The sequence below is a fragment of the Bidens hawaiensis genome, unplaced genomic scaffold (assembly GCF_021521415.1).
Source record: "Bidens hawaiensis isolate Kalapana, Puna unplaced genomic scaffold, B.hawaiensis_p1.1 tig00021180_1, whole genome shotgun sequence".
NCBI lineage: Eukaryota > Viridiplantae > Streptophyta > Magnoliopsida > Asterales > Asteraceae > Bidens > Bidens hawaiensis.
In genome coordinates, this window is record NW_027493274.1 from 11,945 (window position 1) to 128,017 (window position 116,073).

The following is a 116,073-nucleotide window of genomic DNA, read 5'->3' on the forward strand; positions in this document are numbered from 1 at the left end:
AAAAAGGTTGTTAAGATGTGAATATACCCACTATACTGTAACATGTAGTCTTAAAAACAGAAAAAAAAGAAGAAGAATTGCAAATTATATATTTTTATTTTGTAAGTGAGGAGCACCAACTACTTCATTTAATCCGGATGTTTGCAGTTGGGTGATAACATTAACAAAGAGAATATTCATGCTTAAAAAAGGGTGGCGCTGATGTCGCTCTTTAAAGTTAACTACCTAAGATGGCGCAAAGATATCGGCGCCCATTTTTTTAAATATTATTATATATTTCTTATTGAGAAAAACAAATAAACTTTTGACCATCATAAAATTTACATTTCTGGTTTCAATATCATTTAATCATATGCTCACTTTTACGTTAGTTCATATATGTCCATAGTGACTAACTGTGACACCCGGTAAATTCCTAATCCCTTAAACCAAGTAATCAACCTAAATATTAGGTAATTATGTTATATGCGCCTTGCGCGAGCGCGCCATATTAGAATCAGCGCGTGCATTTGTTATGTGCGCCCTGCGCGAGCGCGCTATGTTAATCAGCGCGTGCATTTGTTATGTGCGCCCTGCGCGTGCGCGCTATATTAGAATCAGCGCGGGCAATTGTTATGTTCGCCCTGCGCGAGCGCGCTATGTTAGAGTCAGCGCGGGCACGTTATGTGCGCCCTGCGCGAGCGCGCGATGTAAAAACCAGCGTGGGCATATGTTATATGCGCCATGCGCGAATGTTTTGGCTTTATGTTTTCATGTAACTTAACTTTATGTTGTCTAATGGGTTGACCGTCCCGCATGATGCTAAGGCGGGTGCATCCCAAATCGTTTATGCGCGTGCGGAAAGGGAACTAACCTCCCCGCATGGCGGGAACATTGAGAGCTAGTTTGTCTGAAGCTCCCAGATGGAATTGACTTCAACATGACTGATCACTATGTTGAAATACCAAGACCACCTGGAGAATCTACAAATGAAACTCAATGTCCCTAACTGCGAGAAGGTTACGCACCTACCCGCAGCAAAGAAATGTCCTTCACGCAGAAAGCTATGCGCACAAAGTTATACGCGCAGAACACTTAGCCTAATCTCCAGATTTAAGGAGGATTATTCCCGCCCAAAAGGAAACAGTAGCGTGTTTCAGAGATTTCTACTTTTTACTGTACACTGACAAAAGTGCCTGAAAAAGCACACTGTAACATGAAAAGTCAACTGTCAGCCACCCTATTCTCACCAACCACAGACCTGCATGTCCTGTCCAAATCAAATCAAAATCTTTTATCCACTCCTCCACTTTTAAATAAATAATAATAATTTCCATACTTTATCATCATTACACCTAGATATGAAAAGATTACAATTCCCTAAAGCAAGGGATTGTGTTCCCTTGAGTTTGCCTATAAATATGTAACCCAAATTATCACCCAAACACACTTCAAACTTCTCTCTTAAGAACTGCAAACTTGCACTAATCATCTCCCAAGCATCCGTTGTTTTCATTTCCGATCCTGTTACTAGGTAAGCCGAGAATATAACCTTGAGATCTACTTTTCAACCCTTATATTCTCCTATTTCTTGATCTTAATATATATACTTCTTGTTATTTAATCGTATTCTAGACCTTCAATTCCGAGGCCAACACCAAGAAAACCCGAATCTCGATTAATTCCTTAACAAGAACCACAGGTGAGTCTCACAGCCCCTATTTTCACTGTTTTCATTACTTTTAAACTGTTTTCGGGGCGAGGGACACGTACTTAAATAATGTTTTATCATGGTATACTTACAAGCTATGCAAGCGATTATGTGTTTAAATTATGTTTCATGATGAGCAATGCAAACGGTTATCTATGGTTTTCGATGAGAGTGCGATACGAGTAAGTGATCACTTTACCATTGGAACTCTAAGGGTAGGGACTGCTGGTTTGATCCACCCACTCGTAGGGGTCGCACCTCTTACACAGACGAGTGCCTAGCACGGGGCAGTACTATGGGATTGAGCCCGCTCGTAGAGGTCGCTCCTCTTACGCAGACGAGCGCCTTGTTTTCCGGCACAACGTCCACGCGTAACCCGCGGGACGGTATTATTCGCTCGTAGTGGCAGCGCCACTTACACAGACGAGCACGATTTTTCAGAAGTGTCCGCGCGTAACCCGCGGGACAGTATTACTTATTTCGCTCGTAGTGGCAGCGCCACTTACACAGACGAGCACAGTTCCCAGAAATGTTCGCGCGTAACCCGCGGAACGATTTTATCAGAATATGTTGATAGAACTATGTTTTACCAAGCATGTGTTTTAATGATGCTATCAGAATTATGTTTCAGAATGATTTTTATCAAGATTATGATGCAATACGATTTATCAAGTTACTAAAACTTGTGAACTCACTCAGTTTATACTGATTCAAATGTTTTACGTGTCTTTCAGGAGATAACTAGGTAGCGCGTGGAGTCACACTTAGAGCACCTCACGCTGAACATCTAAAACTAGCTTTTTGGAAGATTTTAGTTCTATCCCTTCGATGCGCGCGGTTGTTCCCGCCGCGCAAGGGGATATGGCCTGGAAATCTTCAACAGTTTTTACACTTGGATGTTTTTATGTAATTTTTAAACAATGTAATGTATTTGTATTAAACATTTCACGCGAAATGAAAATCTTACTTTGAATGTTTGCAATGGCCCGTGCTTAAGTATCAATCCCCACTCGCGCGCGCCCGGCTGTTTCCGCCGTTCAGGGCCGGGTGTGATACTAACACCCAAGATATTTTACTTCACTGATAAGAGGAAGTGAAAATTTAGGCTAATCATTACAAGGTTTCAAGTTTGAACATGATTCTAATCGAATTTTATAGCAGTGGGTCTTTATGCGGCTGGTTTTTCTGAAACATGAGATGATAAGCTTGGGTTACCCAGCCAGTGGCGGAGCCGCACCATTACCACCGGGTTCGGCCGAACCCCGTCCTTTTTCGGTTTTATATATAACCTTTAGTGTTGAATTAACGAGTGAACCCATTCTTTTTTGTCGAGCGAACCCATTATCGTTTTAAAAAAGTATAATCGAACTCATTGCTTATAAAAAGTTTAGTTAAAATAAATAAAAACATCAGCCATCAATTCAGCAACCGATCAACTTTTTTCTTCACCATTCGCCTCAAGGTTTCAACCATCGCCAACAACCAATACCTGTTGGTCTATCGTTTGAGAAGTGTTTTTCTTCAATGAAGCATGTGAAGTCGGATTTGCATAATCATTTGGGTGACGATTATATAAATGATGCTTGTATTTGTTGTATTGATAATGAGTTCTTTTTCAAAGTCGCGATTGAAGATATTTTTCAAAACATGAAAACATGTAAGAAAAAATTAAAATATGCAATATCTTTATATTTAATGACTTTGTATTTTATTGAATGTTAACGATATATATTTGTTATGATAGTGATATTGCATTTTATTTATCTAACCGAAAGATCAACCTGACCCGACCCGACCCGACCCATTCAGGCACGAAAACGTTGACTCCGGGAAAAAAAATCAAGTATCGAAAATTCCGAACCAATAAGAAAAAGTTTCTGGCTTCGCCACTGTACCCAGCGTTGTCTGCGATTGCAGGTGTATATGGCCACATTTTGCCAGTTACCCTGGGTAGTCGGGGCTTTATTCGTTGGTTGTTCAAAAAGAAAGTTTTTTCAGTGATCCTTTTAACTTAACGTTTGAACTCTCGGTTCGAATTAGGTCAACTCACATAAGTGATAGTAGCTTACCTTTGCAATCGGTAAAACTAAAACCTACAATAAAGATTTTGTGGGGTAATCATGACCTCAAAAAGGTTATGGACCGTACAACACTCATTTTTAAAAGTAACTAAATACTTAAATCGAATTCGACAATCCTTCTTTTTATTTGACTTCAAGTATAGATTGATCTTTTGTATGTAAGTTTAAAAATATAGGACAACGTTTAAAAAACTACTATGATCGTTAAAATGTTGTAATATATATTACACATAAAAGCAAAAAACTATAGTATACATTACACATAAAAACACAAAATTTGTGGGTAGTCTAAACCGTAACCCATGGGCGGCTCGGGCATAAGTAAGCCTATTTAAAAACTCTGTTTAAACTAAACAAAAAACCCATTTACATACCGCCTAAAACTTTTTTTGCTTATAATATTTCGTTACTTGTTATACTCATTTCGGCTCGCCGAGACATATAAATTCTCGAAGATGGCCCTGCCGTAACCTCTATTTTGAAATAATATACCCGGACACATGCGGAGAAATACATTTATGAACACCTCTATTTTGAAATAATAAACGTGTGCGGCTATAATTCAAACGCTATAAACTAAGGTATATCATTGTTATAAAAATTAAAATAGAAATATATGTGGCGTGTAATGTTATTTGGGAGAATTAACTTTTCAAGTCTCCATTAATTTTTTCCCAAGCTTTATGACCAAGTTTTTGATCCTTCTTGTTTCCCCTTTTTCACAAAATCTCAAGGATACCTTACCAAACAATGCACATCTTTTCATGCCATTATCAATGGCAAATTGTCTTAATAAAGCCTAATGCACAATTATATTCTAAGTACTATTTTATAAAGCTGATTTTGCTAATATACGGAGATCTAGTCAAGGGTTTATTATAAAGTTTTATTATATAATCATTTATTTAGACAAATCAAAAGAATCACACTTCCATTGCAAAACAAATTTTTGACAAATGTATTGCAACCGACTAAGTCTATACATAAATCTGTTGTGACACTGACATACATATTAAGTCATCTCATTAGATATTTTTAACTTGTACGATTGCACTTACGTACCATATTTTCGATTATACACATTGTGAAAGGTGAAATATCAAATATATCAATTAGTCATCTTTAACTATGAATTAAAATGCGTGCAAGCGATAGTAATCTTCTTGTTAATAATTGTTCTTTTATTGAAATGACATAGGTTAGTCTATCTAAAATGCATGGAATGAAGAAATTGCTTACACGTTTGTAGAAGATTACAACACCGAAGAAAGCGTAAATGTGAAAATAGTCAAATACTGTTAGTTACTTGTATGTAGTCCAATCAATTACTTGCTTACATTGTGAATTAGACCTAACATTTTAAAAACCATAATTATCTAGTGGAAGCTTATCTCAACTCTCAAGTTCTTTCAATGATCAACATTGACTTGGTATCGTTCATGTATATAGACTCATGAGATGAGATGTATTAATTTTTCTTTACTTATCATGAGATTAGATTAGTGGTCTAGTGGTATGACGTTTGCACTCCAAAAGTAAGATGGTATGTTAAATTACATGTAGGTGAACGGTTTGAAGGATTTTAAATGGAAAATTTTGTTGCTACAAATAAATAGTAAAAATAAAACTTAATAGAGGTGACAAACTTACAGATTTAAGAAACAATTGTAACACTTAGCCAATGTTGTTAACTTGGTTTTAAAAAGCGAGAGGCGAACAAAAGCGATGAGGTCTAAAACCGAAGTGCGCAAAAAGCGAAAGCTTTTCGTATATGAGGCGTAAGGTTTTTATATAATTTTTTTAAATATATATCTTATGTTTTTAGCATCCCAACTCTAAATGTAACAATAAATAGGTGTTATATATGATTCAATATATAAATTATCTACATGTACAACCTAAAAAACATGTTTTACAACATTTTGATGCATAAAAACGACATCTATATGAAAGACGCTCGCTTCGGGTTCGCCTCAGGCCGCTTTTTGCCTAAAAATAGCGCCTCACTCTCGCCTTTTGAACATTGCTCGCCTTGAGTAGGCAAAAGCGATGAAGCTCTCGCCTTAGGTCGCCTCTCGCCTCGGCTCGCCTCAGGCGCGCTTTTTTAAACCAAGGTTGTTAATGACTGAAGCACTTAGCTTGTGTTGTTAACTGATTGAAGCACTTAGCCGGTGTTGTTAATGTTAACAATTGATTGAAGCACTTAATACCGAATAATAATAGCCACTTATGAAAAGTTGGGATATATAACAGAATGGAAAATGCGATCTTATACGCCCTTGATTGCAAACAGCGTTGTGTAGCTCAAACTCATCATCTCCTATTATGAGGAAAACCCGCCCGAATACCCACTTCGTTAAAACCTAGTTAGGACCGGATTCGAATTGGAGACCTTGCGGCCTCAAGTACAAACCTTCACTCTCCTTCGAGTGCAATTTGAGCTAAAGCTCATTAACGATTTCAAGGGTTATTTAGGTAATTTATGCTAGCCATTCTAAAAAGCCATTCTAAAAAGAAGGTATTGTTAGAAGGCAATTAATTCCTAACGCAATGGATATGACGGACTGACGGTAACTTTTGAGAACCTCAAAGTTTTTACTTGATTAAGGAAATATGATGCGTAAATAAATAACTTGTGTAGGCCACAAAAAGGCTTGTATCATCAAAGGATTTTGCATGCCATAAATAAATAAATATATAAATAGAAATTTATATCATTTACTATACTTTACTCAGAACGTTCTATCTTATACATATAAAGACACATTGACATCTTTTAATTTGAAATTCACAATGGATGGGGGTAGGCCTGTCAATAAGTAGAACGTTGACCAGTTTGTGAATTATTAAATAGAAAGTTCGTTTATGTTTGTTCATCTAATAAATAAATAAAGATGATAAAAAATTAGTGTTCATTTAATTAAACGAAAGAATATGAACACATGTTTCGTTTGCTCATTTATGTCGTGAATCTTCGTTTATTTATGTCATTTCATGTTCGTTTACATATTAATAGAAAATAATAAAAATATTATTTGTATTTTACAAATTAGATCCCATAAAACAATCTTAACCATTCCTCTATCTTTAAATTCAAAATTACACTAAAAATCATTGTTTTTTCACTCTCATGTTTAATTAAATAATATTATTCTAAAGTTGTGTATAGTAACGTATCAACCCATAAGAATCAAAACTTTGTTTTTAGTCGGATTGGGTTTGCTATCCAAAAGGGGGTTGCGGCGCAGCTTGTTGCCCGCTTACCTGTCACTTTATTGTAAATCGTTTGGATGTTTCTATGAAATATAAAAATATATAAAATAAAATAATAAAAAAAAATATTCTATACCTTTATTATTACCTTTTTTCTCTCCTTTGCCTACAACCATTTTAATTTTTTTTAAAAAAATTCAAAGTGCTCCAAGAAGTTTTCAAATATACAAACAAATCAAAACATTTTTTTTTCTCATTCACTAACAACACCTTAAAACACTCCCTATATTATAAAAACTTCACTTAAATAATTAGATGGATGGAATGAGAATGCTCTAATATTATATTTGTTTATCTATATTTATTTAAGTGTGTTCATTTATGTTCGTTCGCATTTGTTTATCTTCAATTATGTTAGTGAAATAATCATTTAGATTTTCAATGAACGAACAAGAACCTGTTCATTGTTTAAACAAACGAAAATGAACACAAATAGTTATCCTATTAAGTGTTCGTGTTTGTTTAAAGTTAATAAACAAACACGAATGTACCGTTGCTCTTGTTTATTTGGTTCCGGGGGGGGGGTTGAGCAAAGTTCCCTTTTAATTCTAAATTGAGTTACCTTTGTCACATTAGTTTAGTTTTTTCGATATAGATTGGCGCAAAATCCATGATAAAATAGTATAGGCGGTGTTATAGAAATATAGGTTGCGTAGACTTTATTATTGGTCTGTTAGGACTGGGCTTCTTTGGGCCCAGTTCAATATGGGATTCGTTAACCTTTAAATGGGCTAGAATGGAAAAGTCATGCCGCTTCTCACAAATCTAAATCGTCAACGTCTTTGACAGTTTGATAGTTTTACTTTTACCACATTCATTAGGAGCAAAAATGAAATTTTAGCATCTTTAAAAGTAGAAAATGACCAAACTCTTCATCTCACAGAGTCACAAGATCATCATCAGTAAATAATAAAATGATAATGATATTTATAAATAAATTAAATCATTTTGTGATGCATTGCTACACAAAGCATAAATGTATTTTTTTGGATTATAATCGAGGTAAATTTATATTGTGTACCAACATGTTTATTATTATTATTATTATTATTATTATTATTATTATTATTACTACTGCTGCTGCTGCTAATTAGCAACCTATTTACGATAGGCAATTTAATTGATATAGAAAAATACATGTGGTGTATCAAATGCGTAGCAACATGACTTTGTTGTTGCCGTTATTGTTAGTATTTTTATATTATTTATGGACCAAATACTTTGTGACGCCCTTCCGACACAACAACTAATCTAGAAAAATACTATGGCATATCTAATGCGTCGCAAATCAATAAAACACACTTTTTGTGACACATTTGTGACAAAACTTGTATCATGTCCTTTTGAAAGTTTTATACTTTTAAATTTCCGCTGAACATACACGTATATTGTTGGCCCAGGCGGATTAAATAACCGAATCAAACGAACTTATCAAATAAACTAACACGAGATATTGAGGAGACAACCCTCGACTCTTTTCATATAATCAAACGAACTTCACGAACTTATCAAACGTGCATTGAGATGAGACTCTTTGACTCTCTCTTAACTCTCTCTCAACTCTCTCTAATAAAACTAATAATCTAGACCCTATATATAGATCCACTAAACTTGCTCTCCAAGACATACATTTCTTAAACCTACTACAATTCAATTAAGTAAAATAAATATAACATAATAAACCCTTAACCTTATTAATATTCAAGATTAATCCTTCATTCACCCCCTTAATCTTGAATTATCTCTTTTGTACCACCAAGGTCTTGAATTCCCAATAGTACTCTCATCTCTTCAATTTTAATCAATTGTTCATCTTTACCCTTTATTTTTAGTTGCTTGTAACAAACTTGTTTAACAAGTTCTTCACGTTCATCGTTCAAACCATCCATATTGATCTCACATACCACTTTATTCTCCACGTTATTCTTTCTCACTTTTCTTTTCTTTATTTGCTCATCAAAACTTGCAAATGAGCTATCAATTCTTTCTTTATCAGACCCTACTAGGCCTTCCATTCTGACAATTCTTCTTAACCTTTCATTCGAATCTGACTTTTCATCAACAACTGCTCGATTGTTGACTTTCACACACACTTCTAAATGTAAACACTTGTTAGCTGCATCATTTCTTTCATTCAGTACAATATCCTTCCTTTCATCATTATCATCAGCGGATTTCTTGCTTTCTTTCTCACTTATCTTATCAATTTTCTCATCTTCATGGTTGTTTGAGGTATAAAAACATACCTTAAGATTCTCCATCTTCTCTTCTTCTTATTCTGAAAAAAATTCTTTCTTTTTTTTCATTCAACCTTTCTTTACCTTCACTTCTCAAAACAGCTTGCAAAGCTTCTTTAATCTCTGTAGCTTTCAGAGCATCTTTCTTATGTGCTTGTTCTTTTTGAACAATAGAATCCAACCTTTCCTTCTCAACAATCTCATCCAATCTTTCTTTCTCAGCGGCTTCTTGAGCTGCTTTTTCATCTTCTACTTTTCGTACATAATCAATTCCAAGAAATCGAATCTTCAAAACACGCCATGCTTCCTTAGCATTCATGAGCATGCCAACTTGTACTAAGATGTCTTCCGGTAGGGTTTGACATATGAACCCTAATGCTGTATACATCTTTCTTTCATCTCCAGTCACGCCGACTGTAGGTTCAATAACGTCCCAAAAGCTATAGTCTTTTAAAAATCCCTCCATCTTGGTCGACCATACTTTGTAGTTTAATTTCGTTAATACCGGAAGTCCTCCAATCTCCATCGTCTCTTTCCTATCTTTACTTTCTTTATGAACGCTCTTTCAGTTGGAATTGATTCCCGATCTCGAAACCAATCTCAAATAAATAACCAAACCTCACAAACTTTTATTTTCTTTATCACCGGCCATGCCACAATCCTAACGCGATTAGTGACGGGTTTTTAGTATTCAACAATTTCTGTCGGCAACTCCTCCACACATCAACCAAAAATCCAAGTCGAAAATTTAATTTGATCAAAAGAATCACTAAAAATATTAATTTCCTCCACAAACAATCACTACAGGACAAAAGCTAATTCTTTCCATGAAAAATAAAAAGAAATCAAACTCTGATCAAACAATTCCCAAAGTAAACAATATTACTTCCAAACTAAACCAATGATTCTTACTAGTTTCAACTTTTCTTTAATCCGCCGACAAAGAACAAAATCTAACCGACTTCGAATGATTTGAACTCCCTCTGCAACTCGTCTTCCGTGCAGAACCATGTACTCAACGAGCCTAAGCTCTGATACCAATTGTTGGTCCAGGCGGATCAAATAACCGAATCAAACGAACTTATCAAACAAACTAACACGAGATATTGAGGAGACAACCCTCGACTCTTTTCATATAATCAAACGAACTTCACGAACTTATCAAACGTGCATGGAGATGAGACTCTTTGACCCTCTCTTAACTCTCTCTAATAAAACTAATAATCTAGACCCTATATATAGATCCATTAAACTTGCTCTCTAAGACATACCTTTCTTAAACCTACTACAATTCAATTAAGTAAAATAAATATAACATAATAAACCCTTAACCTTATTAATATTCAAGATTAATCCTTCATATATCCCATTATAGGTTTAAAACAAAAGGTAAGTTTATTAAATTGTAGAACTTGTAATTAGTGTCCCGTTACCGAGAAACACCACAATATGTAATTCATCACGGTGAACATGTGTTTCACCCAAATAATAAGTAACAATAACAATAACGAATAGAGATCATAAGCAAATCTTGGATTCGGCCTCAAGGACTTGTCTAATTTCTCAAGCCTTTTCTATGACGAAGGTTTGCCACAGATGAAGGACCTCCGGCCAGCTTGATCAAACTTAAATTCAGGGGCATGATTTTTAGCAACATGATTTTGAGGTCCATTTGTTAACAAGTGTGATAGAATGCCCATGGCATGAGATTGCTGCGAAATGATGCCATCAGTGGACGGGTTTTCCGACAAGATAATTCCATATCCATCATCGTAGGAACTCATCCCGTCCGCCAAAAGCTGCCACACTAAACCACCACCAACCGTACCTCCACTCTTTGCCTCCATATAAATGTTTCTATAAACGGCATTCATGTACGAATCTCTTTTGTTAATGTTGATGTTGTAATCTGGATCTTTGCTTGCCTTTCCAAACTCGGCTATCACCAATGGCTTCTTCAGGACAGTTCTTGAATCTTCGTAGTGACTTGACATCCATTGTTGCATAAATGCCATTTGCAAATCCTCACATTGTGCAGATAACCTACAGTTGAGTAAGACATAAGGTAAATTTACCCTCTTGCATATATGGATAATTAGTTAATTGTCATGTGTACTTATTAATAATTACCATTGATCTGGATAGGCATGTATGGTGGCGAAATCGATCTCCTTAACAAGATTGCTACTGATGAAATCAGTTCCAACTTGGTATCCGGGGTTCATTTGTTTTCGTTCGGGCATTGTATCTCCATAAAACCCTTCCATCCCAACCTCCAACAAATGATGTTGATCTAGTGACTTAACAAACACAGCCATTTCTTGAACCCAATCCTAAACAAAAACATAAGTTCAGAATCATATATTGATTCTTCGTACGTATTTAACCATTCATGCAACTAAAATTATAACTACAATATTCACTCACATTAACCATTTGTCCCGAGTAATCTACTTGACAACGGGGTTCATTTATGAGTTCCCATGCCATTATTGTAGTGTCATCGCTGTAAGGGATTTTAGTAATTGTATTGATTCTTGTAATAACTCTCTGCAGTCATAATTGTATATATAAGTCACTACAAAAACATATTTGGATCTTTCATTAAACATAAACTTTAATTGTGTTCTTACTTCAACATGGTTCTTGTAATACCCTTTAACTGTAGGGTTCGTGTAGAAATCATCATCGCTAATGTTCTGAACACCCGAGCTTCTAGCCCAATCAACATATTGCGGTCTCCCTCCAAAGTCTTAGTAATTGTTAACAAAACTTAATATCAACCGAACACCGTATTTTCTTGCTTCCGAGACCACACAATCCAATCCCTGTGTATAAATTAAGAACCACATCTTTCGTTAGTAAAAAAGTCTTTCGATACTAATACTATGCTAACAAAATAAAAGATGATCGGTACCTGAAATACACGTTCATTGTATACTCCTGGTGAAATCTGTAAAGCTTTATCATCAGAACCATCTGTGAAAGCCCATGTGCGACACACCGAAAGACCAGCATCTGCAGCGTCATGTAGGACTTGGCTTACTTTGTTCCTCTGGCTTGGATCGGTGGCTACATTCATCATCCAATACGCATTAAACCCATTGAATAGAAAAGGTGTTCCGTTGATAGCAAAGTTAGCTCCATTGATTTGAAAAAAGCCAGCTTCTTCACCGACGTTAACTTTAGCTTCACAGATGCATGAACTAAAAAGAGACAAGCATAGAATAGAAGCAAGAACAATAACACTTTGTGAAAGATGACTAGCTTTGATGTGAGTAGCCATTGTTGTTGTTGTTGGTGTAGGATTTGAATGCATGAGATGTTCGGAAACGATGGTATTTATAATTGGGTTTGGATAAGGAAGTTTGCTAAATATAGAAATAAAGTTAATATATTGGAAGAAGCTGAAGAGAACACTACTTGAGACGTATTTTGGTTGAAGATGGCCACTATGGTAGTTATAATAAAAATATAAATACTGAAGAAACGTGGATCTACTCGCTGGTAGCAGATCTACTTTCCTCGGGTGTGATTATACTATTTCACCGATGGTTCTTCTGGATCTGTGTTCTTCCACCTACAAAATGAACAGCGCCGTTACTTACCCCTCAGAAAGGGACAGAGGGGTCCTCTTTGGGGTAACCCTCCGGCGTGAGAATCAGTATATTGTGGAGAAGATGATAATGTGTGAGTAAGGGAATCTCAAGAGTATTTCTTAATAGCTGAATACCCTCTGATTGTGAGACTGTGTGTTTGTATGTAACTGACTGTGAGTGAATGTAATTCAATATGATTGAATGTGATATCACTGCCTGTAACTGTCAATGATTGAGTATGAATCCGTCATCAAAGTGGAGTTGATGCTGTATTTATAGTGCTAGGGTTTCCACTGGTTGGGCTCAACTTCGTTGGCCTCCTCCAATCGCACTGCGCCACGTGTCCTCTGGGACACCTGGCGCTTTCTCGTTGGTTGTAATCACGTGGTAGCACATGTGTCATGCTGGGTTGTCAACCTTTCATTTGGCAGCTGTCAACATCAGCATATTCTTACTCCTTAAAAAGATGCCTTCTGGAAGGTTGTCTGACGTGCACAATCAAGGTTGCCCTAATCCTGATTTGGATAAGGACGAGGTCGATTATGTGCATGTGTGATATGCGCCAATCCTGAGGATGCGCGAGGTCTTCTCTTTATTCTCACGCGCAGATATTTCATGCGCAGATGTGATATGCACGAGCATGTGATATGCGCCGCGCGCTGATGCGCCGCGCGCATATGTGATGCGCTAGCATATGTGTGCCTGGGCAGATGTGGTATGCACGAGCATGTGATATGCGCCGCGCGCTGATGCGCCGCGCGCATATGTGATGCGCGAGCATATGTGTGCCTGGGCATATGATGCCTGAGCATGTTTTGTATGCGCCATGCGCATAGGTTTTGGCTTTGTGCCTTCATAATGTCTTTATCTTGTGGGTTGACTCGCCTTGCTCGGTGCTGAGGCGGGTACATACCTCTTCAAGCCCCCCCAGTCTAATGTGTGTCTTATCTGGCGCGCGCGCGGTAAGATAGATATTAGACTTACTGATTTGGCCTGTTAAAGGGGTTTTGTCGTTTTCCTGGTTTTTTCCATCGTTGCGCGAAGTTCTATCCATTTGGTTGAAACGAAGGGTCCAAACACGTGGTTGGTTGGTGGTGACGTGCGCCGTAAACGTGTCAGACGTTTCGTGTGCTCGAGGTGCTACAGTTGCCTTTCATGTCCCCTCGCACAGCTGTCTGGAACACGTGTCGCGCTCGCATTGGTTTGCACCTGCGAGTGGGGGCGCGATTCTGCTCCGTGGCAGGTCGGTTACATTTTTATGTCCCCTCAACAGTGTTAGGGACACGTGCCGCGCCCTCGTTGGCTTGCACCTGCGAGTGGGGGCGTGTGAAATCCGATCAGTTGCCACATTTCTCTCTCCTGGGCCTATAAAAGCAGGCCCTTAGGAAATTTTTATCTTCATCTTCATTGTTGCTAATTTTCGAGTTTCTGCCTTTCATATTCTGAATTGAGTGTTTTCATCGTTTCGAAACTTCTATTATTTGCTGCTGCAGTTGTATGTCTGATAGTTCAGACTCGTCTAGCCCCTCAATCACCTCTATTGCCTCTCGAAGACGCCGTGTGAAATCTGTGGTGATGTCGACATTGAAGCAAAAGGGGAAGGGGAAGAAGGTTGTTGAGACCACATCGGAGGAAGTAGGGAGGACCAAGGCCACCAAAAGGTGGAATGAAATCCCCTGCAAATTGAGGCAGGCCGATCTCGACAGCCTCATCGCCTCTCAGGGTTTTCCCACCCTGTTTGGCTGCATGTTGCCTGAGGCCGGGCAAACGGCGGCGGACCCGCCTGCCGGCTATATATCCCTATATAGCCACTTTTTCACCCACTGCAACCTTCGTCTCCCGATGACAAGGTTTGTAGGCGCGGTGTTACGTTTTTTCGGGATTCATATATCCCAAGTCCATCCGTTTGGACTTGTGCGCATGACTCATTTCGAGTTCATGTGCAAATCACAGCGCGAGGAGCCCACCCCTCGGCGCTTTCAATTTTTTTACAAGCCCAAGATCCAAGATTCTTGGATCTCCTTTATTCCTCGCAGTCAGAAGGTTAAGTGCAGCACCGTGTCATTCAAGAGCCTTCATGACTGGTCTGAGAGGTTCTTCTACATCAGGGCTGGTGTAATCCCCATCCGCATGACGATGCGCGCGATCGATTCTGCGCCCGCGGATGCGGATGTTATTAAGAACCCAACCGGCGGCTGGGTTAAGAAACTGACCGCCGAACCATCCCCCGCCAAGAAAATTCGCGAGGAGGCGCTGGTGGGAGTCGGCATGAGTAGGTTGTGGGCCGACAGCGCGCTCGAGCTCGTTATCCAAGTCGACGGGTTGTGTAAGTTTATTTCATTGCTTTATTTCTTTTTCTGCGCGAATATAATTCTTTTGCTGATATCACTTGACTTGTTTTTGCGCAGTCACCAAGGATTATATCCACGCCGCTTATGATGATCAAGTGGAGGGTGGCTCCGTCGCGCTTGGCGCTGGGGAGGTTGGTTTCCCAGATCGCTTCGATGACATATTCATCCCAGTGGATCTGGAATTTGACTTTGATAGTGACGCGCCTGGTAAGCCTTCGCACTTATGCTTATTCCTTTAGAATACCAAAGTTTATTAACAGTTGTGTTGCTTGTATTTGCAGATGCGCTCGAAAACTACGAGCTGGAGCTCGCGGAGGAGGAGGAGGAGGAAGAGGAGGCGCCCCTACTAAAACGCAAAGCTAAGGGGAAATCTGGCGCAGGGGCCAGTAAGAAACAGAAGAAAGATGACACCCCTATCGCTCATCCCCATGCTCAAACGAAGGGACCTAAGGAAACCCAGGTGTTTACCACCAAGGTTTCTTTAGCTTCCCTGCCTGTAAGAGTGGGCAGACCCCCTGTCCACTTGAGGTATGGTGGCGTCACCTCCTCCGTTCGCGCGGCTGAAGAGAGAAGCGGTGCCGCGCCTGCGACAGGTATACTTTTTTTATCTTCATCTGATTGAATTATTATTAAACCTTTGCTCCTTTGAATGTTTGCAGGACCGGCGACGGTAGCAGATCAGCCGCAGGCGCCACAAGGTGCTGAGGCTGCGCCGGGGGCTGCTTCGGAGTCCCCTGTTCTACCCTCTGAAAAGGGTAGAATGAACTTTATGGCGATGTTCGCCGCGCGAACAGAATTGCGCCAAGGTATGTTTTGCCCATTTGTCTTCTGAATTTTTTCTTTTGGATTCAGTCATAAACCATTTTTCCTTGTTGATTTGTTCATAGGAGTTGTAGCTGGCGCACAAGTTGCTGGTGACACTCCTGGCTCCGTTGCCGGCGCCGCTGGTTCTGCTCCTGCTCCTGCTAGTGCTGAGTCTCCCCTTATTGGGATTACCAAGGAGCAGGAAACCGTATTGCGCGCCGAACTGGCGGCGTCGAGACCTCCCTCGCCTCCTCCTACACGCAGCCCTCCCCGCGATACTGGTTTGGAGCCCTCCAGGTCGCAGGAGAAGAGGCCTATTGAAGAAGATGAGGAGGATGAGGGGGCTCAAGCTGAAGACTCCTTGGGAGACCGCGCCAGCCCTGCGATGCCACAAGAGTTCGCAGCGCAAACCTCTGGCGGGGCTGGCGCTGACTTTTCTGCTTCATCCCCGCAGGTATGTTTTAATTTGTTGCTCCGCTGCGCGTACCTCCATATAAGTATGTTTTATGACTTAGAACATTTCTTGTGTTTTGCAGGGAAGTGACCACGTTTACCGCCCGAGATGGAATATTAATGAAGACAGTTCCTTCCAATCCATGGGCGTATGCGAGGACTTCTGGGCTCATGCCGTGCCTCCTACTGAAAGGAGGTATCAGGAGGAGCGCACCCGCGCGGACTTGCTGAACGACCATATTTTCGCTGGGTCGGCTTTCTTTGCTGCCTCCCAGGAGCTTCGTCGTGATTATATTAAAGTACGCGATGCTCTTGTGGAAGCCCAGCGAGAGGCTAAGGTGGCCGCCTGGAACCTTTCTGATGCTCGCGCACGAGCTGAGAAACTCCAGGCGGAGCTCAGCGAAAACCGAGCAAGTGCCAACACCGCCTTTATTAAGCGCGGGCATGAGCTCCAAGCTGCGCGGGACAAGCAGCAGTTGGCGGAGGCCGAAGTTGCCAAGTACGCGCGGAGAGTGCGTGTCTTGGAACAACAGGCGGAGGCGCGTGACCAAGCTATCGTCCAGAGTATCACTGAGAAATCATCACTGGAGAGCGAGGTTGCGCGCCTGAAGAAGGAGTTGGCGGTCGCGCAGGCCGATAGAGATGAGGCCTTGGCGACGGCAGCGTCCAGCCAGGAAGCACTTGATGCTGCGCAGGCTGAGAAAGAAAAAATTTTGGCGGCAGCAGCGTCTGATAAAGAGGAGCTAAAAAAGACCAAGGAAACTGTTGAGTTATTAAACTCCCAGGTTCCTACCCTCGAGACGTCTGTTGCTGGCCTCGCGCAGGATCGCCAATGGCTGGTGTCACAGGGCATGACTCGTTGCGCTTTGGCGATGAAATATTCTGCCGAGTTTCAGGCCCTTGTGATGGACTGCAATGCTGCCGCGCGCTTGGTGGGTCGAGCTGAAGGGTTTACGGATGGGTATGAATATGGCATGTTGAAAAAGAACCCAGCCGAGTACCCTTACAAGAGCGACGCGGCCTGCGCGGACATGGCCGCGGTGGGGGAGAAATATATGAATACTCCCATCCCCATCCTTATGCAGGTACCTTGACCTTAATGAGTTTTACTTGATTAATTTTCCAAGTGTTTTGTACTCAATAGTTTTCTAATGATTTGCAGATAGCTGCGCTTGCTGACCAGCCCAATCTCGGCGCGCTAAAGAAGTTGCTCGATGAATGCGAGAGGGCTGGTAGCGATGATGGTGGCGCGGGGGATGTTGCCCCTGCCAGCGGCTCTGGCGCTGCGAAAGAACCTGCTCCTGACACCGTCGTGATAGAAGACTCCAATGAGGAGGAAGAACTTGACTATGGTCAGTTCGGAGATGAGGAGCGGGCCGCGCCAGATGCTGAGGGAGATGATGAGGGTGATGAAGCGGCTGACGTCGACGTGGAGACTTGAGAAGCCCTTCATCAAATTTTATATATATATATATATTTTTTATACTTGTAATTTGTAACTCATCATACTTGTAAATTTCAATGCTATGGAATGAAACTTGTTTTCTCTTTTTCTCATCTTGCGCATTTCCATTCATCTCTTCATGTTTGCTTGTATAGATCTAAGATATGCTTGCACGTTAAAATAAGAACAAGGTTGTAAGGAAATTATTCACTTAACCTTTGTTCTATTTTGTAAGTGGTTTCGCAGTATCTTGTTTATGCTGACATGCGCGCTAACTTTTCACAATTCCTTTTTTGCGCGTCGTTGTCGCGCGGTTTTTATATGGAAGTATGAGTTTTAGCCATTACATGTCAGCATGTGTTACTCAGATATCCACTATGATTCCGCGCGCGACCTCGACCTGAGACCTTAACAACTATGATGAAACGTGGATCTACTCGCTGGTAGCAGATCTACTTTCCTCGGGTGTGATTATACTATTTCACCGATGGTTCTTCTGGATCTGTGTTCTTCCACCTACAAAATGAACAGCGCCGTTACTTACCCCTCAGAAAGGGACAGAGGGGTCCTCTTTGGGGTAACCCTCCGGCGTGAGAATCAGTATATTGTGGAGAAGATGATAATGTGTGAGTAAGGGAATCTCAAGAGTATTTCTTAATAGCTGAATACCCTCTGATTGTGAGACTGTGTGTTTGTATGTAACTGACTGTGAGTGAATGTAATTCAATATGATTGAATGTGATATCACTGCCTGTAACTGTCAATGATTGAGTATGAATCCGTCATCAAAGTGGAGTTGATGCTGTATTTATAGTGCTAGGGTTTCCACTGGTTGGGCTCAACCTCGTTGGCCTCCTCCAATCGCACTGCGCCACGTGTCCTCTGGGACACCTGGCGCTTTCTCGTTGGTTGTAATCACGTGGTAGCACATGTGTCATGCTGGGTTGTCAACCTTTCATTTGGCAGCTGTCAACATCAGCATATTCTTACTCCTTAAAAAGATGCCTTCTGGAAGGTTGTCTGACGTGCACAATCAAGGTTGCCCTAATCCTGATTTGGATAAGGACGAGGTCGATTATGTGCATGTGTGATATGCGCCAATCCTGAGGATGCGCGAGGTCTTCTCTTTATTCTCACGCGCAGATATTTCATGCGCAGATGTGATATGCACGAGCATGTGATATGCGCCGCGCGCTGATGCGCCGCGCGCATATGTGATGCGCTAGCATATGTGTGCCTGGGCAGATGTGGTATGCACGAGCATGTGATATGCGCCGCGCGCTGATGCGCCGCGCGCATATGTGATGCGCGAGCATATGTGTGCCTGGGCATATGATGCCTGAGCATGTTTTGTATGCGCCATGCGCATAGGTTTTGGCTTTGTGCCTTCATAATGTCTTTATCTTGTGGGTTGACTCGCCTTGCTCGGTGCTGAGGCGGGTACATACCTCTTCAAATACATAACTTATGGGAGACACAAATAACCAACATAGGGTATGGAGCGTTAGAATATGATTTTGTAAGTTAACTCAGTTGTGAATTTTATTGTTAGTTTAATTTGATAGCAGACCACAGTCATGTGCTTTTGAGGCTTCAAAAGGAGCTTTGTTGGATAACAAGGGTGACGGGAAGTAGAGACTATGCAATATTTCAACAATATTATTTTACTTTTGGTTTAAAACTATAGTTTATATTGATTATTAGATTGGAATCTGATGTATTACACGGATTGAATTTAGAACTCACTAGGGTGGTTGTAATAAATAGTATCTATATATGACAAGAAAGTAACAAACATTGCAACATTGGTGCATGGATCGACGCTTAAAATGATGCTTAAGGTGAACACATATGAAAACTATTAATTTCATGTTTAATAACTCTTCGTTGTATAATAACTCCAAATAAATATATTTTATCATAAATCCTAAATAACATATTTTATTTATTAATACATATAGGGGATGCTTGTTAGTTTTCATTTTGGAAATATCCTGAATACTTGAATGAGACTTTCTGAGACGGGTTGTCAACAATCTATACTGATTTCGATGCTTCTTTCCCGAAAAAACCATGAACACCAATAAGAAAGAAACCCATCACCACTAAGGAATAACCCAGTTCTGAACCTGAGACATTGAAAATCCCAAGACTTAACTATCACCTACTTGCTGTAATTGGATCAGTTGGCCAATTACAAAACACTTGTTGGTATGTCACTACAAGAAAAATACCATGTAGGGACGAAACCTATAGGGACTACACAAGTTGTTTCTATAGTTCATCCTATAGGAACAACATGTTGTCTCTACAGGGTTTTCCTGTTTTTAAGTTTGGTAACTCTATAGAAAGGGCATGTGGTCTCTATAGGGTAAAAGATAATTTCTTTTTAATTTTCCTTAATTCAAATTTGATGAAAAAAATACTAAAAAAATGCTATAACTTGTGGAGACAATATGTTGTCTCTACAACATTTTATATTCATATATATTTTTTGATTTTCTTTTCATAATGATCAAAATATATGAAAATAAAAAAAAAATCAAAATATTATAACTTGTAGAGACTACAAGTTGTTCCTGTAAAGTTTAAGTGAAAAGAATTTGTATTCATTAAGCGGTAGAATTTCCCACCATTTCGAAAAAACAATATTAAAAAATAATCTACTCTATAAAGACAACATGTTGTCTTTATAGACCAAATTAATCTTTTGTGAATTTATTAAAAAAATTGTTTAAATTTATTTGGTTTTTATTATCCTTGATTGGTTAATATAATTACTTCTTTAATTAACATAATAACCCTTAATATTATTTGTTAAAAAACACTATATTTATGTGGGTATGTATGTATGTATGTGTATTTAAATATGTATATTTATTTATGAGTAATACATAAAAAATAATTAAAACAAATGCAAATTACATGAACTTAAAATAAAAGCTACATAATAAAACAAAAAAAAACACATAACATTAGACATAAATAAAGATGTTCAATTGAATTAAACCAACAATCTGAATGCGTTAAGTGTTCGTCTTTCATGGCTATGTGTTATGTGTGTGTTCGATTGAATCATACGAGTAATCTAAATCCAGTAACCACACTCAAGAACTCGAATATCCAAAGTAAGTATGGGATACACTAGAATCTAGATACCTTATTCACGAAAAAGAATGATGCTCAACTAGAACTAGTAGAAGGTGAGTTGATGACGGTTTTTCCAATGAGATCTCCTGATTTCAAATACTTTCACAAAGTCAAGAATCTATGGCACAATATTGGATAACTCGATCCATAGTCTCAAGTTAGTGATGCTCGTATGAAGCTGATACTCGTCCACTTTTAAGGCTAGAGTATTGCAACTTTGTGACAGTTATCCAAGGGTGGGAGACCCAACATAGTATTACATAGTTTGAAATATCCTTACGAGACAAAAAGCGTGACACTGCCCATTTGGGTAGGTTCATCGCGTAGTGCTACACCGCCTATTTTTTAGATATTTTCATACCCACCGCATATCACGATGGTCTCGTGTTTTATCTGTTGCGATGCAAACGGACAACTGTTATTTTCTCGTTTTTCGTACTTTTCTTGTCGTACGTATCTGGGTGTTGCCGTGTTGGTTTATTATTTTGGAAACATCTTTGGTCCTTCAACTTTTGAAAGTTGGCAAAAGTAGAGTGAAAGTTTCAGGATGTTACACCAAAATAGTTAGTCGGGTGTCGATTAAAACCGAGATCGAAACCTTGTCTATCAGGTATAAGAAGAATGATCTGTTCCATTACAATCAGAACTGTAATGGTGAGAAAGGCAGGGGTATGTACTAGGGGAACAAGAAACGTGGCCGGCCCGATAAGAAATAACGAAACATAAAGGGCCGAGATAACAACTCTAAAGAAGATTCATTGGACAAATAGATCAGAGAAAATAATCAAGATACCAACCGAAGCGACTTCCGTATAGGTGCAATATTTGTTGACGAAAAGGGCATATGGCGAAAGACTATCAGCAACCTAACGAGCAAATAAACATGTTTGTTGTTAGAGAAATAGAATCTAGGATGTGGAGGTGAATATGGATGAGGTTCTACGAAAATATGCAGCCGTCATCGAATCAAAACTGAACTTGTTAGATGAATGGTTTCAAGTAGGCTCCTGTTAGTGGATAAGTCGCGAAGTAGTGCCACAGTCGAATTAATTGAAGGCAACCTTAGAATCATCTGCTGGTTGTGATTTGGAAACCGTGTTGGATAAAGTGAACAAGGAGGTAGCTTTGTCTCAAGTTACTGGTGGTCATGATGGAATAGAAAATGATGAAGATTTACAAACCAATGAAATTTATGTTAGAGTTCGCATAAGGTTCATGTAGATGATTTGTATGTGTATGGGTCCGGTTACATCGTTTGTGTATAGTTATGTTTGTTTGTGTCTGTTAGAGTCTATTAGAATGTGTCTATAAAAATAATGAATTGACATGAATAGTTACTTAACGAATAAACACGAACACAAAATTTTGTTCGATAAAGTGTTCATGAACTGCCCATTTGTCCGAATAAACTTAACGGTTGAACATGAACAAAATCTTATCTGATTTAATTCAAAATACAATTATCTTTTTGTTGGATTGTTTTAAGAAATAAATGAATTAACCTGTAGAGACAAGTATGTTGTCCCTATAGAGTTGACTGGCCAAAAATCAAATTTACAGAATTTCCCCCTTTTGTTTTACCCAAATCAGCGCCAAAAATCCATCCTTATCTCTTTTCCCTCCCACATTTTCAACCCATTTCCCCCACATCTTCACCACCATTCCTCACCTCTTGTCGCCGTCATCCACCACCGCCTCTGTCTTGCGGAGCTCGAAATTAGTATCTTCCGTGGGTGAATCGTTCAACTCACCAGTTGCTTAGCTAAGCTGCGTTTCTCCGTTCACCTCCAACTGCCCATCTTTCCCCTCATCCATGTTCGAAGTTTGTACACGAGGTATGATTATTCTACAACATCTCGAAGACCCTAAGTTTTTTTTTACCTTATTGAACCCTAATTTTGTGCGATTGATTATTCCATGGGGGTTTATTGGGTTTGCAAGGGGTTGAGCCCTAAATTCTTTCAATATTTTTATAGAGTTTTGCAGTTTTCGGGTTTGTTTTGACCAAATTACTTTTATTTTGTCAGGTGTTGGCGATGGCGGTGTTAGTTTTCTTTTTCAGCTTTGATGGGGTCAAATACCGTATATGATACAACCATTTGATGAAACCGAAGTAAGTGATTTTCTATTTGTTACTCCTAAGAGTTGTATGTTCTAATTGTTTCGGTTTCACTTTTGGTTGAAACACAAGTCAGTTTGACACATCAAGTAGCAAGTGGCTCAATTTGTGTCATATTATTTGTAATGTTATGCAAATACCTTATTAGTGATATGAATAAAATTATTGATAGTGCTAGTTTGTAGGCTAAAGCTTTGATAATAACATTGATGTGTTGTATAATGGTGCATATAACTTGTTTTTGAGACAATATTATCCTAAAGGACCTCTAGAGTGGTATATATAAATCTTACCATTATCATTTTGAATACACTCATTGCCAATGTTTTTTAGTTACTTTATTGATACTTCACTTATCTATGTCCTACAGGTGCCATAGTAAGCGTGACGATGATCATCAAATTGAACAACTTCTTCGGAGATACACTTTCCACATTACTATCAGGCTATATCACACATTTCAGGTGATTGTTTTAATTTTTACTATTTTTTTTAAGAATATACTATTTGAGGTTTGACTGTAACTTATTAGTTAGGATATGTTTTTTTTGGATTTTCAATTTCCCTTTTATAACATTTATTTGCTTTTATGTTTTTTAATTCGGGCAGGTTCAAAATTGCAAAGAGTTCTCTAGCATAAGACTTGGGTTGACCCAAAATACATTTTGCCTATAGTTGTTTCATTCTTATTTGTTCAGGTATGAACACAGCTACAATTTAGCTTTTCATTTGATTATTATTCTTATTTGAAGTTGGAATTTATAACAATGCTACATTTACAGGCCATGCATTTACAACTCTGAAAACTAAACCAAAGAAGCATTTTAGGCAGAGGTTAGTTTTGCAAAGAAGCTTTTTAAACAGAGGTTAGTTTTGCCCAATATTGGTTGAATTATAGAATTTTGTTTGTTTTGAACAGATGTATGCTGAACTTCAAATGCTATTCCCACTTGCCAACAAGAGAAACTCATTTTCTGCAAGCGGAAGTTATTGCGCACGAAATGACAGAAGATGGAAGTTGAACTTTCACCACTCTTGTTGCATTATACAAGACGCCTAATGGGCTATTTAAGGGTGATAAATCTATATCATTATATAGTTTTCACAATTTCTATTTCTCATTGTAGATAAACCACAAATGATATTGTATATTGATTGTGTATCTAATATAGTTTTATTGACCTGAAAATTATATTATTTCCATTATAACATGTTATTTGGTTGAAGTGATTTATTATATTTGGGTTTGTAGTGTTTTAACAGGTTTAAATTTGTTTGATTTATTGAGATTTTCTGGTTTAAAAACTGGAAAAAAAAAATATTTTTTAATTTTTTAACACCTATATTTTTATTTTTTTTAAAATAAAATATATTTTTATTTTTTTTTAAAAAAGAAAGACATGGAGACGACATGCCGTGCCATGTTGTCTCTATAGGTTAAAATATTTTTTTCACATAAAACTTATAGGGACTACATATCCTTTCTACAAGATTACCAGAATTTTTATTTTTTTATTTATTTCAAATCTATTGGGACGACATGTCGTTCTTATAGACTGAAAATATTTTTTTTATTATATGCTTATTGGGAGGACATGTCGTCACTAAAAGTTTATCTTTGGAGACGACACCTATAGAGACGACCTAAGGACCTGTCGGTACGAGCCTCCAGTGACAAAACTTGTGAAAACAACATGACATTCCTATAGCCTTTTGAGTCCTATAGAGACAACATGTCGTCCGTACGGGCCAAAAGCACTTGGTCTCTACATGTGTATTTTCTTGTAGTGTGTTTGATTGAAAAGTGCTAGATGAATTGAAGAAACGCATAAACTTATTTGCTTTTATTTTTTATTTCAAAAGTAGAAAATGAATGACGCATTGTCATGTTTTCCAAACAATATGGGTGATGCATTATGGGTGAATTTGTATGTTAGGGTACGTTTCCTTTTTTCACTTGTGCATTTAATAACTGCCACACAATTGGATGAAATGCCTAGATTGCATACCCGGCCACTGAAAAGAAAAACAGAGAAAAAAGTTTAAAGTGCTATTGGTTTTCAAATTTTAATGAAATTTACTTGTGCATATGCGGATCCAGTAATCTTCAATTAACACGTCACTATTGATTTGACATGTCATTAGATCAGTTCGTTCATCTAAGATATAATACACCTAAAATCCATTAACACTTTTGTTAGACACCTAGAACCCATTTTATTTTTATAAAACCTACTAGTTGGCGGTTAACAATTGCACAAGTGAGAAAGTCGAAACGTACCTAACATGCAAATTGAGGCATAACATATCTCCCATATTATTTGGAAAACGCCACAATTCATATGTCATACATTTTCAATTTTTAGAAATGAAAGAACAAAATAAGTTTACGCTTTAATTTCCTCAGCTCATGTTTCACTTTTCAATTAACAACGTAAAGATTAACTAACAAACGACCCCTTTATTTTCTTTGATATAACCAAATAAAATACATTAATTAATAATTATTACACAAATAAGATATATTATACATATTATAGTTAACCGGTTTCATGTTTTACATAAGCTCTTGAACAGAAATCCAGACTAGCAACGACTCCTTTTGTGACATTTAAGTGACTAAAAACATCATTTTTGTCACCAAATGCCCGATAACAAAGATAATATTTTAGTAAATTAATTTCATACCCACAAATTGTATAAACTGATATAAAGGTGATAATATGAGGATAACTGGTAATCCTAGTTCATATGAACTTAATTAATAGTTAAGTTCACCTCAAAAGTACATATGAGGGTTGGTCTTCTTGCAAAAACATTCATGTATACTACTCTATTTTCGTGAGAGAATTTAGTTCTACTTTATATGCGTTTATCAATCTGACCAATCATTTAACGCTTCATGCCTGGATAGATCCTGGTTCTTGATTCTTGTAAGATTCAAATCATGATTCTCATTCCCGTGTAAATGTGATTACAAAGCAAGTATTTATAGGCTAAACATACACGCTAGATTATGCACATATACGCTAATATACAGTTACGCTACATATCAACATATACTCTAGGCAAACATATACGTAATACTACTCAACAATCCTCTATAATTTTCCGTCACTAATTTCTCTACGTTGTATAAAAAGTATTATATGTGTCAATTTCATTAAGATTGATCTATGCATTTTATACCTTATCAATAATAGTCTTCTGTCACCCTTTTTATCTAACAAATTAATTTCGAATCTTTCAAAGCACACGAGTTTGGTTTTATCAAACCAAACTAATATTAAACTTCACATCTGAGTTAACTTACAAAATCCAAAATCTAACCTCCATAACCCTCTGTTGGTTATTTGAGTGTCCCATAAGTTATGTATATATATTTTTATAATAACCACCATAGTGGCCATCTTCAAGCAAAATACGGCTCAATTGGTGCTCTCTTCAGTTTCTTCTAAAATCTAATATATTAATTAATTTTACTTCTATATTTAGCAAACTTCCTTATCCAAAACCAATTATAAATACCATCGTTTCCGAATATCTCATGCATTCAAATCCTACACCAACAACAACAATGGCTACTCACATCAAAGCTAGCCATCTTTCACAAAGTGTTATTGTTCTTGCTTCTATTCTATGCTTGTCTCTTTTTGGTTCGTGCATCTGTGAAGCCAAAGTTAACGTGGGTGAAGAAGCTAGCTTTGTTCAAATCAATGGAGCTAACTTTGCTATCAACGGAACGCCTTTTCTATTCAATGGGTTTAATGCGTATTGGATGATGAATGTAGCCACTGATCCGAGTGAGAGGAACAAAGTAAGCCAAGTCCTACACGACGCTGCAGATGCTGGTCTTTCGGTGTGTCGCACATGGGCTTTCGCTGATGGTGCTGATGATAAAGCTTTACAAATTTCACCAGGAGTGTACAATGAACGTGCATTTCAGGTACCGATCATCTTTTATTTTGTTAGCATAATATTAGTATAGAAAGACTTTTTTTACTAACGAAAGATGTGGTTCTTAATTTATACACAGGGATTGGATTTCGTTGTCTCGGAAGCAAGAAAATACGGTGTTCGGTTGATATTAAGTTTTGTTAACAACTACAAAGACTTCGGAGGGAGACCGCAATATGTTGATTGGGCTAGAAGCTCGGGTGTTCAGAACATTAGTGATGATGATTTCTACACAAGCCCTATAGTCAAAGGGATTACAAGAACCATGTTGAAGTAAGAACAAAATTAAAGTTTATATGTCTAATGAAAGAGCCAAATATGTTTTTGTAGTGACTTATATATACAATTATGACTGCAGAGAGTTATTACAAGAATCAATACGATCACTAAAATCCCTTACAGTGAAGACGCTACAATCATGGCATGGGAACTCATAAACGAGCCCCGTTGCCAAGTAGATTACTCGGGATGAATGGTTAATGTGAGTGAATATTGTAGTTATTTTAGTTGCATGAATGGTTAAATACGTACGAAGAATCAATATATGAATCTGAACTTATGTTTTTGTTTAGGATTGGGTTCAAGAAATGGCTGTGTTTGTTAAATCACTGGATCAACATCATTTGTTGGAGGTTGGGATGGAAGGGTTTTATGGAGATACAATGCCCGAACGAAAAAAAATGAACCCCGGGTACCAAGTTGGAACTGATTTCATCAGCAGCAATCTTGTTAAGGAGATCGATTTCGCCACCATACATGCCTATCCAGATCAATGGTAAATATTAATAAGTACACATGACACTTAACTAATTCTCCATATATGCAATTGCATAAGGGTAAATTGACCTTATGTCTTACTCAACTGTAGGTTGTCTGCACAAAGTGAGGATTTGCAAATGGCATTTATGCAACAATGGATGTCAAGTCACTACGAAGATTCAAGAACTGTCCTGAAGAAGCCATTGGTGATAGCCGAGTTTGGAAAGGCAAGCAAAGATCCAGATTATAACATCAACATTAACAAAAGAGACTCGTACATGAATGCCGTTTATAGGAACATTTATATGGAGGCAAAGAGTGGAGGTACGGTTGGTGGTGGTTTAGTGTGGCAGCTTTTGGCGAACGGGATGAGCTCCTACGATGATGGATATGGAATTATCTTGTTGGAAAACCCGTCCACTGATGGCATCATCTTGCAGCAATCTCATGCCATGGGCACTCTATCACACTTGTTAACAAATGGAGATCATGCCCCTGAAATTAAGTTTGATCAAGCTAGAGGTCCTTCATCTGTGGCAAACCTTCGTCATAGAAAAGGCTTGAGAAAGGCTGGTCCTTGATAGAGTCTGCCGATCAAAATTCACTTATGATATTTTTTTCATTACAATTGTGTTTTAATTCGTATCATGCATCTAGCCCGGAAGTTTGGTTATCTTAATAGGAAAGATTGATCTATATATAATATTGGCTTTTAAATTGTAAACCTTGTATCATCTAGTTTTTCTCTTTATTTATATAATTCTAGGTACTTGCCTTTTGAAAAAGAAACGAAGGTATTATGATTATCTTTGTTTTGAGTCGGCAACAGACTAAATCAAGCATGTTATAGGAGACTTGGATATTCAATGGTTGATCTTGAACATTTAATTAAACAGGGCCGAAAGTAATGGAATAAAAAAATTTCCTACTTCTAAGTTTAGGGTATGCAATGCATGTAGTACTTATGCTTGAGTCAAACAATAAAAACTCTAAATTTAATAATTTAAATTACCTATCTTACATATAGAAAATCAATTTTTTAAATTAACAAAGACAAGATACGAGGGAAAGAATTGAGTACCTAACAACAAAGAATAACTCAGCCAAGGCGACCTTTAAGCTATTTTAACTCTTCTGATACAGGTATGAATTAAAACTTCAGCAAAAAAATTTTCTGCACAAATACTCTAGCTAGGCCGGACTCAATGATTATAATGTATTTTATTGTAACTTTTTCGCAAAAAAATACACTACTGAGCGAAAATACTGGGTGTGCTGCGTCCTGGTCTGACCCGTGAAAAGATCCGTCGTTGCGGATATTACCTCCCGTCATTGTGCTATCTGTAGTCGATAATTAGTGCCCGAAGATGACAATTTTATTCACTTAAGTGTCACAAAAGAAGTTTGGGCTATCAAATTGGTTTAAAACGGAATTCTTCATGATCCCGATCTAGATTATTGTTGCGAATCCTTTTCCTGTTCGATGGCTCAAAATACTGCTCAGGGTGAACATCTATCAAATCTATTAACTTCATGTTTAATAAATCTTCAATGTATAATAACCCCAAATAAATTATATATTTTATCATAAATACTAATTAACATATTTTAATTGATTAAATTGAATACATAAAGGGATTAGTCATTTTGGTAGAGACATATGCTTCTTAAAGAGGAGGTTCCATGCTTCTTAAAGAGGAGGTTCCATGCTTTCAGGTTCAAACCTGATCAAAGACGTGTAATATTAGTGTAGTGTAGGTTTATGAATTTGTTGTAAAAAAATAAAAGAATACATAAAGGGGACGTTTGTTAGTTAATCGGTACGTTTGGTTGAAACTGAAATATGGGTTGAGGAAATGCATAAACTTATTTAGTTTTCTTTTTTTTTTTTTTAATTTCTAACAGAAACTTATGAAAATGAATGACACATGTACATGCATTGTCGACTTTTCCAAATAATATGGGAGATGTATTATGAGTGAATTTGTATATTATGGTACGCTTTGTCTCTTTCACATGTGCATTTGTTAACTTGAATGATCTAAAGCCTAGATTACACCCCGGATGAAAAAAAAAATGTTATGGCGATTTTGGTTTGCGATTCAATGGAAATTGAATTTCATTTCTTGGTATGTTTAGCTTCACAGCTTTTTGGAATGAAAATCTCATTCTTACATTTTCTAATAATAGTCATTGATATGTGGCGGTTAACAAATGCACAAGTTGAAAAGTCGTACCTAGCATGCAAATTGTGGCATAATACATCTCCCATATTATTTGGAAAACTCTACAATTCGTATGTCATCCATTTTTTTTCTATATTTAAAGATATATAAAAGCAAAAGAAGTTTATGCTTTTCCTCCACTCACGTTTCACTTCTCAACTAGTGACTTACCGGTTAACTAACAAACGGCACCTTTATGTATTCAATATAATTAAATAAACTACATTAATTAGGAATCTATATGAAAGAAAACATAAAAATTTTATGTGTCGTTCCCCTTTTTTTTGGAGTCACAAGATTTGATTGATTTTTAAATGGAGACTTCTCATGCATTTGATCCGAATTCATGGGTATGGGTCTTACCAAACTCAGATATTCCTTAAAAAGGTTATAACATCTTATTAAATTAAAAATAATTATCACCAAATTATTGATTTAAAAATCCTATAAAATAGGATATACTAAAAAATAATATCTTATTTATTTTAAAAAAGATATATATATATATATATATTACTTATATTAAGAAACCAATTTTATAGTAAAAAAAATACACGGGTCTTGGGTCTCATCAAACCATAAGTATATTATTAAACTTTCATAAATATTATTTATAATTAAAAAACCAATTTTATTGTAAAAGAAATAAACGGGTCTTAGGTCTTATCAAAACCATATAGCTTTTAAATCAGGTTATAACATCTCATTTATTTGTGAAATAATTTATCACCAAACTATAAAAAAATATACATTAAAAAAAATAAATATTAGAACAAATAATATAAAACAACCCCCGTAATACGGGGGATAAAAACTAGTTTTTATATAAATAAGATTTTCATATAATTTTATAGTTCAATCCTTTTGCGATATTTGAGTAACTAAACACGTCATATTGTCACAACATGCCCGATTAGTCTGTGGTTATGAAAAAAGATAATACTTGAATAAATTAATTTATAATTACTAATTGTAAATACTAAAACAAAGGTGATAATAGGAGGATAACTAGTAATCATAGTTCATATGAACAATTTAAAGTTCACCTCAAAAGCACATATATGGGTTGGTATTCTTGCAAAAACAATATATTTAATTTTTTATACCTTAACGGATCTTGGTCCTTAAATTCTTATAATTTTCCATCACTAATTTCTCTCAATTGTATATAAAAATTTATACATGTCTATTTCATTATGATTTTTTAGATTTTATATCTGATCAACCGTCTTCTGTCACCTTGTCACCCACAAAATTGAGTTCGAATCCTTCAAAGCACATGAGTTTCGTCTTAGGGTGGCAAAACAAACCCAAATGGATTGCTTTGGGTCAATATGGATACTTTAAAAATTTGAATGGGTTAGGATAGATCAAAAGAATTTTCCAAAGAAGTCAAAATGGATTGGGGGAAATATTAGTGACTTTTGATTATGGGTTAGAATGAGTTTGTTTATGGGTTAGAATGACTAAAACAAGCTCCATCAAATTTTATTTTAAACAAAACCCACGAAACCGAATCGAAACCGACATCATTGACACCGAAACCGATCAAAATGAAAAAAGCAAAACCGAACTGAAAAAAAAACCAAAAAAATCAAACCGAAATGATACAAAACCGGGTTTTTTTAATGAACGAGGATGGCGACGGAAACATTTTAGTTTTTCTACATTTTGCGTTTTTGATTTATGTTTTAAGTTATTATTGTTTTTTGAATTTTTATGGGTTTTTGAAACCTTTGGTTTTTTAACCTTCACTTGGATCAAAATGGGTTAACTTCACCCATCTTGACTCATACTCATCCTAAACCTCCATTTTAAAAATCAGTCCTGACTATAGTCATTCTAACCCATCACCCAAATCCAACACAAACCACTCATATTACCACCTCTAGACTTTTGTCTTTACTCTATATATAGATAATTACTTTTTATACAAACATTTACATTAAAAGAATTAAACTTTTAATAGTTTATAAAAACTAATAATAGTTATTTTAAAACTCTTTTAGTCCCTAAATTACTTTATTAAGTTAAAATGAAATAAATAATTAGATAAAAAAAGCATTTAACAGATAAAAACTTTATATAGGAAACTTTACTATAATATAATATATATAAAAAATTTATTTATAGTTAATAATTCATTCATTCATTCACCTACTTTTCTTCCCCAAATTTCTGTCGCAGAGTATACAATCTCCATTATAATCAAACCTTAACTAATAACTACCCCCCTCACCATTACTTTTGTTTAGTGAGAATGTACACTCATGTTAGTTTCTCTTGATATAAAGTAATAATTGCATATTAATTTAGAAAAAAACAACAATTTCAAATAAAATCAAATCACAATACCTAATATAGTAATAAAGCCCTTGTTATACGCCTTTGATTAAGAAACCACGACTTTTTGGTTTATATAAAACATAATTATAATGTATAGATGAAAGCAATATCTATGTGAGTCTAGTCCGGTGGTACGTACGCCTGAATCTGCTTCATTTCACTCCTCCGTTTGTCGTTCGAAACAGCTGTGTAAGTATTTGACATGGAATGAGGTATGGGTTTTGAAACAGCCGTAAACATATCAGTGTATGTCAAACCCGGCCCCGAACCAACAATTTGTGATATTAATTTGAGTTGCAGTTTAATTATGCACCTATATAATCTTCAGAAATCGGGGATTTATCTGTTCTACTACAGTTTTGTTCGTTTGGTTTCTATATTTATAAGCTTATTTCTGTTTTTTGTAGGTGTTTACCGACCAGACAGTTGAAGCTGGTGTGCTTTCTGTACTACTACTTCCCGTACTCAAGGTATTATACATTAATATTTTATCAAAACTTTCAGTAAGGTTCCCTATGTTATTATAAGACATGATTTTTAAGTTTTTGCTCAACAACATAATAAATTTTGTTCAGTTTGGGCTATGTAAGTTCTACATAATAAGTATCTTGATGTATAATACCTTCCCAAACTTAAATAAAATCATGTCAACCAATAAACAAAGTTGAATTGTTCGGGTTGTCTTTTATGTCTATATATCGAGTTAAATAGCTCGACTGTTCTTGAAGAACTTAGATTTACGTTCCGTGGTTTGTTCACCCTCAAATGCACACTGCAGCACATATATAATTGTTCGAGTGCCACTTATGTTTGAATGCTAATAAATTCGTGAATCAAGATTGAAATGAACTCAAATCCATCTTTTATTGGTCATTTATATATCGTTGTTGGTGGATGGGTGGGTGGGTGGGTGGGTTGTGTAACGGGTCATCAATGTGCGGGCATAAATTTGTCATTGGTATAATGTTTTGAAATTGCTTGGGTCAAGTCAGGTTGGCACTTTCCTTTATAGCTATATTATTTTATCTGACACGTTTTAGATTGAATTAAACACAAACCGACCCATGTATTGATGGATCAAAAGAATTTTCTAAGGAGATCAAGATGGGTTGGTGAAATATTAGTGACTTTTGATCATGGGTTAAATGAGTTTATGTATGGGTTAGAATGGACTAAAACAAGCCCCATCCAATTTTATTTTAAACAAAACCCACGAAACCGAGATATCGAAACCGAAATCATTGACACTGAAACCGATCGAAATGAAAAAAAAGCAAAACCGAACTGAAATAAAAACCAAAAAATCGAACCTGAAATGACACAAAACCGGTTTTTTTAATGAATGAGGACGACGACGGAAACATTTTAGTTTGTTTACATTTTGCGTTTTTGATTTACATTTTAAGTTTTTGAAAACCTTTGTATTTTAACATTCACTTGAATCAAGATGGGTTAACTTTACCCATCTTGACCCATACTCATCCTAACCCTCCATTTTAAAAATTAATCTTGACCATAGCCATTCTAACCCATCACCCAAATCCAACATAACACACTTACATTGCCACCTCTAGACTTTCGTCTTTACTCTATATATAGATAATTACTTTTTATACAAAAATTTACATTAGAAGAATTAAATTATTAATAGTTTATAAAAAACTAATAATAGTTATTTTATAACTCTTTTATTCCCTAAATTACTTTATTAAGTTAAAATGAAGTAAATAATTAAATAAAAAATGCATTTAACAGATAAAAACTTTATATACAAACTTTACTATAATATAATATAAATAAAAAATTTATTTATAGTTAATAATTCATTCATTCACCTACTTTTCTTTCCCAAATTTCTCTTACAGAGTATAGAATCTCCATTATAATCAAACCCTAACTAGTAACTACCCCCCCCCCCCCTCACTATTACCACAAGCAGTCTTCAAATGAGCAGAACATGTACCACAAGGGTGTGAAGAATCAATTATGAGGGCACCAAAGAGGACGATCCGGGTAATGTCGTCGTGGGTACGGCGGCAGCCACCGAAGGTAAAAGCCTTCCATACCCGTGGTCACTGGCATGCTGATAGGTGGCGCTTTATGGCTGGGTAAAAGAAAAGTCAGGTTAAAGAGAAAATGTTGGGGTCTGACGGTGTTCACAATCGACATTCTTGGAAGTTTTTCTTCTCATGTACTTTTTTTTAGTGAGAATGTAAATTCATGCCAATTTCCCTTGATATAAAGTAATAATTGCATATTAATTTAGAAAAAAACAAAAATTTCAAATCAAATCAAATCAAATCAAAATACCTAGTATAGTAATAAAGCCCTTGTTATACGCCTTTGATTAAGAAACTGTAAGGCCCCGTTCCCGGTGCTTCACTTTAACGTCGGATTTACTCATAAACACAGTTCTACAAATCAGAGTTTATTAAAACTTTCGCAGAATATAAAACTTTAACCGTTTATTACAAAACATTTAATCTTTTCTTTAAAACCATAACATAAATCATCATATTAAAACATCATTTCTTCCATCTTCAAATGTCAGCCGTTCGATCCATGCCATGTGCCAACCTCATGCTAGCTCTTTAATCATATTCACCTACGTGCATACTAAAAGTTAGCTACGCTGAGTGAGTTTTAGTTAATCAGGCGGCATACAATACATACACATATCTTACATACATACATATCTTAACCTTGTATAAATATCCATAAGAGGAACGTCACGTAATATCTATTAAAAGAACTATTACTATTACCCCTACTATTTATATTCTCCATAAAAGGACACTCTCTCTCTCTATATATATATATATATATATATATATTCTCTATAGAAGGAACATCCTATATACTTCCATAGAAGGAACACTATGTTTTCCATCAAAGGAACACTGGGCTTTCCATTAAAGGAACACTATGCTTTCCATTTAAGGAACACTCTATATATTATCCATAGAGGGAACTCTATATATAAGTTATCATTTAATATCCATATAAGGAGACAATCATCACTATTCTTGGCAATACATGCAACATCCGAAGATCGTTCACGTATCGACAAGCAATCAATCGTATCTATCCCATATATCATACATGACATACACTTACCATTTAAGGTAAGTGTATTAACGGTCACATCGAGTATGCACACAGCCCCGGAAACATAACAAGGAATGGGGCTAGAAACTCACCTGAACTCGGTTACTTCTTTCTTTGGCTGTGCACGGCTAGCTGTATAACAATTATGCGTATTGATTACTATCACTTTTCATATCGCGTTTCTGGTTAAATTATTACCCTCAACGAACGGGGGTTCGCGGGCAGCGCCCCTGGCAGCGGGGTCTAGGGGCGACAGCCCCTAGCAGGGTCCAAGGGGCAGAGCCCCTGGCTGGGGTCGAGCTGCGAGGTCAGCTTGGAAAAAATTTATTTCTATTAATTGTCTTATCACATTTTCTATTAGGATTTTAAATTATTATCAAATTCGCCATCTCATTCGTTATAACGAATTAAGTCTAATTCGTTATCAGATCACAGTCTAATTCGTTATCAGATATGATCTGATTCGTCATCCTTCTTAAGTTGATTCGTTAATCTAGTTCGTCATCTTTCATGACCTGATTCGCTAGTCTGGTTCTTATCTTAGTTCGCTGGCCTAATTCGTTATCCTAACGAATTGGGTGGGTAACGAATCACGTGATTCGTTATCTGATCACAACGAACTGGGGAGACTGATTCGTTATTTGGGCATAACGAATTGGTGAACTAATTCGTTACCTTGCCATAACGAATTAGGTTAATTAATTCGTTATCTTCTCTTAACGTATTACACCCATCTTATCCAGACTTTGGCTCAGAAGTCAAAGTCAAAATCGTCAAGAACATCATATAGTCAACATATCTTAGATCTGCAATTAAACCTTCGTTTCTTAACCAAATAACACGATTTAGGTATCGGTGGATTCAAAATTGCAGCGCCTACAAACCCTAACCCTTTATTCGTCCAAATATACATGTTTATGGGTGCGATTTAGGCATATATGTTACAGGTCTTCATACTAGCAATTAGCCTATCAAACTGTAATCAATTTCAGTGAGTTTAGCTTCGTTGGATTCATTTTTACCATACTAAAACAGGTCTATGATTTCTAGGCTAAATCCGAACTTAAACGAATAAGTTATTGATATAAACGTACCTTAAACGAGTAGGTTTACGAGCACGGTTTAGTCTTGATGTTGTTTTGGTTCGTCTCGATGTTCCAGCACCAACAATCTCGGGTTTTCGCCTTCGGATCTTGACTCGGGTTAGAGAATAGTGTTTGTGTGTGTTTATCAAGGTGTAGGCTATGGTGTAGAGATAAAAATGGAAAGGATTAGGGTTTAAGGGGTTTTTATACTCCCTTAAGCCCATGGACCTAAAGCCCATCTTTACTTTTTGGTCCATCTTTAATTCTATTAACCAAGCCCGCTACCCCTTAAGCTTTATTATTATATTATTATCATTATCCCACTAACTCAAATAATTTACCCGACGCAGGTATTATATTAAATATTAGACTAGAATTTTCGGGATATTACAGAAACCATGACTTTTTGGTTTATATAAAACATAATAATAATGTATAGATGAAAGCAATATCTATGCGAGTCTAGTCCGGTTGTACGTACGCCTGACTCTGCTTCGTTTCACTCCTCCGTTTGTTAAACAGACTTCGTTCAAAACAGCTATGTAAGTATTTGACATGGAATGAAGTAAGGGTTTTGAAACAGCCGTAAACATATCAGTGTATGTCAAACCCGGCCCCGAACCAGCAATTTGTGATATTAATTTGAGTTGCAGTTTAATTATGCACCTATATAATCTTCAGAAATTGAGGATTTATATGCTCAACTACAGTTTTGTTCCTTTGGTTTCTATCTTTATAAGATTATTTCTGTTTTTTGTTGGTGTTTACCGGTCAGACAGTTGAAGCTGGGGTGCTTTATGTACTACTACTTCCCGTACGCAAGGTATTATGCATTAATTTTTTAGCCAAACTTTCAGTGAGGTTCCCATTCCTCATAGGTATATTATTATAAGACATGATTTTAAGTTTTTGCTCAACAACATAATAAATTTTGTTCAGTTTGGGATGTGTAGGTTCTAGATAATACGTATCTTGATGTATAATACCTTCCCAAACTTAAATAAAATCATGTCAACAAATAAACAAAGTTGAATTGTTCGGGTTGTCTTTTATGTCTATATATCAAGTTAAATGGCTCGACTGTTCTTGAAGAACTTAGATTGACGTTCCGTGGTTTGTTCACCCTCAAATGCACACTGCAGCACATAAATAATTGTTCGAGTGCCACTTATGTTTGAATGCTTATAAATTCGTGAATTAAGATTGAAATGAACTCAAATCCATCTTTTTATTGGTCATTTATCTATCGTTGTTGGGGAAATACTAGTGACTTTTGATTATGGGTTAGAATGAGTTTGTATATGGGTTAGAATGGACTAAAACAAGCCCCATCCAATTTTATTTTAAACAAAACCCACGAAACCGAGATATAGAAACCGAAATCATTGACACTGAAATCGATCGAAATGAAAAAAGCAAAACCGAACTGAAAAAAAACCAAAAAAATCGAACCTGAAATGACACAAAACCGGGTTTTTTTAATGAACGAGGACGACGGCGGAAACATTTTAGTTTGTTTACATTTTGCGTTTTTGATTTATATATTATGTTTTTATTATTTTTTATTAATTTTATTGTATTTTTAGGTGTTTTTGAAACCCTTTATATTTTAAATTTCACTTGGATCAAGATGGGTTAACTTTACCCATCTTCACTTGTCACACCCCGACGAAAGGCGGCGGAACATGCCGCGGTGCAACGTGATTGGACAAATACCCAAGACACTATATAAAGTGACAATATTTAATCAATTCATTTTCGTTCATAAAATCAATAAACAACACATCTCGTTCATACAAACAAATTGAATACAAGTAAACAATTATATTGTTCGTTTTACTAATATCCTAATAATCTTGGTAATGTTTTTTGTCAAGTCCCCGAGTCAACAAAAGTCAAACCTGTAACATTTCATAAAATAAAGTTTGTCAACACAAAGGTTGGTGAGCAATTAATAAGTTTGAGCATATAAGTATATAGTAATTAAAAGGCCACAAAACTTGTATACGAAACAATAAATAAAAGCAATAACTTGGATAAATAGATATCGCTAATAGAATTACGTTAGCGACATCTAGCTATAAGGGGATGCCAAATAGTCTAGGATTTTAAAGTTATCATTAATTGTGTTACGTTAATGACACCTTGCTATAAGGGGATGCCAAATAGTCTAGGATTTTATAGTTCCACCATCGAAAGCGATAAACACATAGGCATATAATCATAGAACACCAAATCGAGCAATTATTTAAGTAAAATATACAATAGCGTTTGTGGGTTTAGATTCAAGTATAAAGCATTTAGTTGAATAAGTATGAAATGTCACCCCAAAACGAAATATGGAAAACGGGGTATGAAAGTACTCACATTCAAGAAAGAAAACTTGATCGAAATGACGGGAAAACGGTAGGTCGGAGTTTAACGAGCAAGGCCTAAACAAAAGTAAAATCCTTGAATTAGAAGGGTTGTTTTAGGAAACTTTTAAAATAAAAGATAAGAGATGTAAACAATTAAAGTTTAAGGTTTAAAAAGTAACTATTTAAGAAATTATAATAATAACCCTTTAAAAATGTAAGTTTGCTCGAAACCGGGTTAAAGTATCTAACCTTAATATTTACTCAACCTATGATAAGGTGGGTAAACATGCAAGAATGCAAGTCCCTTAATGATAAGATACTAAAACGGGTTTTAACGAGTGTTCGGGTTGTTGGTTCGGGTCTTATTAATTGGTCAAACCCAAAGTCAACTTTCCAAGATATTAAATGTTATGAGATAACTCATAAAAACTTATTAAGACTTAACCAAGTATGTAATTCTATTGTTTAGAACTAACAACGCACGTTAAGCGAGTGTTCAGTTTTGTCAGTCCAAACTATGTTATGAGATCAAGTTGGATTCAACAATTCCAAATACTTAAGAAAATAATTAAAATCATTTTATAAATGATTTTTAAAGAAATATACAAGTCTTGATAGCGAAAAACACACTTGTGTGTCTTAAGCGAGTAAAAATCGGTTTAGTTCGGTTTGGTTCGGTTTCCATCTCACAGTATGTTCCTTGATGGTTTCCATATGCCCAAATATCAAAGAACTTGTATAATAATTCATAAATGGTGAAACTTAAGTTTTACAACCAAAAAGTTAACAAGAAAGTCTTTTAAACCACAATTTTTTGGTTTATATAAAACATAATAATAATTGTGTGTAGATAAAAGCAATATCTATGCGAGTACAATCCGGTTGTACGCACGCCTGACTCTGCTTCGTTTCACTCCTCCGTTTGTCAAATAGACTTCGTTCGAAACAGCTGTGTAAGTATTTGACATGGAATGAAGTAAGGGTTTTGAAACAACTGTTAACATATAAGTGTATGTCAAACCCGGTCCCGAACCAACAATTTGTGATATTAATTCGAGTTGCAGTTTAATTATGCACCTATTTAATCTTTAGAAATCGGGGATTTGTCTGTTCTACTACAGTTTTGTTCTTTTGGTTTCTATCTTTATAAGCTTGTTTTTGTTTTTTGTAGGTGTTTACCAGTTAGACAGTTGAAGCTGGTGTGCTTTCTGTACTACTACTTCACGTACGCAAGGTATTATGCATGAATTTTTTAACCAAACTTTCAGTGAGGTTCCTCATAGGTATATTATTATAAGACATGATTTTAAGTTTTTGCTCAACAACATAATAAATTTTGTTCAATTTGGGCTGTGTAAGTTCTAGATAATAGGTATCTTGATGTATAATACCTTCCTAAACTTTCCTAAACTTGAATAAAATCATGTCAACCAATAAACAAAGTTGAATTATTCGGGTTGTCTTTTATGAAGAACTTAGGTTTACGTTCCGTGGTTTGTTCACCCTCAAATGCCGACTGCAGCACATACATAATTGTTCGAGTTCCACTTATGTTTGAATGCTCATAATTCGTGAATTAAGATTGAAATGAACTCAAATGCATCTTTTTATTGGTCATTTATCCATCGTTGTTGGTGGATAAGTGGGAGGGTTTTGTAACGGGTCAACAATGTGCGGGCAGAAATTTGCCATTGGTATAATGCTTTGAAATTGCCCGGGTCAAGTCAGGGTTGCACTTTCCATTCTAGCTATATTATTTTATCTAACACGTTTGAAATTGAATTAAACACAAATCGACCCATGTATTGATGGGTCAAAAGAATTTTCCAATGAGGTCAAGATGGGTTGGGGAAATACTAGTGACTTTTGATTATGGGTTAGAATGAGTTTGTTTATGGGTTAGAATGGAATAAAACAAGCTCCATCCAATTTTATTTTAAACAAAACCCACGAAACCGAATCGAAACCGAGATATCGAAACCAAAACCATTGACACCGAAACCGACCGAAATGAAAAAAAGCAAAACCGAACTGAAAAAAAAACAAAAAAATCGAACCTGAAACGACACAAAACCGAGGTTTTTTTAATGAACGAGGACGACGGTGGAAACATTGTGCTTATATATTCACATCTATTTTAAGCTATAATTAGAAAACTTTCCTTATCGGAAATTGATTATAAATACCATCTTTCACAGCATCTCATGCATTCAAATCAAATCCTTCACCAACAATGGCAACCTCTAGTCATCTTTCACGTAGTATTATTTTTCATGCAATCATTCTGTACTTGTCTCTTTTTGGTTCATGTATAGTGAAGCTACAGTTATTATGGCTGAAGAATCTGGCTTTGTTCAAATTAATGAAGCTAACTTTGTTATCAATGGAACGCCTTTTCTATTCAATGGATTTAATACGTACTGGATGATGAATGTATACACTACAACAAATCAGACCTATCCCGACAACTATTTCTGAACTTTTCCCGACAACAGGTAGTTGGTATAACTCTAAAATTTCTATCCCGACGATAAATAGTCGGGAAAAGTGTTGTCGTCATAGCTTCGTCCCGAAAAGAACATAAACTCTTTCCCCACTACATGTCGTTGGGATAAATATTACAAAAAACATTTTTAAGAAAATGTTTTATTCTTTAATAAAAAGATAAAAAAATATTTTAATAAAATATTAAAATCTTATCCCGACAACATGTAGTCGGAATAGTAAAATGAATAAAATAATAATAAACTCTATACCGACAACATTTCGTCGGTATATATTAACGAATAAAATAATATCAAACTCTATCCCGACAACATGTTGTCTATCCCGACAACATCCCGACAACATGTCGGGATAGAGCTTAAAATTATTTCATTCAGCTGTATTTTTTCCGCTGTTTTCCAGATTTCGACCTGTTTTTCAGCTAATTCCAAAACACCAAAATCAAAATCCATAATACACAATTAATAAACTTAAAGTATCCAACATCAAACATACCAAACATACGACATTCGACCCGTCAATTTGTTCAAAAACAAAAAAAAGAGTTATCCAAATGAAACACAACTAAAATGCCATTGTCCTTGTTTAATCGTCACTTTCATCTTCGCTTTCATAAGGTCGATGTTGCCATTGTTTCTTGGCATCTTCAAGTTTTTTGTCAAACTCTTGTGACATTTTTGCAAACATCTATTGCATTTGACTTTGTTGTTGTTGTTGAAGTTCGGCTTTTAAACTTTCTTGCCAATCTTGTTGTGATGGTCCGGAGGAAGATCCAAATTTAGGTGCAACAGGTGGTGCCGCCTTTCTTGCAATTCGTCCAATTCCCCGTAGAAGCCCACGCGATTCACCGAAAACATTTAGAAAAACTTGTGAATCGCAATAATCATCCGATCCATCATCAATTCTTGTTCTTTCCGTTTTAAGTCGTTCCTAAAAAAATTAACGTAATACATGCTCATTTTGGCCCGAACACAATTTAATTGACCAAAATATATAAGTTTTGGTAGAAATGGGTAATTTTGACCCATTTGAACCAAAACTTGCATATTTTTGAGTTATTTAAAGTGTGTTATGCTCGTTTTGGCCCGAACACACTTTAGTTGACCAAAATATATACGTAGCCACCTATCCGAGTGAGAGGAACAAAGTAAGCCAAGTCCTACATGATGCTGCAGATGCTGGTCTTTCGGTGTGTTGTACTTGGGCTTTCACAGATGGTGCTGATGATAAAGCTTTACAAATTTCACCAGGAGGCAGGAGTATACAATGAACGAGCATTTCAGGTACCGATCATCTTTTATTTTGTTAGCATAGTATAGAAAGACTTTTTTACTAATGAAAGACTTTTATACAATCATAGTTATCATAGTTAATTTTTACTAATGAAAGACGTGGATTTTAATTTATATACAGGGATTGGATTTCGTTGTCGCAGAAGCAAGAAAATATGGTCTTTGATTGATATTGAGTTTTGTTAACAATTACAAAGACTTAGGAGGGAGACCGCAATATGTTGATTGGGCTAGAAGCTCGGGTGTTCAGAACATTAGCGATGATGATTTCTACACAAACCCTATAGTCAAAGGGTATTACAAGAACCATGTTGAAGTAAGAACAAAATTAAAGTTTATGTTTATTGAAATATCCAATTATGTTTTTGTAGTGACTTATATATACAATTATGACTGCAGAGAGTTATTACAAGAATCAATACAATCACTAAAATCCCTTATAGTGATGACACTACAATCATGGCATGGGAACTCATCAACGAGCCTCGTTGCCAAGTCGATTATTCTGAAGAAGCCATTGGTGATAGCCGAGTTTGGAAAAGCAAGCAAAGATCCAGATTATAACATCAACATTAACAAAAGAGATTCGTACATGAATGCCGTTTATAGAAATATTTATATGAAGGCAAAGAGTGGAGGGACAGTTGGTGGTGGTTTAGTGTGGCAGCTTTTGGCGGACGGGATGAGTTCCTATGATGATGGATACGGAATTATAATGTCAGAAAATCCGTCCACTAATGGCATCATTTCGCAGCAATCTCATGCCATGGGCACTCTATCACACTTGTTAATTAATGGACCACAAAATCATGTTGCTATAAATCATGCTCGTGAAGTTGAGTCTGACCGAGTTAGTGGCCCTTCATCTGTGGCAAATCTTCGTCATCGAAAAGGATTGAGGAAGGGAGGTCCTTGATATTCTGTTGATCAAGATTCACTTATGAATTTTTTTCCTTACAATTGTATACTTGGCATTGAGTTCGATTTCCATCATCATATTTTATATTTCATTACCAAAATAGATAATGAAGTGAAATTTGTTAAATTGAAAACTTTGCATCTTATATGGAGGACCTAATTGAATGACATTTGGATAATAGGTCTTGGGCATTCTATGTAGAAGGTCTAGTTGAATGACATGTGGATAATAGGTCTTGGGCATATGCATTCTTTTAATAATATTGTTAGAAGTTGGATTAGATTTAGCTATCGATCAGAACATTAGTTCAAAATATGAACGCATATCATTCAAACAAAAACATGTAATTAAGCTATCGAAGTTCATCAAAAACCCGTATTTATCTGGACAATAAAATATAGCATAATTCACGAATGAAATGTAAAATTCCCAATTCAACATGTTAAAAGTATACATCCATGTAATTATGTCTTTTATTTGGTTTATGGGCTTGTGGATGATCTTGTGTCTTGGCTCATGGATGGGCTTATAAGTGAGGGCTTATGGGTACGTCTAACTCAATCTCTTCGTCAACATTTTGGTATTCATCTTCAAGCCACGCTTCATTCACTACTGGCTCCTGATGATTTGTTTGTGATTTCATATTTTGTTATTATTGCAATAATTTCTCAGGGTTTTATCTCATTTGTCTTCTTCATCTTATAATTCGTGTACATGGTTTTAGTTTTGATTATTGATAATAAAAAAAAACCTTGAATTACATGTTTATAACTTGGTATAAGAGCCGATGTGCTCCTATATAGACGGTTTCTTGTTCGATAACAAACCTTGCTGACAGGAAAAAAGCGACTAATGGTTCACCGAAGTTTTTTATTTCCAATTAGGTATGTTATTCACTATTATATTTGTTGTTTCGATTAGTGGCTGTATTTCTTCAAGTTTGTGGTTGTTTAAATTGATCTGTCAATTCATTTTTATTCAAGGTTTAATCAAGTAAAATATATGGTCGCAAACCTAGCTACTAAAAATGATTCGACAAAAATGGTCACAGTTTATATATATTAATAAAAAATGAAAATAAATTCTGGTCACAAAACTGTCACCACTTATCAAAAAACTGAAAACGGTTGAAAACTAATTGCAATAACAGTTGCAGAAAATATAAAAACACTAATAATAAAGCATTCATGCAGGAGTACTTGCATCCATTAAAAGTTTAAAACCAATATTTTAATACCAAACCGCTAAACTCTTTACATGATATTATTAGCTTATACTCATGTACGTATGAGATATTGTTGGGATACGAAAGTATTTATAATCGATTTTAGATAAAGAAGTTTACTAAATATAGAAGTAAAAGATATTGGAAGAGAGCAGGAATTGAGACGTGAACATGCATGGTGGTTAATATAATGAAGAAAATAAATAAATAAATAATTTATGGGACAAGCAAATAACAGGAGCGTCAGATTTTGGATTCTGTTACTTCTGTACATAATTTACTTTTGTATTTTATTAATTATATGATCTGATTACGTTCATATATATGTATGAAGTATAGGTGATGCGGGAGCCAAAGTCCCGGGTCCAAGGGAATCATTCCGACTGTTTTACCAAATTAAAAATATACTATTTTAGGAAAGCTAAACGAGACCCTAATTAGCGTGAGTCTTATTGAAAGGGCCTACTCCTGCCGGCTGTAGCTACTTCTGATCCAGGTAAACGGGTTGTATTTGCAGGTTGAAAGATCGGGTATGACACAAACATCAAAATCTTAACTTATACACACAAACTCGAACATGACTCATGTGATGGCTAAGGGAGAGTGAAATAAATCAATGGCTTTAGGCCCTTATTATTCTAGGTCACTCAAATTTTAAAAAGTAGTAAATTTTGGTTTGAGATTGTTTAACGATAAGGTTTGTGGTCTATAACTACACATACGTACATATAATTGACATGAGAATGACATAATTGAAAACAATTTTTCTTATGAAATTGACCTCAATTTTATTATGCACTCTAGGTCTCCAGTAAAATTGAGATGACATATAGTTTACGACTCCTTAAAAATAATAAAGACTTTTTGAAGTCTAAGAACTGATTAGACCATGATCGAGCTAAATAGGCCAAGGATATCCTTAAACAATACCGAGATGAGAAATATTTAACAAGACAACTGAGCTTTATAACACGTGAATATTCAAAATCTAAGATACAAGATTAATTTTGGACCCTTTGCGAATGTTTATACTCTTGATGAATATAATAGTTAGCGAGACAACGTTACTATAAGTACACATACCAGAGATATGCTCATTACACGGATTACCATAAAGTAATGCCAAGCCGTGTCAGCTGTAGGCATATGTAAAACCTATGAGCGGCCGAACAGTCTGGTGTTTGCCGTTGTAACGTAGGATGAAACATGTCTATAGAACGTTTAGATATTGTAAGCAGTATATATGATCATGGTGTTCGGAACTTTTATTCTCTCTTTATCAAATAAAATGTGTTATGTGTCGTTAGCCATGTTCATTAGCGCTTCACTCACATATTTGTTTGAAAAGCATTATTCTAAGTTAGTCAATAGTCGTAAGGCATCGTGAAGTATCAAGAAAGGCTCAAGGATAAAGCTAACATTGTACATATTATAGCTCCTAGACTTACTAAACCTTGTAGCAAACAGTTTCCTTATGAAGAATCTCGATTCATTTCATCAAATTAAGATTTAATTAAAACAATGTATTTAATAACATACAATACAATTCATATAACGTATTGAGGCATTTGGAAACTCCAAAATGACTTGGTTTTCAGCCAAAACAAGCCGTTTAAAAAACTTAATTGTGGGGATTAGAAGCAAAAGTTTTATATAGATCAAGCGTATATATCACGAAATTAGATCGAAAGTTTAAAAACCATTAGTGGGCCCACAAAGTCATTTTTACAAACTCTCAAGGCACCAATAGAAGATCTTCAACCTGATCAAATTCGATTTCATGAGCATGGTCTAGAGGCACAGTTTGAGGTCCGGTTCGTAGCAAATGTGATAGAGTGGTCATGGCATGAGATTGCTGCGAAATGAGGCCATCGGTGGATGGGTTTTCAGACAAGATGATTTCGTATCCATCTCCGTATGAACCCATTCCATCCGCCATAAGTTGCCACACTAAACCACCGCCAACCGTCCCTCCAGTCCTTGCTTCCATGTAGATGTTTCTATAAACAGCATTCATGTATGAATCTCTTTTGTTAATATTAAAATCCGGATCTTTGCTAGACTTTCCAAATTCTGCTATCACAAGCGGCTTCTTTAAGACAGTTCTTGAATCTTCGTAATGACTCGACATCCATCTTTGCATAAATGCCATTTGTGAATCGTCAGTTTGTCCATAAAACCTTCAAAGAAGAAAGACATGGTACATAAATCTAATTTGAACTCGATATTATTATTGCATGTACGTAGCGCAATCTAGCTAGCTACTTGTATTTGTAGATAGAACAATATATTAACTGGCTAGCTACTTGTATTTGTAGATAGAACAATATATTAACTGATAATATTATTACCATTGATCAGGATAGGCATGTATAGTGGTGAAATCGATTTCTCTAACAAGATTGTTGCTAATGAAATCTGTTCCAACTTGGTAACCCGGGTTTATTTGTTTTCGTTGGGGCATTGTGTCTCCGTAAAACCCTTCCATCCCAACCTCCAACAAATGATGTTGATCTAATGATTTAACAAAGGCAGCCATTTCTTGAACCCAAACCTAAAGAGAAATATAAGTTCAGATTCATATATTTAGAGCTTAAATCGTGGTCCTTAATGATCTATAAAGAATCATTTTAATAAAGAAACTACAATATTCACTCACATTAACCATTCGTCCCGAGTAATCTACTTGGCAACGGGGTTCGTTTATGAGTTCCCATGCCATGATTGTGGTGTCCTCCTTGTAAGGAATTTTGGTGATCGTATTGACTCTGGTGATAACTCTCTGCAATCAAAATTATGCCTATAAGTCACTAAAATTACATATTTTGATCATATACATTAAACATTAATTTTAATTTTGAACTTACTTCAACATGGTTCTTGTAATACCCTTTAACTATAGAATTTGTGTAGAAATCGTCATCACTTTTGACATGAGCACCCGAGCTTCTAGCCCACTCAACGTATTGTGGTCTTCCTCCAAAGTCTTTGTAATTGTTAACAAAACTTAATATCAACTTCAGACCGTATTTTCTTGCTTGTGCCACCACAAAATCCAATCCCTATGTATAAATCACATCTTTCGTCAGTATAAATGTCCTTTCATTCTAAAACAAAATAAAAGACGGTATGTACCTGAAATACACGTTCATCGTATACTCCTGGTGAAATTTGTAAAGCTTTATCATTAGAACCGTCTTCAAACGCCCATGTGCGACAAACAAATAGACCAGCATCCGCAGCGTCTTGTAGGACTTGGGTCACTTTGTACCTCTCACTCGGATCTGAGGCTACATTCATCATCCAATATGCATTAAAACCGTTGAACAGAAAAGGTGAACCGTTGAGAACAAAGCTAGTTCCTTTGGTTCGAACAAAGCCGCCTCCTTTACCTCCGTGAACCCTAGCTTCACATGCACAACCACAAAATGACATGTATAGAACAAAAGCAAAGAAAATAACACTCCATGAAAGCCTGCCAGATTCGACGTAAGTAGCCATTGTTGGTCGAATATTTGAATGCATGAGATGGTTGGAAACGTTGGTATTTATGCATGAAAGTTTGCTAAAAATAGAAGTGAAAAAGAAATTGGAAGAAATAGAAGAGCCAGGAATTGTGCCGCATTTTCTTGAACTAGAAGATGGCCACTGCAGTGGTTGTAATAAAAAATACTTATTGAACAAGCAAGTAACCAACATTGGCGTATGGGTCATTAGATTTTTGTTTGTGAAAAGTAATATAGGTGTGTATATATTGTGTTGTTTGTTTCGGTTTCTGCAAGCAGATCAGACACTCATACGTATGTGCTTAATTTGAGGTTAAAAATTACAAGTGATCCCGCTTTTATCCTTTTCCCAGCATTTACTTAATTTTTCTTAATTCTCATGGCAACTGTCACTAAATCTATATATATTAATGAAGGCTGGCGCAAATTTTTGGACTAAACAGGGAAATTTACACTAATATGCAAAACATTTGTGGGTGTGGGGGAGACCCGGGCCACTATACGAGTTGTGCCCCTTGTTGGATTAATCTTGATGTTTCGGGTCGAGTACGGGTTAAGTCGTTTACGGGCCCATGCAGATAAAATGGGTCAACAGAATACTTGGTCCATGTTGACCGAGTTTCTTGGAAGCGTATGTTTGATTATAACCTATTTTGTAATGCCACAAAATAAAAAAATAAAAATAGTGAAATTGCAAAATTAACAGTTCGGTATTTACTATGGAATTGGAATCTATTTTGTTGATACAAGTGTTGGATTAATTTCTATTCCGGGTCACAAGTCGGTGAACCAGGCCTAAGAGGTTTTAACGAGTCGGTTAAAGTCTAAGGGGTATTATGAAATATTTCATATGCTTGGTGGCCAAGTTCACCTTGTTGGCCAAGTTGACCTTGTTGCCCAAGTTCACCTTGATGGCCAAGTTGAGTGGTGACCACATATTATGCTTGGTTACCAAGTTGGGTTACTAGTATAAATAGATGTACAAAGTTAGTGTTAAATACAACATCAACAACAAACACAACAATCACCACCATTACTACCAAAGTTATTGTAATCAGTTTTTTGAGTTATATTTTCTGGTTATAATATAAGTCGGTTATTTATAAGTTGTGCGTTAATTATCGTTTATCATTCTTGAATTGGTATCAGAGCTCGGTTCAAGGACGTGATAATTAGCGGCCAACAAAGAAGGTGTCTCGATCGAACAAGTTGGCTTGATATCCTGAAGAAGTTGTTATCGTGGTAGACCGAACAAGTTGGTTTGATCTCCCAAAGAAGTTGTTGTCATTGTCGATAGCATAGTTCGTTCAGTTGTTACTTTATTCAAACAAGTTGGGTTTGAGTAGCCATGGGTGACACGACTCCACCGCTGCTGCCAAAGGGGAAAGAGAATTGGCCATCTTCCGTTCAGTGTCCAATGTTAACTACAACGAACTATACCGTGTGGGCTATAAGGATGAAAGTAGTCCTAAGAGTTCACAAAGTTTGGGACACCATCAACTCGGGTGTCCCCGATGAAGACAAAAATGACATGGCTATGGCCTTGTTGTTTCAATTCATACCTGAAACCTTGATAATGCAAATTGGAGATCAAGAAACTGCTAAATCCATGTGGGATTCGATTAAAACCCGACACTTAGGTGCCGAACGGGTTAGAGAAGCACGTCTCCAAACCTTGTCAATGGAATTTGACAATATGAAGATGAACGAGTCAGATTCCATAGATAACTTTGCGGGAAAGTTATCGAGCATTACCTCGAAATCAGCAGCTCTCGGCGAAGTTATAGATGAAGCAAGGTTGGTAAAGAAGTCTCTCAAAAGTCTCCCAAGATCGAAGTATATTCAAATGGTTGTTTCGCTTGAGCAAATGTTGGATCTCAATAAAACTGGATTTGAAGATGTCGTAGGCCGACTCCGAGCCTATGAGGAGCGAATCTGAGAAGAAGAAATTCAAGGGGGTGACCAAGGTAAACTTTTATTCGGTAAATATGATTCATTAAGTCATAGAAGTTTTGAATCTAATGGGGGACGAGGACGAGGAGGTCGAGGTCGCGGTCGAGGCCGTTTCAATGGCCAATACCGAACCCCTAGTACCGAACAAGGGTTATCAAGTCGGGGAAAGTAAGGGTGAAGAAAGATCGGTCAAAGATTTTATGTTACCGATGTGACCAGTTTGGTCACTTTGCATCCGGTTGCCCGGACCGAGTTCAAAAGGGTCAAGAAGCAAACAAAACCGAAGCCCGTGAAATTTTTGCTGATGCGGCGTATATGCATCAAGTTGTGTTCTTAAATTAACAAAACCTAATACCAAAGAAATACGAGACCGAATGGGTCGAAGATGATGTATGGTATTTGGATAATGGGGCAAGTAATCATATGACGGGAAACCGGTCGTTTTTTTAAGAGTTAAACGAGAACATAACCGGGAGGGTTAAGTTCGGAGATGGGTCATTTGTTCAAATCAAAGGAAAAGTCTCAATTCTTTCCAAGGAAAATCGGGTGACCAAGACTTGTTAACCGAGATTTATTATATTCCGGAGTTAAAAATAATATAATAAGTCTCTGTCAAGCAACGGAGTCCGGATGAGACATTCGGATGAAACATGATCTTCTGACCATGTAAGATGAGAACGGGAGGTTACTTATGAAGGTCAAGAGATCCAAAAACCGACTCTATAAAATACGAATGAAAATTGGAGCTCCAGTGTGTTTGCAATCAAAGATTGAAGATGATGCATGGCGTTGGCACGCAAGACTTGGGCACATCAATTTCGAGTTAATGAAATCGATGGCTAAGAAGGATCTTGTACGAGGTTTACCACATGTTGAAAACGAAAATCAGTTGTGTGAATCGTGTTTGGTGGCTAAACAAACGAGGCGTTCGTTTCCGGCTACATCCTCGTTTAGAGCATCCCAACCTTTGGAGTTAGCTCATGGTGATTTGTGCGGTCCAATAACCCCATCCACTATCTCGGGTAATAGGTATGTCTTTGTTATTATAGATGATTACTCACGATATATGTGGACCTTTTTATTGAAAGAAAAAGGTGAAGCGTTTGAAAGTTTTAAGAGGTTTAAATCCCTAATCGAGACGGAGGCGGGTTTACCAATGAAAATTCTTCGAACCGATAGTGGAGGAGAATTCACTTCACATGATTTCAATTGGTTCTGCGATGAAAGTGGAATTATTCGGCATTTAACCGCTCCGTACACGCCGTGGTAGAAAGGCGCAACAGAACTTTAATGGGGATGGTGCGGAGTATTCTAAAGGCAGTGCAGGTACCAAACTATATGTGGGGAGAAGCGGTCCGACATTCAACCTTTTTAATCAATCGGGTTCCAACCCAGGCATTGGTTGATCAAACTCCATATGAACGATTCAAGAAAAAGAAACTGATTATTGAACACGTTCGAGTATTTGGGTGCATGGCGTATGCTAAAGTTGATAGTGTACATCTAAAGAAACTTGATGATAGGTCAAGACAGCTCGTTTATCTCAGTTCGGAGACGGGTTCAAAAGCATACCGTCTCTTCGATCCGAACACCCGGAAAATTGTTGTTAGTCGAGACGTTGTGGTTAACGAAAACAAAGGGTGGAATTAGGTAAAGAAAGTCGAGAAGAATAACTACGAGCCGGTTATGTTTTCTATTGTTTGGGGGGGGGGGGTGCGGTTGACTATGGAACTGGTCAAATCGAACCCACTATTGAAGAAACGTCTAGAAGCAACCCAGGTAGCCGAAGCTCTGAACCTACATCACCAGTTTAACCCGAGTCCAACGATTCAGCCGAACCAAGTCATACCGGGCCTAATTCCTCAACCCGCTCTCAAGTTCAATCGATGAGTAACGGGTCACAGGTCCATTCGGGTGAAAATGAGGCCCAAACGGGTCTAAGGCGTTCAACCCGAGTCTCGGTTTTACCAAGAAGATTACAAGAAGATTATGTGTTACATATTGACTCTGACTATGAGCAATTGCTTCTTACAGCAAGTGGTGAACCGAGTAGCTATTTTGAGGCTAAGTCGAACCAAGAATGGGTTCGTGCTATGAATACCGAGATCGATTCGATAAATAAGAATGAAACATGGAGGTTAGTCGAACTTCCAAAGGGTGCAAAATGCATCGGGTTGAAGTTGGTGTTCAAAATCAAACGAAATGCGGATGGAACTATAAACAAGTACAAAACTCGGTTGGTTGCAAAGGGTTACGTGCAACAACCCGGGATTGACTTTGATGATGTTTTCGCTCCGGTAGCCCGATCGAGACCGTTCGGTTACTAATCGCATTGGCTGCATCTAACGGGTGGGAAATCCACCATCTTGATGTTAAGACGGCATTTCTACATGGTGAATTGAAAGAAGTTGTGTTCGTTTCTCAACCCGAAGGATACGAGAAAAAAGGCGAGGAGGCAAAAGTTTACAAGTTGTCAAAGGCCTTGTACGGGTTAAGGCAAGCTCCCCGAGCTTGGAACACAAAGCTCGATAACATCCTACGAGACATGAAGTTTTCAAAAATGTTCCAAGGAACAATCGATTTACCGAAAGAAGGATGGGAAACATTTTTTGATTGTAGCCGTGTATGTGGATGATTTATTTGTGACAAGTACAAGCTCGAGTATAATTTCCGATTTCAAAAAGGGTATGGCGACCAAGTTTGAGATGTCGGATCTCGGGAAGTTAACCTACTATCTCGGAATCGAAGTATTCCAACGAGAGGACGGGATAATAATTACACAAGAAGGATACGCCAAAAGAATTCTGAATGACACAGGTATGCAAAACTGTAATCCGTCTCAAGTCCCGATGGATCATGGTGTGAAATACTCAAAAGCCGAGAATGAAGTCGAACTCGATGCAACCGAGTATCGAAAGGTAGTGGGTTGCTTACAGTATTTATTACACACTCGTCCGGATATGGCATACTCCGTGGGTATTGTTAGTCGATATATGCAAAGCCCACGAGAATCTCATGGTATGGCAATACGATACCTATTGAGATATTTGAAGAAAACGACGAGTTACGGGATCAAGTACGGGAAGAACGGGTCCAAACGACTTGTCGGGTACAATGATAGTAGTCACAATATAGATGAGGATGATGGTAGAAGTACCACGGGGTATGTGTTTTATTACGAGCAATCTCCAATTACATGGTGCTCACAAAAGCAAGCGACAGTTGCACTCTCATAGTGTGAAGCCGAGTACATGGCGGCTTTAGCAGCCGCGTGTCAAGCTGTATGGCTCCGAGAGTTGTTGGGCGAGTTGACTGGAGAAGCGTTGCAGAAAGTTGTGTTGAAAGTTGATAACACGTCTGCAATAGCCCTTGTGAAAAATCCGGTTTTTCACAACCGAACAAAGCATATAAAGTCTCGTTTTCATTTTATCCGAGATTGCTACAACGATGGCGAGGTCGATGTTGAGCACATTAGTGGGAAAGAGCAACGAGCTGATATCCTCACTAAAGCACTCTCAATAATCAAGTTCACGGAGATGCGCGAGTTACTTGGAGTTGAAGACCTTTCTAATCCAAATCAGAAATTAGGGGGGGTGAATGTTGGATTAATTTCTATTCCGGGTCACAAGTTGGTGAACCGGGCCTAAGAGGTCTTAACAAGTCGGTTAAAGTCTAAGGGGTATTATGAAACATTCCATATGCTTGGTGGCCAAGTTCACATTGTTGGCCAAGTTGTCCTTGTTGCCCAAGTTCACCTTGGTGGCCAAGTTGAGTGGTGACCACATATTATGCTTGGTGACCAAGTTGGGTTACTAGTATAAATAAATGTACAAAGTTAGTGTTAGATACAACATCAACAACAAACACAACAATCACCACCATCACTATCAAAGTTATTGTAATCAGTTTTTTGAGTTATATTTTCTAGTTATAATATAAGTCGGTTATTTATAAGTTGTGCGTTAATTATCGTTTATCATTCTTGAACAAGTGCATGGATGAGATATTGATTGTAATCCTTATATATAATCGAAGTATCGACCTACGTTTAAATTTCTACATCTTTGATATTTGCCTCCCTACTTTAGGCTCCTACGTTTTTAAGTCAAAAAGTATGGAACCTCTTTTTTAAAGTAAATGTATACTAAACTTCATTAGATAGTTTCCATTGAATATATGGTAGTTGCACCGACAAAGATCTTTAAGTAAAAAAAAAAGTCACTAAATGTCTTTAGCGGCTGATTTATGATTGTTACGAGTAAATCGCAAATAACTATTTTCATAGCAGTGTGGTTTGAGCTAAAAATGATAACGAATTAATGATTTTAACGTGAAGTTTCAATAAGGAATATCAATTCACAAATTATATTATTATTATTATTATTATTATTATTATTACTCCCTCCGTTCTATTATAAGTGTCATAGTTTGACTTTTCAAGTCTTTCTTTTTTGAAACCTTGACCGTAAATAGTTTTGTTCGAGTCATATAATACTTGATGAAAATTATATCAATGTAAAATACATATAAAACCCAATCCATTCATATATTTTACATCAAGTATTATATAACACAAACAAAAATATTGTCGGTCAAAGCTAAACAAGAAAGATTTGAAAAATCAAACTATGACACTTATAATGGGACGGAGGGAGTATTATTATTATTATTATTATTATTATTATTATTATTATTATAAAACTTTGGTGTTGTTAAGTGTCGATTGGGCCACTTAGCAGCACCGTATTGGTCCTTGAATTTTGTTTGTTTTAGTTCCGGTACCGTGACAAACATAAAAGAAACTGAACAAATTCGCGTACACTCACTGCATTTTGTTTTAGTTTCAGTTCGTAACAAATGAGACGAAAATCAGCCGAATTTGCGTCACCTAAACCTCCGGGATCGGCAATGCTCGGATCTTCCCAACATCTGAGTGTTAGCGACTTATGCCACTCAATTAATTCATCTCAAATTTTTATATTTTTTTTTCATTTTGGTTTTTAGTTCCGGTATCATAACACACTTAACCTAAACCGACGGAATTGCGTCAACTTACCGCCTCAATGCCTGGGTTTGGGTTTATCATCGCCCGATTTTTACCAATTTGCCCGGCACAATGCGCCGGGTATAACACTGGTTATATATATTTGAGAAGTTTGGTGTCGTAAAACGTAATTGGTCCATGCGGCGGCACCAGCTTCTAACACATCATCCAACTTTATTTTTGTTTTTTTTTTTAATTTTAGTTCTAATATCGTAATGAACGTAACTGAAACCAACCCAATTCAGATGGATTCTCCTCGTCATGCCCGGGTTTTACCGATCGTTGTTTTTTTTCTGTTCTACAGCTGCAACAAACAACATGGTCCACATGGTGGCACCAGCTTGTGACGCGTCATACAATATTTGATTATTTTTTAGTTCAGTATCGTAACGAACGTTATCAAAACCGACACAATTCGCGTCTACTAGTCGCCGTAACGCCTGGGTACCGGCCAATGTTTTGTATTGTGTTTAGTTCCTATGTCGTAACGAACGTAACCATAATTGCCCAATTCGTGTCGACTTGCCGCCGAAACATCCAAGTTTTATCGACCCGGTAAACATCGATTTAAATGAGTTATTTTTTTGGTATAATAAATTATACGGGTATTCTGGATGTTTGCTAATTTAATCTTTAGGTTTAATGTCAATTTCATAATGAAGTTAACCGATACCAATTAAATTCGTGTTGCTTTGATCATAAGTTGTATTTGTTTTTTCTTTAATTTGTTATTTATTTATATATCAGTTATATCAGTCTCACTACTGTTTTCTACGTTGGCATATTAATGTTTTCGGTTTAGTGTTGGTATCATAACGAACTTCTAACAACCGAATACACGTTAATGTACGTCACGACCATAGCGAACTTCTACTAATCGAATGCACGTTAATGTACCGCCGCATCGCGGCAGGTACAAACCTAGCTAACACATAATTCTAGAGTGAACTCCCAAATTATTATAATTAATAAATTAATTCAAAAGTCGATTGCAATAATACATAATACAATAACTCTAATTATGGATATGTAATTTATAAGGGTGCCCTGACTAGGGATGAGATCGGCTACCGGTACTAACCGGCCCTGTCTCGAAAATCTCGATCCCGATAATCGTAGATGTTTATACCGATACTGAAATCTTCGGTTCGGTATCGGTACCTGGACGGTACAGGTATATATTGAAAGTAAAAAATCGGGAAATACCGTACCGGTACCGGTACTAAAACTCAAAATTTTGGTATTGATTCGGTACAAACGATACCAAACCGGTACCGATTTCGGTACCAGCAACGAATTTTCTCATCCCTAACCTTGACTTAACCAATAAGTAATACCAAATATAATAAAACTTTGTAACCCTATAAACCAATTACAACATTAGTGAATCCTATGAACCCAAATATTGCCAATCTTGTCACCTCCTCATTTCCAACATTAAACAATCTTCACATTTCATCAAACTTGTTTCTACCTTGTAGGAGCTTTCGTAAGAATGCTTGCACATTGTTCCTTGCCACTAATATGCGTTCCACCATTAACTCGTTTTGTTCCACAAGCTCTAGTATATAGTGAAACCGATACTTTATGTGCTTGCTTTGAGTATAGCTTACTGGGATTTAAACCAAAGCAAGTGCTTGTGTGTTATCAATTTTTAACACCACTTCTTGAAACTTCCCTCCATACAATTCAAGCAACCATACGGGTTAGCTCGCAACCTAGCTCGCCCCTATGTACTTTGCCTTGCATGATGAAAGTGCTATGGTGCATTACTTTTGTGAGCTCTAAGAAATTAGGGCACCTTTAAAATAAAACACATGACTAGTAGTGTTTCTTTCATCATCTTCATCAATATTAGGTTTCTGTTATTTTACCCGATCAACACCTTTGATCTGACTTGTTTATACTTGATCCTTTTTTTCCCAACAGCTTGTTAAATTCACTGAAGAATTTTTTTAATCGCTGCCAAATGAGACTTCTTTGGAGTTTACATGTGTCTATTTGCCAACCAAAAATGGCATGTCTGGTCGAGTGTATAACAAATAACGAAGACATCTGACCAACTTCTAGTACTGGTTTCATATGCATCAACATCATCCTCCTAGTTAGATAATTTCACATACGATCCATGGGTATACATGGTTTGAATAGCACTCCTCCATCCTTGCTTCTTTTAATAACCATTGAGCATAAGCACTTGGATGGATTTGAATCTCATTCTCTAACAGTGAGACTTCTATTATGAGATAGTAAGTGAGCTTACCCAAACAAGACATTTCAAACTTCGTAGACATCACTAAAAGTTTGAAATGATTTATGTTATAGAAAAAGATCAAAATGTTTCGTACCAAACGAGGTGATAAGTTTACCTCACATGAGTTCAACCAATTTTCCGACATGAAAGGCATTCGAAGATATTTAACGATGCGTACATGTCCTAACAAGACAAGGTAGTTAATTGAAACACGGAGAAAAACCTTACTAGAGATGACATGGAGAATGTTAAAATCAATGGTTGTTCCGAATTACATATAGGGTTAAGTAATCCAACACATAATGTATATCAAGAATCAGATTCCTAGTAGTGCCTTGAAGAAGATGGCGCCATACGAGATCGATGTTAAAAGAAAAAAACCGAACATTGCTCATCTCAAAGTATTTGGTTGTGGTGTATGCAAAAATAGTGGGAACTCACGTGAAGAAGCTTGACAACTTATTGAGGAGTTAGGTGCATATGAGGTTCAAGACTGAGTATAAAGCTCACCGATTACTCGATCCAAAAATCCAGAAGATTATGATAGCTCATGATGTGGTTTTTTGACGATGAAAACAGTGATGATGTTCATTTCAAAGAAACACCATTGGAAGTAATTTTTATTATTTTTATTTTTTAAATAACAATATATGTGTAGACAATATGAATGAAATACGACTATTCACATGTTCGACTTGAAGTATAATGTTATATTCTAAAATGCAACGAATGTCTGCTCACGGTCACATATATTTAAATAAGCCAAATTGGATTAAAAACTTGGCTCTCAAATTGCCACTATTGGTCCCAAATTTTAAAAAACTTAGCTCTCAATGGTCCATTTTAAAAAAAAACTTAACGCCGGTAAGTTTTTTCCGAATTTCATACTGAATTTTTCAGGCTTTTGATCGGAAAGAGGAAACAAGTCGATTGATGCAAAACTTAGCTCCAAACGGCTTGATTAGTGCTTCAAATCGGGTGTTTGAACTTCAAATTAACAAACATTAAGCTGTTTGGAGCATCGTTTTGAGTTATGTTTTACATCAATTGACTCGTACCCTCCTTCCGATCAAAAGCCTTAAAAAATCAGTTTATGATTCGAAAAAAAACTCAACGCCGCTTATTTTTTTTTTAACGAGGACCATTGAGTGCCAATATTTTTAAATCGAGGACCATCACTGGCAATAAACAAAGTTAGAATTATTATCTGCCAATAAAAGCTAGTTGTGATTATTAACATCCAATTTGCCCTTAAATAATCATAGGCAAATAATAGTCTCAGCTAATGACGTTAGAATTCCAGCCAAAAATGTTTTTCCAATGACTAACAACTAATAGCGTTAGAATTCTGTTAGTCGCGAATTTTTGTAAGCAAATAAACTGAAAGATGGAATCGTCAGCAGCATTTCATTAATCAATAGATTATTTTTAAATCCAATTTTCGAATCTACCTCCATTGTTTTTGTAACTTCACTTTTTAAATCCTTTCCTCTTTTTTTTCTTTCCCGCTCAAACCACTATAATAATAGTTATTTGAAATTTAACAATCATAAATTACTCATAAAAGACGGTAAGTTACTTTTTTAAGAAAATCTTTGTTGGTTGCAAACACTCATATATTTTAAAAAAGCACATAATAAATAAGTTAATATTACAACATTTACTTTAGAAAGAGGCTCCATATTTTTTTTGACTTAAAACCATAATACACTAAAGTAGGGAGACAATATCAAAGAAGTAGTGAGTTAAAAACATAACATTAACTTTAGATATCGAAACAAACAATACAATAAGCACATAAATGACTTTACACAAACAAAAATCTAACGACACCACACAAAAATTGTCTGATAGGTTGAAGATTTAGCGACGACATAGATTGGACCCATACGCCAATGTTGGTTATTTGCTTGTCCAATAAGTATTTTTTATTACAAACACTTTGGTTGCCATCTTCTGGCTCAAGAAAATGCGGCACAATTCCTGGCTCTTCTATTTCTTCCAATTTATTTTTCACTTTCTATTTTTAGCCAACTTTCATGCTTATAAACCAGCATAAATACCAACGTATCCAACCATCTCATGCATTCAAATATTCGACCAACAATGGCTACTTACGTTGAATCTGGCCGGCTTTCATGGAGTGTTATTTTCCTTGCTTTTGTTCTATACATGTCATTATGTGGTTGTGCATGTGAAGCTAGGGTTCACGGGGGTAAAGGAGGCGGCTTTGTTCGAACCAAAGGAACTAACTTTGTTCTCAACGGTTCACCTTTTCTATTCAACGGTTTTAATGCATATTGGATAATGAATGTAGCCTCTGATCCGAGTGAGAGGTACAAAGTGACCCAAGTCCTACAAGACGCTGCGGATGCTGGTCTATCTGTATGTCGCACATGGGCATTTGAAGACGGTTCTAATGATAAAGCTTTACAAATTTCACCAGGAGTGTACGATGAACGTGTATTCCAGGTACATACCGTCTTTTATTTTGTTTGTGTAGAATTAAAGGACATTTATACTGACAAAAGATGTGATTTATACACAGGGATTGGATTTTGTGGTGGCACAAGCCAGAAAATACGGTTTGAAGTTGATATTAAGTTTTGTTAACAATTACAAAGACTTTGGAGGAAGACCACAATACGTTGAGTGGGCTAGAAGCTCGGGTGCTCATGTCAAAAGCGACGACGATTTCTACACAAATTCTATAGTTAAAGGGTATTACAAAAACCATGTTGAAGTAGGTTCAAAATTAAAATTAATGTTTAATGTATGATACAAATATATATGCAAAAATAGTGACTTATAGGTATAATTGTTAATGCAGAGAGTTATTACCAGAGTCAATACGATCACCAAAATTCCTTACAAGGATGACACCACAATCATGGCATGGGAACTCATAAACGAACCCCGTTGCCAAGTAGATTACTCGGGACGAATGGTTAATGTGAGTGAATATTGCAATTTCTTTAGTCAAATGATTCTTTAAAGATCATTAAGGACCACGATTTGAGCTCTAAATATATGAATATGAACTTATGTTTCTCTTTAGGTTTGGGTTCAAGAAATGGCTGCTTTTGTTAAGTCATTAGATCAACATCATTTGTTGGAGGTTGGGATGGAAGGGTTTTACGGAAACACAATGCCCGAACGAAAACAAATAAACCCGGGTTACCAAGTTGGAACAGATTTCATCAGCAACAATCTTGTTAGAGAAATCGATTTCACCACTATATATGCCTATCCAGATCAATGGTAATTATAACATTATCCGTTAATATTGTTCTATCTATAAATACAAGTAGCTAGATTGCGCTACGTACATGCAATAAAAATATCGAGTTCAAATTAGATTTATGTACCATGTCTTTCGTTTTTCAAGGTTTTCTGGACAAACTGACGATTCACAAATGACATTTATGCAAAGATGGATGTCGAGTCATTACGAAGATTCAAGAACTGTCTTAAAGAAGCCGTTGGTGATAGCAGAATTCGGAAAGTCTAGGAAAGATCCAGATTATAATATTAACAAAAGAGATTCATACATGAAGGCTGTTTATAGAAACATCTACATGGAGGCAAGAACTGGAGGGACGGTTGGTGGTGGTTTAGTGTGGCAGCTTATGGCGGATGGAATGGGTTCATACGGTGATGGATACGAAATCATCTTGTCTGAAAACCCATCCACCGATGGCATCATTTCGCAACAATCTCATGCCATGACCACTCTATCACAATTGCTAAGAACTGGACCTCAAAATGCGCCTGTAGACCATGCTCATGAAATCGAATTTGATCATGTTGAAGAGCATTTATTGGTGCCGGTGGCACACCTTCTTCATCATCCTCATGCAAACCATGCTCACAGTCGAAAAGGGTTAACAAAAGAAGTGCCTTGAGAGTTTGTAGAATTGAAGTTGTGATTCCACGTATACGTCTGATTTTTAATTTGTGATCTAACTAATATGTTATTGATGATTGTATTATTATTTAATACATTTTTAAGTTAAATTTGATTTAATGAAGAATCTTCCTAAAAAATTTGCCAACTATATAATTCATTATATATCTTAATCTTAAATATATATATATATAAACGAAAGTACCACCCTGAATTCTCACAAATCATCATATTGTTTTATTTGTAAATGAATGTTTCTCATGCATTTGATCCGAATTCACGGGCAATATTGGTCTCACCAAACTCAGATAGCCTTTAAACGGGTTATAACATCTCATTAATTATAAGTAATCTCACTAAATAATTGATATGGGAAAATCCTATAAAGTAGAGATGTATTAAAAATTAATATCCTATTTTTATTTAAAAATATATTATTTAGAATTAAGAAACAATTTTATGGTTGAAAAAAAATAAGCGGGTCATGGCCGGTCTCACCAAACCTTCATAACTTTTAAATCGGGTTACAACATCTCATTTATTTGCGAAACCTTTTAATCATCAAATCCTAAATATATTTTTAACATCCTTACAGTAAATTAATTTAAAATTTTAAAAAATAAACAAATATTATAAACGAATAATGTAAACTAACCCTGTAATACGGGGGATAAAAACTAGTAATTCAATATAAATAACAAAAATAGAAATAACATATATATATTACCAAATGTAATCAACTTTAGATGAATAACATGTTGTTCATATTATCTTACCAATTGTTTGAGATTGATAACAGCCATATTATCTTTTCATAATTAAAAGCTAACCTCAACATAATTGGAAAAATGATATATATGAAAATCATAGGATCCACCTAAAGTTGATTGCATTTGGTAATAAACATGTATTCCTTTAATTTAAAAGCTTTCAAATGTAATTTATACCAACTAGATAATTATGTCATTAAATCCTAGAACATATGAAGCCTAATTATAAGTCAACCTCATAACAAATGGCCAATCTTTTCAAATTCAAGCATAATGATACATATACAAGCAACTCCAATAAATATGCAAGATTTCTATAACCATATATTCCTAATCTAAAAGCAATAAACGTGTATGAGAGTCACAAATATTTCATGAATAGATGATAAAGTCAAGAGCATATATAACAAGACTTAAAGATCCACAAATCTTGAAATACTTAGTTAAATAGTTAAATTTGCAATTTCATTGAAGGATAATCATGCAATCACCATTATGTCAACATTATCATTGCCAAATACTCATAGTATCGTCAAGAATAACTAATTAGCTTCATCCCAATCAAAATGATAATAAGAATCTAGCTCATAATGAGCATGGATACAACATCAAAACTTGAAAGATAAATAAGATTCATGGTTAAAAAAACAAGATAATCTAACCAAGAATCCAAGTTAAATGTGTTTAATGATCATGGGCGTCCCCTTCCTTGATGACGTATTACCTTCAAAAGTGCGTCAAGTGGGCAAAAATATGTGACTCTCGAGACCAAGCCCTCTTCCATTTCCTATCCAAATTCCTCTATTTATAGGTTGTTTGGAAGGTGGGGCGTGAGTTGTGCTTAATGAGGCAGGGGTTGTGCTTGGCCATGTTGTCCTTTCCCAGTGCTCCACTAACTCTGACATGTATGTATCTAGCACGCGTAACGGGTAGGGATGTGTGTACGGAGGCACGAGCGGCGTGTTGTCTTGAGGCATGGGCTGTGGTTGATCAGGCACGGGTTGTGCTAAGCTGCTCATGAGGCGTGCTTAGTTTATGCTGAACATTTTTCTTTAATTATCTCTATCATGTGTTCCTCTATTTGCTCAATCAAAAGCTTATTATTCATGTGAACCAAAATGGAATTGATTAATTATCAAATCCATAGAAATCTACAAAGAATTAATCAAAACTAGAATGCATTTTGTTAATAGTTGTGATCAATTCTCATGGTTATTTCTGTTGGTATTAATGTACAGGGGTCAAACTTGTCAATTCTAATAGTTGACAAAGTTATGTGTAATAAGTGTGAAGTGACTAAACTTCTAGGGGGTAATTGTGTCATTTCTGCAGAACGTTTTGTTACGGCTGTTGTAACTGATTTGGGGATATAACAATAGTTAGGGTTTCATTCTCATTCATTCATTTTTTAATTTTACTTTCACTTCTTGTAATCTCTGTTAATCAATAAATAATTCGATTGTGTTCGTTCTTGATTGAGATCTTAATTTCATATTCCTTTGGTGTATTCGTTACAAGTGGTATCAGAGCTACGGCTCTCAATTCAAAGGAGGTAATCAATTCACGAAGAGATTAAGCATCTGCAATGGTTTCAACGAAGTTTGACATCGAGAAATTTGATGGCAAGAATGATTTCGGTCTATGGCGAGTCAAGATACGAGCCTTGCTTGTTCATCAGGGTTTTGGTGGCGGCTCTCGCCGGAGAAGCTAATCTTCCGGCAGATATGACCGATAAAGAAGCGTGAAGTGATGGAGAAGGCACAAAGTGCAATTATTCTGTCTCTTGGTGATCGAGTATTGAGGGAAGTGTCCAAAGAAGAGTCCGCTGCTGGAATTTGGGCAAAACTCGAAAGTCTGTACATGACTAAGTCCTTAGCCAATCGTCTATATCTAAAGAAGAGTCTCTACACGTTTCATATGGTGGCCAACAAGACAATTGAAGATCATACAGATGAGTTTAACAAACTCATTCTAGATCTTGAAAATATTTAAATATCACTGGAAGATGAAGATCAAGCAATCATATTCTTGACTTCATTGCCAAAGTCATATGAACATTTCGTAGATACTTTGATGTATGGCCGAGAAACTCTAACAATGGAAGAAGTTTTGGCAGCCATGAACTCCAAAGAGTTAAAGAAGAGAAGTGATGTTCAAGAAGACTTTAGTGATGGTTTATATGTGAGGGGTAGGACAAAACATAGATCTGCTAAGGGAAAGGTTCAATCTCGATCAAAGTCAAAGATAAAGAGGAGATGTTATGTGTGTAATTCAGAGAAACATTTGAAGAAAGATTGCCCTGAAAGAAAGAATAAAGTTGGTGAGTCAAGTTCATCAAAGGGGCATAACAGTCATGCTGCAGAAGGGTCTTCTGATGGGTATGATAGTGCTGATGTAATGAATGTGTCCAGTAGTGATGAGAAGAATGGTTGGATTCTTGATTCAGGGTGTTCATTTCATATGACTCCCATCAAGGAATTCTTTAAAGAATTAAAGTTAGAAGATCTTGGAGAGGTAAAACTTGGTGATGATAGGTCATGTAGGATTCTTGGAATTGGCACTGTTTCTTTCAAATTAGGTAATGGATCAGAGGTTGATATCCATGACATCAGGTATATTCCTAGCCTAAAGAGGAGTTTATTGTCCCTTGGTAAGTTTGAAAGGTCTGGTCATTATGTTGGGTTGAAAGATGGTAAGGCCAAGATTGTTAGGGGATCCTTAGTTGTGTTAACTGGTACTAGGAAGAGTAATAACACATATCTGTTAGATGGAACTGTGATGTAGGGGGCTGTATGTGTTGCAGTGTCCAAAACAGATAGTTCCTTAATTTGGCACAAGAGGTTTGGTCATCTGAGTGAGCAAGGTCTGGTAGAATTAAGAATACAAGAGATCATTGGGGAGTTTAAAATCAATGATGTAGGGTTCTGTGAAACTTGTGTATTAGGAAAGAAGAGAAGGGTACAATTCAAGAAAAGTAAACATACATCTAAGGGTATATTAGATTATGTCCACTCTGATTTGTGGGGACCTGCAAGGGTTAGTACCCTAGGTGGAGCAAATTATTTTCTTTCCATAATAGATGATTTTTCCAGAAGGGTTTGGGTATATGTTATTAAACATAAGTATGATGCATTCAAGAAGTTTGTTGAATGGAAGGTAGTGGTAGAGACACAAACAGAAAAGAAACTAAAGAAGTTGAGGACTGATAATGGGTTAGAGTTCTGTAATGAGGAATTTAACCAATATTGTAAGAGGTTTGGAATAGCTAGACACTTAACTATTCCAGGAACACCTCAGCAAAATGGCCTAGCTGAGAGAATGAATAGGAAATTGCTAGAGAGACTTAGGTGCATGAGATTGAATGCCGGAATGCCTAAGGGTTTCTGGGGTGAACTGGTAACAACTGCAGCCTACTTGATAAACAGATCACCCTCAAGTGCATTGGATATGAAAACTCCAATGGAGAAATGGTCTGGTGTCAAGCCTAATTGTAGTCATCTAAGAGTTATTGGCTTTGTAGTGTATTCACATGTGAGCCAAGACAAGTTAGATGCTAGAGCTCAAAAGTGTGTTCTTTAGGGATACCCAGAGGGAGTTAAAGGGTACAGGCTATGGAGACTTGAAGAAGGTGGTAAGAAGATTATTGTGAGTAGGAATGTTACATTTCAAGAAAATGTGTTCTATAAGGATGTGGTTGGTGGTGGTTCAAACAAAACATCTAACCAAGTTCAGAATCAAGAGAAAGTCTTGATTGAGGTGGAGAGTGATGAGGACTCCAAGCATTCTGATGGTTCTGTGACTCCTGGAACAGGGGTAAATCCGGAAACTACTCAAGAAGTTCCAGGGTATAGTCTGGCAAAAGAAAGAACAAGAAGACAGGTCGTAATTCCTTTGAGGTATAGAGATACTACAGATGTATCTGCAGTGGCTTTTATGGCTGCAGAGGAAGAAAGTATGAGTGAACCATTGACTTTTAATGAAGCAATGGAAACAAAGGAAAAGGAGAAATGGTATGAAGCTATGGAAGAAGAGATGGCATCATTGGAGAAAAATAAGACTTGGGATCTTGTTGACAGACCAGATAATCAGAAACTAGTTGCTTGTAAATGGATATACAAGATTAAAGATGGTTTACCAGGGGATGGGGTATGATGGGCCTAGGTTTAAAGCTAGGATAGTGGCAAAGGGCTTTACCCAAAGAGAAGGGATAGACTATAATGAGATTTTTTCACCAGTTGTCAAACATACTTCAATAAGGGTATTATTGTCAATTGTAGCTGTTAATGATTTGGAATTAGAACAGTTGGATGTCAAGACAGCTTTCTTACATTGCTATCTTGATGAGAAGATATACATGGTGCAACCTTATGGTTTTGTTATTAAAGGTAATGAAGATAAGGTATGTTTGTTGAAAAAGTCTTTATATGGACTAAAACAGTCTCCCAGACAATGGTATAAAAGATTTGATGAGTTTATGATAACTCATGGTTTCTCTAGAAGTTCCTATGATAGTTGTGTCTATTTTAGAGAAACAAGGAGTGGTAGTATTATCTACTTAGTGTTATATGTAGATGATATGTTGGTTGCTTGTAAAGAAAAGGATGAGATAATTGCAACAAAGAAGTTGTTAATGATGGAATTTGAGATGAGAGAGTTAGGAGATGCAAGAAAGATCTTGGGTATGGAGATAACCAGGGATAGAAAGTTAAAGACTTTAAAATCAACTCAGACTGGTTATATAAATAAGATTCTTAACAATTATGTAATGGATAATTGCAAGCCTGTGATAACTCCTTTAGCAGCTCATTTCAAGTTATCATTGAAAAATTCTCCAAGTTCAGAAGAAGAAAGGGTGTATATGGAGAAGGTGCCTTATGCCAATGTTGTGGGAAGTCTCATGTATCTGATGGTGTGTACTAGGCCGGACTTGGCTTATGCAGTCAGTTTGGTCAGCAGGTTTATTGCAGCTCCTGGTAAGGCCCATTGAAAGGCTGCTAAATGGATTTTAAGGTATCTGCAAGGTACAAGGGAAATTGGGTTGAACTTTGGTCAGTGTGGGGGTGTTCAAGATATGATAGAGGGGTATGTGGATGCAGATTTTGCAAAGGATCTTGATAAAGGGAGGTCAATCACTGGGTATGCGTTCAAGGTTATGGGCAGTGTGGTTAGTTGGAAGGCTCAGCTTCAGCATATTGTAGCTTTATCTACAACTGAGGCTGAGTATATTGCTCTTACAGAGGCTATGAAAGAGTCTTTGTGGTTAAAAAGGTTTGTTACGGAGTTAGGGGTAAAACTGTCCAACTCTGTAATATGTTGTGACAGTCAAGGTGCAATTCAGCTTAGTAAAAATAGTGTGTTTCATGAAAGGACTAAGCATATTGCTGTGAGATTGCACTTCATAAAGGAAATTATTAGTAATAAGGAAGTTGAGATTAGACAAGTGGATACAAGTGAAAACTTGGCTGATATATTCACTAAAGGGTTGAATGGTTCCAAGTTTGAATTCTGTGTTAAAGGGATTGGGCTTGGTTGAAACTATGAGAATGTGGCACAAAGGTGGAGATTGTTAATAGTTGTGATCAATTCTCATGGTTATTTCTGTTGGTATTAATGTACAGGGGTCAAACTTGTCAATTCTAATAGTTGACAAAGTTATGTGTAATAAGTGTGAAGTGACTAAACTTCTAGGGGGTAATTGTGTCATTTCTGCAGAACGTTTTGTTACGGCTGTTGTAACTGATTTGGGGATATAACAATAGTTAGGGTTTCATTCTCATTCATTCATTTTTCAATTTTACTTTCACTTCTTGTAATCTCTGTTAATCAATAAACAATTCGATTGTGTTCGTTCTTGATTGAGATCTTAATTTCATATTCCTTTGGTGTATTCGTTACACATTTGATGGCAGAATGATGTGTAACTATGTAGACATCAATACTTGTACCCTAGCCCCTATGTTGGTTGACATGCATTGTGTGTCATATCCAAATACAGGTTGGTAACTTTATGGTGGGAATGTCCATATTCACATGATGATACAGATCTAAACGACAACATTTTGTTATGCATGTTAAGGAGATACGACCAAGCAAACATACATGGTAACACAACATACGATGGAAGTGAAGAAAAATTAAACAAATAACATGCTTAAGCGTAAGTTTGTTGTAAGTTTGATGTGAGGGTGGTATTTCTTTTAAAAGTAAGTAATAGGAGGTGTATCCCTTTCCTGATGGATATATACAATAATCACAAGGGAAGATTTGGTTACCGAAGAAAGTCAGTATCCTTACCGGCTAATTAATTACTATCATCATACCAAGAGACGGACCTATATGCCGAGTATAGACCACAAGGTCATTGAATGTTGAGGCCGGTCTTGGCACAAAGAAAAACATCATTGGCTTCTTGGGAAATCTGGAGATAGGACCAACGTGAAGACAACACAATTCTTTGGTTGTGTTCCACAACAAATGTTGAAGCGTCGGGTGTTAGAGTCGTGGCTAAGCTTTGCAAACAGAATCTTGTCCTTCCTAAATATATTACCTAGGGTTTGTAGGGGTCAGAGACCCATGTCTCTAGAATACACCCTTCAATGGTAAAGTCAATGTTGGTATAGTGATCGTATAAGAAACATGTGTGTGTATGTATATGTAGTATCTAGAGAGAGAGAAAGACAGAGAATAGTAAGAGCGTGATAGGAGAATGTTTATATACATTTTAATCTTAACATGAGAACGTAAGAAATAATACCAATTTATAAAAAAAAAGGAGAAGGTAAGAAATAATACCAACTACAGTACCAATATATACATAAACAATGATCTGTAATAACAAAGAAAAAAACCTAAAAATTACAACAAAAGAATCAAAATTAAGAACAAAATAATAGCAACAAATACCAACAAATACTTATAACAGCAAAAGAAAAAATCTGATAATAACAACAAAATATAAATCAGCAAATACTTATAACGTCTCACAATAAAATATTGGAAAATACGAACAAAAAATAACAGAAAATACCTATAAAAATAAACCTAATAATAACTACAAATTGGTTCTCACTATTTACATGTTAAAAATAAAATGTATTTGATTCCGTTTTGAATGTGATATTGGAATGTATCAAATGAAGGAAAGTGGAAGGATCCTTTGTGAAGGTTAGCTCTTATATTGGAGGAAGGTATAGGCTAGGTTTGGGCCAATGGACAAAAGTCGTATATGTGGGCTAAGCCCAAGTAGTAAGTTTGGATCAGACAACCCATCGTCACCAATGGATAGGTATTTTGAGGGAAAAAAGGTCTTCTAAACTTTATAAAAATTATAAATTTTTCTTAATGTATTATTCATATATAATCAAATTAGATTAAAGAAAATGTCTCATGTAGTATAAAATACATGATGATATCACAATCAATACTTATCATCGTTTACTTATGTACCTATTAATATAAGGTTATGTATTACAGATTAATTATTAGATAGATTTCCATGTCCATAGAACCATATGTAGTAGTACACCACGTGTACATATAGCAGATTATTGAAGACGAAGAAGATTAAATATACGATTGCGTGAAGGAACGGAAAATAGTGTTGACGAAATGGAGAGGTTGACTCGGATAGAAGTAATAATATTTATATTGACACTCTATACTATAATCTGTTTACAGTTATTGACCAAATCAAATCACAATTTAGCCACCCATGTGATGATTATTGATTAAGATAACTTACATTTACAACCCTTGGTTTTGCCTCTATTACAAGTTGAGAACAGTTCTTTTTTAAATAAGACCGACTACCCCTTGGTTGATTGGTCAACACGTTCTCATGATTGATCATTTGCTTGTAGGTCAAGAAGTTAATACCCTCCTATTATTAATTAGGTTCCAATTTCCAAATTGAAATCATATAATTATTTGTTTTGTTGATTACTGTTTTAATTACCTCATAAAGAAAACCTTTTATATAATTCGGACAATCTAATAAAGTATTGCCCAAAATTGTATATATCTCTAGATAAATAAGCTAAGAGTTATTCCATTGGATGTAAAAACCTTTTTCATGTTTCTTTAGAGGGCAAGGCACGCGAAACATGTATTAAATGAATCGAGCTACATATTTGTAAAGGTTTAAAGAGATGTGTATAGGGACAACATGTGAAATACTCGAACAAACTTATTGTATGTAACGTTGACTCTAACATTAGAAACGCTGCTTGCTAATATGTACGGTGCCAACAAGTTCTAAGATTTTGTTTATTATTGTAATTGGGTTGTAGCAATACAAATAGCAATGTTGTTTAATCTATTTTTGCTTGTTTGATCACCATATTACGCCAACAATTATTCTGGTTTTATGGGTTTCGATCGATATGAAAGAATTTGGTAGATTTGGTAAAACAATTTCGATATTCTATAACGGCATATATAGCATTCTTGTGTAGAATTACAACTTTATAAGATTAACATTTCCAATTCCATCATATACCAACCAAACACATTTTTGGATGGAATTAAATTCTTTATCATTTCAATTCTTATGATATCCCCCGAACCGAACGAGACATACCTTCAGTTTTGTAAAATGTGTAATACATATAAAATACGCTCAATTTGTAATTTGTAAAATCTAATAAACTAATAACCGTAATCATTTAACAGGCTCCAGAATGAATCGGGATACGAGATAAGTTTATGCCCTGATAGTAATTTATTCAAATCTGGATTGAAACACCATTAATCATCAAATCTTTTTAGATCTAAAGACAAAAATATATATTTAAATCGGATTCAAAATCAAAACGATTGTGCTACACTTAAATTAATCCAAATCGTGTGAACAAGTGATGGGATGTTGAAGATACATTAATATTTTTACTTCAAGTACTTTGTTATTTTGGTCCCAAAATATATATATAAACACCTATACATGATATGTATTGTGGTATGCTCCTTTTTTAATAGCATTTAGAATTACCCTTAATATCCGAGTAAGCCTGAATGAGATGGGATGTTGATGCTTCAGGCATGACCTACCCATGAACACCACTAAAGAGAAAGCCCAATACCCACCATTATGAGAACTATTTTTAATCAAGTTTTGAACCTGAGACCATAAAAATTTCAAGCATAACTATCGTCCCAAGATCGATTGCATGCAAACTTATATAGTAACTTTTTTAGATTATTATTTAGATATTAAAGCATGTAGTGTTGTTTTTTTAAGATATAGAAAATATTACATTACAAAATCTTGATGTAGAATTGATCATTAGTATTTTATAATGCACTTGTGTATATTAGTAATGTGGTGAAAATACTAGGGGCAGAATGAAACTTTTTAATTTATTTGGATAAGCATCAAATATCAAATATAGAAATATACCAAGTAACATTTCTATACATTTTTCAGTTTAAGAAGCTTCACCAAAGCTTCTTCTTCCGATCAACATCACAAAGTCAATACTTTTCACCTTTGACTATTCCAAGATTTGGAATTAGACCTCCGGACAACCATTTATATACTTTACAATTCCTTCCATACCACTTTGATTCTCATATTGTAACATATTAAAAGCTCTCAAGAACAAGAAACCATGTCTTTCATTTGTGGCTCGTTCCATAGTCAAGAACAAGATGATTATGATGTGCTTTGGCCATTTCCTTCCAACTCTCCAAGAAAACCAACAAGAAGACGAAACATATTCGGTAGCCGAAGGGATAAAAGCGTCACAAACCCGTATGCAGATCGTGGACTCGACAAGTTTGAGGCGCTTTTAGCGGATCTTGACAAGAAAAGACAAGAGATTTTTACACAAAAAGGGTCAGAAGATGTGTCCATGGTTAAGTTCATTTACACAGACCAAAATGAAGTCCAACCAATTATAATTAAGCTACGAGATCGAATAAAACATGACAACACGAGCTTGTTAAGTTCTCCCGAGCCACTTGATCTAAAAGATGTTGCTTTTCTTAAAGAAACCGAAGAAGATATTGAAAAGAAACCATTGGTTGATCATATGATTAAGTTGGATCAATGTAAAAGAAAGTTTGGAGAATGGTGGAAACCCTCATATTATTTACCATTGTTTATGATCTTGATCTTGGTGTTATTGATGTTTTCTGGACGATCTTTCGCGATATTTTGTACTTCTATAGGTTGGTATTTGGTTCCAATCGTTAACGAGATTATAGACAATTCAAAGCATCCGAATAACATCGAGAAGAAAGAAAGGTCAAGACAGATAATCAAGTAAAGAATGCCATAACAGAAGCTTCTGATCGAGCATTGAAATAATCAGCTTCGATTGGTCGTATTCTGTGATCTAGGTGACGACCCAAACAACTTCATTTTTCGGTTTGTTTGAGGGCTTTTTGTTGGTATGTATATGTTGATTGTTTCATAGAATTTTATTCTTTGTGTATAGTTTTCGTTCGATCTCTTGCTTTGACAAACTCGTATGGGCCCCAACTCGTAAATGTAAAGTGGCTTCAATTTTTAGGGGGTGTGTTGGAATAAAAGACTTGTTTTGTCGTTTAATACTTTTAATGTTTAGTTTTTGTTACAAGGTAAGCAAGTATCGCCTTTCTTCTATTTTATATAGGTGTACATGACAATCAAAGAAAAATTTCTTTAATTTTGTATTTTCTCTTCTTAATTAATTAATTTAATAAGGTTCAAATTTAAATAAATGTAATGTAGAAAAATCTTTTTTTTCAAACACCATGTTGATTTATGTGATAAACAAAACTAGTATAATCATCATAGACTAGCTAAGACTATTGGGTTATTGGTGGAAGACTATGAGACTTGGGGTTTTTTAATGGAGGTTTAAGTTTGATGGTGGGAGACTATGAGGCTTGGTTTTTCTAATGGAGGTTTAAGTTTGATCTCATTTGTAGCACTTTGGGTGGATATTAGTAATGAAGGATTTTAGCTAGGTCTTGCGAGGTTGTCAGTTTGAATCCCGAGCCCACCCGGGTTTTAGTTCCACCATGTGTTATGCCAGAGTGTTATGCTCTTGTGGTGGCACAACGACTGTTAAGTGGCAGCCGACAGTATGGATTCTCGAGGGAACGCCCAAGCCAAACTCTGAAGCCAGTGTGGGCTCGGTTAAGACAACATAGTATGGTCAGAGTGAGGCAACTGGGCTCTGCGAATTGGAGAGTGTGATGGCCTAAAATACAAGAAAGCCTATTAGTTATGTAATATATTACAGCCTATAACCAAACCAAGACGTGATAATGTTTTTACCCCGCACCTTGTGGCTTTGCAGGCGATACTGAAGTTGGACAATATGCAATCATTTGACCATTTAGCACGACTAACCATGACAGGGGGTGTTAAAACTAATAGTACTAATCATATATCACATGACTAGCTATATACATAGCTAATGGTTATTTGAAAAGACAAACATGTTCATAGCTTGTCATGTTGCTAAACAAACTCATTTATAGTTATAATCCGCATGTTTGGGGGTTTGTAGGTTGAACATGCATATGTTGTTTATGTTTACATAAAACACCAACTTGGTTAATTTAAATTTTAATTAGATTACTTTGTTAGGCATGTAAATCACCAATACTTGCTTATTTTAAGACCTTTAATATGTTCATAACATGTGATCATATATATATATATATATTTCAAACAAAACAACATGATTTAAAAGATTAGATCCATGTTTCTTGCTTGATTTTAGACAAACTACTTGAGTGGTGTCTTTATACATGATTATAACTTGTAATATAAAGAAGATAAGAAGTGGTTAGATCACAACAAGCAAGCAATGAGAAGGTTTAAGGAGGAGGAAGTTCCTAGGCCTTGAATCCTTGCAACACCACTTGAAAGAACGTGAAAATTGCAAGACGTAAGTGTGTGTGTGTATTTTTTTTTGGGGGGGGGATGTATTTGGTTTCGGCCGTGAAGAATGGAGAGGGGAGAAGGGTGGTGGTTGATGGTGATGGTGAAAAGCTGTTGATGTTTCATTGTTTCCAAATGCAAGTACTATCTAATCCTAGGTGTACTTAGTCAACATCTTGTAACATAAACGTAACTAATTTAAATGGAAATGGTGTAGGTTGGTTAGAGAATTCAGTTAAGAAGGGGCGTGCGTATGAGTCGAAGTTAAGAAAGGGGGGCTTAGATAGTGGTGATCATATTAGTTGGTATTAGGTTATACAGTTAGGTGTTTTAAGAACATAAGTATCTTGATGGTACAATATTACTAATGTGAAATTAAGTGTGCCCATATATGTTTTAGTTTAACATAACATGTTACCTATACATGAAATGATAATATTTTGAGAGAAGAACTTCGACTATAGCGGAGGCCCTACTTATTTGGTGACTCTAAGCCTTAAGTTTATCTAACATTATTATTGAGCCGGACTTGTATATAATCATATATTTATATAAAAATATAAATGATTAATTGTTTACCAATAATAAATGAGTTGAACTTAAGCATCTTACATTTTACAATAAACATTTTAGATAGTAGCTAAAATGTTTGATTAGAAAGACATTGTTAGATGTGTTCAAAGTCAGATATCCGGGCCTTTCGGATAGTGGATTTCACTGTCAGAATCCGGAATTCCGGATATCTGATCGAATAGTGAACCGGATATCCGAAAAAATAATAATTATAATAAAATTAAAAAACTACTTTTAAAATATTTCGGATAACCAAAATATCCGAAAATTATTCAAAAATATCCAAAAATTATCTAAATTTTATAAATAATATTTATTATTTAATAATTAAAAAATATTTCGGTTGTTATCCGAAAAATATGGATATCCCAAATTTCAAATAATTCATATTCGGATTTTCATATATGAATTAGGATTCGGGTTTTATGTGAACACTCGATCAAAAATTGACACAAGAAACGGCGACAGTTTGGTTTTGTGCGGGAGACAGACAGATCATATGGGTTGCTTCGGTTGCTTCGATGGAGGGTTAGCCAAACAAGAGAGATTACAGGAAGAACGCATGGCTTCTCAGGAAGCTCGAGCTAAAGCCGCAGAGAAAAGGCAATTCATTCCTATATGTTAATTTTATTTGCGATTTTCATTTAGTAACTTTCTATTTCATTATTATTATTAATTTCGATTACTTGTATATAATTTAAAGGAAAATTGGTTTTTATTGGTCCCAACTATGTCTTTTGGTGTCCCAACTAAGGAATTGGTTGCTACGGTCCCAACTTTTAACGTATTTGTTTCTAACGGTCCGTGACTAACAAAATTCTAACCTCGTTAGTTTCAGGTTGCCTGAAAAACGTTTTTGGCCTGTCAACACACATTTTTTTCCCGAAAACTCAACAATTCTGTCCTAGACATCATGGTAACTTTGTATCGTACCTTTAGGAACCTTTTTCTAGTAAAAACCCCAATTATTAAGGTCGCCGGAACCCTAGAACCATCGTTGGAATCAGTTGATGGTGCTTAAGTGATGGTGGTTGGTTGGCGGTGAGTCAATTGGTGGTGGTGGCGGTGTTCATGTGGTGTTTTCCGGCAAAAAAAAATGACTAGCCCGGCCAAAAACGTTTTTCCGGCGACCTGAAACTAACGGCGTTAAGATATCGTTAGCCGCGGACCGTTAAGAACAAATACATTAAAAATTGGGACCATCAGTGACCAATTCGTTAGTTGGGACCGACAATGACCAAAAGACAATATTTGAGACCAATAAAAACCAATTTTCCTAATTTAAATGTCTCTTATAACAGTAAACAAAACAAAAGTATTGTAGCAAAATGATCTAATTTAAATACTTAAACGAAGCGTGAAGCTCTCCTAGGATTTTTGGAAGCATAGCTTTCGATCAACTCTTGGTAATCCGTGCTAATTAATATACCGTTCTCAATAGCAATACTTGTCAGTCCGTTGGATTTTAAAGTGATGATTTAAACGGGCTAATGGTAATGGGTATAGTTGGGTACTTCAGTACTTGGGTAAATGGATTTAATTGAAAGTGAGTTTAAATGGGTCTAAACTAACTCAAATGTTAATTGGATATTAGGTTTAAAAAACAATTTCGGCGCCTTCGGAGACTGGGCCTGGGCCGGCCTTGCAACAAATATGGTGATTGGATGCTTTTCTGTTTGAAAGCTGAAACCTAACCCTTTTTAATTTCAAATTTATTGAATTATTAGATCTATTGGTTATTCTTGCAATGTTTTGAAGTCTGCATAATTTGCAGGCAAGAACAATTTGCACAATAGGCTGCAGTTAGAGCTGCACGAGCTCAAATGCAAGCAGCTGCAAAACAGGCTTCACATGCTAACAAAGGCGAACCAACTCTAAAGGTATACGTTATTTTTGCTATTTTGCATATCCTTTTTTTCTTATGCTGTCCTATACGCACGATTTTGATCATTTTCATGTCGTTTTTGTCTGTATGGTATTGTTTAACGCGAATTATTTTGTGCGTGCAGTGGCAGATGGGATAACATCTAGCTTTGGTTTAACTGTTACATAAAGGTTCTCTTTCAGTTGTTTGATAACATTCATTGGCATTTACACTTGTGTATAACTGCCAGCAAATTCATCACTTTCCCACATGGATGAATGCAGTGTTTGTAAGAACATGATGGTCATCAAGAACTGGAAGTTGTCACAGAAATAATTATTTGCAGAAATGGCAATAAATATTGTACAAAGTTTGTTTATGGCTCCAGCTATTTTATTATGTACAGTGTAATAAACTTCAAAGGGGGAGTAGTTGTTCTGTTTGTACTATCATTCTCATCAAAAAGTTTTGAGGAAATGACAGCTTTAGCCCTTCAACTTCAGTACCTTCTAATTACGCATGTGTTTTCCATTGCATTTATGGTGCAGTTGAACTGGTAATATTTACCATATATATTTATGTAGATGTTGAATTGATCTACTCTATTGGAACCAGTTCTAACTATACCAAATGCTTGTTGGATTAGTGAGCTTTAAACTCTTCATAAGTTGTACTTTTAAGTTAATGATTGGGTTAAATTGCTTAAAGTAAGGAATCATAAAAGAGTGTTAAAATCTTAGGGCTTATAATCATGTCATGTTGAAGGGTTTTGGATTGGCAAGTTAAGGTGTTAAACTAAAGAACTTAAAACACCACCCTTGTTTGTGTCATAACTTGTGACTCATTTATCTAAACGAGTCAACCTAATTGACGGATTGAATGAAGTTATAAACAAGTTGGTAAGTTTCAAATAGGTTAAGCAAGTCGGAAACAGGTTTGTGAGACATATTTCTTTTATTTTGCATTCTAATTTTCAAAGAGTTTGTTGAATTCTACCTGTTTAATTAAACGGGTTAAACAGCACAACCCAAACACCTGTCTATAAAGTGTATTAGACATGACAATGTAAAAGATAATCTTTTTTTGTGTTGCTTCGGGCCGTATCACCTTTAAGACTTGGATGATCAATCAAACAGGTACCAAAAACTGACTTCGACATTAATTATCTTGCACCGAATTCTAACATCTGTCACCTCATAAGTGGAACGAATGTACATATTTTTGAGTATTCACAAAATTCAACTAACAAGACGTTGCTACACAAATCTCTGAACCGGAGCCGATGACTTGAGCTCATGTGCAGCTTAGAAAAAATCCGCAGCTTGCACCACTAAACCTTCCTTTTTGCAGATCAAACCCAGGTTAAACCATGCATCATGGTTAGTAGGCTCTAACCGCAAAGAGTTCATTAAGAAGCTTCTTGCAATTGGAAGTGTTTCGGTACCACCCATTTTCATTAAAGTTTCTGCTGTTGAAATAATACTTGGGACATAATCCGGTTCTATAGACAATGAAACCGAGAAGGCAATAAGTGCTTCATTGTGTAAAGATTGAGCTTCAAATAACAAACCTGCAAGAAGCCCTCAAGATTACAACAAAGATCAAAATTTTATTAAAAAAAATTGAAGCAATGTTTTATGAATCTATGCACAAACCCGTTGAATGCCAAGCTCCAGGGTAGTAGAAATCCTTCGATTTGGCTTTGCTAACACAGATTTCAGCATCAGATAATGATCCAAGTTTGGTGTAAATATTGGCTAAATCTAGCCAAGCTTCAATTTCTAGTTTTTTATCCATTTCCTGTCAAAATCATATAAATGGAAATTATATATATAGCAACTTGCAAACCATGAATAGTAACTTGGCCAATCACAATTTGCTACCTTTTTTAAGCGTTCAAGTTTAAAAAAAATTAAGTTTCAGTTTCACCCCTTGAAACTAAAAATAATATAAAATTTTAACCCATTAAATATTTTAATATCTCATTTTGGTACTTAATTTTATATTTCTCTAGTAACTTTTCTTCGTTAATTGTTTAAAATTTCTACATACACAGCTATGTTTCGTTCTTTTTCTCAACATTCCAATATAAATTGTACTGAAAACGGAATTTTTATTCAAAATAAAGTATTTTTTGGTATCGTAAACAACTTTCGCACGTGCTTTAATAGGTCGGGCTGTATACATGCATGCACAATATTCCCACCACATCACACGGGGAAACCCAAACTAGTTACTAATAATTATAAAAACTGTATATAAATGTAATAAAAGAAGAGATAAATTTGCATATACCTCAGAGTCCATGTTCTTGTTATGAAGTTCACTATGTGCTTGAATTAGGGCTAATAAAATCTTGTAAGTTTCGATTGCTTGTTTGGGCTGTTCTTGAGCAATTTGAAGCACGGCTTTTAACCTAAGAAGTTGCAATTGGTCGACTCTTCCTGTTTCATCCAAAGCAATATCAACTATGGTTTCAGCATCTTTAAATCTTTGCTCAGCTGATACAATCAACGCTAATAATGTAAAACCCTTTGATGAGCTACCAGCAATCACATCAGAATATAACATCATTTTACCAAATGCTACATCCAAATTTCTTTGTATCGCATTTTCTAATCCAAGATAAAATATAACTTCAGGATCACTGTTAACACCAGTATCACCGAAAGAAGCAGCTTTATTAAGAGAATTCAAAGCTTCTTCATGGTAGAACACTCTACCAGAATCTGATAAAGAAACCCTAGCTGCATTTCCATAATTAACCCCAAGAAACTTGTGGGCAATGCTTTTGAAATGTTCGTTTTCTAGATTACTCGATTCAATAACTTTTCGAGCAAATATTATTCCTTCATGGGCATGATTAGAGTTCTGAGTACACAATTTAGCCCCCAATAGAAGAGAAGGAATATGTGGTTCATGTTCTGATTCAGATGACCCTGGAATTTTCTTTAAAATGTTTATTGCAGATTCGGTTTGACCAGCAGCACTGTAACAAAGAGCTAAAGAATACCATCTTTCGATTCGTTTATACACTCGTGGAAGAAGCTCCTCAATATGAGCAGCAAGACACTCGAATTGACCACACGTTGACAATGCAAAAGTCAAATGGCTAATAATTTCAGGATCCCATTTTATTTCTCCACATGATAACTTCTTCATGAGTATAAATAACAACAGAAGTGCTTCTGTGCTGGTTTTAGGATAATGCGGATCCCATGTTTTGGTTTGAGGAAGGGTTGTTTCAACACCTCCGTAAAGTAAAATTGCAGCCAGGTCCTTTTGTAAGGCGGATAACCTTTGCGGGACCAGATTCCATGGCTTAACTAAAGCCCTTCGTATGCTACAATAGCGTCGTTTAAAACCCCGGCTTCTATCCACAACTTTGGAAGCAATTCTAACGCATTGTGAAACATTTCTTGTAACTTGCAGTCTTCAAACATGGATTCAGGCATTCCATTAGGTAATGCAGATTCAACGATGTCCAAGATCATCCTGCACTCCTTTGCAGCTTCTGATATAACAAAACAAAATAACATTCAGAGGAATAAAAGTATTATGATATAAAATGTGATCCATTAAGTATCATACCTTTAAACCTGCTCATTGCTTGAAGTGATTTTGCTTTAAGTAGGATCGCTTCAAGAAGCAGACTCACTGAATGCAGGGACATCAAACCTAACAGACCATTTTCCCATTTAGATTTTGAAATCTGTTGTAGGGTTCGGTCACTAATTGCTTTAATCATCCGGGGTGACAAGCTTTTGATGTCGATTCCATAAAAAACTTGAAGAGCAGAATCAAAATTGCCCTTTTGGTACTCAAGTCTACCCAACAAAGCCCTAGCTTCCTACAGTTGCATATAACATGTCATACATGTATACACTCATCATTCAAAAAGTAGCCAAAAAAAGAAGCAAACAAATTTATATCAACAATGGCAAACATGTAATGAAACAGTTAAGCAGTTAGCTCTACCTCATAGTTCAAAGACAGTGCTTCTTTTAGAGTGGACTCAGCTTCATCAACTTGAGCATCTTCAAACTTTGAGTCCCAATCTCCGGTCCCGGTACGAGAAGAAAGACCACTGGCTGAGAAATCCCGTGTAGCTAACGACTCCGGTGATCGAGAAACCGGCTCTTCTACCTTAAATTGCTCACCCGAACACGCACACAACATCTTTCAACTTGCCTTGTTTAATCAAAAATCTATAATAATTTGGCTTCTACTTGTTACACAAAAGCTACTTATTACTCTAATACGCCAATTCACTCATTAATCCCACCTGAAAATCAAATAAACACAAAGTACTCTCAGCATAAACCAATTCACACCTCACAATTCACCTTGGCATTTCATCAAACACCTTAAGGACAATATTTAAAACACACCAAATCTATACCATATAAGCTTCAACCGGTAAAATTAAGATTAAATCAAAAAATTATCCAACATTTTAAATTTATGTAATAAAACAAACAGCAATTTACATCTCACAATTCACCTTGGCATTATATTTAAAACGCACCAAATGATAAAATAAAGATAACAACAGCAAAATAATCCAACATTTGTTAATATGAGATTTCGAGTTTAAGTAATAAAACAAACAACAATTTACATCTCACAATTCACCTTGGCATTTCATCAAACACCTTCAGGACAATATTTAAAACGCACCAAATGATAAAGTCAAGATAACAACAGCAAAATAATCCAACATTTGTTAAAAATTACCAATGAGATTTCGAGTTTGCAATAAAACAACAGTTTACATCTCATAATTCACCTTGGCATTTCATCAAACACCTTCAGGACAGTATTTAAAACACACCAATCGATAAAATAAAGATTAAAACAGCAAAATAATCCAACATTTGTTAATAATTACCGATGAGATTTCGAGTTTAGGCAATAAAACAACAATTTACATCTTATAATTCACCTTGGCATTTCATCAAACACCTTCAGAACAATGGTTAAAATGTGCCAATCGATAAAATCAACATAACAGCGGCAAATAATTAAACATTTGTTAATAATTGGCGAAGAGATTTGGAGTTTAGGTGGTAATAAAACAACAATGTAGATCTGATAAGTTAATAATTCATATGAAATGGTTAAAAAGAGATGAAAACTAAGAGCAGCAACAGAAGGAATAAGATGATGAAGAGAGTTGAGTTGGTAATAGAGAAAAAGACAAAATGTGGGTAGAAAACAAACAAACAAACAAATGATGAAATGACAGGACGAGCGAAATAAAAAACAAGAGATAGAGAGCTTTGAACTTACCACCACCATTTGACAACGTGATTTGTACTTTACGATGCTTTTAAGCATGGTTAAAGGCCATGAAAAGAAGGTTGATTGATATGACTGGTTTATGTGTGTCCTTGAGAAGATGAGAGCGGTTACTAATGTTAACAAATTAAAAACCGGAAGAAGTGAAGAATGAAGAACAGAAAATGAATTATTAAATGAGATCTGGTATTGAGAAGGAAGAGTGAGAGTGATGATGATTGATGGTTAACATAACATAACATAACATAACATGTGGGATTGTGGGTTGGTATGGACCATGGAGTGAGAAACTGGTCAGGGCCTCCTCAATGGTCTATTTCACTCTTCAGGTTCTTGTTTCTAAATAAATAAACATATGGTACTCTTATTCTATTATTATTGAATTCAACCTACACCAACAAAACTCACCTGTCTAAAATCATACTTTCTCTGTTCTATTACAAGTGTTTTATTTTGATTTTTCAAATCGCTCTTTTGCATTTTTGATCATAAATATTTTTTTTCGAGTCATATAATACTTGATAAAAATTATATCAATGTAAAATACATTTAAAACCCAATCCATTCATATATTTTACATCAAGTATTATATAACGCAAATAAAAATATTGCCGGTCAAAGTTAAACAATAAAGACTTGAAAAATCAAACTATGACACTTATAATGGGACGGAGGGAGTAATTATTAATTAAGTTTTTTTATCATGTCAATAAACAGAGAATTGTCCTGGTACCCTGTACATGGTGGCCTAATGACAAAAATCAAACTAGGACACTTCAAATTATCTCCAGTTTCAGAGAAATCAACCCGTCCAAAGGCCCACCTGAGGTAAAACTTAAACGCCCTCAGGATCGAACTAGAATACACAAAGATTTTGGTATTCCTTCATTGAGTCACTCATGTCCTCCCTAAGATATTGTCGGTGAGGATCAAACATGGGTCCCCATTTTAAAAAATCATACTTTCTGCCGCTACGACACATTGAAAGTTATATACAATTTTAGTGTGAGGTTATGTACATTTTTTTTTAAATTAAAACTTAGTGAAATTTTTAGTTGTACAGTAAACATCTATAAATTAATAATGCTTGAATCAAATTTTATTAATTTATCGGGATATTATTAAATCGATAAATTAATAATATATAAATATAAAGAGGTTTTACGTATGACCTTTAAATTTTCAAGTGGAATGTAAATTTACAAATTATTTGAATTTGAAGTTCATTGTTTTTAACAAGTAAAAGAGTAAAGTGTCATTTTCGTCCTTAAGATTTGGTTACTTATGCAAGTTTCGTCCAAAAGCGTTTTTTATTGCATATGGAACCTTGAAGTTGTCTGTTTCTTGTCATTTCCATCCAATTCACAATGTTAAATGAAGGGTAATTTTGTCTTTCACCATACTATCCCGAAAATTTGAAATATTTTGTACCGGCATCGGTACCGAAATGTTCGGTTCGGTACTGGTATTTCGTGCAAATGTTATCATACTCATGAAATATAATCCATTGTCACAAATATCCAACAGGTATAATGAAAAATATACAAAGGAATTATGGTCAATGCTGCGAACTAATTAAGAATCGCTTACCAAAAACACTCCCGTAAAACAAAGAAATTTGCTAAAAAGGGACATGATTGTATTAAGTGTTTGAAGCACATCACATAATGAGATAAACAACACCATTTGTCAATTCCATGAATGAACCAAAATGAAATTGGGGAGAAGTCTTATATCAAATAGGTTAGAGAAACATTTGTATATAAGAATCTCTACTAAGTTATAGAGAAGCGAAGGTGATCTCTACTTGCCAATAATTACCCTTGCCTACATTGTGAGAAGTGAATGTGTGCTTACCACTTTACGAGTAAGAGTGTTATATGTCGGTGATCTTTACCATTTAACATGAAGACTAATGAACATCAAATGAAGCGTCAAGATTTGGATGTAAGATGAGTAATTAGCATTTAACATCTACCTAAACACTACGCATTGTTTGTACTTTTTGATGGTCGATTCAACATTCATACATCTTATTAGTATGTATATAAAATGTAGTAAATTGCTTCTAAATATAAACCTTTTTTTCTTAAAAATAAAGCATGCCAAGAAGTTGCTACATCTTCAATGTTCACGAGCGGTTATGTAAATGAATCATCAAAATTAAAGTACATATAAATAAATAAATGATGAGTGATTGAAGACATGGAGATGGAGAGTGAAAAAAGAGTTTACAAATGATGATAAGACCAAGTGTTTTGGAGGTGATAGGGACGCCATCTATCTGGTACCTCAATATAACATCGGATCTCAAACCGTAACATCTAAACAACTTCTACATGTTAGTGACATTACATTACTTTTTAATTTACTAACCCTCCGTAACACTTTAACTAAAATCAATTAAAGTTTATTACAAAGTTCGATCTACTTTATAGATATTGTCACTATTTATATTCTTATTTAATTATTTAAAACTTGGAAAAGGTAATTTTATTGTTATTTTATTTTGGTAATGGTAATACCAAGGAGGGAATAAGGTAATTGAAGAGTGTTATGGAAAGGAATATTTGATTGATCGAGGCATGTGATGGATTACTTTTGTTAGCATTTTTAGAAAGTATAATAAGTTGACCAATGCTTCTTGTCTTCTTCTTTTAACTAGATAAGGCTACAATTATTTCCCAGTTTCTTGTTATATAAAAACAAAAGTATACATATTAACAACCTACATTAATATGAACCCGTGGTTACTTAAATTAACATTTAAGTTTTGATGGTAGAATAAAAAAATTGTTTTATCTAGAAATAAACATATGACATCTAACTCGAAATGTGTGATATGTGGAGAGCACCTCAATAAAAAAATAGAAATAGAAACAAAAACTTCCAATTGGCCTTAAAGGTCCAATTACTATAAAAATGAGTTAAATCTTGAAATCTTTGAAGTGCATGTTATAAACCTGACTCAATGAGATTTTATCATAGCGGTAGACTAGTGGGTTCCTGGTGACTCATGCCTAAAACGTCAAAATTAGTATGAATGATCGGCACCATGTCTTATGAAAGTTCACTTAGACATTGAGGATTTGAGGGTAGTTCCAAACACCGTTATAAAAAAAAAGACATAAACATAATTAAAGAATTAAAAGACATCCTTCGATACAGTCAAAATATGCATATATACTCTAAGCTCCAATCTACTTTATTCAGTACTCATCAAGAGGCTTTTAGCTTAATTTTACTAATGTTTTTAGATAAGATGAAATATCTTTCAAATAATGAAGGTTCAAGTCTCGTTTGTGTAAAATTACGAGTAAATAAGGAGTGTGTGAGTTTGCCGCTTAAATAATATGTATGAGTCAAGTATGTGGGTCGACATAATAATACTAAAAGATTGAGAATCTAATTAATCGACAAACGGTACCCAAATACGAGAAGTAATGATCACATAACGAGAAACTAAAATTTGAAGGCTTTGGTAAATTAAATATGTTTCATGAAAGTACACTAAGCTTCGATAAATAAGCACTTTTTGTAATGTTTTGTAGGTCTTATAAGTGGAGTACAATATTCAACCAACAAACACGTAATCAAAACTTCATAAACATAAATCATCATCATCGTACTCAGTATATCCCACCAATAGCAATGCTATGGTAGGGTTTAAGGAGGGTAAGATGTAGACAGCCTTACCTCTATCCCATAGGGATAAAGAGGCTGCTTCCGGTGATACCCTCGGCTCGATAGTAGTTTTGCATCAAGCCTTAGACATAAGGCACATAGCACTCAATCATCAGGACACCAGCTGATTGGTGCATGTGCCCTTGTCTTTCGGCTAACAACGCCACCACATAATGCCTGATTAACCTTCCACCACTTTTAACGTTATTTTCATGAGATTAGTAAAATAATGTCAAAATTAGTGCAATTTTACTTTTGCCCACCCGAGGGTTCACACATATATACTTTTGCCCATCCGAGAGTTCAAAAACATAAATCAAATATTTAAATATCGGAGTACTAGAATACGATTTATATCAAGTATCCTGGCATATCATAAAATAGCAGTGAACATAAAACAAACATCTCAATAGGGTACACACTTAGAACGAGCATACTCGGCGTTATGGGGTAACGTTTTGACCCGAAACACCGGGGAACACCGCCCCCCTCCGGCGCTCTGGGGTGTTTTGACCTTCAAAAACCCTTCCAGCATTTTGTACACAACACTGGTTTGATGATGGTGGGGCTAAGATGAGGAAGCAACCAATGTAGAAGTAAGGTGATGACGTTTGGCCTTTTCCACTACTGATGGCCTTAGCAATTGGCATTCTGTCCAATAGCATGGGGTGACGGTAATATTTGGGATATTCACGGTCTCATGTTCAAAACTTGATTCACGAGGATTTTCCCATATTAGTTGATTCCTCTTTGATGATATTTCTGGGTGAGTCAAGCAAAATGTTGGTGTATAAATGTCAGTAGTTCATAGTCTAGTGTCTGTAATCGAGTCTGTAATGTTATTTATGTTTTTGTTTAAGCGAAGTTGTTAACAAGTTCGCCTAGGCGAACTTGTTGAACAAGCGAAGTTATGGACAACTTCGCCTGAACATATCAGGCGAAGTTGTCGTGTATTTATACTAGGTTACGGCTTAGTGTTGAGGAGTTCATCGAGTTGATCTAAGCTGGTTTGAGTTCATTGTAACGTGAGGACGGGAGTCTGTATCAGTGATTCATATCACGTGAGTTCAGTTATTAATACATAACGTGTTTCGGTTTATTCGTGTGTGTTTGTTTGATTTGCTTTCTACGCTCGTAACGATCTACGCAGGGATTCCGCACCTGAGTAGACCGAGATATCTCGTGTGATCCGTCCAGGGAACCTACACAAAATCGGTATGCACAATTGACATCCCGTCTTAGAAAGGCTTACTTGGGTATTGGGATAGATCCAAAAGTTGTTAAAAGAAATAAAGTAAACACCGAATTACCTAAATATGTCTGATGCATCCGTCAAAATAGAATAAATTATCCTAGCATCGATGTATACGCATCTTACAATCTAAAGCTAATACAATTTAGAAATGTCATAGTATAGTCTGATCACGCTGCCATAAATGATACCCCGTTACTAAACTCCCAAACTTTGCTCGATCGACCCCAAATTCATATTAGTTATGTATTTCTCTTTTTATTCAATCCAAACTCTTTCTAAATACAAAACTATCTATATATTATATTAAAGAAATATCTGTTAAACATCATTAGTATAGAGCAGAAAATGTTGGTAGAATTATTTTGAGATGGGGAATAGAGACAAAGAGGGTAATTGCAGTCTGTTTTGTTTGGCACAGAGTGTTCACGTGATGAATATATAGGCTTGCTTTGGAAGGAAGGGTAAATATAAGACAGTCTGGTTTTCTTACGTGCTCTTTTTGTTACTACATTTACTATACCACCACATCACACATTATTGAACGCATACTCAAGATAATGATGATGATGAAAGTACTAGGGCCAACTTCTTAAATGTATATATATTTTTTTATAAAATTACTTCTCTGTCCTTTTATAATATATAGAATCATAGGACTATAAGGTATACATGCCATTTTATCTCTCATTGTATTGCGCCACATCATACGTCACTCTACTCCACTATTTTCAACAATATCATGGAAATGGTTACCATTTCACCACTTCCCTCTCTTTCTAAATAAATAATAATATTATTAATATAAGTAAAGTTAATTTAATATAACTTAAATAAAAATATTAAATCTGGTGAACAAACGTAAAATAAAAAAAATAATTTTCGAGTACTCATCGTTGTCGAGTAGTCAAAAACGTAAATATTTCGCTAAGTTTACCGGTTCAAGCGCGTGTCAAAGTCGTTTACGAGACAAAAAAATGTTTTTTTTCCAAAAAAAATCCGTTTTCGTTAAAATTTATACCGGGATGTTTATAAAAAAATTTATATTTAGTTTTTCTTTAAGAAAATTAACAAAAACATATTATTAACTAAAAAGTATTTGACCTACTTAAATATATATGAAGTTTTCTTTTAAATTAGAATTAGAATTAGAGAATATTATATTACACGTTAGGTTAAATTAAAGGCCCATATTCTTCTCCTCCACAGCTCCACCCCCATGAGACATCTGCAACTCCCAAATTCTTCTCATCACCATCTTCAATTTGAATCTACTTTTAAAAAGGTTTTTTTTCTTCTTTTTGGAAGTTGGAAGAAGTCAAATAAGTATGACTGAGATATGAATAAATAAAATATTATTTCTATCTCATATTTGGTCGGCAATCAAAGCGGCATATTAGCATTCAAATCTCCACCGCCAAAGGTGCCGATTTCAGCGGGGTGGTGTTCACCGCCGGCACCACCTGCCATGTCAACATTTTCATTGGCATAATGACATCCATAACTAAAAAGTCTATTTTGGAAATGGCTGAAAGTTAGTTTATTTTAATGAGTTGAAAGTCAAAAGTCTATCCTAATTTCCATCCTGATATTTTGCATGTGGATTTTAGTCTTAAGATCGTTTACGCCTGTTATTCTTTGTAAAAACAAGCTACTTGCCCTTGACATTATAACGTTTCGTTCGACACCTTGTCTGACCCGATATGCTGGTTTTTTAAATATAAAAAACCATCACATGGGTAATTAGTATTGCAGTATATTGCCAGTTTCCACTTTTGTTTTTATATAATTAAGTACTTCAGTTGGTTGGTTATCTGAATTTTACAGAATCTCCATTAATCTTATGAACAATGTGATGCAAGAATCATCAAAATGCAATAAAATTCCTTAAGATGTCATCCTCTCAAGTTAAGAATTCGCCTAGTTGATGGATAATTCACATGGTCTCTCAATCATTATGAGTTGTTTAGGAATTAGGACTCGAGTAGCCAATTTTACATTTCAAAACTTTATGGGCTTTTAAATATTTTATCCCCTGTCCATTTGGCAATAATTTACAGTTTTACACCCTGCTAACAAATGTATTGTGTCAAACGGCATGTCATTGGACCTTGATTTTAAACTACCGATGTTTGATGACCCGATGGCAGGGGTCCAGCATCAGGCTTAATATATGGACTTAGGCCCGGACGAGTCATCTAATAGCAACCTTGATGATTATAATATAATATTGTAATTCCAGTAATCTAATCAAGTCGCACTGAACTCAATAGTTGATTAGATAATCGAGCTTTAACTTAAATAAAGGCTAAATTAAGCTCGAGTCAACTTTAAATTTCTATAATAAGTCGTATTCGAACTTGAAGTTGTGTCAGCTCAACTCGGCTACACCCTTAAATTTACGTTTAAATCATTCTAAAACCTAAGTTGTCATCACTAAAGGTTATTGGTGTTGGCCTCAACCGTGGGTTGAAACTTAAAAGGCGTGTCGCCTGCAATGTGAAGGCTTCCAGCCCTAGTTGAAGGGGTGCTGATTGTGTACATTGGCTAAATAACTCCAGGTCATATTATCCTGGACCGATTACTTAGTTTACATGCTCATCGTGTAAGCTTCATAACCTCAAACCTCCAATGGCCTTCCCTACGGCCTACAACGATAATCCAGAGTGAGAATAGGAAAAATGATACTGGCCACTATTAAACACCATGCACTACTCATTAAAGGGCTTATATGGTCCACGCTACGATCTACCATGCACTACTCTTTAAAGGGCTTATAACCCAAATGATAGTGTAGAATTAGGAGAAAGACCCCGCCCACCTACACTCACGCAACTCTGGGATAGTGATATGGTTTATCTTCATCCCACACTCCCTAGATCCTACCTAAAGTGGTGGTTGGTCTTGTTTTGGTTTATTTATATTATATAAGTTTAGAACATGCATTCCCTAAACCTTCTAGGAGAAACATTTGAAGTGGAATAATGTAGGCATACACAAAAGCCATAGGTTTCAATCAATCCCCTAACTTTAAACAAGAAAATGAAGTCGTCTAAAATGCAAATATACTAAAGCAGAATTTGCCAAGTACGAATTTTGACAAATAGATTGTGTATGCAAATTCATAAGATATACATGAAGAAAAACATAATAACGTATACACCATAGCGACAGAAATAAGTGTACCTGACCATGGGTGACAACCGCTATGCAAACAACGGTTTACGGATTACATTCTAAGTGCCATGCTAGTCTCTTCCTGAGCACCACAGATGTAATACCTGGAGCATCAAATAAGCATGTTTAAAGATAAATATATTCCTTTTCACTTTCTTGCTGCACTCCTTAGAAAACAAAAGGAACATACCCTTACAGACACGATCGTAGGTGCAATAGTTATCATGCTTATGCTCAGCTGAGACCATACAGCGTGAATTACAAAGAATCTATCACGGTCTATAGTTTTAACGCATTTCCCTACATCTAAGATCTAACTTTATCATCAAAGCTTTGGATTAATTATACAACTTGAGATCATCAAACTAATATAAAATAGTTAAATCTATAAGATCAAAACTTTCTACATTATGCAAAAGAATAAATATATAAACAACAAAAAGAAGAATTCCCTGTAAAAATGGACTTGAGGAAATGCCATTGCTAACCACAAGCAAGAATCTTTAGATCAAATAACGCCGGGAACTGAAAATACGAGTATTTTTTTCTATCGGATGTACCAATCATCTTCTTCTTCACCATCACTATCCGATAAATAATCACTTCCGTCATCTTCATAATCTTCATCCTCCCCTTCGGAAAACATCGAAACCTTGGACTGACTAAACACGCCCCTCTTCCCGACTAACTCATCCAAAACACCATCTACATCCAAACCCCGTTCATCAAAATCCGAAACAAACAAACCCTCATCACCACCATCCACAACCCGATCACTCCTACTCCTAACCACCAACTCCTCCTCCGTAACCTCCCCATTCTCAACCCGACTCCACGACACCCACAAATCCGCTTCCCTCCCCAACGCCCGATCCCAATCCCCAACCACCACCGTCCCCAAACTCGACACCCGCGCCCGTTTCAACATCTCAACAAAATCCGAATCATCCGAAACCAACACCAACCAATCAACCCCACGGCTCATCGAATGCTGCATTTGTCTCTTCAACGCCCAATCCGCCGCCTGAGGCTTATCATCCACCGTCTTCACAAACACCCCCGCCCGTCTCAGCTCCCCGGCCAACCCGTACCCAACTTTCGGCGTAACCAAACTCCTCGCCGCCTCCACGTACTTCAAATTCCCCGAAATAAACCGTTCCTTAAACCGCTGCCGTTTCTTCCCTTTCAACATTTTCATCCTATTCATCTTCTTCTCCCTTTCCCTAACATGTAACTGTTGGAAGTGTTTCTTAAGTTCTACATTGGTTTTACACTTTCGACCGCATACGGTGCATATATACGGGTCTGAAGAAGTAATAATGCCTTTACGCTCTAAATTGTCTTGATGGCGTTGATGACGGCGTTGTTGGAGAACCCAGTGAGGGAGGTGGATGAAGGCGTGGCGGTTGGCGTAAGCGGAGGCGTCAATGACGTCACCGAAGCGTGAGGCGAGGGTTATAAGGGATAAAGCGGCGTCGTATGGGGGTCCGCGTGGGGGTTTGTTGTCGAGGTCCCATAAGATGACGACTTTTTTGGGTTTGGCGGTGAAGATGCCGTCTTTGTTTCGGACCATGTCGATATCGGACGTGGAGGCTGGGTGGTCGGAGGCGAGGATTGGACGGCGGCATGGACGGAAACTGGTGGTGAGTTTGAATGGGTGGTGCTGGGGGTTGAGGGTGAGATTGAAGGAGAGGGGTTCGAATGGTTTGCAGAGGAAGTTCATTTCATTTGATCACTTTCATATGGATTGGATAAGGGAATTGGGAGTTTAGTTTGAGTCTTTGAGATTAACAAGAAAGACTTGAAATTGGAATAGTATATTTTCGGGTATTATTCCTCCATATGGATGCTTCGATTTGGATTCATGGTTGTGAAAATCCCGACTAAACGTTGATTAATTAGTCATGATCTTATTGATTGACTGACGACTAGTGATTACCAAAGCACTTACTGGATTAATATGTTGTATTTTTAAATTCTTGGTACCAATACCGATCCCGAAATTCGCAAATTCTTGGTACCAGTACCGGTACCGAAATATTCGGTTCGGTACCGGGATTATACCGGCACCGAAGATAAAGAATGGAGAAATACCGGTACCTTATCGTATCGTACCGGTAACGATACTGTACCGATCCCGAAACTTAAAACTTCGGTACCGACGATACCAAATCGGTACCGATACCGATTTTGCTCATTCGTATTCCTAGTTACACCACATTTACACTTACTCTTTAGTAGTTTGAGATCAGGGTAAAACTAATGATAGCTTTGTCACTGATTTCGTTGATTGAGTAGTGTATTTTCTTAAAACACGTTATAAGATGATTATACAATATTTATTGAAAATTTATGTTCTATAAAAATATGATATTTGATCGCTTTAAAGTGAATATCTGAAACGCCACCTATTTAACATCTTTTACATTAACTTGATCAATTTATTTACGACTTTAAGTTATTGACAATGCATGATTTAAAAACCTATATGCTAGTCCAATGTTGCAAAATCCCGAATAGGCGTTGATTAATCCTCGATTAATCACTAATCCCCACTTCATTGATTATTTTTTTGGCTAATCGACCAATTATTGGTCAAATCCACCAAAATCAGGATTAATCATACTTGAATGGCTTTTTCTGATGAGATTTTAGCCAAAATCAGCGGTTTTCGGCAGGTTTCAACCAATATCAACGGGTTTCGGCAATATTACATCAAAAGTCAACGGTTTTCGACGAGATTCCGGCCAAAATGTATTTTGTAAATGTATAAAACTAAAATTTTTACATTAAATTCAATCCAGTTAATCAAGATTAATCACTAGTACTTACCCCACATCCGATTAACGACTTGATAATTACAAAATTTAGTCAAACCAATTGGGCCAGTACCTTATGTGGGGTTATCTCGGCCCATTCCAGCATCATCACATAACTAAACTAACAACCGTCTTCATCTACAACTCCCCAGTTGACGTCACTCTTCTCTCTCTTGCCTACCAATAAAACAGATCAGTTGCAGAATCAACCAACCAACAACCATTAACGGTCCTTGTAAGAAGAAGATGCGAGGAGAATGTGGAAGCAGATCGGAGCTAGAGAATCGGGTAAACTTCGCCCTAATTCCTTCACCAACCGTATTCGTTCCCATCGTTCATCCTCTCTTCTTCTCTCCAATCACAAAGAGCTTCTCTCTCCTCACCGTGCCTCCATTAATACTCTCCAGGTATATTATTATTATTATTATTATTATTATTGTGGAGGTCAGTTTGTTTGATCATAAAATCAGGTTGATTTGACAGAGGGGAGGTATTTGTTATCCGGAGCATCAGATGCATCGCTTGCTATTTTCGATATTCAACGCGCTACTGAGTACGATGCTGGTGGACTTATTGCTAAGCATAAGCCTGTACTTGTTGACAAGCAGCATGAGAATGGGCATAAGTATGCCATATCGACTGCTGTATGGTATCCGGTTGATACAGGTCTTTTTGTCACCGGTTCGTATGATCACCATATCAAAGTTTGGGATACCAATACCACAGAGGTATGTGTGTGGATAGTTGTTCTTATTACCTTATTGTTGTTACGGTTATGTGTTTTTTGTAGTTATAAAATGCGCTAGGAGCAAAAAAATGAGGGCCTCGGAAAAAAAACGTACTTAAATAAAAATAAATTAGAAGATCTTGTGTGTTAGGAAATTGAACCTGTTCTTTATATAGAATAAACGAAAGCTGTTATATAACATTTAATATCATCTAGTTAGTACCAAAAGTTCTAAAAGAGTGAAGATTCAAACGTGTTTCCAAAACTTGAAAGAGTACCAAAGGTTCGAAAGTAATAAATGGTAATGGTTTAAATGATCATTGTTCTTGATATGTCATCAATACCAGTTGACGTGTCGTCAACTTAAGAAGCGAGGGCCTAGGAACTAGAAGTGCATACATTGGGCCTCGCCTGGAATTCTGGAAAATGGGACTAGGCGCAACAAGCGAGGGCTTTTAATAAATATGGTGTTTCTCAAACTGAACTTTTGTTGTAATGTTTTGTTCTTTATAGGTGGTGATGGATTTTAAAATGCCAGGAAAGGTTTACAGAACTGCAATGTCAACGTTAGCCACGTCTCACATGCTTATTGCTGCTGCAACTGAAGATGTACAGGTTCGGCTTTGTGATATGGCTTCAGGGGCGTTTGCTCACACGTTATCTGGTCATCGTGGTATGCTGATGTTATATATTAAGTTATTAGTTTAAGCATATTATACACATGGATCTGAAAGCTCGTGTTATCATTATTCTGTTGATGACAGATGGTGTAATGTCAGTGGAGTGGTCAACTTCTAGCGAGTGGATTTTAATGACGGGCGGTTGTGACGGAGCGATACGGTTTTGGGACATTAGACGTGCAGGATGTTTTTCTGTTTTGGATCAATCACACTCTCAGCTTGGACGGCGTCCACCTCTAGTTGACCCTTCCGCTACCAAGGTTGACTTTTTCATAGACACCTTTATAATAAAAAGTTATTCTTGTTACATGTTGAAAAAAATCATATGATCTGTTTTATTGTTAGGTTTCAACATCTAAAGCTCGAGCACCACCGAGAAAAGTAGGTTCTGGAAGTAGCTCAAAGCACTCTGGTAATAACAAGATTCTTAAACATGCAAAGGGATCTGGTAAGCAGAGACTTCATCCTGGATTGTTGACCAGTCAAGATCGGGCTACTGCTCATTATGGTGCGGTTTTGGGGCTGAAAGCAACTGAGGACGGCATGTATCTTCTAAGTGCAGGTTCAGCCTGATTTGCACAATGAATAATCTTTCCAAACAATATACTCATTTTCAAATTTCTCTTATCTTGGGTATACATGTGTTATATATAGGATCTGATTCAAGATTAAGATTGTGGGACATACAATCTGGGTGCAACACACTTGTGCACTATGAGATGGTGCGTATGCAAAGCAGCAAAGCAATACAGTTGGCTGTGACTCAGGATTCAGGCATCGTCTTTCTTCCATGCATGACATCTGTTAAAGTATGTCGCTTAACAACATTAGATATATGTTTTTTGTATGAATATTTATATTTTATAAAGTTTAAACATGTTTTATGGATGTCTAGGGATTTGATGTGTGGTCAGGGAGGAGTAGGATGACACTTCAAGGACACTATGAGAATGTAAATTGTTGTTGCTATAGCGCCAATGATCAGGAACTGTACACAGGTGGTAATGACAGACAAATACTTACATGGTCACCTCCCAAGTTGATTTCTGATGATGCGGTATGTCATGCAGTAATGTAACTGTAGATTGAGTTATTGTTAAGTTGTTAATTAGTTCGGTTTGTGACATGTTGCAGGATGAATGTGGTAGAACCGGGCAGCCTTCTGCAGTTGATGAGGATAACTGGAGTGACTGATTTGCTTGCAGATATTACAATCCCACTTTTATGGTTTGACTAATTAGTTGTATGCTATATACGTAGTGCTTTATGTTAAGGGTGTCTGCTGTTGATGTATTTGTGTGTTGAATAGCATTTTAGTTTACACTTTGTTTTTTATAGAAACTAGAAAGTTGTTGAATTGAATTTAGTTAACATGACATCAACATATCCTGAGGTCATACTCATTCCTGGCCAATAGTTGTGGCTTCAAATGCGTCTGAGATACCATTTAATGTGTGACAAATACTGTTAACAACGACGTTTCGGCCTCAACCCTGTTACACAATGAAAGGGCGCAAGTCGATATCAATCCATTACCATTTTCAAGGTTAAAAATCAATTGAAAGGCCCCACTAACCCCTTGTCCTCGCCCCAGCCGTTGCACTGACAGTAATGTTCTTGTTTTGCAGCACACTCAAATCACAATCTATGCTTATGGACTCAATCCCCTCAACTGTGTGATAACTAGTAGTCAAATCCCATCAGCATATCATGTCAAATCCCATCATCACATCATGAGGAAACACAATAAGGGTGTGTTTGGTTCACAAAGCTCAATAATGTGTTGGAAGTTGGATATTTGGAATTATTGAAATTGGAATCTCAATTTCATTATTAATGTGTTTAATTGGCAAATTCAGCATCCTTTCCACAATTGAGTCTCTATGATACCATTTATAGCATCTTACCACTTATACAAATTATATGTTTTATCTCACAATTGTTATAAATATATATTATTGTGGTTATCAATACCAAATATAGTTAGGCTTTTTCTCTAAGTTATCTTCTCCTATATATACATATCATTTGTATCATATTGTAGAACACACCTAATTAATGAAATCTCCATCTTTCTCTTTACATGTCTTCTCTTATTCTTTAGCTATTAGGCTTGTTTCACAACACGTTATCAGCACGAGACTCTACACGAAGATGCGGTGGAGCACCAATCTAAAGATCTGTACGAAATCGATTACAGGTACTAATCTCTATGTAAGACGAATTGATTAACGGGAGTTATGTAAATTTCGCTTGTTTCTTCCGCTAGTTAATGAGGTAACTATTAATTATTTCACCTTTTATTATAACTAGAGAGTTTTAAAATATAGAAAGTGCTCCATGAGTTGGTCGGTCAATTGATTTCTTTCGTTTTGTTTTTTTTCCCTTATTGGTTTACTTCAATGGGCCGGTGCCAAATTCATGTTCTTTTAATTGCTGAGATTTTCGGTCCACCATAACTAAACTTTGATCTACTCTAATCTCTAGATATATAATTAAATTAATTCATGATTGATATAAACCAAATATGTGTTTTGGTTAATTGTTTATAAAGTTTTAGTTTATAGATTGATTCTGCAGTTTTGATAAACGATTATTTTATATATATTAAAAAAAATACCAATAACTATATGGTTTAGTTATACCAAATTGTTTTATATCTCTGTTTTTTTTATTTTTAAACTGTTAAGAGAGGAATAAAAAAGAAAAAGATTTATCGACAAACTAATTTAACATGATGATTCCATCCATATATAAATATGAAGAATTTATTAAATACATGTCCTTTAATATAAAGGTATTTTAGGTAAAAAAAAAAAAGAAAATATCTGTTAAGATTAGAAACAAATAACTGATCTTTTCTTTTCATCCTTGTATATCTTTTCATTCTTGTATATTGAGTCGATTGTTTATTATATGCACGAAAATCTTCTTTTGAAACCAATTTGTTTTTCTTATAATCTTCGTTATCTGTGTTTAAGTTTGGATTTTTCGTGTTGCATTCCGTAGTATAAAATTGCATTATTAGTAAGACCATGTGTAGTCGTAAAGCTCCACATCCAGGGGTTATGCGCCACGTGACGCCCAGTCAGAGTTATGGTTTTGTACAAAAACAGGCTGTTGTCATAACTCTCCACATCCAGGGGTTATGCGCCACGTGGCGCCCAGTTATTATAATTTTATTTGTTTTTTTTAAATAATAATTCATTTAAATAAATTAACATAAAATTAAAAATTACATTAAACTTCCAAATAAAAATTACATTAAACTAAATTAAAAAAAATACATCAAATTAAAATAAAAAAACATAAATAATACTAATAAAACTAAAACTCATTTATATTTTTCTAAAATTTTCGCTCGTCGAGTGGCTTTTAGAGATTGGACTATCGGGTCTCCGGGGCGGGTTGGGAACCCGAACCCGCAAAAATGTTTGTCAATGGGTTTTGGAAACCGGGCACCGCATTTGGCATAGAGTTTTGTAGAAGTGCAAAGTACGCGGCCATTTGCGGGTCATACATTTGCGGGACGGGTACGGTTGGAGTCGGGGCGGTAGATTGGTTCGGTTGTGGATTTTGGTTGGCTTGACGGGCATATTGACCGAAACCGAGAATACTTTGGTTGTTGTTTGGAAACATGATGGTAGAAATATTAGTGTAAATATTTGTGTAAATTGGTAGATTGGAAGGAATGTGTTAAAAAATATGAGTTTGGTTTGTTTATATAGTATAAATATAATTAATTTTTTTTTTAAACTCCAACGGCTCCATTCAACGGTAACATTTTGATTCTCGTGCCCATTCTAGCGTTTTAGACACAACGCGGAAATAAAAACTTTAACATAACGCGGGGGGGCGGTATACCCCCCGCGTTTTCGTCCTTGAAGCTACACATAACGCACCACTACGGGTGGTCTAAATATTATGCATGTTCGGTTGTTTGTAAGTATTTTGTATATTCCGTTTTAAATGATTTTCATCATGATTATGTTATAAATGATGCTTTCATGGTTTCTCTGTCTACAAGTTTCTTATTTTTGAGTGCGAGAAATAAATATTACATATTTTAGTCAAAGAATTTATTGTCATGATATTACCAAAATACAACTACCATTTATAGTTTATATATATTAGTATAAGCTTTATCGATCTCTATACTGATTGGTTCATCTCATTTTATGATAACTTTCACTTATTTGTATGAACTATATATTTGTATGAATTATATGAGAATTGAACCTATGAGATGTTAGTTGAGCAAAAGATATATGTTTGTAAACTTAACATTGGGAACTTCATGATACCTCTTTATTAGTCCAAACAACAAGAAAATTTATATGCTATTATAAAACTTCATGGAAATATGATAGAGATATTTGTCTTTGTTTCAAATTAGAGTGAAAATACCCATATATGAGATATACTTGTCATTGGCTCAACTGTGATAGATTAACACATAAGTTATGTTTATATACATGTAATCTTATTTCTTGAATCTTCTTAAATGTTAAAATGTCACTGATTGCATAATTTGAACTCGTATATTGTTGTTATGTGCATATACTGTCAAAGAACAACCAAATCATAGTTGCTATTTATTATCACTTGCATGAAAGGGTATAAAATATGTGTGTCATTTTCCTTGATCTCATTATCAATTTATAGAGATCATAAGATGTTAGATTACTAAAACCTGAAAGATCATGTAGTTATTTCTCGATGTATATTATGTGAAGAGAAAGCTAATTTCTAAGGAAAATATTAATAAAACAATTTGTGTTGGTCGAATCTCAAATTTGCTTCTAAAGTAGTAATTATTATAAGGTATGAAAGTTTAAAGTAATCTTGTATCCGTGTTCGGAAAAATAATGAAAGCCATGAAACTAATTTGGTTTCATACCATTCCCTAAAGTGAATGCGACGATATATTGGTCGGTGTGAATGTAGCAATCATGAACACATATGAGAAAATTATAATAATGATCATGTTAATAATGAGATTGATCATCAGAAGTTTGATGATATTAATATTAATAATGAGATCAACCACCATAAGTGGCAAAGGGGATGATCATGTATGAGAACAAAATATGAGAAGTGATATAATATGGTCGTTTTAAACGATATCAAAATGTTCTCTTGTGTTTTCAATTTTGTATGAAATAAGCATAATACATATACGATCATAAACCTAAAGTTTATGGATCATGAGTATCTTATGACGTGACGGGTTAGAGCACACCTAGTCAATGATGTGAAATTTATTAAGGAACCAAAAGATTCTTCATTATACATGTAATATTGCTCTCAAGGGAAGTCATTTATTTACCAACTGAATGAGGGTGTGAATCCCTAGATGTTATGGAATTGAGAAAAGGATACACATATCCTAACATGATACCATTTAGTGTTTTAAAAATCGATGCATCGTCTAAATGGTTATCAAGATCGCAACTTCATGTTTGCATGATCTATGGCTTAGCTAATAAGATAGCAAGCATATTATTCCAGATTGGTATATTTTCATTCGGTTATAATAATGAATTTGATTCCCAAGTTAATAATGATAATTGGAATAAGTGTTGAACTTCATAACAAATTGTGTTCTTACATAAATTGTTTTGTTAAAGACGATTACTCAACGTCTAAAATTGGTTGCAAAGACAATTATCATGAGAGCAAAGGTTTATGTTTAAATTTGAGTACATATGATTTTACATGTCTTATAAACTAATTCACATCAAGCCAATAGGTGGGGAGGGTGGTCCTCGAACCGTTGAGGGTGAACCTTTGGATATGGATGCGGGCACTTCAAAGGCCACTGGCAAGCGGAAAGCACAATCTTCCGATGCTGCTCCTAAGAAGAAGAAAAAGAAGGATAAAACCAAAGTCCTTGACTTGGGTGCTCGTCTTCGGGAGTTGTCTGCTCGAGACGTTTCCAAAGGTAAGGCTTGGCCTTTTACGATTGTTCTTCCGTTTATCTCTTCTTCTTCTTCTTTTTATATATACACCTCAAGGAGTTTTTGCTCTGGAAACTTTCAGGTTTCAAGGATTCTGTTGCTTCCAAACTCCAAACTCCACCAACCTCACCGATCAATTTGTCGGATTCTTCTTCTACTAAGGACAAAGAGGTTGGTGGGGCTGATCAAATCCACACATCTCCACCCCACGATGAGCAAGACTTCCAAGATCCGGGTGGGGTTAATGTGTTTAAACATAGAGGGCAAACTTCCTCTTCTCAAGTGGGTGACGATACTGCTCCGCATCATCCCTGATGGACGTTACGGCGGAACTCGGTACTGATTGATGCGGACGTTTGTCAGGAATATCTCGACGAGAGTCTTCCTCCTGCAGAGAAGGAACGACAGCGTCGCCGCGTCCGCAAAGACCTGTTCGACTCCAACTCTTATCATGTGGCGAATGCTGTGTCTACCAACCAGGAACTTCGCCGGGATTGGTTAGCTATGAATGACGAACTGGAAGAGACTAAACATAAACTGTTGGACGCCAAGAAAGAAGCTCTTAAAGCGTTGACAGATGCCCGGGATAGCCATCGGGCTATGGAGGTGGCGAAAGCCGAACAACTTGTTGCTAAGGCTGTTATCCAAAAACAGCTGGATGACCAAGCTGAGCTGATAAAGACCCTTCAGGCTGACTCCGCAGCTAAAGACAAGCGCTTGTCTGCTCTTAATGCTAAGAGCCGAGACCAAGCTATGGAATGTGCTAAGCACAAAATGGATCTTATCCGGGCTCAGGCGGATAAGAAGTGGCTTCTGTCAACAGTTATTCCCAAGGTACGAAGTCTGTTTGACTTAATCAGTTCAGATGTGTATGAGCTGACATCTGTTTGTTGTTCTTAACAGGTTATTGCTGACATTCGGAACAGTGATGATCTCGAGAATTGTGTTGCGATACTCCTCTGTGCTTCCGTGCAAGCAGGCCGACAAATGGGATTCGAAGAAGGATATGAATTTGGCTCTGCCGGCCGGATTCCGGAGGAGCATGTGCTAGCCGGCAAGGATACTGCCTCTATCCTTATCGAGAAAACCAAGGAGTTTGATACTATGAAATTTTCCCTTTCTGACCATATATCGGAACTCGCAGATAAGGATGATGCCATCGAGCGACTAAAGGAGTTGCTGGATCTTGAAGAAGGAGAAGAAGAAGAAGAAGAAGAAACTGATAGTGCTGCGGAAGACGAAAGCGTCGTCCCATAGATACAATGTTTTTCTTGTGGACTTTTCTTCCCTTTTGTAATCTCTTTTGAGTAATAATAAGAAGTCTTGCTTTCCTTCCGGCGCACTTTGTTTATGTTCTATAATATAAGTGTCTGTCCGGAACTTCGTTTTTCTCAATAAAAGATTACAGCTTATCGGAATGAAGTGGAACTAACTCAATATTTTTCATTCGTTGGCATAAGCCTTTTTAGAAAAAGGAATTACACAATTACTGTACTATGTCGGCGTGCAGGCCGAAAATAAAAGACAACTATGAGCACTACATGTAGCATTTCTTTAGTTGTGCTGCATTCCACGTCCGAGGAATCTCAGTCCCGTCTAATTTCTCCAACTTGTAGGCGCCTTTGGTTAATACTTGTTTGATTCTGTAAGTTCCTTCCCAAGTTGGGGCTAACTTGTCCGGAGGCTCCTGTCCGGATGCCTCGTTGTTGCGGCAGACAAAGTCTCCCGCATCGAATATGCATTCTTGAACCCGCGAAATATAATATTTCTGAAGCTGTCACTTATAATTGTGTTCGCGGATCAATGCTAATTCTCTTCTTTCCTCAAGCAAATCGAGATTCATCCGGAGTTCATGATTGTTATCATTAATCAACAGAACCCTCGCGGATGGAATCCCGATCTCTGCTGGGATCATAGCTTCTGTACCATAGGTTAGGCTAAACGGTGTTTCCAGATTTCTAGAGTTCTTTTGGGTGCGGAATGCCCAGATTACATGAGGCAATTCATCAACCCAACCCGTTCGTTTAGTACCTAACCTCACTTTAATCCCTTCTTTGATAGTTCGGTTGGTCCGTTCGACCTGACCGTTTGCTTGCGGGTGTGCTACAGATGTGAAGACTTGAGTGACTTGAAGTTCTTTCAACCAATCCTGTAACCCGCTGTCAGCAAATTGGGTCCCATTATCACTTACCAGTTCTTGTGGTAGGCCAAACCGGCAAATAACGAATTCCCAAAGGAATTTTTTTACGGTTGATGCCGTTATCGAGGCAACTGGTTTGGCTTCTACCCACTTGGTAAAGTAATCAATGACCACTATCAAGAATTTGACTCGTACTGGAGCTTCTGGGAAAGGTCCCATAATGTCAATAGCCCACTTCTGGAACGACCAGGCAGATGTTACCGGAATCAGTTCGTTCTTTGGTCGTAAGGTATTTGGGGCATGACGCTGGCAAGAATCGCACTTTCTGATTTCTTGCACAACGTCTAAATGCATACCAGGCCAGTAATATCCTGCGTTCATGATTTTTGCAACTGTCATTCTTGGACCCGCATGAAGTCCACAAATACCTTCATGAATTTCCCGGATGAGGTAATTTGCGTCTTCCGCGTCCACACAACGTAATAGCGGACCAAGAAATGATCTCCGGTACAAGATGCCATTAATCATCTGTTAATTCAAAGCTTTGTGTTTGATTTTCCAAGCTTCAACTTTCCCAGCTGGAAGTGCTCCGGAAGATAAGTAAGCTTTAATTGGCGTCATCCATGATTCGACGCCTGTTTGAATTACCAAGACTTGATTCTGGGGAACGGATGGATGGTCTAAGACTTCTACATGAATATCTTTGGCAAAATGCTCAAAATTTGTTGAAGCTAACTTGCTAAGAGCGTCCGCCGATTTGTTCTCACTCCTTTTACAGTGAATAAGGTTGAAGGAGGTAAATGGGCGAATCAAGACCCTCGCTTGTGACAAATAAGAAGCCATGACATCGTTTTTGGCTTCATATGTTCCATTTATTTGTCCCGCAATTAGCATAGAATCCACCCGTGCTTCCAAGTGTCTCACCCCAAGCTTTTCCGCTATCCGCAGGCTTGCCAAGAAGGCTTCATACTCCGCCTCGTTGTTGGTACTTTTGAAGTCCAACTTGATGGCGTATGCAAATTCATGTCCCTCGGGATTGACTAGTCTTAGGCCTGCACCACATCCTTAACTGCTCGAGGCTCCGTCCGTAAACAATGACCAAATTTGTCCTTGTTCCGGAGGTGCTTGGGGTTGTTGTTCAATCAAACACTCTTGTTCTTTGTGTTGCGTAACTTCTGTGACAAAGTCCGCCAGCACTTTTCCTTTGATTGCCGGTCTTGGTTTATACTCGATTGAGTATTCACCTAATTCAATGGCCCACTTTGCCAGTCTACCGGACAATTCAGGCTTTCTCAACACGTTCTTGAGTTTGTACCCGTTAAGTACATTGATGGGGTGACCCTGAAAATATCTGCGGATTCGTCTGGCGGCATAGACTAATGCCAAAACTAACTTTTCCAACATCGAATATCTCGTTTCTGGGTCTGATAGTGTTCTACTGACGTAATAGATTGGAGTTTGAACATTTTTCCTGTCTGTCAATAGGACAGCCCCCACGGCAATGTCAGATGCTGACAAATACAGTGTTAATGGTTCACCCGCGTGTGGAGCAGTTAACGTGGGTATATCCATTAAACACTCCTTGACCTTTTGAAACGCTTGCTCGGCTTCCGGGGTCCATCTGAATTGTGCATTTTTGAGGCAGTTTCTCAGAGTTGAAATGAACGGATAAGATTTAGCGTTTGGACTTCTTTGAGGGATGCGGGGGATGGCATGCGAGCTAAAGCTTGTACCTTGTCTGGATTAGCTTTGAAACCCGTACCTGTAATGATTACTCCGAGGAACTTCCCTTCCTCCATCCCGAAGGAACACTTTGCTGGGTTGAGTTTCATGTTGATACTCCTCAACGTTTCAAAGGTTTCTTCTACGCCCTTAACATTTGGTCTTCTTCAATGCTTTTTATTACTAGGTCATCCATATAAACTTCGAGGTTTCGACTTATCTGACCCTTGAAGGCTTGATCCATCAGCATCTGATACGTGGACCCCGCATTCTTTAACCCGAAAGGCATCATTCTATAGCAGAACGTGCCTTGTTCGGTGCGGAACGCTGTTTTATCCTCATCACCGGCCGCCATATGAATCTGGTGATACCCTTTGTAGGCGTCGAGGAAGCACTTGAATTTGAATGGGTCCACAGCATCTACCTTTAGTCAATTTCCGGAAGTGGATAACAATCGTTCGGACATGCTTTGTTCAGATCTTTATAATCTATACACATCCTCCATGTTCCATTACTTTTTGGAACCATCACTGGGTTGGCTACCCATGTTTTGTACTTGATCTCTCGGATGATTCCAACGTGTAGGAGATCTTGCACCTGCTCATTCATGGCTTTCGTTTGCTCAGGACCCATTTTTTGTTTCTTTTGCACAATTGGGGTAATTAGTGGATTCACCTTTAACTTGTGTTCTGCAATGTTCCGCGGAACACCGGTCATGTCCGCAGGCTGCCATGCGAAAATATCAATATTCTTCGTCAATAATTGCTTCAAAAAGGTTCGGACGATTTCAGAGATGGCCGGACCAATTACTATGGTTTGATCAGGGAATTTCTTGTTAAGAACCCATTCCTCCGGTTCAGTCTTCTGGCTTTGTTTGGAAACTTTGTTCGGCCTTGAACTTTCAGTTGTGAAGCAATGTCGGTTAACATGGATTATTGCTACGCCAGTGCGAGTCGGGACCCCTACTGCTCCGTGAGCTGTGGACGGATGAGCATTGAAATCACCAATTGCCTCTCGTCCGAGGATAATATCATGTTTGGATGTTGCCGGTAAAACTAAGAATTCAACCTCCTCGGTTCTTGAGTGAACTCCGTCACTAAGTGTAACCGGGAAAGTAATGACACCCCGCGGGTGCATTATTTCTCCACCAAACCTAGAGACGGGTGCGTGAATAGGTCGCAATCGTTCTTTGTTGTCTTCCTCAAGTTGCTCAAAGCAATGTTCGTACATAATGTTGGTCGTACTACCGGTGTCAAAGAACACGTACTGTGACTGTCCGAACAAGGCAGTGATTATTAAGGGGTTCCTATTGCACGGTCCCCCTTTGATACGTGGAAAAATGACTGGTTCATTTTTCCATTCCGCGTCGTCAAACTCTTTCCTCTTACCACTGACCTGTTTCTGTGGATCATATGAACGTTCAGATCTTTTATCTGCCTTTTGGCCGGACCTTGGTTATCCTTTGCGGAAGGTTTGCCACCCCCTGACTTTGCGCCTTTGACCAAGTGTTCCAACTTTCCATTTTTTACTGCCGCCTCGATTTCGTTTCTTATGGCTACACATTCGTTCGTGTTGTGTCCAATGTCCTCATGATATGAGCAGTGTTTGTTTTTGTCAAGGAATGACTTCCTCGGTATTGGTTGTGGTTTGCGGAAAGTTAGATTCTCGGTCGTGAGGATTTCGGATGGAGATTTTGACAACTGAGTCCAATTGTTATTGGAAGGACGTGCTGGAAAGTTACGTTTGTTCTTGTTGCTAATCAATGATCTCGCATCAAATTGCTTTGGTGCTTCTGTACTTGGTTGCAGTTTTGACCAAATTGGCCCTTTGGCTTGTCTATTTTGTCTTGGGGTTTGGAATTCGACTTTTGGCACCTGTTTTTGACTGCCGGATCCCAAGGTTTTCTCAGTCCTTGCGAATAGCTTAGCTGACGTCATGATTTCGTCCCAAGATTTGGGCATACCATCTCTTCCGGTTAGAGTACGAATCAGAGCGTCACTATTTAAATTCTTTCGGAATGCTCCCCTCAGCATGTCTTCGCTGACCCCTCCGATATTGAGGCTCTCGTTATTGAAACGGGTAATGAAATCCTCAATGGATTTATTATTTCACCTTACTACGTCAAGTATCTCAGACGGGTCGCAAGTGTGCTTCTTTTGCTGACTAAAGTGTTGGGAAAACTTTGCTACGAAGTCTTTCCAACTCTTAATATGTCAGCAAGGCAATTTTTCAAACCATTCTCGTGCAGCCCCAGTGAATGTCAATGCGAACATGTGACACCAGTATGGAAGAGTCCAACCACTAACTCCACCAACTGCTTCGAACCTCAGCAGGTGATCACTGGGGTCTGTCATCCCGTTATATATCCCAACTGATGTTGGTATATTTGCGTTTATCGGGAACGGAGCTGTCGCGATGGCCGGAATGAACTTTGATTTTTCTGCGAAAGATTCCGGGCGGTATGGTTTGGAGAAGTCGTGTTCCGCGTTGCTGTAGTATTCTGCATGGCGAACAGTCGGTCGCGGATAACTAGCCTCTCCGGATGGGATAAAACGGCTATCCCCGCTGTAATAGCTACCTCCCGGATGATATGTTGAGTCGTGTCTGTCTAGTTCTTCTTCATTGGACGGTACTCGCATATTTATGCGGGGATGAGGGCGTAACCTTGGAATTTCTCTCTGGTTTTGCTCGTCTAGGTGACTGTACTGGATATGACTTCCCCTTATTGGAGGAGAAATAGATCTCCTAGGAGGGTCGTCATAACTCAGGGCGCGGACGTGGAAACGTTCATTCCGTACCCTTCGACCATATTCAGCGGCTAAACTTTCTTGTTGAATACGGAACCACTCTTCTGGAGATAAAAGTGCTTCAGATCTATAACTTGCTGTATTAGTTTTCACCGGAACTGAGTCACCTGACTTTTCTTCGAGGTCCAATTCTAAATGAGTCCGACGATTATCTCTCATAATTCGCCCAAGATCTCCCAAATTGGAACCTCTCTAAGTTGTGACCCCTCCTATGTCATTAGGAGTGGGGCCAGCTGGTGTTACTACATTTCTCGTGCCTACTGGCGCTGTGTCCGCCAGTGGGGTAAAATGCCTTCGAGTTGATGAACCACCCAAAGTAAAGCCTCTAGTTGTTACAACATCATCTTGCTCATCGGGAATAAGGTTTTGAGCAAACAATGACGTTGTCCTTTCACGTGTTTCTAGGCTAGTAACACGTTGATTTTGTTCTGAGGTCCCCGTCGGCCCTTTAGAAATTTGGCTCATATCGTAACTTCGAAAACAAAAATTGTTGTTCTAACAAAAAACACGGATGGCGCCAATGAAGAAACACGGATCTACTCCCCAAGTATGGGTCCTAGATCCAATGAGTCAACAGGGTAGGATACGGTTAACTGCCAAACGATATGAACCCAATTGCCTAACGTCCAGTGACGAACACCTGCAAAACAGACACCGTGAGCTCGTTACGGGAAGAACAAGAGGGGGGTCTTCCCGTAACCACCCTCCGGCTTGAGAATGAGTACTGTTCTGTAGGAGATAAGCACTTAAGTAAATTGAGAGAGTACTGCGGGAGTGAATGAATACCTCATGATGATTGAGAGGGTATTTATAGCCGAATGGTGTGGGAAGGTGGTTGGGCCAGCTGTCCCTTAAGAAGATACCTGCATAACCGTCTGGACGTGTGTCCTTATGTGATTGGTTCAGTTTATACGTTGCATGTGCATGTATAACAACCTGGACACGTGTCTCTTTATCATTGGTTAATGGGAAAATATTGGCCATGTGCACGGTTATAGCGACCTTGCCAGGTGTTATTGGCTGATTGGCCGAAGAATCATGTATTGCCCAAGAAAGCATCTCGGTAAATCTTCTAGAAGGTAATTAGTTATTGACAGCTGTCCCGGAGCATTACCTCGTGGTCATTTACGCGGAAGGGTATTCCTTCTTGCAGATGACTTTTGAGGGTGCTATGATGTTTCCGCATGTGCTATGGAAGTGTTTCTTCCTCAAATGATTATGCGGATGACTTGTATGCCCCGCGGGTGTCTTATGAGGGACTCCTAAGTGACCCGCGGATAGTCCTTAAGAGTATTTGGGTCTCTTTGGTACCTACCTCTATACTACTCATCCACAATTCCACATCACGTAAATGTACATATTTTTATAAAATAATTTATCTACAATACACGTATTAATTTATCAAAAGTTAGTGTATCTAGTTGCACAAAAGCTAATGGTCCTAATTAATCTACTATCTTCTTTTCTAGCCTTGTCCCTTTAATCAAAAGAAATATGACAATTCAAACCACTATCTTTTGTATTACTTTTGTTTTACATATCGATATTATCTTCTTACCCGATCACACGGAAACTTTAGCCACCAAACTAAGTGATATAATGAGGTGTAAATAAGCCCGACAAAGCTTGGGTTTAACTGGTTTAACTTAATAGATTATATTGAATCGAGTTTGTTACGCTTCAAACCTCATGCATAAATTTAGCTTTCGCCCGTGAATATATAATTTTAGGCTCAAGTCTCTTATTACAAGTATACTGTTTAGTTATCTTATATGTATTTGTAATTATAACTATTTTTACAACTATATTTACGATTTAGTCTTTACAATTCTTAACAATATTTATTACTTGATCATGCATTTTATTATACATAATGTAACTAAGTAATCTTGACGCTTTGTGTGGCGCCAGAGGGTAAGCCATTTTGTCTTGCTTATGATTAAGGTTTACTAGTTTTCTCTTGTCGTGGACTCATCAGACAAGCAACCACAGCTCGCAACCAACGTTGCGTTCGTTGTGCAAGCACAACTAGGCATGTATGTGTCGTTTTTCCCGCTAAGGTCGTGCCTGATGAAGACCAGGACTAGCAAGCAACCCCAGACGTTCAGGCACAAGCAAGCAATCCGATCTTTAAATATTTGGTCTGTGACAACAAGCATGGCAAGATGGATGGTTGTATACGTTCAAAGCATGTCATTTTTTAAAAGATATCATATGGGTTTTGTTCAATCTTTCTTTGATTTTTTTTAAACAGGAACGTTACTAACTTTTTAAATTACACCGCTATCTATTTCTTGTCTAGGATTGAACCCAAGATTTTCCACCTAAAAGACATGCATCTCTACCATATTAGCTAATCCTACAATGGCTAACTGTCTTTGGTTAAACAGGTTTTGTGGTTCATCCGAAGTTTAAACCAGCATTCCATAACATATTGTTTACCATTTGAAAATTTTTTAGAATAATTTATAGAGAAAAAAGTAGTTTCACTAAAGAACAATGATCAAATGAAAGTAAGAACAAATCCAAAACGAATAATCAGAGATTTTATGCCACTTAAAGTTGAATAACCAGGAATAAATTCTGAGTTACTTAAGCAAGAATAAATCAAATGTTTCCAAAAGTAAAAAATCAATCAAGAATAGACCTGTAACATAGAATATTCGATTTGCTTTGGTTCCAATTGTTGACCCAAAAAATGATTATCTATAATAACGAATAATTAATCAACTTCGAGCGAACAATATCTTTAAATGTGCATAAGAAACCAATGAGGTGATGGTCTATTGATAGATGCAAAGCCTTTAAACTACCTGATTTGAAAAGGGAAGGTCTTGGGTTTAAGTCCGACATACGACAATGATTAAAGAAATTTGTTCAAAAAAATTGAGTGGAAGAAAATTTTAAGATAATTAAACACGATGGAAAGTAATCACAAGTAATTTGTTGAAATTTATATCGTCATGAAATTTACATAATTTCAAACATTTTATGATGATGACATGTATGTAAATTCTCATGTTATAATTTTATTGTTGTTAAACATAAAATTTTATAAAAACTAGAGCGGGAAGAAAAAATTGTACCTGAAAAGCCCCACGAGTGTTTCTTAACAAACTAATGGGTATATGGTATACCTGATAATTGATAGATAATTTTTTCCGAACAACATTTATTGAAACTAATCTAGCAAAAGCTAGTAGAGAAAAACGAAAATATTAAATTACAAGGAGAATAGATTAACAAATGAAATCTTTTACCGATAAATACTCGTAACCCAACGGGTATTGGATCGTACCTAAAAGCCAAGTGTCGCTCAACAAACATTTTATTTACAAAAAACTCAGAGATAACAATATTAATGTGCCATAGAATATTTCTCTAGATTGTGTCGACGTGTAAGCAAAAACGTCAAGACTTGTATTAGGAAGATTGAAGTTTAGGTATATCTTCAAAACTTAGCTATTGTCTCAAAATCAAAAGGTCTAGACTTATATCTTTTGAATCATATTTTTAGTCTTCATATTATTTTCCAGTAGAGAGCATTCTCAGCCCGTTATTATCTCTATCTCTATAATTACATTAAAAAACACTGTATTTCTCTCCCCTTCTCGATTAAATAAAATTTTCTTATATCTTTATCATTACAGTTTTCTTCCTCCTTTATTCACAACCAATTCAACAAATATTAAAAAAATAAGGGCAAACAAAAATTCCCGAATTTAAAAAAATCACTACATTTCTCTCTTCACTCTATAATTTACACTCACAACCACTCACAACTTCACCCTATAATTTACAAATTCCACTCCCATAATTATACGAGACGAATTGAGAATGCTCTTAATACTTCATCACACAAGAAAGCAAAACGGGGCCTATACAAATCCCTAACAACATACCACATATTCAAAATACTAATCTTCACTACAAGGCTCAACTTGTTTGCATTGGAGGTGTGCCCTAAAATGAGTTGGAGATGAAGATTCATGGCGATGGCAAAAAGGAGAGGGCGATTTGTGGTGATTATCGAAAAGGAAAGGAAGAAGAAACTCAATAATATTGTAAGTGTTTTGGGAGGCATAATTTTATAAGAATAAGAAGATGATAAATAAAGTTCATTCAAAAGAGGGTGACGGTGCAGCTTGTTGCCCACTTACATGCCTCTCTATTGTACTAATTGGATCCCTTTATTTGAAATATCATTCTAGGAAAAAAAAAGTCCATTTATTCTTATGTATCTTACATTTGATATGATATATTTTATACATTTGATTGTGATATAATTTAAATTTTAAAGAGACGTTTTTACTGATCATTAAGCCATTTGTTATGGTTTAACAAGTGGGCATTAAAAGTGTCATATACGTTTGCTTTTAAGTAGCACGCCACGCCGGCAATGTAAAGAGGGCACCAAGGGGCTCAAGTGCCACCCCCTTAACGCATTTTGTAACATCCCAAAATTTAATAATAATATTTTATATATTATTTCGTATAGTAGACAAAGTTTACTTAAGTGGTTAAAGAAATAATAAAATAACAAAGATGGTTCAAGTAAACTAATTAGATAGAATTAATTATGGACTAAGAATGAAAGATGAGTCTTAGGTCCATGGGCTTAAAATAGTATAAACACCCCTTAAAACCCTAATACTTTCCATTTTCATACATCTCCACACCATAGCCTACACCATCAAAACACACACTTAACCCAATTCCCGTTTTTGAGAAAACCACCCACAAAGACACAAAGATTCCCGGAGATATAGCCGTAGGATCTCTCTCAAATTTTAACTGAGTGTTCATGGTATATAAATGAAGATTTCCACCGATTAGATCTTAGATCAGAGGTCGGGAAGTCTGAGTTTTATCAGCAAAACCATAGCAGCTCAAAAGTGAAGATTCTAGCAACTGTTCAGCTGTTCCGGCGACTGTAGCGGTGGTTTCCAGCGAAGTCGAGCTCATGGGTTTGTAGATCGGGGCAAGACGGTTCCGTGGCCACTTGAATCACTCAATTCCGAGTTCGTTTGATATGGTTTTGGTCTATTCGAGTGATTTAGATTATAAACATTAAAGGTACGTTTTTGTTAAAAATGTTTACTTTTCGTGTACGAATTTACATGAAAATTGGTAGGATGATAGATCGGGTCATGATTATTGATAAAGTAATGAACTTGATAGTAAATGGGTTAGTTGGTTCGTTTCGAGTAAAACAAGTAGTGTTCGGTTTATGAAAAGGACGGTAAACGAAGTCGGTTTTGCATGAAACTTGGTAGGATAGTAAATCGGACCCTATTATGTGAGGAAGATGTAAACTTTAACATACATAAGTTGTTTGGAATGAAAAACGGGTAAATGGGGTAAGATCCCGGTTTTCCGGCGATGACGGCGCCGGAAAGACGGCGCTGGAAAAGCGTATACAAGGATGAAAAGAATATTAAAACCCTAACCCTAATTCGTTATGTGAAACTAACGAATTAAAGGTAATTCGTTAACGGACTAGCCTTAATTCGTGAACTGATTCGTTAATGAAGGGATGACGAACTAGCTCCGATTCGTTAAATAATTCATTATGATGATTCGTTAAGGAAGAACAACGAACTAGCTTCAATTCGTTAAAGCCAGTTCGTTATAAAAGATCAGTTCGCTATAAAGAGTCCAGTTCGCTATAAGGGTTAATTCGTTATAAAGGCCAATTCGTTATGTGGCCATTCGTTAAAGACTAGGATAACGAATCAGATAATGTAAGATAGCGAATTAGTTAACGAATCAGGTGATTCATTACTCACCCAGTTCGCTATATTCTGAATAACGAATTAGAAGTTTGAAAGAATGACAGAAAGGTCCTTGGACTTAGAATAAATGGTTTAATTACATATTAGCCCCTGGACTTTATTAATTTATGAAATATACCTTTAAAGGTTAACGTGTAACGATTAACTAACCTGGTAATGACTCAGTGGAGTAAAATCGGCTTAGACGCTTAAGATTAGTTAAGTAAGCAGTAAGAAGGGCTAGAGCAATATTTAATATTGTATCTATTAAATAGTTAGTCGCGCACAGCAAAGGAAGGGAATAACCTTAAACGGCGGACGCAACCGAGATCAGGTGAGTTTCTAGCCCCATTTCCTTGTTATGTTTTCGGGGCTGTGTGCATACTCGATGTGAAGTGTGAATACACTTACCTTAAGTGATAAGTGTATGCTATAGATGTCATACTATGTAGCTATTATATAATGCTTGTCGGCGTGTGAACGATCTTCGGATATTGCACGTATCGTCAAGGATAGTGATTGTCTAGTGGTTATTAATGGGTATAAATGCTATGATGTGACTTGCTTATTATGTAAATAATGAACTGATAGGAAGTGTGATATAGATAAGTAGAAGTAGAGTGTGATAGAATTGGATAGGGGTCTAGTTAGAGTGTTAAAGTGGCATAACATTATTCGTTATTAAAGTGGCAAAGTGGCATAACGATTATTCGTTATTTAAGTGGCAAAGTGGCATAACGATTATTCGTTATTAAAGTGGCAAAGTGGCATAACGTTATTCGTTATTAGAGTGGCTAAGCTGTAGGGGTAAATAAGAGGTTAAGTGGTAAAGTGAGCAGGTTAGATAGTGGACTATGTGTCTTCGGATACGTATATAATGCATGTAGTGGTTGTATGATAAGTTGCTTGATTAACTAGAACTCACTCAGCGTAGCTGACTTTTAGTATGCACGCAGATAATTATGTTTTACAAGCTGGCATGAGGATGGCACATGACATGGACTGAACGGCTGGCATCTGAAGATGGAAGAAACGACGTTTTATATATGATCTTTTATCTTATGATCTAAAGACAAGTTGTACTGTTTTATAAAAGAATGATTGAGGTTTTATATTCCGCGAAAGTTTTAAGTAACTCTGATTTGCAGAACTGTGTTTATGAGTAAATCCGACGCTAAAGTAGGGCTACCGGTAACGGGGCCTCACACATTTGAGAAACTTTTGAGTTGTGGTTCACCGTTTACCTCATTACAACCAATTACAATTCTTTTGTTATTTTAATATCTAGTTAAATCATAACACGTTTGTTATAGGTTAGGTTCGTTAAAGCCTGTTGTCTATGTGATAACGTGATACTTAAACTAGCTTTTGTTAGTTAAACCATAATGAAACTTAGAATGAAGAAATTATGAACTTCAAGTTTTCGAAGACTCGAAGTAATTAATAACAAAAAAAAACTTACCGAAACATATGACACATTAAATTATAACCAGGATCCGTATCTTACTCTTGTTTCTTTCTTTTAACGTTGTTTTTCTTAAAGGTCGTGCCATGAGATAATGCATGTACTCCACTTCATTATTGGGGTATAGATCTTAAAAATATTAGTAAAAAACATACACTTGTTCAGTTGTTCCTATTTCTAAAAAACTATATTTGTTAAACTTAAAAGGACAAATGTAAGACAGAATATTTACATGTCGACGTATATTAAAAACAATGAAACAGATTAGTATAATTGGTATCAACTCCAACATCATTTTAAATAATTATGAACCGGTTTTATTATGGGTTAAAAGTTAAAACGTATACAACCAATATTTCGGTTTTTAGATTTCACGAGCGATCGGTATTGATTATAAACAGTTTAGTTAAGTCACTGAAAAATATGGTTAGGGTGATATTGGTGTATATAAACTTATTTCATTTAATAAATCCAAGTATAATTTAGGTAAATATATTTATATAAAGCTATATTAATTTTTATTATAGAAGAATGCTGGATACGTAACTTTTTATTTATAAAATAAAAATTTATAATAAAAGTTTTCAACGTATAAAGTTCTTTGTAAAATAATATATATATATAAGTGGTTTTAGCATCAATTTATTTAATTTATTAACTATAAATCAAGATAATCAAGATGTGATTTGTTTTCTCGATACCGGTATGATATCTTACCTGCATGAGTACTGAACTGATAAATAGGGTGTGATATCCCGCATCGATTAGAAAATGTAGAGTTTTTCTTAGGCATTAGGTATTGGTACCCTGTACTAGATATCGGTATACGTATATTTTTTCATTGTTTTTTTTATAGAAATTGATAGGGTTTTATAACATTTTGTATGTTTTGGTTTTAGAATTATGGTTTCTTGATTACAAATAAAATTGATGCGATTTTAGGTTTCTAGTTTACTCTTGGTTACAAATGAATTTCATATGATCAATGTAGATTAGGAAAACATACCAAAGTAGATATCATAACATAAATACCCCCACCCAACCAATACATTCAATATTTGGTTAATTTTGTTCAAACTTAAGATAGGCATTAATGGTATCGATACTCTACTCATTTCATCCCTAGCTATAAACATAAAATCAAAAGTCCTAACCAAAAGAATAATAAAAATAAAAGTTGGTTATGAAAAGAGTCATACCAAACCATCAATATCTCTACGGAGCAGTTATTTTATTTTAGTTATGATTTGATATCTTGATTACTTTATCAGCAGTGACTTTATTATCACTTATGGAATATTTTGTATTTTAATTAGACAGAGAACCTAAAAGGGACGAGTAAGAAAAGACCTACAAATGGAACCATTTCTTTTTCACTTTAATTCGTAACTGATGAATCGCACATGGTAAAGTTACCTAATGAAGCTACCTTTGTTCATAACTTCATATCAAGAATAATATACCAATTAATATAGGAAAAAAAACCTCTACATATTTTTATTTTAAGTTACTTTCTATAAGTATATTTGTACAAAGTAATAATTGCATAGAAATAAAGTTAAACTAGAAAACCAAAATAATGAAATATGATAAGGTAGTTGGTATGTTCAAACGTGATTATTTCTGGTCTTATTGAAAATCAGTCGGTTAGACTTTTTTAGTAATCCATCTTAGAGGTTCTATATGCACTTCTGATCAACTTAAAAGAGGTAATTTTGTAAATCACATACAAAGAGCACATGGTCGTGATTTAATCCTTAATCTTTTGTTTTAAATTACATGTTCATGCTAATATTAAATATGTGAAACACAATCATAGTATAGGTACAATATATATTAT

General features: G+C 36.3%; 5 protein-coding genes, 1 long non-coding RNA gene and 4 pseudogenes across 8 annotated transcripts; 6 read left to right on the forward strand and 4 right to left on the reverse strand.

The window, feature by feature from the left end:
• Positions 1 to 10,855: 10,855 nt before the first annotated feature.
• Positions 10,856 to 12,740, reverse strand: LOC143562859 (mannan endo-1,4-beta-mannosidase 5-like; annotated as a pseudogene).
• A 13,858-nt stretch (positions 12,741 to 26,598) lies between these two features.
• On the forward strand, positions 26,599 to 28,498 carry LOC143562860 (mannan endo-1,4-beta-mannosidase 5-like; annotated as a pseudogene).
• Positions 28,499 to 32,695: 4,197 nt separating this feature from the next.
• On the forward strand, positions 32,696 to 43,751 carry LOC143562861 (mannan endo-1,4-beta-mannosidase 5-like; annotated as a pseudogene).
• Positions 43,752 to 46,530: 2,779 nt separating this feature from the next.
• Positions 46,531 to 48,878, reverse strand: LOC143562843 (mannan endo-1,4-beta-mannosidase 5-like). Its single transcript, XM_077050536.1, has 5 exons — positions 48,115 to 48,878; positions 47,847 to 48,041; positions 47,639 to 47,761; positions 47,331 to 47,533; positions 46,531 to 47,159 (listed from the first exon to the last, which is right to left on the reverse strand). The coding sequence occupies exons 1-5, from the start codon at positions 48,691 to 48,693 to the stop codon at positions 46,715 to 46,717; spliced, it is 1,545 nt and encodes a 514-aa protein (XP_076906651.1). The 5' UTR covers positions 48,694 to 48,878; the 3' UTR covers positions 46,531 to 46,714.
• A 10,807-nt stretch (positions 48,879 to 59,685) lies between these two features.
• LOC143562844 (mannan endo-1,4-beta-mannosidase 5-like) lies at positions 59,686 to 61,821 on the forward strand. Its single transcript, XM_077050537.1, has 3 exons — positions 59,686 to 60,689; positions 60,795 to 60,997; positions 61,125 to 61,821. The coding sequence occupies exons 1-3, from the start codon at positions 60,561 to 60,563 to the stop codon at positions 61,639 to 61,641; spliced, it is 849 nt and encodes a 282-aa protein (XP_076906652.1). The 5' UTR covers positions 59,686 to 60,560; the 3' UTR covers positions 61,642 to 61,821.
• On the forward strand, positions 59,843 to 60,515 carry LOC143562862 (mannan endo-1,4-beta-mannosidase 5-like). Its single transcript, XM_077050550.1, has 2 exons — positions 59,843 to 60,208; positions 60,285 to 60,515. Exons 1-2 carry the CDS (start codon positions 59,843 to 59,845, stop codon positions 60,513 to 60,515), a joined length of 597 nt encoding a protein of 198 aa, XP_076906665.1.
• Positions 61,822 to 75,302: 13,481 nt separating the features above from the next.
• LOC143562845 (uncharacterized) lies at positions 75,303 to 77,145 on the forward strand. Its single transcript, XR_013140564.1, has 4 exons — positions 75,303 to 75,464; positions 76,456 to 76,517; positions 76,636 to 76,741; positions 76,871 to 77,145. It is a non-coding gene; the product is annotated as an uncharacterized LOC143562845 (long non-coding RNA).
• A 797-nt stretch (positions 77,146 to 77,942) lies between these two features.
• LOC143562846 (protein NPGR1-like) lies at positions 77,943 to 80,954 on the reverse strand (annotated as a pseudogene). Its single transcript, XR_013140565.1, has 5 exons — positions 80,704 to 80,954; positions 80,317 to 80,575; positions 79,021 to 80,239; positions 78,381 to 78,525; positions 77,943 to 78,295 (listed from the first exon to the last, which is right to left on the reverse strand). The product of XR_013140565.1 is annotated as a protein NPGR1-like (transcript).
• An 8,204-nt stretch (positions 80,955 to 89,158) lies between these two features.
• On the reverse strand, positions 89,159 to 91,933 carry LOC143562848 (uncharacterized). The gene is made up of 3 exons (XM_077050538.1): positions 90,330 to 91,933; positions 90,149 to 90,243; positions 89,159 to 89,610 (listed from the first exon to the last, which is right to left on the reverse strand). Exon 1 carries the CDS (start codon positions 91,860 to 91,862, stop codon positions 90,687 to 90,689), a length of 1,176 nt encoding a protein of 391 aa, XP_076906653.1. The 5' UTR covers positions 91,863 to 91,933; the 3' UTR covers positions 89,159 to 89,610; positions 90,149 to 90,243; positions 90,330 to 90,686.
• Positions 91,934 to 93,135: 1,202 nt separating this feature from the next.
• On the forward strand, positions 93,136 to 96,072 carry LOC143562866 (WD repeat-containing protein ATCSA-1-like). Of its 2 annotated transcripts, none has more exons than XM_077050553.1 (8): positions 93,136 to 93,365; positions 93,429 to 93,686; positions 94,199 to 94,358; positions 94,450 to 94,625; positions 94,711 to 94,927; positions 95,020 to 95,174; positions 95,261 to 95,439; positions 95,514 to 96,072. In XM_077050553.1, the coding sequence occupies exons 1-8, from the start codon at positions 93,216 to 93,218 to the stop codon at positions 95,557 to 95,559; spliced, it is 1,341 nt and encodes a 446-aa protein (XP_076906668.1). In that variant the 5' UTR covers positions 93,136 to 93,215; the 3' UTR covers positions 95,560 to 96,072. The 2 variants fall into 2 exon arrangements, with proteins under 2 accessions (XP_076906668.1, XP_076906669.1); XM_077050554.1 differs by having other exon boundaries at positions 95,261 to 95,422; positions 95,500 to 96,072.
• Positions 96,073 to 116,073: the final 20,001 nt, after the last annotated feature.

Excerpts from the sequence above, each read along its gene's own strand:
- LOC143562843 (XM_077050536.1), bottom strand. The coding sequence starts at position 48,693 with ATGACCCATACGCCAATGTTGGTTACTTGCTTGTTCAATAAGTATTTT. Across the intron at positions 47,534-47,638 it reads ACTCGGGACGAATGGTTAAT|GTTTGGGTTCAAGAAATGGC; the intron begins GTGAGTGAATAT and ends ATTTCTCTTTAG. Across the intron at positions 47,160-47,330 it reads CATGCCTATCCTGATCAATG|GTTTTATGGACAAACTGACG; the intron begins GTAATAATATTA and ends TCTTCTTTGAAG.
- LOC143562844 (XM_077050537.1), top strand. The coding sequence starts at position 60,561 with ATGCAGAGAGTTATTACCAGAGTCAATACGATCACCAAAATTCCTTAC. Across the intron at positions 60,690-60,794 it reads ACTCGGGACGAATGGTTAAT|GTTTGGGTTCAAGAAATGGC; the intron begins GTGAGTGAATAT and ends GTTTCTCTTTAG. Across the intron at positions 60,998-61,124 it reads TATGCCTATCCAGATCAATG|GTTTTCTGGACAAACTGACG; the intron begins GTAATTATAACA and ends TCGTTTTTCAAG.
- LOC143562862 (XM_077050550.1), top strand. The coding sequence starts at position 59,843 with ATGGCTACTTACGTTGAATCTGGCCGGCTTTCATGGAGTGTTATTTTC. Across the intron at positions 60,209-60,284 it reads ACGATGAACGTGTATTCCAG|GGATTGGATTTTGTGGTGGC; the intron begins GTACATACCGTC and ends ATTTATACACAG.
- LOC143562848 (XM_077050538.1), bottom strand. The coding sequence starts at position 91,862 with ATGAACTTCCTCTGCAAACCATTCGAACCCCTCTCCTTCAATCTCACC.
- LOC143562866 (XM_077050553.1), top strand. The coding sequence starts at position 93,216 with ATGTGGAAGCAGATCGGAGCTAGAGAATCGGGTAAACTTCGCCCTAAT. Across the intron at positions 93,687-94,198 it reads GGGATACCAATACCACAGAG|GTGGTGATGGATTTTAAAAT; the intron begins GTATGTGTGTGG and ends TGTTCTTTATAG. Across the intron at positions 94,928-95,019 it reads CATGTATCTTCTAAGTGCAG|GATCTGATTCAAGATTAAGA; the intron begins GTTCAGCCTGAT and ends TGTTATATATAG.